Source organism: Bufo bufo, chromosome 3 (genome assembly GCF_905171765.1).
Source record: "Bufo bufo chromosome 3, aBufBuf1.1, whole genome shotgun sequence".
Classification (NCBI taxonomy): domain Eukaryota; kingdom Metazoa; phylum Chordata; class Amphibia; order Anura; family Bufonidae; genus Bufo; species Bufo bufo.
Genome location: NC_053391.1, coordinates 189,315,567 through 189,437,462, shown reverse-complemented (window position 1 = coordinate 189,437,462; position 121,896 = coordinate 189,315,567). Strand labels below are relative to the sequence as shown.

At 43.7% G+C, this 121,896-nt stretch overlaps 1 protein-coding gene across 1 annotated transcript; it reads right to left on the bottom strand.

Annotated features, from left to right (window-relative positions):
• Positions 1-3,767: 3,767 nt before the first annotated feature.
• On the bottom strand, positions 3,768-96,542 carry DPT (dermatopontin). The gene is made up of 4 exons (XM_040423845.1): positions 96,211-96,542; positions 19,713-19,838; positions 15,168-15,275; positions 3,768-4,544 (listed from the first exon to the last, which is right to left on the bottom strand). The coding sequence occupies exons 1-4, from the start codon at positions 96,501-96,503 to the stop codon at positions 4,478-4,480; spliced, it is 594 nt and encodes a 197-aa protein (XP_040279779.1). The 5' UTR covers positions 96,504-96,542; the 3' UTR covers positions 3,768-4,477.
• Positions 96,543-121,896: the final 25,354 nt, after the last annotated feature.

Below are 121,896 nucleotides of genomic sequence, written 5' to 3'. Positions count from 1 at the left end.
CTTAAATCCCCTGTAGCTCCAGCACTGCTGCTCCATTGCTCCTCACCGGTATTTATTTACTTGGCTGCAGTTATGACTTGTAAGGCTTCAGAATGATCCAGTGATATGGTTGCAGCCATCACGTGTGGACATGCATATTATTGCTGCAGCCAAGTAAACAAATTCCAGCATGGATCGAACAGGTTTGCATTGGTTCTTTATTTTATCACATTGCCTGCCTTTACCAATTTTATTATGGTCTTGGATGACCCTTTAAGTGATCTGCCCAATTGCATCCTACTTGTTTCACCTTCTCGTAAACTTTTAATACCATTATTAAACTTGCCAATATATATTAAAGGGGTTATCCCATGATTCATGTAAAAAATTAAAATCATACATCATGTAGTACATGACTGTCTCTTTCAAACAACGCTAGACCCAGCCCTGTACCTCACATGGAGCCAGAGATCTCCACATTCATTCCTCTGCTAGATTTATATCAAGCTGACAGCTCAAGGGGAGTGTCCTTTCTGCTGCAGCTCAGGAGGCGTGTCCATTCTGCTGCAGCTCAGGAGGCGTGTCCATTCTGCTGCAGCTCAGGGGGTGTGTCCATTCTGCTGGAGCTCAGGGGGGGTGTCCATTCTGCTGGAGCTCAGGGGGGGTGTCCATTCTGCTGGAGCTCAGGGGGGGTGTCCATTCTGCTGGAGCTCAGGGGGTGGGTCCATTCTGCTGGAGCTCAGGGGGTGGGTCCATTCTGCTGGAGCTCAGGGGGTGGGTCCATTCTGCTGGAGCTCTCTCCCGATCACAGCTCAGGAGGTGTGTCTCAGCTTCCGATCACAGCGCAGGAGGCAGTTGAAGGATGAAACTGAGCATGTGCGGCCATCTCAGTGGGCCGAAAAAAGAAGTAAGAAAAAGAACAAACAGCAGCTGGCACTATACAGATAGATTTTACTGAATAACTCAGTGACTATACTACATTTTTAATTACATGCAATTACAAAAGTATTCAGATACAGGTGCTGGTTTGAAAACTAGAATATTTTTCGTGAGAACCTCTTTAAAAGTATAACTAAGCCTCCCCTCCCAAGTCTCTGGAGCAGTAGCTCACTTCACTAAGGGCTCATGCACACAATATTTTTTTCCCCACTTTTAAAGATGACCGCATGCTGACCCATTCAATTCAATGGGACGATGCATACATCCGCAAAACTACCTCAGGTACTAAAATGCCGTGTAATATGGTACCAGCAAGGTGCATATGTGTATATTAAATACATTTTCAGATTATTATTTTTTTCTGTGCAGATCTGCATCATGTCAATTATGTTTGCGGTTTTAGCAGTGGATTTCCCCCTTTTCCAATGAAGAGTAAGGTCTGCAGCAAAACCACATCTAATCCGCACCAATTTGGCTGCGGCTATGTTGCAGAAATGCACATAAGTCCGCACGGAAATTTGTGCGGATCTTATGTGCATTTACCCGCACTTGTGTGCAGGCAGCCTGGACCTGAGCAATAAGGTCCATTCGGTTCCAGTGTGTTTTAATGTGCAGCTAAACCTACAGTCACTTATGGCTTGTTTTCCTAACCTCATTGTCTTGTCTGCTGCCTATCCTGACCTCCATCTGATCTCTGCTTAAGGGCTCATCCACATTTTTTGCGGCTCAGATGCGGACCCATTCACTTCAATGGGGCTGCAAAAAGATGCGGACAGCCCTCCGTGTGCTGTCCGCGTCCGTTGCTCCGTTCCGTGGCCCCACAAAAAGAATAGAACATATCCTATTCTTGTCTGTTTTGTGGACAAGAATAGGCATTTCTATCATGGGCCACCCATTCTGTTCCTCAAATTGCGGAATGCACACAGCCAGCATCTGTGTTTTGCAGATCCGCAATCTGTAGACCGCAAAAGCACGGTGCGGTCGTATGCATGAGCCCTTAGGGTATGGGCACTAGTGTGCGTTTCAGTGCTGATAGCCTGCAGATTTGCCCTTGGCTAAATCTGGAATCAATGGCAGAAATCCACAACATAAACTGATACACTTCAGATTTTGTTGCTGGAAATGTCTGCAGTGCTTAAATGAGATTTGTTAAAACCGAATCCCCTTTCCTGCTTCCAGGATTTTTTTGCAATATTCCGATATAAAAAAAATCTGCAGCATTAAAGGGAACCTGTCACGTTGAATCGGGTGTCTGAGCTGCAGGCAGCATGTTATAGAGCACAAGGAGCTGAGCAGATAGATATTTAGTTTTATGGGGAAAGATTCAGTAAAACGTATTATTTTTCATTTAATTTCCTGTTCATTTTGGGCTTTGAAGTCAAGGAGGCGGTCTTATCAGAGATTGACAGCTACCTCTGTATACACAGTCATAGAGAACAGGCTGTCAGTCACTGATAGGACCACCTCCTTGACTTAAAAGACCAGAATCAGCTCCTCCTGCTCTATAAAATGCTGCCTATAGATTGATTTGCATTTTCATGTTGACAGGTTCCCTTTAGGGCTGCGCCCATCCGGCAACAAGTGTCTAATTATTGTCAATGGAGTTGCAGTGCATCATATGATCTGCTGTGACATGACACTCTCAAAAATCCAACAGATTGTTGGTTCGAGGTCACTAGTTGCACGAGCCTTTGCTATCAGATACCATTATCTGTGTGACTGCGACTGGAGACTGTGACAGCCAAATCAAAGCCCTAAAATAGTCATCAGCCAAATTTGCAGACTAGTCAAACAAATGTTTTTTGTCGCACACGTTTTCTGAGACTTGCGGTTGCACGAAACCGGTGGCTGCACCATTGTAGCTATGTTTGAATACTCCCTGTGGCGGCAGGTATCTCTTGTAGTTGTTCTTTAGAGGCATTCCGTTATTCGTTCCGTCATAATAGAAGTCTATGGCCTGCATAACGGATCCGTCCGGTTTCTGTTGTGCAGGAGGGGACTAGACGAATCCGTTATGCTGGCCATAGACTATTATAACGGATTGCCTTTAAAGGCATTCCGTTATGCATTCCATTATGGAATTGTGTTATGGTCTGTGATAACGGAATCCATAACGCAATTCAGTAAAAACCACAACACGAACCAGCAAACGAATTTCAAAAAATAAAATTCGATCATCCCTAATATGATATCTAAAAAAATGATGAGTAGCAGAGGCCGGGTGGATATGTCATGTAATGATGCCGTTAGCTGTTAGTCATCATGTGGTTCTCATTCAGGTTACAAGTTTACTTCAAATATTCTAAATGTCCAAAGGTAATAACTAATGGTATCGATTACGTAAAGCTAAAGAAAGTGAAGTCTTATGTCTCGAAAACTGTATCATGATTATTTTTTTACGTTATGTACAGTAACTGCCCACACATGTATTGTTTTAATAAACAGTAAGATAAAGGGGTTATCCTAGAAAAGATAAAGACCTATGTTCAGGATAGGTCATCATTATCACATCGGCTGGGTTCTGAATCCCATCGATCAGCTGTTTCAGGGAGCCGCTGCCCACACCGGGTCTCCGGTGAGCACTGCAGGCTCCCAAGCAAAGCGTTCTACATAGACCTGAATGGGGCTGAGCTGCAACTAGGCCACATGACCGATGTACGGTGACGTCGCTGGCCTAGGAAGAGGCTGCCGTGCTCATGGAATGCCTGGCCTTTCCCCCACTGAAACAGCCACAGGTTGGTAGACGGCTGGGTTAGATGGTAGAGGGGAATGGCAGAAAAGTAGTTACAGAACTAATCTGGGTTCATTTTCTATGTATCTAATACAAGGAACAAAGAATAAAGATAAAAAGCCATAGAAAGTATTTTATTTTAGCTTGTACATAATTTGTTATATTTCTTACATTCCTACATTCGATTCCCAACCTGCATGCCACAGAGAAAATATAAAGTAAAAAAAGGGGATCTGCAAGCCCCATGGACATCACATGGAGTAAGAAAACAAAACCCCAAAAAACCTAAAAGAACTCATTGGGACTCACTAGTTCAGCCATAAATGGAGGAGCTGTCTATCCAAACAGGTCATTGAAAAAGGAAACCTGGGATGTGTCTGGCTTCCATTAAAAACACAAACTCCACTTTTTGATTCACTAGCTTGACCTTGTATAAGATCTTGTAAAGATATAAATGGTAATAATATGTGCGTATTGGAAAATGTAATCTATCTGAGCTGGCATTCATTTCATTTACTTATGACATCATACAACATACTAGGAATTCTAAAAATTTTACGACAACATTTAGCTTGTATGTAATTAACATGATAAGTGGTCATTGTTGTGCTTTTATATCTGTACTATTTGGCATAAGGATATTTCTTATTTTGTCCCAGAAAATCTTTAGGCAGCCGCTGAGTTGCCGGCCATTGCAGTGTGAAGGTAGCCATAAAGCAATATATATCAGAACTTCTACAAACAATCATACAAGCAAAGGCAGAAACTGAAATAGAAATCTGGTTTTGTAACATTCAGTATCGATTGTAGATCGTGTTAGGGCTTTCTCTAGAAGTTTTCAAATTCGCAGTCAAAATCTGTCATTCGACAAACGATATATTTCCATTGGCGATCCCTAGAAGATAGTATTTATAGATGAAAAGTTAATTTACAGAAGACTTATCAATAGTAACCAAAATATATTTATAATACAAATCTAATTGAAATAATCTCAATTATTGATAATCCATTCTCTTAAGGAGCCATTCACATGGCGTTCTTTGCAGGCTGAATTCGGCTCAGGCAGTGGTGCGGAAACTGCCTCCTATTGCCTTCAAAGAGACGCCGCCCCGCCATTCATGTGGTCGCAGTTTATTGCCCAAACTGCACCAATAAAGGACATGTCCTTTCTTGGCCTCTCAATGAAAACGGTGTCAGTGCTGCTGCCCAGAGTCTTTTTGTTGCTGAATCCGTGCCAAATTCAGCCTGTATAAAATGCTGCTTGGATGGCCCCTTAGAGTTTAGGAAATGGCGATTAAAAGCCCTCACCAGTAATATGTTTGGATCGATATATAATCTTAAAGGGGTTGCCCAGCCACTTAAAATAAAAAAAACCTGAATGGTGTAAAATAATAAAAGTTATCCTTACCTAACCAATTACAAGCCACATCCGTGATCCACTACATCCTGTGGTAGGCTGCAGTGGTCACAAATCTGTATCGAGAAGGACCAGGAAGCGGCGGCGATCATTAATTTGGTTTACTGTGCTGTAGAAAAAATCACCCACCTGCCACTTTGTTACCGTGCCAAGTGATCCATGCTCCTTCCAGTCCTCGGGGTCTCATGTGCTGCTAAGGCCAATCACTTGCCTCAGCGATGACATGTCACCTAGCGGCATGTGAATGGCCTCAGAGACATACGTGACCCTGTCCAGAAGTTTACAGGCCCTCTGCACTGTAAGGAAGAGGTGAGGAGCAGGTGACTGTATTTTTTTGTCAGCAGAATTGTACAGTAGCTATGAAGCTGGCTGACCTGTTCCATGTGTACTTGGCAGAAGAAGACATCTGTGTTGGTCCTGTGTTCATATGTACCTGTATTGTAATCTATGTTAATGAGCCTCTAGGAGCAATGGGGGTGTTGCAGTTACACCTAGAGGCTTTGCTCTCTCTGCAACCTCTGCGTCCTCTCCACTTTGATTGACAGGACAAGGTGTGATCCCATTTTCACTGCCTAGTCATGCCAAAACAAAGTGCAGAAGGCCGGGCAGTTGCAGAGAGAGCACAGCATCTAGGTGTAACGGCAATGCCCTCATTGCTCCTAGAGGCTCATTTGCACAATTTAAAACATAATTTTTCTCAGCAATGCGGGCACATATGAACATGGGGCCAACACAGATGCCTTCACCTGCCAAGCGCACATGTAACAGGTCAGCCAGTTTCATAGGTAGTGATGAGCGGCAGGGGCAATATTAGAATTTGCGATATTTCGCAAATATTTGGGCGAATATTCGTTAGTTTCTTGATTGCGAAAATCGGCAATGTAATATTCGCGTAATGCACGCGCAATACAGGCGTGGGTCACTTTTGCAAAATTTTTTAAGCTGCTAGAAGTCTCCTGAGACTGGAGAAAATGGTTGGCACGGCAGAACATTACAATAGCTTTATATGCAGATAGAGTGCTCCAATATATTCGCGATTGTGCAAATCGGCAATTAATGATGGGCATATTTTGGCGCAATATGTGCAACTTCACATTTTAGCAGGTCTGACTATATATTACTGATTGGTACACTAAGTATTGTTGTGAACTTGTGACATCACAGAACCTAACACCCTGCACTGGAACCTATCAGCTACACTATATCGGGATATAACCTACACTGACTATCTCCCACTAACTATCTGTATTATATATAAGCTAACTAACTAACTATCTAATGTAATGAGTGGAAAGCACGGAGCACAGCGATGACACTGCTGTTCCTCTCAGATCTGCAAAATACTGCATACAAGGGCTGCTGGGGAAGTTCTTATATAGTAAGGGGTAGGCAACTTTCCTATTGGCTGCTAGGGATGTTGCTAAGCTCTGACAAAGACATTGCAGCCTTCTCATTGGCCCACAAGCAAGAAGCAGGGAGGGATCATGGGTTCAGATGAAAAAAAAATCTAGAATATTCATGAATACGAACATATAGCATTATATTCTAAATCTTCGCGAATTCTCAAAGTGGTGATAATTGCGATTAAAATTTAATATTCGCACCCTACACTATTTATAGGTGCAAATCTGCCGACAGATGCTCTTTAAAAAGGGGTATAAAGCTGGACAACCCCTCTAAGGCATTACTTCTTTCATTTTACACCATTTGGAGCATTTTTTCAAAGAAGCCGGATAACCTCTTTGAGTGCAATATAGCAGATACGATATTGATAAACCTGACATGACTATGGTATTGTCGACTCGCTCTCTCCTCCTAGCTGCCACCACCCCCCCCAACTTTCCTTAATCCCAAGAAAGACATTAACCCAAATGTGGATTTAGTTGGCCACAGCAGCCATTTTATTAACAAAAACAACATAAATAACATAAATACCATAAATAACATATAACATCCCCAAAGGTCTTCTTTCCTTAAAGGCGTTATCCCATCAAAAGGATCATAGTTTAATTTATCCACACTGCGACAATGATCATTTTACTAAATATAATGTTTAAGCCAATTCCTACCCTTCTCGCTAAAAACCTCCCCCTTTTACCTCATTGTTGTACTGTGTCCTCCCTTAGTTACGGCTACCTTTCGCCAGCCGAATGCAATGGCCGCGCATGCGCGGTGAGCGAAACCACCTTGATCCAGTGTGTGGCTGCATTTCTTCCATGAACGCACACGCCGCCGGCCGGGCATGCGCAGTTCTTCATTCCCTTGTGCTGCTTCTGAAACAGAGCCGCGCATGCTCTGTTTTTAGCGCAACACAAGTGCGGTAGTAATTATTGTGCCAGCAAGTCCGTAATGCAGGACGTGAGAGGGTAGAGAAAGCGCTGCAGCGTCTCCCAGAGTGAAGTTCGGCTATAACGGGAGCGCGCATGCAAGTAAGGGAGGCGGAGTCAACTGATCAGCAGAGCGCTGGCGAGCTGCCCATCAATAGAAAGGACAACGCCCCAGGAAATAAGCGTTAGCACAGAGCGAACAGGAGACGCTGCGATGAAATTAGAAGGTGGGATAACCCCTTTAAGGCCCCCGAACGACCCCAAAACATTCCTAAACGGGGAGGGTCCTTGGAGCCCCAAAACCTGGCGGAAATCTGCCCCGCCCCTCAACTAAATTACCTCTAGCTGTATAGCCGCCAGCTCAGAGGCAGAACTGTGCAAACCTGCGCTACACCTGGGCAGATTCCGCCACAATGCAAGGTGTGAACCCTCACCTCCTTGCATCCCGCCACACCCGAAGCGCCACCTCAATCCCATCCTGCAGCGCTGAGCACCACAAATCGATGCCCACTGCATTAAGATGCACTCCGTCCGCCCGCCAAAAAGCCCCCTCCCCATCCTCGAACTCCCTGTGCCGCACTGCCACTCCCCCATTCCTGACCAAAAACCGAGCCACCGCCTGATTTACCTTAATTCGGGCCTTATTGACTCTTTCTACCGACCTCGCGTCCCTCCACCTCTTCCTCAGCACGATATCTGACCACACCGTCACGACCCCCGGGAACTGCATCCACAATCTTAACAAATCAAACTTGATGTCCTTAATAAGCTCTCTAAACGGGAGCACCCCTAAGTCGTTCCCTCCCACATGCAAAACTAAAATCACAGGAGCCTCATCTAGCCGTGCAAACCTATAAAACTCTGGCAGAACCCTACTCCACACCATACCTCGATGGCCCAGCCAGCATATCACCGCCTCACATCTCTGAAACCCCAACTGCCTGCCGTCCGGTTGGACCGCTGCGCATAAAGCCCCTCAAAGCACCCAAAATCCCCCCCCAAAATACTCAGACCCCGTTAGGGTCAAGCCGTATGTATGAACGAAAACAGATTTCCAACTCCCGATGCAACGGATCACCTCGTCCCCAGACCCCTCCTCGCTGCCCCAATCCAAAACTAATGCCCCCCAAAAAGCAACGGATCCAGCTCCAAACCCCCCAAACAAACCCTAAAAAACGAAATAAATTGAAAACACGACAGAAACGTCCCTTCTTTATGTACCAACAACGACTGACCTAAAACCCCCTGTAAACCAAAATCCCGGAGACACCTCACCAGGCAAGTGTTCGACCCCCGGACCTCAAACAAAACCACCCTGCAACCCCTGCCCAACTGGTCCGTCTTTGACCTGCGGATAACAAACTCCACCCTATCCTGATATAGGTCCAGGTTCTCTCTATGCAATCCCCCAGCCCGGACCCTGCTGGGGCTAACCTATTCGCCCAACCGCAAAGCCCCCAAAAAAGCAAAAGAAAAGGCCAAATTAAACAATCCCACTTCTGCTGCAATCATGGAAACCAGGCATAACCGCGCAAACAATTGGGCCAAAAGCTGAAACAAAACCGTCCGTCGAATGTCCGACGCCATGCTCGGCTGCCTCCAACCCTTCAAAGCCTGCAACACCAAAAATGACTTTGACACATCCCGCATGCCCCTACACCTACACCCAAAAGCCACCCCCGCCATCAAACTCGTGATACGAGACACCGACCATCCTTCCTCCCTACAATGCCCCAACAGCAACAAGACCTCATCCTCTAACCCCTCCCCCCTTAAACTCTGCTTCCAAGACTCCCAAAAAACCCACGCCCTCTCATAGGCAGCCCATGTACCACCTGCCAATGACCCCCGCAACAAATCCTCTACAGACCGAATGGCAGATTCCACAACTCCAGCGGGCATATCACTCCCTGCTAGTCCACCTCCGGTGCCAGCTCCCAAAAGCGATCCCACTGCAAACGAGATAAAGCATCCGCAATTGAATTGCTGACCCCAGGCACATGAGAAGCCACAATCCACACATTCAATGACAAACAAACTAATATCAAATGCTGTAAAATCCAAACGACCAGAGGGGACCAGGCCGACAAGCGATTAATGGCTTCCACCACCACCAAGTTATCGCAATGGAAACACACTTTCCGATTCTTGAAGGATGCGCCCCACACTGACACCGCCACCACTATCGGGAAAAGTTCTAGCAGAGCCATATTCTTCACCCAGCCTTCCGCCTTCTATTGTTCAGGCCCCACCCCCGCACACCAATGCCCTTGAAAATAAGCCCCAAATCCAATGCCCCTGGCCGCATCCGTAAACAATTCAAAATCCGCAGCAACCACCTTGTCCGCCATCCACAACGACTTACCATTGTAATGATCCAAAAAGGAATCCCAGACACGCAAATCCCCTCGCAGCTCCATACCTAGCCGAATAAAGTGATGCAGAGCCCGGGCTCTTGCTGTTGCCCGTGCCAAGCGCAGTCAAAAAATCCTGCCCATGGGCACGATACGGCACACAAAATTTAGTTTTCCCAAAAGTGATTGCAAGTCCCTCAGCTGTACACCCTGTACAGAATTATTAGGCAAATGAGTATTTTGACCACATCATCCTCTTTATGCATGTTGTCTTACTCCAAGCTGTATAGGCTCGAAAGCCTACTACCAATTAAGCACATTAGGTGATGTGCATCTCTGTAATGAGAAGGGGTGTGGTCTAATGACATCAACACCCTATATCAGGTGTGCATAATTATTAGGCAACTTTCTTTCTTCCTTTCCTTTGGCAAAATGGGTCAAAAGAAGGACTTGACAGGCTCAGAAAAGTCAAAAATAGTGAGATATCTTGCAGAGGGATGCAGCACTCTTAAAATTGCAAAGCCTCTGAAGCGTGATCATCGAACAATCAAGCGTTTCATTCAAAATAGTCAACAGGGTCGCAAGAAGCGTGTGGAAAAACCAAGGCGCAAAATAACTGCCCATGAACTGAGAAAAGTCAAGCGTGCAGCTGCCAAGATGCCACTTGCCACCAGTTTGGCCATATTTCAGAGCTGCAACATCACTGGAGTGCCCAAAAGCACAAGGTGTGCAATACTCAGAGACATGGCCAAGGTAAGAAAGGCTGAAAGACGACCACCACTGAACAAGACACACAAGCTGAAACGTCAAGACTGGGCCAAGAAATATCTCAAGACTGATTTTTCTAAGGTTTTATGGACTGATGAAATGAGAGTGAGTCTTGATGGGCCAGATGGATGGGCCCGTGGCTGGATTGGTAAAGGGCAGAGAGCTCCAGTCCGACTCAGACGCCAGCAAGGTGGAGGTGGAGTACTGGTTTGGGCTGGTATCATCAAAGATGAGCTTGTGGGGCCTTTTCGGGTTGAGGATGGAGTCAAGCTCAACTCCCAGTCCTACTGCCAGTTTCTGGAAGACACCTTCTTCAAGCAGTGGTACAGGAAGAAGTCTGCATCCTTCAAGAAAAACATGATTTTCATGCAGCACAATGCTCCATCACACGCGTCCAAGTACTCCACAGCGTGGCTGGCAAGAAAGGGTATAAAAGAAGAAAATCTAATGACATGGCCTCCTTGTTCACCTGATCTGAACCCCATTGAGAACCTGTGGTCCATCATCAAATGTGAGATTTACAAGGAGGGAAAACAGTACACCTCTCTGAACAGTGTCTGGGAGGCTGTGGTTGCTGCTGCACGCAATGTTGATGGTGAACAGATCAAAACACTGACAGAATCCATGGATGGCAGGCTTTTGAGTGTCCTTGCAAAGAAAGGTGGCTATATTGGTCACTGATTTGTTTTTGTTTTGTTTTTGAATGTCAGAAATGTATATTTGTGAATGTTGAGATGTTATATTGGTTTCACTGGTAAAAATAAATAATTGAAATGGGTATATATTTGTTTTTTGTTAAGTTGCCTAATAATTATGCACAGTAATAGTCACCTGCACACACAGATATCCCCCTAAAATAGCTAAAACTAAAAACAAACTAAAAACTACTTCCAAAAATATTCAGCTTTGATATTAATGAGTTTTTTGGGTTCATTGAGAACATGGTTGTTGTTCAATAATAAAATTAATCCTCAAAAATACAACTTGCCTAATAATTCTGCACTCCCTGTATCTTCCGCATGCCACTAGCAGCAGATACCACCCTCCGCAAATCCTCTAACTTATCAACCGGCAACCTGCACTCCATTGCAACCATATCGATGACAATACCCAGGAAACTTACAGCCGTAGTTGGCCTTTCCATCTTATCCCCAGCCAGCGGTACCCCAAACTGTCTCGCCATCTCCTCGAAAGAATGCAGCATAACCGAGCATCCGTTCGAGCCCGGTGGCCCAATAAACAGAAAATCATCCAAATAATGGATGATAACCGCTACCCCAACCAATCCCATGCCACCCATTGCTGAACTTCTCAAAATATGAGCACGAAATGGAGCAACCCATGGGCAGACATTGATCCACAAAAAAAACCCGTCCCAACAACAGCCCAACAGATACTGACAGTCAGGATGCACTGGCAACAACCGGAAGGCCGACTCAATATCAACCTTTGCCAGTAATGCCCCCTGACCATATTTGTGAACCCAACGAACTGCCTCGTCAAACGACGTATAAACTACTGAACACAACTCAGGCGCAATCCCATCATTAACCGAATACCCTTTGGGAAAATCCCCAAATCTTCTAGGATCCTTTTTTGAAACCACCCCTAAAGGAGAAAACCTCAAATCCGGCATCAGAGGACCTGCAAACGGGCCTGCCATGCGCCCCAACTCAACTTCCTTCTGCAACTTATCTGAGACTATACCCGGAAAATCCAACGCCGAAAGCAAATTCTTCCCCACCCCCACCGAACTTCTCCCTTCAATAAACAGGATACGAAAACCCTCCTGGAAGCCCGCCCTCAAAAACTTCGCCGCAACCTGGTCCTTATACTTATTTAGGAAGGGCTCCATCCCGATTAACTGAACGGGCGTCCGTCCCTTTTCCCAGCGCATCACCCCCGCCCTTCCCTTTTCTGCTCCGGAAACACAGAGCGGCTCCATGATTCCCCCCGCAAGATCAGCACTCATGCTTAAACTTGCACTTGTCCGACTGTCCGGAACCCCCGGCCCCCCGTGAAAGGACTGCCCTGCCCTAAACGGAGCTGTCATCCGCAACTACAGCACTATATCCTTGTGGTCCCACCTGATACTAGGACGCACCGCCTTGCGCTGACGAAACTGCTCGTCATAACGCAACCAAGCAAGCCCCCGTAAACCCCATACGCCTCCCCAATAGCGTCTAAATAACAAAAAAGGGCGGAACAATTCTCGGGCGCCTTTTCCCCTATAACACTGTCCAGGATCAGAAAGGCCTGCAACCAATTTGAGAACATACGCAGAATCAGACGATAACGCCGCTTATCCTCATCCTCCTTTTTCTTATCCTCCGTCCGTTCTCTATCCAGCTGAAAGCGCTCCAAAGAGAGTAGGGAAAAAATATCCACGTACTCCCCTTTCCAAATCTTCAAAGATAACATACACCTCGCCTTTGCCGCGTCATCCAAACGCGGTGCATCCCCATCCTTATTAGCGTCTACTCCCCTATCCTTATCACCTCCCGACTCCGCTGACGTCCTTCCAGCCCCGCCGCCACCACTACTACCGCCGCTCGCAGTCGTCCCCCCTGACCGAAGCTTCCCTCCCTTAAGACACCCCACGCCGCCAATGGCGACCCCGCCGTCGACCCAGGTGCCAATAAACCCCGCACCAACTCCCCTAACCCAGCCCAAAGCTACCTTAACCCCCCACCGGCCGCTGCCCCCGGGGTCCCCCCCACCCCTAGGGTGCCCATCATATTTGACAACGCCAAGGGGTTACCCCCTTATGACTCACCTGGCTGCACAGATGCTGTGACTCCGCCAGAAGGAACGCGAGCTTGAGGGTGTTGCGTGCAGTCGCCCCCCTGTCCTGAGATCCTCAGGAAATCCTCTGCAGAGATTTCTTCTCCTCCTGTAGCCCGGGCGCATAGTTCCACCGCCGTACCACTAGATGTCGCCAAAGCTCAGGAAGACAGGGAGCCAGCCCTGTGCTGCTCAGCCTGGGAAGAAGATGCCGAGCCTCCATCTTGGCCATGCCGTTCCTGCTGCTCACCGCTGCCATCTCTCCCTCGCTGGGCATCGGAACCTCTGCCTAGAGGTCCTGCCGCACCTGGTCCTGCTCCCTCCACCTCTACTGGAGAAGAAGAAGAAGGGGATCCTCTCCCCAGGCCTGGGTCCCGCCATGCTGCCGGATTTCTCCTGGCCTGTGCCCGCCTGGAACTAACCTGCCCCACTGCAGCACAAACTGGAGGGTCCCTGGAGGGGCTCCTCACTTTGCGCCGGACCCTCTGGGTCACCTCCGAGCTCAGGCGCGCCGGAGGCCTGGTCCTCCACGGCCGTTTTAGGGGGGACTGATCCCTTCACTGTGCCCACTAAAAATGGCCCTTTCCCGCCTTTGGTCCCCCCTTTTAACTATCTTCCCCCTCCTACCAGCCACTCCCCTCCCAGCACTGTCCTGAACGCCTTACCTGCCATTTTCTCCCCACTCCCTCCAAACCTATTCATGCAGGCCTCCCCTAGGCTTGCAGCCCAGGTAGTAGACAAAACAAAATATGGCCAAATACCCACCTTTTCATGTACTTATTATAGCAAAAATTACTATTTTTAAATAGTAAAATCTTATTCATGAAAAATAGCACAGGACGAATGAGACTACATGTAGTATCAAAATTCTGTCACTGTTTATAAAGGGATACTCTGCTGCCATTATTGCTTATTGGGGTAATTATACTGGCACACTGTATGATGGGGTACTGTGATGGCAGTGTTTTGGGGCGTACCCTGATGGCAGTGTTAGTGCGGTTTACACCGATGGCATGTCCTCGAGGCACATTTGCCATTGTTACATTAGAAAAAAAAAACTTTTTATGCTGCATTTTTCCTGCCTTCCTGAAAGTCTTTAGTCAAATATAAAATGCACTAGAGGTGTTGTAACTAAAGCCATACTTGATAAGATGGTCCTTTCGATGACATCCACTTCATAGCCATACTATTGATCATATGATTGCATGTTAAAGTCCCCTAAGAGGACTAAAAAGTACAGTTAAAAATAGATTTAACATTTAGGCAATACAAATTTTGATGCATGGTGAATTCTGTAATGAAATGGCCAATTTGGCCAATTTGCAGTTTTTTAAATCACCTTAAATAAAAACGTGATCAAAAATACATATGCCCGAAAACAGTACCTGCAAAAACAAGCCTGTATGCTGAAATATCAAAATGTTATCTGTGTCAGAAAATGACAATACAAAGAAAAATGATTTTTATCTTTTTTTTGTAAAACATAAAAAGCATATATGAATTTGGTACCATAATCATATTGACCCACAGAATAGTCTTTATGTCATTTTTAGCACGCAGTGAACACCATGAAAACAAAACCCCCAAAAAGCATTGGCAGAATTGCATTTTTTTCCGATTTCACCCCACAAAGAATTTTATTGCCATTTTTCAATACATGATTAGATAAAACAGAAAATTAATTTTTTTTTATGGCTCCTGGAAAATCGAGGAGGAAAAAAATGAAATGAAAATGGGCTGGGTCCTGAAGGGATAACATTTTTAAGGCTAGGCAAAAAAATAAATAAACTTGACGATGACTTGAAACTTTTTTTTTTGTATTTTATGTTTAAAGTCCTTCCTATGGACAGTGACTGAATGAAACTAACCTATCCACTCCAGAGAAGGTTGTGGTTGCTCCTCTTATGTAATAGCCATAGGAATATAGAACCATGTCCACGTCCTCGCCATAATGTCCAGGATATTCTTGTGTCAACCTGTTTTTGTAGAAATGAAGACCAATAGAAAGATTAAATTTCCAGTAGAATTAATAGAAATGTGTACAATTGTTTCCCATGATGCCTTTCAGAACAATCCCTGCAAAAGAGAGAAATCTAATGCAAAAGCTTAAGAATGTTTCCGAGTCTCAGTTATGCAATTAGCTTCTTTTTTTGGGTAAATAATGAGACAAGAGAACACATTTTACATGTATGACTGTAACTGAATGATGTATAAATGAACCTTAGGTGAAGTTTTTTCCGGACTGATAGAGGTCATGCGCTTTCCTAGTATAATTTGAGGCTAATTTATGAAGCTTAAAGAAAACTTTTCACAGCAGATTTCATTCTATATTACACTCAAGAAAACTCATACAGTGGCACCCCTGGTCAAAATGACTGTTACTATGCAAGTTGCAGATGAAATGATCACTACAAGTCATAAAGTTAAAGCTGACACATTCCCTTTGTAGTTTAAGCAAAAACATTTTTTCCCATTTCACCACCATGACGGCAGATAGGAGATTGACCTCTGACCTCTGTAGGGGCAAGAAAACAGAGAAAGATTAAATTGCCCCCACCCTCTTCAGTGTTTTCCTGCCCCTATAGTGGCCAGGACAGAGAAAGGCCTCTCTGCTTGTCAGGAGGTGAAGATGGATTAAATCTGGGTTGTACCTTGTTTTATTTCACAGGCGGGCTCATCGGGGGCTGGGAGCCTCCCTTGGATCTGGAATTCCCTGTGATGGCTCCCCTGCTCGCCAGCGTCCTAGAAATGTTAAATCTGGGGGCAATTACTCAAGTTCCCCCTCTCAAGAGAAGGAGGGTTTCTACTCCACTCTGTTCTCAGTAGCCAAACCGGACAGGTCATTCAGGATAATAAATCTAATAAATTCAGGATAATAAATCTAAAGGGACTAAACAAGAACATCCTACACAGGAAATTCAAGATGGAGTCTCTGGCGTCCACAATCCCGTTAATAAGATAGAATGCGTTAATGTGCACAGTTTATGATGTTCAGATCAGGAGACTGTGAAGGCCATGATAAAACCTTCAGCTTGTGCCTTTTGAAGTAGTCTATTGTGAATTTTGAGCAGTGTTTAGAATCATTATCTATTTAGAGAAGCCATCCTCATTTCAATTTCTGCTTTTTTACAGTTGGTGTTATGTTTGCTACCCGAATTTGCTAGAATTTCATTGAGTCCATTCTTCCGTCTAACCATGAAATGTTCCCCGTGCCATTGGCTGCAACACAACCCCAAAGCATGATTGATCCACCCACAGCTTAATGGTTAGAGAGCCAAAGAGGCCAAAAAGTTATATTTGAACCTTATCATTCCACAGGACTTATTTCCAAAATGCATCAGGCTTGTTTAGGTGTTCTTGTGCAAACTTCTGATGCTAAATTTTGTGGTAAGGATGCAGGAGAGTTTTTCTTCTGATGACTCTTCCATGATGGCCATATTTGTGCAGGTGTTGCTGAACAGTAGAACAATGTCCCACAACTCCTGAGTCTGCTAAATTTTCCTGAAAGTTGTTTGTAGTCAGAGGTTCTGATTTGCCTTTCGAGCAATCCTATGAGAAGCTGTCTCTGAAATTTTTATTGGTCTTCCAGATGTTCTTTTGACCTCCACTGTTCCTGTTAACGCACATTTCTTAATTACATATCGAACTGAGGAAATGGTAACCTGAAAACACTTTGCGATCTTCTTACAGACTTCTCCTGCTTTGTGGGCCTCAACTATTTTCATTTTCAGAGTGTTAGGCAGCTGCTTAAAAGAACCCATGGCTGCTATTTTTTGGGACAAGGTTAGAGGAGTCTGGGTATTTATAAAGCTTTGAAATTTGCATCACCTGGACTTTACTAATGATGATTGTGAACAAGCCTTAACCCTAACAGGCTATTTAAAGTCTGAGACCTCGGTCAAAGTTAAGTGTGCATTCAGATCTCCTTGGGTTCCTATACTTTTGCAAGGTACTCCTTTCCATTTTTAATCTAAAATTGTACAAAACCAAAATTATACATTGATATTGCTTAAAATGTTGAAAAGTGTGTTTCATCTTTAACTTTATTTCTTTTGGAGATCATTTCATCTTCAACTTGCTTAACTGTTCACAGTAACAGTAATTTTGACCAGGGTTGCCCAAACCTTTGCATGCCACTGTAGCTGTGCTGTGATTGGTTGCTATAATCAACAAAAATAGTTTTTATTTCTCACAGTTTTCATAAATCTCCCCAAAGATGTTTCAATATCTGAACATTTTTAAAGTATCCACAATTAAGTGAATGGAACTATGACGATTACAGAGTATGTCTCAGACTTCTGAATCATAGCTCTTTGCAACTATGTGACCAAGAATGTTTCCTTTCACTCACAGTAAGGGCTTAGACTAGGGCTAACATGGCGATAATGGTCACACGACAGCTGTAGCGGCCAGGATTGCAGAGTAGTGACGATCCCATAGAAATCAGTCGGATCACAATGTGACCAAAATATTCAACACTACTGGATTTTTTGTCACTTGCACTACAATCCAGTTCATTTCTATGGGATCACCGCTTCTCCGCAATCTTGCCCGTGACAGCTGCCGCGTGACCAGTGTCGCTGTTTAGCCCTAGCCTTATTCACAAGTCAGTGAATCAAAGTGTGCTGTTTGTGTTCCCCAAATATAGCACACATATCCATTCATTTTAAAGTGTTTATTCACACAAACCTGTTTTTCCACTGACCCATGGTCAGTGGAAAAACAGGGGAGACATGCATTACTTCGCTCCTTGGTGTAGATCAAACACCCATTGAAGACTTTGATTCCTTGAAGACGACTGATAGAACATGAATGACACGGTGGCTTTCACTAGGAGTTGCTTTGGAAATCCTGCCTTCAGCCTAGCAGTGCACATGGAATATGGATGACACATGGAGGCCAAAAAACAGACACATGGACCATAAATGGACCATCACGGACATCTTCACAGATGAAACACTGTCATGTCACAGACATGACCATATGAATAAGGCCTAAGGCAGGGGTTACACAGCGACTTTGGCCACAACAAACACATGGTACTCATTTAAGGATTGCAAACATTGCAAGAAATCCATAAAGTTTTAACTTCTTGTAACTGTTGGGTCGTGACAATTTGCAGGATACAACCTGAACCCATTCACTATCACTAGGCTGAACTGAATGGACGGATGTCTTTTTTCAGCCTTACAAACTATGTCACAATGTAGTTGTGATGCAGGAAGAACTACACTGCAATCTTTAGCTGTGACATGTGTGTCATGGCCAAAGTCTCTGTGTAGCCATAGTGTAAGCACTTTTGAAGGTGGTTAAGAAGAGCAACAGAAAGTACATTAGGCAGCTGCATAATTTTCCACTATATAAAAATTAAAATGCAAGTAGGGACTATAAAGATGGTACCTGCTCAGCTCCATAGCCAATTGGTACCTGCTCTTTTGCACAGCAGACACCTGGAGGAAGAGTCTGTCATCAGAGATAATGCCAATCATGGATATTTAACCCTCCGATGCTAGAGTAAATTGACATCTGAGGGGTCTTTTCCCCATAAAAAAGTTAAACGTTTTTCAAAATATTCAAAGAAAAAATCACCCCCTTTCCCCATTTTAAAAATAAAAGTAAATAAATAATAAAAAAAAATCATTAGCATCACAAAACACCCTGATTATTAAAGTAGAAAAATATTTATCCCATACAATGAATGTCATAATGGAAAAAAAAATCAAGATGGCCAAATCACTTTTTTGATCGCTTCACTTTGCAAAAAATGGAATAATGATCAAAAAGTTATACATACTTAAAAATTGTATCAATAAACTACAGATCCCCCCCCACAAAAAAATGAACCCTGATGCGGCTCCGTAGACTTAAAAATTCAGAGGTCCGAATGCGGCGATGCAAAGAAAATATTTTTATTTTCAACTTTTTTATTTTTATTTTTTAAAGTATTAAAATACAAGAAATAGAAAAACCAAGACTAAGACTTGATGTCGAAATGCATTAACCTGTTATGGCTAGTGTTCCTGTACTTTTAATGTAGGCCAAATAAAACTTGGATTTTAACAGCGGATGACCGTGCTGGAGGATTTTTCTTTTTCTCATAGCAAGTCTCCTGGTCCAGGAGCTCCGTACACATCTCTTGCTAGTAGCGGGAGAGCTGTTAAACTTTTTTTGTGTAAAATACAAGAAAAACTATAAAAATGTGATGTCAATGTAATCATACTGACCCAGAGACTGAAGTTAAGAGTTCTGTTTTACCGCTTACGGAATGGCATAAAAGCGAAACTCGTAAAACTATGGTGGAATTGCGTTTTTTTTATTTTATTCCCACACCATGTGCAGTGTAAGTTCCGCACTACTAGCTTGAATGATCCTATAAACTCTATTTAATATGTTTCATTTTAATACAAACTTACCAGCAGCTATAAGAGCATCTTTTTTTGTAACGACAGCAGTAGAATTGCCATTCTCTATCCAAGACAGAATCAAAGTACTGACTGCTGAATCCCGCTACCAGTCCATTATTAGAACACGTCTGATACCTGTGAATGACAGCAGAGCAATAGTAAATACACACAGGGCTTCTTATTTCTGTATACATGTTTCTATACTTCAGAAACCATAACATTCTGGGTGGGACACCGAGGCAACTGACAGCCACCCAGCACATATTGTGCACTCGTCCTATTAGGCTGGGTCTACATGGCGAGTGTGTAGCACTGCAGCTTTTGAACTAAATGGGTCACAGCAGAACTGACAAGTTGCTGTGACCACGAATCACCAAAAAATTAAACTCTGCACTATAATAGAAAATGCCTTTTCTTGTCCACAGTCGCGGACAAGAATGGGACATGTTCTATTTTTTCCGAAACGGAATTGCGGATCCGGAAGTGCTGTCCGCATCTGTTCTGTCCCCATTGAAAATGAATGGGTCTGCACCCGTTCCGCATAATTTGCGGAATGGTCTGGACCATTCATATGGATGTGTGAATGGACCCTTATGATTAATAGGACTCACCGTCTATACTAAATACCAGTGGCGCACCTTCAATGGATGCGCACCACTCAACTGCCTCCACTGAAGGTACGGAGCCCAGGGGAAAGGGGGACCACCACAGAATTTATTTTCCAGACAAGAAAACACTACATTTACATACAGCCACCACTAGGGGGAGGGGCTCAATGCAAAGAGATTAGGGATGAGCGAACCCGTGGAAGTTTGGGTTCGCTGGGTTCGGCCGAACTTCAGGTCAAAGTTCGGGTTCAGGACCCGAACTTGACCCCGGACCCCATTAAAGTCAATGGGGACCCGAACTTCACTTTATTATTTCCAGTTATAACATGGTTATAACGGGAAATAATAGCATTCTTAAGACAGAATGCTAAATATCTTTCTTTCTGCTGGACCTGCAAAAGGACCTGCAATGACATCACCTCAGGTCCTTCTATATTCATTCAGCAGGACCTACGATGACGTCACCGCACTCACCACCTGGTAAGCTCGGTGATGTCATCGCAGGTCCGGCAGAAAGAAGAGGATGCCGGCTGCGCGATCAAGTGGATGAGGTGAGTTTTTTTGTATTATTTTTAACCCCTCAATGGCCATTTTATTTAGCATTCTGTCTTAAGAATGCTATTATTTTCCGTTATAATCATGTTATAATGGAAAATAATAAAATCACCAGAACACTTAACCCCAACACCGAACCCGAAATTCAGTAAAAAAGTCTGGGTTCGGGTCCGGGAACCCGAACTTTGCAGTTCGGGTTCGGTCAACCCTAAAAGAGATAATTTCAGCTTCCATTCCAGTAAATGGTAATTGTATAAATTTCTATTCACTAATATCCCCCTAGTGGGTGCTTCAGGCAGTGTTTAAAAGGTCATTTAGAAGAGATAAGGAGCCCGTCAGCTCCCTGCCTGACGGAAGAGAGAGAAAATTCAGATCCTGCTAATAGAGCATTTCAGCTCTATACAGAGAAAAAAACTCCATCATTTTAATTAATAAAGACCAATAGAAAAAAGATTTTTACCTCATAATGGGTACAATGCAATAATAAATAAAAATTGCCCCCAAACGTGTACATAGCCTTTAAGCAAGCATTAAAACATAGAAAATGCCACATATTAGTCGTAGCCAATGTTTCGGTCCCCCTGGACCTTGTTTACAGCACTCACAGCACTCCTATGTATTTTTGCTGGATTAAATAAAAGTTACATAATTTTGAACCAAACTTTTAGCGCTATTCTCACCCGAAATGCAGTTGCATCTCTACATGTCAAATCAGGTGAAAGAGTATGACTGGACAAGATGAACAGGTCATCAATATCACATCTGTAGGGGGCTGACACCTTGCACCCCACTGACCAACTGTTTGCACAAAAAATAAAGTAACATAGTGGACTAGCCAGAAGCAGAAAGCTCCATCCACTGTGCAGTGAATATGCCGAGTTACTGCAGGACAGCTCCCATTCAACTGATAGGTCATCAATCCCTAGAACTCATACAACCTCTTTAATTACGTATCCTAAGCAGGATGGAGAAGCTTAGTGTAAAATCACAGTTTTATAACGTAACGTCTATTTATTATATTATTTTAAAATGATAAGTCGATACACAAAGAAAAAAATGTAATAGGTAAAATAGCATTCTCCATTGATGTCTGTTAGGGGTTCATTGGAATTGTTCAAAAATACTGATGCAAATTTACTAATCCTAAAGATGGCGTTAACTTAGACCGGTTGTCTAAACCTCCACAAGATTTATCACAGGGGCTCAGGCTGCATGATGAATCTGGTGCAGGGATAAAGACTTTTGTCTAACTCTATACCAACTATTGGTTAGCTAACTTTGAGACAGAATTTTACACCAGAACTGTGGAGCAATTTAGGGGCAAAATGTTGCACCATAAGACGCGCCACTCTCTGGTAAACCACATACGCTATTTGGGTTAAGGGGGAAATGATTTATCTAAACCAAGTTGTGACAAATTATGCCACTTTTAGTTCAGTTTAATCCAAAATCTAGGTGTACTCCCATTAGTAAATGTGGGTCTGTAACGGACAGTGGATATGGGCCCACTAACCAATTTAACTTTGATCTAGACCTAAGGGGATTATTCTGGTGGTCCCCTGGTTTTCAACCTTTAACCACTATACAGGGATCTGGTCTTCACTGCAGCGGATCCACCAGGCTTATACCTCTTGGAATAGTCCCACTGTAGTTGTCGGCTGACCTACAGGAGTCAGAGACATAGGCAACACCCACGGTTAGGAAACAGGCCAAAGTCAGGACAGCATGCCATAAATACTTGGAAGTGATGATCGATAGGACGGGGAAGACTAAGGGTGCGCACTCTCCCCGGCTCTTGAAGGGCCAGTTGCCGACCTTAGTCTTCCCTGTTCTATCACTGGTCACTTCTGAGTATTTACGGCACCCTTCCACTTATCCTTGACCAAGAAGACCTAACAAAGCACAGGCCATGGCCTGCAACAGAAGAGGCCACATGGGCAGAAGGGCATGCTGCAGGTAGGAAGAGGAGGGCAAGCGGTCTGGACTGCGGGCATTGCAGAATTGAAAGCGAGGTGAGTTACAAAGAGGAGTGAGGCAGCGGTAGACACGGGCCACCATTGTAGCAGCACTAATGTTCTTGTGTTTGGATATTGTTGTTACATGCTTGTTATTGCTCTCTTTAGTATTTTTTTATTCCATCTTAAAACATCCACGTTATGTATCGAATGCTGGGGTTACAAATGCTCAGTAGTTCAGCTCCATCATCTAAACTTTCTAGTACATGGCTGGTAGAGTGATCATCATAACAAGTATTTAACACTAATCTCTAGACACAGGAGCATCGATCCGACTGGAAAATAGCTCAGGGGGAAAAGTTGTCATTTGTGTTTTTCTGGGAGCAACTGTGCTGTTATTTGCAGCAAATTTATAAAACTGTCACACAATTATGATAACTTGATTGTATCTTTAAATATGTCTAGAGATGTTTCTACTCACCTACTGGAATAAGATTGTGCAACATTTTAAAAAGTCAGAAGTATCTAAAATCTGGCAGCAATACCCACTTCCAAAAACTGACATGCATAGTGCAATTGATTCTAGTTCCAGTTGGTTAGTAAATATGTCCTGCAGCCAGAGGTCGCAGTAACGCCTGTACAAGCGTCATAGATGCCTGTATAAGCCATTTTACTCCCTAGAAAAAGTCTAAGGCGTACCCATACGCCTTAGACTTTTTCCTGCTTTTTATCAGTGTATGGCGCGCTGTGAACGGCACAGGCAGCGCAGCGATGCTGTCTGTGCCCACAGTAACCAATAGCAAAGCTCCAAAGAAAAAAAGGGGGTCAGTCAGCACATCCCAATGAGCAGGGGCACGTTGCTATGGCTGAAAACACAACATAGAACAAAACATGCAATGCAACAGCTCTCTGCAAACCAAATAAAGTACAAAAATGCATTATAATTGCTAGTGCTATGCTTATAAATTAGAGATGCTTGGCAAATACATTTTGAACAAAATTATTTGAGCCTGTCTGCCGGGCTCAAATAATTTTTTACAAAATGTATTTGCCTAGCATCTTTAATTTATAAGCATAGCATTAGCAATTATAATGCATTTTTGTACTTTATTTGGTTTGCAGAGAGCTGTTGCATTGCTTGTTTTGTTCTAAATAGCAAAGCTCCGGACAGCAAGGAGCTTTGCTATTAGTTACTTTGGGCGGGCGCAGGAGCGATACAGGTCCAGCATCAGGGGAAGCCGGCGGGCACTGGAAGGAATATGGAGTGCCTGGCGCGCTGCACAAGGATCCTGGCGGCGGTGGAGCTAAAGACTGGGCACGGACATGAAGATGGACGCAGAACAAGGTGACAGCAGCGTGTAATGTAACGATGTGTGTGATGTATGTAGTGCAGTGTGTGATCATCACACACTCAGGACCGGTGCAAGGATTTTTGTCGCCCCCTCATGTCACTCACTCACTGACAGACACACACACACACTGACAGACAGACACGCACTCAGACACTCACTGAATGACGTACACAGAAACTCACTGACAGACAGACACACACTCACTCACTGACAGACACTCACTGACAGACACTCACTGACAGACATACACCTACCCACTGAAACACACACACGGAAACTCACAGTCAAGCACTTAAACACTCACCTCCCTGGGGTCCAGTGTTGTGCAGCTCCTCAGTCCTCCAGCGCGCCATTTAGCATGCCGGGGCCGGAATGACGTCATATTCCGGCATCACAGAGGGCGCCCGAGGGAGGAGTGGGGAGCTGCTAGAACAGCCTCCCTTGCCGCCCGCCTCCTCTCCTCCGGTAATTTACTGGCAGAGCAGGCACCTGCCATCAGGGTAAGCAGATGCCTGCTCTGCCATATTTAAGAAGGACCTCCACCTCCTGGCTTCCCTGTAACGGCGCTGGGGGCGGCTCAAGAGCCGTTCGCCCAGGGCTGCAGCCCCAGTCAGGGGGAGCCCACCAGGGCACCCCCAGCAGGCCGGCGCCCTAGGCGAACGCCTAGTTCGCCTATATGGTTGCACCGGCCCTGCACACACTGCACTACATACATCACACACATGTATACATCACAGGCTGCACTACATACATGACACGCATGTATGTGGTGCAGTATGTAGTGAGTGCAGACAGGTTATTACAGCCAAGTGGTAAAGTACAGGGAAGATCCGCCATATTGGACTGGACTTTATAACTTCGCTATAATAGCTTGATGTTATTTAGACCAGTAATGGTCCCTTGCATAAATCCCCACCTCTTAGGCCCCGTTCACATCACCACTATTTAATTTAGTTGTTCTGCTCATCTAATGGAGCAGAACAACGGAAATAACGGAAGTGCTGGATCGGTCATGTAAGGCTGGGTTTTTGTCATACGATCAACATAAACAACATATGCCATACTGTGACATCAATCACCATGGAGTTCCATAGTAAAAAAAAAGTTCATTTTTTGAGGATTCTGCAGAATGGGAAAGTGTAGTGTACCATGTTTTTCCATTCTGCAAAAAAACATGTAGGCTAACGTATCTTTTTTTTTTTTTTTTTACACAATGGAATTCTATGGTGACAGATGCCACAGTATGGCATCTGTCTGCGGCGTCTGTTAATGTATATATGTTTTTTTTGTGTACAATCAATATATGGCAAAAATGTAATTTAAACCTGGCATAACTGACAGGGAAGAAGCTGAACAGACCCTGCTTACTATGATGGAGGCCGTTCAGTTTCCATTCACAAGCCTGTCTTTTTACCAGACCAAAAAAGTGCTGCATATAAGGCTTTATGTCTGGTCTTCAGACAGAATCTGCAACAGAGGCTCCAAACGCAGATGTGAGCGAGTGTAGGCCTATACATTATGTATTTGAATTACTGCAAATTTTGTACTCCTCCTCGGGTAAAAATACTCCTCAAAAATGGTCGGAGTATTTTTACTCTTCTGGAAAAAATGTAGTGCGACCTCTGCCCACAGCACATAAAACACAATTTTGGAGTGAAACGCACCAGAAAAAAAAAGTGAAATGCTAAATGTGGGCCTTTATTTTTTGCATGCTAAGAATGTAGTATTTACTAACCCCTTTAGTCCATTCTCGGACTCTGGTTCAATTTAGAGGAATGAATGGGAACCAGAATAACTATTAATATGCCTTAGATGTTATTAGAATACTCCTTTAAAAATGACCCGCGATGTCCTCCAACAATTGCATCCACATCACCAGGCGGTAGCCACAGTTCCGCAGATTATTTCACTTTTTTCTTTACAAGGTTACGCTACTTTCACATGACCCTTTTTCCTGTACGGTTTTGGGATCCGGCAGGGGATCTCAAAACCACAGCAAAATGCTTCCGTTCTAATATTACAACCGGCTGCATCCATTCAGAATGGTTGTATTATTGTATTATAAATGAAGAAACCATATCTGGCACAAAAAAAAAAAAAAAAACGGATGACTCACATGGGTTTTTATGCCAGATCTCAAAACCGAAAAAGCACAACGCGAATGTGAAAGTAGCCTTTCCCATGTTCCAGAGCAAAGGGTAACAACTCCTGATAACTAGCTATTGAGGCAATGCACTTTCCAGGGGGTATCATTCTCAAAGGGGAAGGAACCAAAGCTAGAATGAACAGCATTGGAGCTCTGGTTCACTTCCAATTGAGAATCACACCCCCTTGACGCTGCATGTCCCAAATAGAATATCAGGAGCCGATTCTTCCAGTACCGATTGCTCCAATTCAGGACGTCTAGGGGAAAAAAATAACAGGGAGCATCCCTTGTGAGAAGATAGGACAGGTCCTCTTCAAAGGAGTTTTCCAATAGTTACTTATTACTGATCTATCCTCAGGATAGGTGATCAATATCAGATTTGTGATGGCCCAACTCCTGGCACCCCTGCTAATCAGCAGTTCGAAGGGAGTTTGTATAAACACTCGATCCGGATAATCTGCCTGTGTGAAAGGTGCTGACAACCGCTTGTTCATCAGTTGATCGTGTCATTCTGCTTGCACCAAAAATCATCGTACTTGTGCAGCAGGTCGTTCTGTCTAAACAATGATCCTGCGCAGGAAAATTGACTCTTTATGGGGACAAGTAATCGCTGTACCGAGCGCTTGTCCCCATACAGTGGAGGTGATTGCAGCCTTCATCTCCGCGGATGATCTGACATTTATCAGGAGTATTTATCAAATTATCTGTAGAAAAGGACCCTAAATGTATCTCTTCTCCACTAGATGGCGATGATGGATTAAATATTTGACAATTATATTAAGCAACAGTGTGTTCTCTATACTGGACAAACTACTAACAAGTTGTAACAATGTTTCCTGATTGCTTAATTAATAATTGCTCTTGTGCTCAGACAAATCACAGCTTGCAGGCAGCTATTTGTTCATTGAAGATATGTCTGCTGCAGTGGCGTGCCTAGGGTGTTTGGCACCCGGGGCGGGTCCTTTCTTTGGCACCCCCACAGATACTTTCAAAAAATGGTACCCCTTTACAGTAGTATTGCCCTCATTGTACAACCTTCACAGTAGTTTTGTCGAGATATGTGCCCTCTCATGGTAGTTATGCCCATATTGTGCCCCTTCAAGGTAGTTATGCCTTCACTGTACAACTTTCACAGTAGTTATGCCCACATTGTGTCCTTTTAAAATACTTATCCCTTCATTGTGCCCCCTTCACAGTTGTAATGCCCTCTTTGTGCCTCCCTCACAGTACTTATGCCCTCTGTGCCCATTCCAAAGTAGTAATGCCCTATCTGTGCCCCCTTCACAGTTGTAATGCCCTCTCTGTGCCCCTTCAGAGTAGTTATGCCCTCACTGTACACCCATAACAGTAATAATGCCCTCTGTGCCCCTTCATAGTAATAATGCCCACTCAGTGCCCCATAACAGTTATGCCCACCCACTTTACAAGAGTAATGCTCTGTGCCCCCTTCACAGTAATAATGCCATCTGTGCTCCCTTCATAGTAGTAATGCCCATTGTGCACCTTCATAGTAGTAATGCCCATTGTGCCCCCTTCATAGTAATAATGCCCACTGTGCCTCCTTCACAATAGTAATGCCCATTGTGCCCACTTCATAGTTATAATGCCCATTGTATCCCATTTATAGTAGTAATGCCCATTGTGCCCCCCTTAATACTAGTAATGCCCTTTGTAGTATTATTGCCCTCTGTGCCCCCTTTGTAATAGTATTACCCTCTGTGCGCCCTTTGTAGTAGTAATGCCCTCTGTGCCCCCTTTGTAGTAGTATTACCCTCTGTGCGCCCTTTGTAGTAGTAAGGCCCCCTGTGCCCCCTTTGTAGTAGTATTACCCTCTGTGCGCCCTTTGTAGTAGTAAGGCCCTCTGTGCCCCCTTTGTAATAGTAATAATGCCCTCTGTGCCCCCTTTGTAGTAGTAATGCCCTCTGTGCCCCCTTTGCAGCAATTTTGCTCTCTGTGCCCCCTCCATGGTAGAAATACCCTCTGTGCCCCCATCATGGTAGAAATGCCCTCTGTTAAATAAATAAAAAAAAACACAGTACCTACTCACCTTGCCCTGTTCCTGAAGCTCACAGTCCTCTCTCCCTTACAGACACAGATCGCTCTGCAGCAGGGTGTGGGCGGAGCTTATGCAGATTTCCAAGCTGCAGGCTCCGCCCACACAGGCGCGTTCTGTGCGTGCAGGCTGCATGGTGGAGCAGGAGAAGTCTTCCTGCTTCACCATTCAGTGCTGGAGAGACATAGCGCAGGGAGCTAAGCTATATTGATGGAAGCGCTCTTTGCTTCTAGGCTCTGGCACCCTCTGAGAGCAAGCACCCGGTGCGGAGCCCCCCCCCCCCCCCTTCCCCCACTGGTCTGCTGCATTAATTTCCAGTGCTAGAATAAGAATACATTTCTGCATTTGGCACCTAATAACACTGCAGGAGATGAAATCTTTATCCTTGAGGTTTATGCTTAAATGGGTTTTCTCACTTCAGTAAGTGTCATTTATCATGTAGAGAAAGTTAATACAAGGCACTTACTAATGTACTGTGATTGTCCATATTGCTTCCGTTGCTGGCTGGATTAATTTTTCATCACATTATACACTGGTCGTCTCCATGGCTACAGACCACCCTGCAATCCATCAGCGGTGGTCGTGCTTGCACAATATAGGAAAAAGCACTAGCCTATGTGCGCTCCCATGGTCCTGACCACCAGAGAGGCTGACGCTTTTTCCTATAGTGTGCAAGTATGACCACCACTGATGGATTGCAGGGTGGTCTGTAACCATGGAAACGAGCAGTGTATAATGTGATGGAAAAATTATTCCAGCCAGCAAAGGAGGCAACATGGATAATAACAATACATTAGTAAGTGGCTTGTATTAACTTTCTCTACATGATAAATGCCACTTACTGAAGGGACTATCCTGAAATGAGCTAAAAAATGAGATGTAAGTTGGTGTCTACTGGTGATGGTTACCTGCTATTGCCCTCAGATCTTGCTCAGATCTTTGAGACACCCCTCAATCCCATCACTGGTCTAGGCTGCTGCTCTTTCTACTCTCTGCAACTTTACTTCTGATTACCTGCTGTGTAGAAATGATTTCTATTGCAACAATTTCAGAACAATTAGAATGTGCAGATCTCTCATCTTCATACAGAGGAGGTGATTGCTGTATGAAAATGCTGCTCTTACCTCCTGTGACAAACAGGCAATCTTTGGTAATTAATGGATTGTTCTTGTTAATTGTTTGCTGTTGCGGTCTGCGTAAGGCAAGAAGTGTTCTCATGTGCCTACTACAGCTCCACTGCCAGTAGCCACATCCTTCACATTTGGCAGGGTTTAATTTCATGTACATGCAGGGGGTTTCAAGACAGGGGATTTTGATTGCATCACCCTTATTATTAGACATTCAGTATAATAACTGTCATCCACTCAAAGGGTCATTGAGTTTTCATAAAAACTTTTGAAGTGTCATAGAGACATATCATGCGTTTTGATCGGTGAGGGTTTGAGTGCTGAGACCTCCACCGAAGGTTAGAACAAGGAAAGCATGATACGCTGTAGGTTCTCTCTCCTCGTTCTAGCAATCGGTGGGGGTCTCAGTCAAAACTTTTGATATCACACTATGACCTCAAAACTTTTAGGAGAACTCAGTGACCCTTTAATTTCCTAATTTGCCCCTACCCTACTACACTCTAGCATTCTAAATTATAATTATTTTTACCTATTATACAATTACATTTATTCCCATTCTTCTCAGGACCAACTTGCCACACTACCCCATATCCTTCAGCTCCTCTCCAAGTATCATCCTGCATCATCCAATCATATATTGTATATATACAGTGTGTGTGTGTGAAGGTGTGTACTCCGCCACATGACACTCAAACAGTATTGTTTGTTTTTGAATCCATAAATTGTGTGTCCCTTCCTTAATGGTGCCTAGGTGGTTGTCCACTCCAACTAATCCTCATCTTGGCTGTGCATCCTTTTCTCTATAGCTCATTTTTTTAATTTTTTTACAATGTCCATAAAAAAGAAAATGGCCATCCATTACCTGGTGTAATTAAATATCTCTATTGGCTAATTGAAATAATTATCTGGCCTGCTTTACAAATTTCTTTTGTGTTGCTTTTTAAAAATGCATTAAAAAGCATCATATTAGGGTCCATTCACACGTCTGCAAGTGTTTTGCGGTTCGCAAAACACAGACACGGGCCATGTGCGTTCCGCATTTTGCGGACCGCACATGGCCGGCACTTTAAATAGAAATGCCTTTTCTTGTCCGTGTCTGTGGACAAGAATGGGACATGTTCTATTTTTTGCGGAATGGAAGTGCAGATGCGGACAGCACACTGTGTGCTGTTCGCATCTTTTCCGGCCCCATTGAAAATGAATAGGTCCGGATCCGTTCCGCAACATTGCGGAACGGACCAGGGCCCATTTTGCGGACGTGTGAATGGACCCTTATGCATGTGCTTTTGCTGGCTTTGCATTTTTTACAGGTAAAACATGGGAATAGGTCATGTCGGGCTTGAAACTGTGTGTGCTTCTAGTCCCACTGGTGTCACATCCACATGTTTGGGGGGGCATTAAGTGGCATCATACTGCATAGTGGGGGGGACTAAATGGGCATTATATTGTATGGGAGACACTAAAAGAACATCATAAAGGGCACTAAGGGAACATACCGGATTTTTCACCCTATAAGACACACTTATCCCCCCCAAAATGGGGGGGGGGAAGTTAGTGCATCTTATGGGGTGATTATAGGGAAAAAACATGTCCGGCATTACAGTAGTGTACTGTACGCGCTGCTGGTGCTTGGTGATTGCCGAAGGAACTGGACGCATTGCGGGTATTCAGTGGCAGGTGCCGGGCGCTGCTGTGATGCAGGGGCTGGTTGCCTCTGCAGGCTGTCTGTGGAAGGGACCGGCCGGGCTCAGCAAGTGCTGGGTGGTAAAGACCGGCCGGCCCGAAGCGCTGTTATGGAGGAGGGAGGAGGAGGAAAGTTGAGGAGCGCAGGAGCAGGCAGACGAGGGGCGGAGCAGACTTCCCTGTCACACATTCCTGCTCCGCCTCTTAGTCGTCACACTGCCTGCTCCTGACTATGTGCTCCTAGCTAAGTGCAGAGCTGTGCCCTGACAGAAAGATTCTCTAAGGTAACCCTAATGACCCCACTGTTAATAAAGTGACCCCCCAATAAAGTGACCCCCTAATAAAGTAACCCCATCTAATAAAGTGACTCCCCCCAATAAAGTGACCCCCCAATAAAGTGACCCCCTTATTAATATAAAAATATTGGTCTGTTATTTTATAAAAAATGTTAACACACCTTTTGTTCAAAATATTTCTTTCCCTATTCTTACCCTCTAAAACCTAGGTGCGTCTTATAGGGCGAAAAATACGGTACTCTATGTCTTGAAGCTAGATGGTTTCTCCACCAACATAGAAGAGGATTCTTTACGGTAAGAGCAGTGAGACTATGGAACTCTCTGCCTGAGGAGGTGGTGATGGTGAGTACAATAAAGGAATTCAAGAGGGGCCTGGATGTATTTCTGGAGTGTAATAATATTACAGGCTATAGCTACTAGAGAGGGGTCGTTGATCCAGGGAGTTAGTCTGATTGCCTGATTGGAGGCAGTTTTGGAAGCCAATGTCAGGAATGGATCATGAAAGGAGATAAAGTATAAAGGACAGATAGGACTTTTCCTCTTTTTTTATTTTTAATTCACTCCTGGTTTTAGCTTTCAAAACTGCATGCTGAAACCTGCCATACCTTAAGAGATCTGAAAGAGAATAGTGACTTTAAGGTCCCATGCACATAACCATATCCATATTGCGGTCTGCAAATTGTGCATCCGCAAAACATGGATATCGGCCATATGTCCCTCATTTTCCTGTTACACCTTACATTAAAAATGCCTATTCTTGTTTGCCAAATGGACAAGAATAGCTGTCCTTAAAAATGTGGATCGGATGCAGACCAAAAATACAGTTGTGTGCATAGGGCCTTAGACAGCTATTTCCTATCCCCCAAACTGCAGACAAGTCTGGTCCAGAAACAGCAGAGAGTAGACATGAAATACTACACATTTTATATCCCTGAGAATCGCACTCCCTACAAAGTTCTCCTGATTTCTGATGAGCAACTCGACTAGCATGTATACACTCATCAATATGTCATCCTCTCTGCGTAAAAAAAAAATCTGAGACAGAGAACATTTTTGAAAAACATCCATCCATGGATTAGTATTAGGCCGCATGCACACGACCGTTGTTGTGTTCCGTTCCGCAAAATGGGGTTCCGTTGTTTCGTGATCTGTTTCCGTTTTTGTTTCCGTGTGTCTTCCTTCATTTTTGGATGATCACCAGACATAAAGAAAAGTAAAAAAAAATCTTGTGTGCCTCTGTTTTGACAGGTTTGCCATGCAAATGATAGGAAAAAAACGGACGCGGATGACAATCTTGTGTGCCTCTGTGTTTTTTAGCGGTCCCATTGACTTGAATGGGTCCGCGAACCGTTTTCCGCAAAAATAATAGGACAGGTTATATTTTTTTGACGGACTGGAACCAGGGATCACGGACGCGGATAACAAACGGTGCATTAGCCGAGTTTTCAACGGACCCATTGAAAGTCAATAGGGTCCGCAGAAAATCACGAAAAACAGAACAACGGACACGGAATAAAACAACGGTCGTGTGCTTGAGGCCTTATGAGCAGTATAAACTGCAGAACTAATGGAATCCATCATGATGTTATATGTATAAAACACAGTCCATTGTTATGGCAAGGATATAATAATTTATTTGGCCCCAGCTCTGCTGTGCTAATGATTGTGTAACCATGTGCTACCTTTCACCCCATTTTAAGACTGACTGTCCACGCATACAATAAAATGAAGAAACCAATTGTAGGCTGTAAGTTGTAAAGGTACTAACAAACCCTTTCTAATTTATGGAATATCTGTATTGAAGTTCATACACATGACCATGCTATATAAATATGGCTCCAAGGGTATAGGGCAATGTTGTACCTTCATATTCCTCCAATTTTGTACAGAGGTTTTCATATACAATAACCCAATAAATAATGACGGACTCCAATGTGTACCTCTTGAAGCAATGCTACTGGATATCTCAGGAGTACAGTGCCACAGGAAGGTCTATGGCTCTGTACCCCGCTATACCGGTTAGGCTTCACTTTGATTTTGGATATAATCATAATAAATATTGTGAGAACCAAATAAATCTAACAAACAAAGAGCCTTTTTAATTCATTGACCTAATCTTTCTGATAGAACAGCTTGCAATCATGGACGTTAATGGATGGGATGAAATCCTCTGAACTGTGAAATCGGCTTAAAGTGTATAGTCTGTAACTATGTGTCTTACCACAACAATGTCCCTCCTCTGTTTATAGCGCCTATGTAATCACAGAGCTACTCTGCTAGTTCTGGATATCTTCTGGCAGTGGAATCATACTAGATGAATGGGTCTAGCTTACCCTTCTCAGATTTGTTTTAGAATCCCTCTGGAAGCTCCGTGATCAAAGTAAAATGGTAGGATTACATTACTGACAGAGGGACATTGCTATGAGTTATGAAGCATGTGATGTACGCCTGCCAGATCCGTGGTGAAATTCCAATATCCTAAAGTAAACAAGTTGTAATTCCATTTTGAAATGAAAATGTAATGTTGATTGCAAGTTTAACTACAAGTCTGCCTCCAAATAAACAGAATAATCCATGAAGGCCCTTCAATAGGGAACATAATATGTATACATTTGATGGCGAATGATGGGCCTAGGGTGGTGTGCCAAAAAAAAAATTGAATTAAACAAAAAATTGGCGAGAATTGTTGGCAGATGTCCCCAACTGCAAGCAGAACTGGGCACCAGGAGTTAAGCATGATGAACAGTGATTTCCATCTCTTATAAATGCAGCAGAGAAAGACGTTATGAACCCATGCAGAGTGGTCCGACATGCATAAGAATCTTCAATGGATACCATACTTGATGAGTATATGAGAAGAATGATGGCCAAGTGCCAAGGTGGACATGTTTGCATTTTAGTCTACGTCACTGACTTATTGCCGGCATGGTTTTTTCTCCTTGCACCATCTGAAACTGTGGATTGTATGTGGATTGTATGGGCAGCACGGTGGCTCAGTGGTTTTACAACTGGTGCCTTGCAGCGCTGAGGTCCTAGGTTTGAATCTGACCATGGACAACATCTGCATGGAGTTTGTATGTTCTCCCTGTGTTTGCATGGGTTTTCTCTGGGTACTCCGGTTTCCTCCCATACCCCAAAGACATACTGATAGGGAACTTCGATTGGGAGCCCCATTGGGGACAGCATGATGCTGATGTCTGTAAAGCGCTGTGGAATATAGTAGCGCATTAAATAAATAATAAATTTATGAAATAAATAATATAGTGCATGAAATAAATAATAAATAAATGTGGCCTTCGTGATCTTCCGTTGAGCTGGATCTTGTTTTATAGTTTATTTTAGGGCCAGCATAGAAATATACCCTGGCAGCCAGATACAGGGTGGACTCCCCCACAGATCACACATGCTGGGAGTCCAGATTGGAAATGGCTCCATCCAAAAGTGAACATTCACCTTTTGGATAGTGTGTGATCAGTTAATAGAAATGTGGGATAAATAGGAAAACCCAGAAATACAATGACCTCATATGAGCATTGTATAAAGACCATTAAAGGGGTTCTCCGGGCTTATTTAGAAAATCCTGGAGTCTTCTCACCTGTGGATGAAAGATCATTTCTTCAGTATTTACCTGTCTGTCACTCCCCCGATGCCACTCGAGAACACATCCAGTTGCTAAAAAAAAAACTTTAAAGATTTCTGTTTTTTATGTAAGTACAACTTTGTACAGCATTACATAGTAAAAAAAAAAAGTTCTCCAACCTTATAATAAACTTTAGGGAGATATTTATTAAAGGGGTATTCCAGACCATCAATACCAGATCGGTGGGGTCTGACCGACACCCTACACCTGGACAACTTTAGACGAGCTCCGGCTTTCCTGCTCACCTGCGGCTGCCTTATACCCTTTTGCCGGGTACAGAGGACACCAATCGGCTGGTTACGGCAAGGACAAGGGCCAGAAACACCCGGCTCTCCTTCTTCCTCAGAGATCCCAGGGACCGCGCACACCACTGCGGCCTGGGTGTATTCATCCGCCATTGCCTTATGGCAGCAACAGTCTCCTGCAGCACACACCGCTTAGCGCTGCTGCGCTGTGATCGTGCCTCTGGATCAGGTGAGCACGCAGGGTGATACAGGGGCATATTAGCCCTTTATTTGTATGGGGGACTCCCTGGCAGGCGCCAAGACAATCTCGTGCCTTCACTTATAGAACTGTGACATGGAGGGCTGCCCCCACTTCAACACTGCTTTTTGGGTCTATGCCATGTCTGCCTTCCATCATAGGCACAGGCTGCCCTATATACTGTACAAGCTGCTCTACTGCTGTCACTACAGATCCTGCACCTTTAAAGTTCCTTATTGGGCTGGTAGAGTTGTGTAGGCGCCTTCTGATCATCTATTAACCCTCAAGTTGCTGGGCTATTTTCTAAATCTAAATCTGCATCATTTTATTGCATTTGTATGGAAATAAGAGGGGCACTCTCTACATACGGGATCACACACAGTCTGTATATTATAAGATTCGATATTTATTATCCTCACTATAATTAAAATGGTAAACTGTTACCCAACCATAAAACACTTCAATTAAAAATATAATTCTAAAATTAATCCAATATACACAACTCCTCCTTAGATTCAAGGATAGTAAGTCCTTAGATTTGCAGCACTATATTTCTCTGGAAGGGCTGTTCAATATATAGCATAATGATACAATTCTCATTTGAGGTGCAATAGTGTAATCAGTTGATGAGAGCAGTCCATACAGCTTTGTGTATCTTACTCCTGTTGTGTTCCGATATCACCATACAGTCAATTCAACCTTGCTGCTCAGTTGAGCTGTGCTAGGTGTATCAGCCAGACGGCTATGTATTGTTTAGTCCGGAGCTACAAGTAAATGTCTCTTACCAGACTCTCGATGTGCCACTCGCCCGCCTCCCAGTAGTCGGTCGTCTCTTACCGGCCTCCCGCTTCACGGCGTTCTCCTCTGCCCTGCTCCTCCTCACCCTTCACACGGCGTCCCGCGTGGTGGTGAAGCAAGCGTCGGCGCAGCGTCTCACGTGATGCGGAAGAGGCGTTCCTTACCGGTCAGCTGGTTATGCTTGCCGGAGGTCCTGGTCGGGCTGAGGCAATTCCTAGACAGGCCTGTCGTTATTGGTCAAGTGTCCTTTGCGTGCACATCAGTTGATTAAGCTCACTTGCCTAGGAATTGCCTCAGCCCGACCAGGACCTCCGGCAAGCATAACCAGCTGACCGGTAAGGAACGCCTCTTCCGCATCACGTGAGACGCTGCGCCGACGCTTGCTTCACCACCACGCGGGACGCCGTGTGAAGGGTGAGGAGGAGCAGGGCAGAGGAGAACGCCGTGAAGCGGGAGGCCGGTAAGAGACGACCGACTACTGGGAGGCGGGCGAGTGGCACATCGAGAGTCTGGTAAGAGACATTTACTTGTAGCTCCGGACTAAACAATACATAGCCGTCTGGCTGATACACCTAGCACAGCTCAACTGAGCAGCAAGGTTGAATTGACTGTATGGTGATATCGGAACACAACAGGAGTAAGATACACAAAGCTGTATGGACTGCTCTCATCAACTGATTACACTATTGCACCTCAAATGAGAATTGTATCATTATGCTATATATTGAACAGCCCTTCCAGAGAAATATAGTGCTGCAAATCTAAGGACTTACTATCCTTGAATCTAAGGAGGAGTTGTGTATATTGGATTAATTTTAGAATTATATTTTTAATTGAAGTGTTTTATGGTTGGGTAACAGTTTACCATTTTAATTATAGTGAGGATAATAAATATCGAATCTTATAATATACAGACTGTGTGTGATCCCGTATGTAGAGAGTGCCCCTCTTATTTCCATACAAATATTCTCTCTCTATATAGGCCTGGGGTGAGGCCTCTAGAGGTGAGCACCTCTTATCCAAAACCGATTGGTGGGTGTAGCCGCTGTTTGCTACTTTATATATAATTTTCCCATTTTATTGCATTGCCTATCTCTAATCTTCATATTGAGGGCACAGATCCAGATCTGCTATAAGCTACATATACCCAGTTCTTCATCACTTCTCTTCAGAAACTTTGATTCTGTTCCACATGTAATACAGTCGCCAGTGTGACGCTGCTGGTTTCTCTACATTGAAGCTCGACCTTTACAGTGTATACCTGCTCCTTTGCTATCTCATGGCCAAGTTTATGGGAAAGAATGCCTCTGCTAATAAGGGATCTAGAACCCAGACCCGCAGTCAAACCCCAACTTCTCCAGTAAACGTGCCTGCAGACTCTATAATGGATACCTCAAAGGCCACGGCTTCGGCTATCTCTGATCTACTGATGCCAACCATTGACACTCGTTTGGTGGCCTTTCAATCCTCTTTGGACCTAATTGTCTCCTAAGTAACTGCCCACAACACCCGCTCAACGGAGATTGAACAGCGAGTTTCTGATCTAGAGGACAAACAATTGGAGGAGTAGGAGCAATTGCTCATCGCGATGCAAAATAAAGTGGATTACCTGGAATATCACTTAGGCGAAACAACCTGTGCCTCATTGGAGTACCTGAAACTGTTTGTCCTAATGAACTCTTATGGTTCACCTCTGAATGGTTACCTCAGGAACTAAAGTTGGGGGACTCCACATACAAAATTCCAGTGGAACGCGCTCACAGAGTGGGCCCTTCGCTTGTGGACAGCTCCTCTAGACCAAGCCCTGTTATTTTTAAGATCCTCAACTATCAGGACAAAATTGGAATCATGGCTGCATTTCGCCAGGCCTCTACAGGGAGTGCAGAATTATTAGGCAAGTTGTATTTTTGAGGATTAATTTTATTATTGAACAACAACCATGTTCTCAATGAACCCAAAAAAACTCATTAATATCAAAGCTGAATATTTTTGGAAGTAGTTTTTAGTTTGTTTTTAGTTTTAGCTATTTTAGGGGGATATCTGTGTGTGCAGGTGACTATTACTGTGCATAATTATTAGGCAACTTAACAAAAAACAAATATATACCCATTTCAATTATTTATTTTTACCAGTGAAACCAATATAACATCTCAACATTCACAAATATACATTTCTGACATTCAAAAACAAAACAAAAACAAATCAGTGACCAATATAGCCACCTTTCTTTGCAAGGACACTCAAAAGCCTGCCATCCATGGATTCTGTCAGTGTTTTGATCTGTTCACCATCAACATTGCGTGCAGCAGCAACCACAGCCTCCCAGACACTGTTCAGAGAGGTGTACTGTTTTCCCTCCTTGTAAATCTCACATTTGATGATGGACCACAGGTTCTCAATGGGGTTCAGATCAGGTGAACAAGGAGGCCATGTCATTAGATTTTCTTCTTTTATACCCTTTCTTGCCAGCCACGCTGTGGAGTACTTGGATGCGTGTGATGGAGCATTGTCCTGCATGAAAATCATGTTTTTCTTGAAGGATCCAGACTTCTTCCTGTACCACTGCTTGAAGAAGGTGTCTTCCAGAAACTGGCAGTAGGACTGGGAGTTGAGCTTGACTCCATCCTCAACCCGAAAAGGCCCCACAAGCTCACCTTTGATGATACCAGCCCAAACCAGTACTCCACCTCCACCTTGCTGGCGTCTGAGTCGGACTGGAGCTCTCTGCCCTTTACCAATCCAGCCACGGGCCCATCCATCTGGCCCATCAAGACTCACTCTCATTTCATCAGTCCATAAAACCTTAGAAAAATCTGTCTTGAGAAATTTCTTGGCCCAGTCTTGACGTTTCAGCTTGTGTGTCTTGTTCAGTGGTGGTCGTCTTTCAGCCTTTCTTACCTTGGCCATGTCTCTGAGTATTGCACACCTTGTGCTTTTGGGCACTCCAGTGATGTTGCAGCTCTGAAATATGGCCAAACTGGTGGCAAGTGGCATCTTGGCAGCTGCACGCTTGACTTTTCTCAGTTCATGGGCAGTTATTTTGCGCCTTGGTTTTTCCACACGCTTCTTGCGACCCTGTTGACTATTTTGAATGAAACGCTTGATTGTTCGATGATCACGCTTCAGAAGCTTTGCAATTTTAAGAGTGCTGCATCCCTCTGCAAGATATCTCACTATTTTTGACTTTTCTGAGCCTGTCAAGTCCTTCTTTTGACCCATTTTGCCAAAGGAAAGGAAGTTGCCTAATAATTATGCACACCTGATATAGGGTGTTGATGTCATTAGACCACACCCCTTCTCATTACAGAGATGCACATCACCTAATATGCTTAATTGGTAGTAGGCTTTCGAGCCTATACTGCTTGGAGTAAGACAACATGCATAAAGAGGATGATGTGGTCAAAATACTCATTTGCCTAATAATTCTGTACAGGGTGTATAGTCAGCTATGAGAATTCCAAGCTTCTACTATTCCAGGACTGCTCCTCGGCAGTAAGGGAAAAATTAAGTGCCTTTAACCCCGTCTGCAAACTTCTGTTGGACAAGTCTATCCGCTTTAGTTTCCAATATTCTGCCACCCTCCGATTCTCAATGAGTGACAAGATGTGGGTATCCAATGATCTCCAGAAGGCCTTAGCCCACCCTCGCTCTCAGGGTCGAGCTCCGCCCACCTCTTCTACTGCACCTACCTGAAAAGCGGAGTTGCATGTAACTTCTGGCGTTAAGTTACTTCTCTACTTGCTCTACTTTACCAGTTTATTTTTCACTCTGGTCATGGAGTCTGCTCTCACGGGCAGTGAGCAGTTGGTGGGCAGTTTGGTGCTAACCTGTTATTGTTAGATTGTTCATATGAAGGGAAATCCTGTGTGCACCATTATGGGGGACCTCACGAAATCATCCTCCTTTACATAACAAAAGATTCCTAACCTGCATTGAAGCTTCCTTTTCTAGGAAAATAAGGTGTGTGGCTATTCTATTCAGCTCATTGGTTCAACATGAAATATTGGAGACCATTGAGGACCCGACGGGCAGGTATCTTCTAGTGAAGGTTATTATTGAGGGTGCAGTCTATTGCCTGGTAAATGTATATGCTCCCAACGCTTCCAATAGAACTTTCTTTGCATCTCTGCTGATCGCTATTGCCAGTAGTGTTGGGCGCGAATATTAGATTTGCAAATTTTAATTGCGAATATCACCCACTTCGAGAATTTGCGAAGATTTAGAATATAGTGCTATATATTCGTATTCGCGAGTATTCTAGATTTTTTTTCCTCTGAACCCATGATCCCTCCCTGATTCTTGCTTGTGGGCCAATGAGAAGGCTGCAATGTATTTGTCTGAGCTTAGCAACATCCCTAGCAACCAATAGGAAAGTTGCCTACCCCTTACTATATAAGAACCTGCAGTGTTTTGCAGTTCTGAGAGAGACAGCAGTGACATTGCTGTGCTCTGTACTTTCCTGTGTCATTACATTAGATAGTTAGTTAGTTAGCTTATATATAATACAGATAGAGGGAGATAGTCAGTGTAGGTTATATCCTGATAGTTCTGCTGTCCTTACGTACATGCTACAGACATAGTGCTGTGATGTCACAACAATACATAGTGCACCAATCAGTAATATGTAGTCAGACCTGATAAAATGTGAAGTTGCACGTATTGCACCAAAAATATACGCATCATTAATTGCTGATTTGTGCAATCGCAAATATATTGGAGCAATCTATTCTGCCGTGCTAACCATTTTCTCCAGTCTCAGGAAACTTCTAGCAGCTGGAAAAATGTAGCAAAAGTGACCAACGCCTGTATTACGCACGCAATACGCGCATAATACATTTCCGATTTTAGCAATCAAGAAAATAATCTCGAATTCACGAATTTATGACAAATATTCGCGAAATATTGCAAATTTGAATATTGCCCCTGCCACTCATCACTAATTGGGACATAAACAATGTCATAGTAGGGTGGAATTTTAATGATATTCATGATATGTTATTAGATAGGTTCCAACAACGTTCATCTTCCACAGCTACTGTATGAAATGCAATTCAAACACTTATGGACCACTGGACCTGATAGATCCTTGGCAATTATTGCACCCCACAGACTCTGATTACACCCACTACTCACATGTACACAATTCTCACGCGAGAATTGATTACTGGTTGATCCCACATGCTTCCATCCACCTCCTAAAATCCTCCCAAATCAATGATTTCTATATTTCTGATCATGCCCATTATTTTTTTGTATGCCCTGACTACGCCGATCCCACTCTCTAAGAGATGGCATTTCCCATCTCATTTATTCCGCTCTGACGAATTTAAGAACATGCTATCTGGTTTTTGGATGACATATGCATACGACAATGAGAGCCATAGGGAAGACATTAATCTATTCTGGGCTGCTTCTCAAGCGGTTATCCGAGGTCAGATTATCTCTTATGTCTCTCATAAATGCAAAAAACTAATAACCACATTGTCTTTAACTAAAAAAAACTTACCCAGGCTTACAAGAGATTTAAGCTTAGTAATACTCATGAAACAAAACAACAATACCTAAATGCTAAAATGGAAGCCGAGGCAGTTTCTCATGAGCGAGCTCTATTAGATGTAAATGACCAAAAACATAGATTCTTTCGTTGGGGCAATAAACCTTCTTTGCATCATTATATACAGCACCTTCAGAGGAGGCAGCATTTGATCCACCCTTCCTCAATCCCATTCATCTCCCCACATTATCTGATGATCAACGCCTGATTCTAAACCCCCTTATCAGCTAAGAGGAAATTACTACCACCATTAAATTGCTCAACCTCTCTAAAGCCCCTGGTCCCGATGGTTTTGGAAATGAATATTATAAAATCCTTAGTACGTCTTTGGATCCCCACTTACATTCTTTATACAATCACATTATTTCTTCTAAAACTATTCCAGACGGCTTTAATGATGCATGTATAATGGTACTTCCAAAACCGGGTAAAGATCACTTATTAGTATAGTATTACCGCCCCATCTTACTTTTAAATTCAGCCTTCAAAATATTCACTAAAATATTAGCAAATAGACTTTAAACGATCCTCTCAGACATTATACATCCTTCACAAACGGGCTTTATGTTAGGGAGATCTATTACCTATAATATCCGAACGGCTATTGGGGGAATATCATCTAGCAGAGTACATAGGCGAACTAGGAGTATTGTAGTTAGCCTTGATGCCAACAAGGCTTTTGATCGAGTGTTTTGGATATATCTTCAGGACATTCTCCGGTTACAACATTTTGGTCCTTTGTTCTGTACAGCTGTTCAGATGATATACCACAATCCCCGCTCTACCATATGGGTTAACTCCATTTGTTCCTCTTCTTTTGATGTGAATAGAGGAACGAGATAGGGATGCCCACTATCCCCACTGTTATTTAACCTAAAGTCCTACAAACACTCCCCTCGTTTACTGATATATTCACGGGATCGGTCGAGACTAAACTTCTAGTCATTGCAGATGATATACTATTATTTATTTCAAATCCACATCAAGCTATCCCGTAGATAATCTCAGTCATAGCAATCTTTTGGCTCTATACCTGGATTTAAAGTCAATTTTCATTAATCGGAAGCGCTTCCTATTTTTCGCACGGCCAAAAACCATTGGGATGCCTCCTTCCAATTTCAATGGCATTCTGAGTCCATTACATATCTGGGGGTTAAATTGGCTGCCAACCCTGCCCATTTATATAGGCTGAACTTCTGTCCTCTCATAACCTCGGTCATTTCTTTAATTCAGTCATGGCAACATTTTACGTTGTCTTTCTCTGGCCGACGTCATCTCCTTAAAATGGTAACCTTTCCTAAATTGCTATATTTAATCCAAACTTTACCCCTACTGCTCCACTCCTCAGATATCAAACTCCTTCAAAGAACCTTTAGACGTTTCATCTGGGGCACTACATGGAAAAGTGGTATCAGCCTATATAAATTACAGCAACCTCGTATACTGGGGGGTCTTAACTTCCCCTATATTTCACTGTATAACCTGGCTGCCAACCTTAGATATGTTCTGGATTGGATACGAGGTCGAACACATTTTGCCAATGTGAAAATGGAGAAACAATTCTTTCCTCATATCTTCCTTTTGGCATTACTACATCTTCCAACAGCTGTACTACCTTCTAACATTAGAGATTTTCCTGTTCTATGGAACACAATACAGGTTTGGCTTAAAGTGAGGAAATTCAATAAGTTGGATGGCATACACACTTTTTTTTCAGCCCTTTTTGGGTCACCCGGGGTTTCTGGGGGGTAGACCGTCTAGGATATATAACACTGCGGCATCACAGGGCTGTATCTGGATCCTTGACATGTTAGACTCCAGCTATTCAGTTATCTCTTTTACAGAGGCTTCACAGAGATAACCAATTTATATATCTACAAGCCCATAGTTTTGTTATACATTGTATGAGTAATATTCCGGAGAATTTAAGGGGTGCATGTTTGAACATATTTCTTAAAAGAGCCAGAACCCAAATACCATATCTTCCACTAGTACTATTTACAGATTTCTTAGACCGTTAATAGATTGGGATATAGTAGATACGGGACCCAAAAAATGGATCAAAGTCTTTCCATATCTTGAAGTCAAACATTATTAGAGGCTACATTAAAAATACACAAACATTCCCTGGTCAGCAGCTACACAGATATGTGGGGTTGTGCGTGTATCCAGGACTTGTGGGGGCAGATGCGATCCCACATACTAGCAACTTACAATATATCCTTTACTGCATCTCCTCATTGGGCTATTTTCCACATATTATCTGAGGAACCGCAGTGTCTAGCTAGACAAGATAAAGCTTTGTTACATATCTGGGCGGCTGCTACTAGAAAGAATATTTTACATTAATGGTTAGACCCGGAGACCCCTTCTATCCCTTTTATCCAGGCTAAAATATTCCGGGAGAGGGGAGGGAGGGAAAGGGAGTTATGTTCTTAATGAATCTGTTAATCCATGTCTGTACTTTACTTTGCATATTGACATTTTGTATGCTACTGTATACTGCACTGTTTCTGTTGGTTGATCTGATGATAAAACAATAAACAGATTTTGGAAAAAAAAAGTGTGTCTTTTTAGCATTTTACACCGCTCACATCACTTTTCAAAAAAGTAAGCGGGACTTAGTGGAAGGGGAAGAGGCCTCCGCAGCCCAACACTTTTATTGTAATTTATGCCAGAAATTTGGTTTCAATTATAGCTGAAATCCATGCAGCACATAGCAAGCACGTAGAGCATGGACTGTGCAAGATGTGATAAACTGAAGAAGCATGCGCCTCTTAACAGATTTGGCATATCTTACTGCACCAGACTTTTTCCTAAGACTGGCGTATGAAATGCCAGTCTGAGTAAATCTGCCCCTTTGTGTTTCAGAGAGGCAGATTTAATTAGACTGGCATTTCAGAATGTCAGACCATAAGATTTTGTTTGATATTGGTTTGTTAAAGGTCATCTGTCAGCAGATTTGTACCTATGACACTGGCTGACCTGTCCCATGTGCACTTGGCAGCTGAAGGCATCTATGTTGGTCCCATGTTCACATGTGCCCACATTGCTCTGAAAAATGATGTTTTAATATATGCAAATTAGTGTCTAGGAGCAACGGGGGCGTTGCCATTACACCCAGAGGCTCTGCTCTCTCTGCAACTGCCGCGCCCTCTCCACTTTGACAGGGCTAGGCATCATGATGTTTTCAATACCTGTCAATCAATGTGAAGAGGACGTGGCAGTTGCAGAGAGAGCAGAGCCTCTAGGTGTAACGGCAACGCCCCCGTTGCTCTTAGAGGCTCATATATTAAAACATAATTTTTCTCAGCAATGTGGACAAATATGAACCTGGGACCAACACAGATACCATCAGCTGCCAAGAGCACATACAACAGGTCAGCCAGTTTCATAGGTTCATATCTGCCAACAGATGCCCTTTAAAGGTACAAATGTAAACCCAAACATCTACATGCAAGGGAAAAGAATGTGTGGTATACATATGGAACAGAAATATGTCATCACCATTCAGTGCTCTTGTTATAACAATACTTCATTTAAGCATGACTGATTTTGAACTCTAGAACATTCCCACAGTTCCTTGAAAGTGTGTATTTAAAATAAACTGCCCTATTAGAACTGCTTGCATAAGTGTCTATATGTGTATTTATACATATACAGTATATTACAGCATTTCACTGTAATATAATAAAATGGAACACATTAGTTACTTATGTAGCACTGATGTGGAGTTACAGTCTGTAATCTAGAGCTGCAGTCATAATTCTCTCAGTTGCTACTGGAAACAGTCAACAAACATCCCAGCATAGCCAACATCTAGCTCGTCAGCCCCATGATCAGGAGCCATACCATTATATCTAATGAGATATGTTCTCAAAGTTGTTTTTTTTGTGACAAGAACACCTTTCCTTTTCCCAGGAGGCAAGCAATATGCACCATAGAGTTGCACTGGGTGGACTTTCTACTCTGGCATAATGCTGCCAGTGTTATCCAATAAATTCCAGAACTGTAAGGGTTACATAGCATCATAAATCAATATAATGCTATATGAATACCGGCAGCGCTGGGAGGTCAGGCCGGGTGCTGCGATGCGGATTCGCTGCAGGAGGAACGCTCGTCTGCAAGGGGCCTTAATGTAGATTAAGGGCACTTTCATGTCGTTTTGTGAGCCAAAACCAGGTGCAGGTCGAAAACACAGGACTGGAGCAAATCTTTCCATCATACGGAGGCTCCACTGATCAAACACTGACCAAACACTGTGTGAAAGCACCTAATTCTGTGTGTAAGGTAACATTTATTGTGTTAGGCCTCTTTCACATGTCAGTGAATTGCGGACATGTACTGCCAGCGGTCTCCATGGACCCCTAGTGTACCCATTGACTTGAATGTATGCATTCACACATCAGTGGTCGTCTTCCACAGGCCGTGGGTGCGTGGTGACAACACAGAAGCATGCCCTATTTTTGTCCGTGATTAAAAATCCCTCACGCCCATTAGGTATAGTATATAGGTCCATGAAAACCATGGACACAACACGGAAGCCAATGTTTGGTCTATGGTTTTCACAGACCACTGGTAGGAGATGCCCTGGAAATAAATGTTTAGCCTAGCAGTGTCTGTGCAACACGGATGACACACAGAGGGCAAAAAACGGACACACCAGCCAAACAGTGGTGCTTCATGGACGAACCACTGTCCATCTTGTCACGGATGTCATCACTGGCACAAATGTGTGAAAGAGGCTTTAACCCAGGAATGACTCAGAACTTGTTTTATATCCTGCAGTAATTCCCTCAAAGTTTTTGAACAAATACAGACAGAAGACGTTGCTCTTTTCCTCTTTTTTTTCTGTTGAGCTATGGTCTAGGGCCTCATGCACACGACCGTATGTATTTTGCGGTCTGCAAAAAACGGATCCGCAAAAAATATGGATGACGTCCGTGTGCATTCCGTATTTTGCAGGACGGAACAGCTGGCCCCTAATAGAACAGTACCATCCTTGTCCGTAAATGCGGACAATAATAGGATATGCTCTATTTTTTTGGCGGAACGGAAATACGTAAACGGGATGCACACGGAGTACCTTCCGTTTTTTTTGCGGACCCATTGAAATGAATGGTTCCGTATACGGTGCTCAAAAAAAGACATGGAAAGAATATTTCGTGTGCATGAGGCCTAAGGGACATTAGACACTGTAAATTGATCCAAAAATATTTTGTATCATGCTGGCAGGACATTCTGCTGAAGCACACCTGTTGGCACGCCGAAATTTGATACCTCATTGTTTATTATAGTGCATGAAGTAATTTGTAACTATTGTTTTTTGACATGTGAATTCACATCGTCCTGACTGGTAACAGCATATTCTGTTTTCTTACAGGTACAAATTTAATGGTTCAGCGGAGATCCTGTTTGACTTCTTCTGGATCAACAACTGGGTTATCCAATATAAAACTAAGCAAATGAATGGAAGCAAAATCATTCTAAAATTATAAATTAAGGAAGTGTGTTATAACAGCAATATATTTTCAAATAAACAATTTCTGTGAGATATTTCTATACCAAAGCGGAGTCTTAGTTTATTCCGGATTTATCAGGTTTCTGTATATTTATCAGTGTATTAAGTCAAATTTTCTAAATGATATATTTACAAAGTCTGACCAAGCGTAACTACGGTAATTTATCAATTTCCGCTACTTTTCTACTGACGATAACGTAAGGAAACAATACCAGTTCTGACTTGCCATTGATTGAAAACCTACATCACGTTAGATTCTGATGCATGTTTCACTGGGAGACAGACTCATACGGTTTACCAGTTTTACAGGGGTTGTCTTACAACAACAACACCAGTCTGTGTGGACTGTGAGGGTAGGATCACACAGAGCAGTCGTGAGCTGTTAGGGGCGTGGCTGACTGCAGTCGAGAACTGCACAGCCAATTAGGTTGAAGTTGCCTCTTATTTAACTAATAAAGACCACACTTTATCGCCGGCCTTCATTGTTAATAGCCGTGTGGTATTGAAGGTGCCATGTGCCCATTAACAATGGACACCGACTATACAGTGAGGTCTTTATTAGTTAAATTAGAGTCAAATGATGCCTAATTGGCCCGATTTGCGACCACACCCGACCGTGCCCTGAACAGCTCATGCCGTTCTGTGTGGTCGTTCCCTAATATGGACTTTATAAAAGGGGGACCCCTTTCTATGTACTAGAATAGAGAGCCACTCTATGGGATCTGCTCCAACTTTAGTGGACTCGACACACCTTGCATTACATGTATGGACATTTCTTTGAATGGTCAGGAGGTAGTGTTACATTTTCCCTGCAGCTGCCTTTACAAGGGAAATATCAGTCATGGCCAAAAGTTTTAAGACTGACAAAAATCTTGGTTTTCTGCTTCTGTTTATATGGTGGAAATTTGCATTAACTCTAGATTGTTGTGAAGAGTGATCAGATGAATTGCAATTAATTGCAAAGTCATTCCTTGCCATAAAAATTTACTTAATTACAAAAAAATAATTTCCTTTGCATTACAGCCCTACCATAAAATGACCTGCTAACATAATTTCAGTGATCTTCTCGTTATCTCAGGAGAAAGAGGACAAGGCAGCTGATATCACTGTCATGCTGATTGAATTAGAAGACCAGACTCATTGCTTAAAAAAGGAGGGGGTGCTTGAAATCAATGTCTTCTTCTGTTAACCATGGTTACCTCCAAGGAAACCAGTGCAGTCATCATTGTCATCAATCAAGGACATTTTATTTGCTTGTAAGATTGCACCTAAATAAACCATTTATCAGTTCATCCAGAAATTCAAGGAGAAAGGTTCAATTGTTGTGAAGAGGGCTTCTGGGCACCCAAGAAAGTCCTGAAAGTGCCAGGACCTTTTGTTATAGAGAATTAAGCTATGGGATAAAGAATCTTGAGACCAGTCATGTGTGGGGTTGCTTCTCATCCAAGTGAAAGGGCTCACTCACAATTTCATCTAAGAACACTGCCATGTATAAAGAATGGTATCAAAACATCCTCCAAGAGCAAATTCTCCCAGTGATTCAGGAGCAATATGGTGATGCACAAGGCGTTCCCCAGCATGTTGGAGCAAAATGTAACAAGGTAAAAGTGATAACTAAGGCTGGTTCACATCACGTTTTTGTCTTACGTTTAACATATACAGAAAACGTATATGTTAAACAGACAGCATGGCACTCTTCACCATAGAGTTTCATTGTAAAAAAAATATACATTAACATGTACTTTTTTTTTGCTAGATTTTGCAGGATTAAAAAGTGTAGTGTACTACCCTTTTGTATCCTTTTTTCCTCCAACATATATGGTATGCTGGATATCAGCTTCTGTGCCAAATCCTGACTAAGAACAACACATTCCTGCCTAATCAGTGCTTGAAATGTATCACAATTTCAGTGTTTTTGTTTGTTCACTCACTTTTTGAGAATTAACCACAGATTCTCCATGGTATTGAGATCTGTGGATCTTTCCTGGTTATGGACCTAAAACTTTTTATCTTTTATTTGTCGAGCCACTTGGGCTAGGTTCACATCACATTTTTGTCTTATGTGACAAATATTGACCAGTAACCTGAAGCAAAATAGTGACCAAATACTGACCATGCGAAAGTGGCCTAAAGATCGCAATATAGTGTGGCTAAACTCTCCAGACAGTTGCCTTATGGAGGTGACCAGGTGAGAATCCAGCAGGTGACGTGAGTCACCAACATTTTTTTTATTGAAATGCAGTTGTATTTATTTTAATCACTTTATACTGTAAATGAAGCATATAATCTGGATTTCTGAAATTCCACAGGTTATCTGCCTTACAGTCTACCACCTGTTAATTGGGGAAGAATGTTATGCAGCTATGGCTATGTTCACATCAGTGTTTAGAAATCCAGCAGGCTGTTCTGGCAGAGAAACAGCCTGCTGGAGTACACTGTATCTGGCCTAGCTGGATAATGCCGGGATCCGCTGTATCCCCTGTGACACAGTGAGGGGTTGTGTCTGGCAAGGCAGGTATTTTCCTCCCAGCATGTGCGGCTGGGCTGGTTTCCAGCCAGGTGAGGTCAAATACCAGTCCGGAGTTTAAGTGTCGGTCCGGGTTTTGGCAGCACCTGGATGTCCTTAAATAGGCAGCTGGGCTCAGCAGAGATGTCTCTGTTTTGGGATCTGAGGCTTGGTGCCGTGCTGGAGGGCTGAGAGCCGTATGCTGGGGAAACAGGCCCCCTAAAGCCTGCTGAGGACTAATGGAGGCAAAACTGCCAGCAAGATGACTTGTATTATATGAACTTTCCATTGTGTGGGAACTAACACCAAGACTGCAAAGTTACATGCTGTTTTGTGCAATTGCCTCAAGTGTGAATAAACACTGAGGTTTTGAGTTAAGAACTTGTATTTTGCCTCTGTACTACGCCCGCTTACCCTATCTACCAGAGAAAAACCCCACACTTGGTGGAGGATGCGGACAAGAGCAGTGAGGCTGGTGTGAACGCTGATATTTTTGGTTTCTGCATTTTACAGGCACGGTTGGATGTCGTACATTAAACCAGCTGTATTACAACCAGTGCCCCACAACAAAATGGAGACTGTTGTGAAGGCCCTCATTGAGGCTAATCTGCAACAGCGAGAGACAAACCTACAGCAACGCGAGGCTAATAAGCAGCAGCCGGAGACTAACCAGTTGCTGCTACAACATGTGATGGCTTTGCAGACAGCAGGAGCAACCCTGAGCATCCACGATGCCCGGAAAGCAGTCCGTGCCATGATTCCTAAGATGACCCTTGCAGACGACATCGAAACCTACCTAGTGATGTACGAGAAAGTGGCCATCATGGAAAAGCAACCCCGTGACCAATGGGCTGAGGTCGTCGCTCCATTCATGGCATTCGATTCCCAGTGGGTGTACTTCAATTTGCCGGATGATCAAGCGGCCGACTTACGAAAAGTAAAGGGTGAGGTTTTTGCAAGACTGTGGGTGAATGTGTCGGTCCGGGCCCAGCGAATACATCAGTGGGGGTTTAAGCCGGCTGAGCCTGCGAGGACACAGTATTATGACTTACTCCACCTCTTGCAAAAATGGCTACAGCCTGATGTGCTGTCCCACGGCTATGCTGGATAGACTATTGGCTGATATGTTTTGGAGGGCTCTGCCACCCCCTCTCCAGCACTGGATCGCCCTAGAAATGGTGGACCTGGGGGTTCTTTTGGGAGGGAGGCAGTCAACCCCTGTAAATCTCCATCCCAGACCCGGCGACTTGTGCCAACCAAACCCACCCGGGGTGTACCCTCTACGGACCTGGCTCCAATAGTCTGCTGGTGGTGTCAGGAGCCGTCCCCATCAGGTGGAAGCCATGGATACTAACTATGACTACCGTCAGTCGCTATATGCCAGGAAGCTGTGTGCACCATGTACCCCAAAAACTCTAAACTCAATTGGAGATGTAAACTACAAGGTACAACAGCCAGGGCGGCGAAAGCCGGAGAAGGTTTACCATGTGAATTTACTCAAACCGTGGAAAGATAGGGAAACCTGTACAGAAGACAGCCCGCGGACGGGTTTTCTAGGAGAAGAGGTTCCGGCCCCTCTGTCTGATGCAAGAGAGGCGGCTGCCACAGTAAAAATTGCTGACAGCTTCTCATCTAAACAGACTCAGGAGGCCAGGGAGTTCGTTAGTTGGAACACGTATGTGTTCTCGCACCTCCCTGGACGCACTTCCATAATCCAGCATGACATTGTCACTGAGCCTCAGACAAAAGTCTGATTAAAACCATACTGGGTACCCGAGGCTCAGCGACAAGCCATATTGGAGGAGGTGCAGCTAATGTTGCAGCTAGACGTCATTGAGGAGTCAATGACTTTCGAAAACTTAACTAGGTTTCCAAATTCGATGTGTATTCCATGCCCCGGGTGGATGAGCTCATCGAGAGGTTAGGACAAGCCCAGTATTTTTCTGTTTTGGACCTCACTAAAGGGTACTGGCAGGTGCCCTTAACAGAGGCTGCCAAAGAGAAAACTGCCTTCATCACGTCTGAGGGGCTGTATCAATATAAGGTCTTACCCTTTGGTCTGCATAGCGTCCCCGCCACTTTTCAGCGACCAATGGACATTGTGCTTCGTCCACATCGTTGGTACGCTCCAGCTTACCTGGACGATATTGTCATCCACAGTACTGACTGGGAAAGTCGCCTACTCAAAGTGCAGGCTGTAGTGGACTCCCTTTGGAAAGCTGGCCTAACCCCAAAAAATGTGCGATAGGGTTAGAAGAGACTAAGTATCTGGGGTATGTCATTGGGCGCGGAGTCATCAAACCCCAAGTGAACAAAAAAGAGGCGATACGGAATTGGTCCTGACCTGTCAACACTAGGCAAATAAAGTCAGGAATGGCGGGCTATTAAATGAGGTTTGTTCCCCACTTTGCTACTCTAGCCTCACCCTTGACAGGGCTCTTGAAGGTACGAAAATCAGTGATGGTTTGCTGGGATGATCAGGTGAAAGAGGCTTTTGCCGCTTTGAAGTTGGTCCTGTGTGGGTTACCGGTTTTGGTGATGCCCGACTTCAAGAGGGAGTTTGTGGTACAAACGGATGCCTCTGAAGTAGGCCTCGGTGCTGTACTGTCTCAGGAAGTCAATGGGGAGGAGCATCCCGTTGTCTTCCTAAGCCGCAAGCTCACCCCAGCCGAAACCAGGTACAGTATAGTGGAGAGAGAGTGCCTGGCTATCAAGTGGGCACTCGAGTCTCTCCGCTACTATTTGTTAGGGAGAAAGTTCCGCCTGGTGGCCGACTAATCCTCTCTCAAGTGGATGAGCCAGGCCAAAGACAGGAATGCCCGGGTCACCAGATGGTCTTTGTCTCTGCAGAACTTTAAGTTTACGGTAGAACACAGAGCAGGCCGGTTGCAGGGAAACGCAGATGCCCTGTCCCGGGTGCATTGTCTGGCGTGTGTCCATCCCCTCAGGATTGAACAAAGGGGGGGTATGTGACACAGTGACGTGTTGTGTCTGGCAAGGCATGTATTTTCCTCCCAGAATGTGCGGCTGGGCTAGTTTCCAGCCAGGTAAGGTCAAATACCGTACCGGAGTTTAAGTGCCACTCCGGGCTTTGGCAGCACCTGGCTGTCCTTAAATAGGCAGCTGGGCTCAGCAGAGGCGTCTCTGTTTTGTGATCTGAGGCTTGGTGCCGTGCTGGAGGGCTGAGAACCGCATGCTGGGGAAACAGGCTCCCTAAAGCCTGCTGTGGACTACTGGAGGCAGAACTGCCAGCAAGGTGACTTGTGTTATATGAACTTTCCATTGTGTGTGAATTAAGACCAAGACTGCAAAGTTACATGCTGTTTTGTGAAATTGCCTCAAGTGTGAATAAACACTGACGTTTTGAGTTAAGAACTTGAATTTTGCCTCTGTACTGCGCCCGCTTACACTATTTAGCAGAGCGAAACCCCACACCCCATTGACCCCAATGGGATCCAATCGGGATCCAATCGGGATCTGAACACATTTCCTTTTTGTCTGGCTGAAAGCTGGTAGTATGCCGGAAAGCGGCCAGATCCCAGTCGGATCCCATTGTGGTCAATGGGGATCCGGCAGTTCCTAGTATTATCTAACTATGCTGGATATGGTGAACTCCAGCAGGCTGTTCTCTTCCTATCCGCTGATGTGAACATAGGTTAATGCACTTCTCCCCAGTAGTAGCTTTTATTCAGTTTTGTAGCAGATATATTTATAACATGTTTCTGCTTGAAACTGTTTTTGACATGTATTATGCAGAAACACCCTTATATTAGGTGAGTCATAGCTTCATACTAAACCAACATTTTGTCTTACTACCTTTATTTCTATGTGTGTTTGTCTATCCTATCCTATCTATCTCACCAGGCCGCCCCATAGTGTCGGGCATTGGTTCCCTTTTCTCTCAGATTGCCAGGGGCCAAGTCGTATATAAGGGATACCACACATTTTCTTAATGAGGTCGGCAAAATACATCTTCCAACACATGTAATTTTGGCATCTTTTGATGTGCTTAGTTTGTATACATCGATCTCACATGCCAGGGGCATTGATGCAGTAAGAGGTTGTCTAACCGATTCATCTTACTCCATACAATGTAGGGAGTTTTTGATCACACTCCAACAGATTGTGCTCACGTGTAATTATTTTATGTTCCAGGATGAATATTTAATTCAATTACGCGGGACCGCAATGGGTTCAAATGTGGCACCGAATTATGCTAACATTTTTATGACACACTTGGAGGAGAGATACGTCTATGTTAGCCACCACTTCAGACTAGTTCTGGGGTGGTGGCGGTACATAGACGATATCTTCCTCCTATGGACAGGCACTATGGGGGAAGTACACTAATTTGGTGACTTCCTCAATAGTATTGACCCAGAGGTTAAATTTACACTTGTTGCCTCAGAGACAGACATCCAGTTTTTGGATGTGATAGTGAGCAGATCAGGTGATTATTTGCATACTGATCTACACACTAAGGTAACTGATAAGAACACTCTGCTCAGGTATGACAGCTGTCACCCCAGGAGTATGGTTAGGTCACTGCCGTATAGCCAGCTGCTCAGAGTTAGGAGGATAGTACAAGGGGAAGAGGATGTTGTGGTTAGACTGACAGAGATGGGAACTAAATTTGTCAGGAGGGGCTATCCCAGAAAGCTTATTCAACAACATACAGCGAGGGCCCTATCGCAATCCAGAGAGTCCTTATTGGATAAAGAGGTAACAAAGGTAGATGATGTTAAACGTATTCCCTTTGTTACACTTTTTCTCCGTTGAGTAATAGGATCAGTGGTATTTTGAAGAAACATTGGCCCATTCTGGGCAGTAATTTTAAACATATTCCTGAGCTGATTAATCCTCCTTTGATGTCTTACAGGCGCACATGTAACATTAAGGATCAGTTGGTGCGGGCAGACATCGGCACGAATAAGGTCTCATTTAGCACATATTGTGGTGCATCAAGGAAGGGTTGCTTCCCTTGTCATGGATGTGTGAATTGCTCCTTTATATTGAGGGGTGCTACTTTCACACATCCACGGACAGGAGACGAATGATTAAACATTATCTGACTTGTGACTCCTCGTACGTGGTGTATTTATTAGAATGCCCATGTCACCTTTTTTATGTGGGTGAGACCACATGGGATGTCAAAACAAGATTGAATCAGCACAGGTACACTATTAGGAAAAATAAAATGGGTCTACCAGTGTCAAAGCACTTTACGGAAGCAAAGCATACTGAGAGGGACTTTCGTTTCAGGATCATTGACCAGGTTGCAATGCCACGCCGGGGTGGTGACAGGTCGATGATGCTGAAACAACGTGAACTCTACTGGATTTATCAGTTACAGACCTTAAAAGCCAATGGGTTAAATGTTGAGTTTAGGGTGGTATGATCATGGACGAGTGGGGTCCTTGCCCTATATCTGATTGTGTATGTCAAGATTAGTGCTCTTAATTTACTGTTTTTCTTTTTATTTCAGGATATCTGGATGGAAACTATTGTCTTGAGCCTGAGGACATCACCCGACATGAAGCCTCTATGTGATTATGACCCACAAAAAAAGGCCCTTTAACCTGTTTTTCCGTTGTTCTTGTTTCTCTATTAGAATGGTGTAAATTACCAGAACATTGGGGGATCCGACACTGGTATATTATTGAAACGGAAAATGCGAATGTGATCGCACACTACATCCAGCATTCTGCCCTGCCTCCATGCTGGATGAGACATTGGTGTACATTTTGGCCAAAGCGTAATAAGCCACTCACCGCGTCAAGGTCGTCTCATTTGAGTGGTCCCTAACGCTAGTTCCTACCTGTTTATGGGCCATGGCAGCCACACAAAGTCCAGGGAATGCAGGTCAGCATGCAAGCCAAGCACACTCTGCTTTTAACCCCGTCTGGTGCCATTACAGCTTTCATCGGATCCAGGGATGCAAGTACCAACATGCATGCTAAGCCCACCATATACTTCTCCTGGAGCCAAATGGCTACTGGTAGGTTCTATATAAGCAGACTCATTTTTTTACTGACTTTAAAACCAGCCTCCAGGACAGATTGACTGGTCAGGTGTGCATGACTCAAAGGAGATCGCCACGCCTCCAATATATGCTACAAAGAAAAAATGTGGGGGGTTGAGTCCGCACAACCTGTCTGTAGGTGCATATCACTATGGCGAAATACATATACAAACGGAAAATGCAAATGTAATCGCACACTACATCCAGCTTTGTGTGGCTGCCATGGCCCATAAACAGGTAGGAACTAGCGTTAGGGACCACTTAAATGAGACGACCTTGACGCGGTGAGTGTCTTATTACGCTTTGGCAAAAATGTACACCAATGTCTCATCCAGCATGGAGGCAGGGCATAATGCTGGATGTAGTGTGCGATCACATTTGCATTTTCCGTTTGTATATGTATTTCGCCATAGTGATATGCACCTACAGACAGGTTGTGCGGACTCAACCCCCCACATTTTTTCTTTGTAACTGATATATTATTACCATTATGTGGTATGGCATGGGTATGTGAGCCTGGTTGGAAAGTCGTGTATTGGTTGTTACATGAGGGAGCGGGGGAGAGGAGATGTGGAAACGTTGGTGCTCGCATCCTTGATTGGATTGTGTGCACCAATGTGGAGCATTTGCGACCCTGCACCACCCCTATACTCCACACGACACCAGTGATGTAGTGGCTGGGGACGGGGTCAATGTATTGCCTCTGGTCCCCTACCACGATGGGATTTGCGCTTAGGGTTCTTAGTGCTGATCCCGTAACAGACATCCTTTGGTCCCGTGTAATTTCTCCCTGCCCCACATGATAATGGTTATCATGGTTTTTTGATGATAACAATGTCGGATCCCTCGGCTAGGACATGCGCAGTGGTGTATACTGCATAAACTGATATACTTAGAACGGACGGACAAGGTTGTAGGGGGCGCATGCGCGGGACGTGGGGTTGTTCTCGCGTTCCTAGGATATATGCTGGCGCATGCGCAGTACTCCATTTGGGGCGCATGCGCGGGACGTGAGGAAATCTCGCGTTCCTATGACATATGCCGGCGCATGCGCAGTATCCAGTATGGGACGCGGAGGTTATTATGAACATGTGAGAATTCATGACGTGGGTTTGTCCTTTTTTATTAATATATGATTGAGCACAGATGCACTTTATATACAAATTATTGGCAATTATGTATTTGACACGGAATTATAGATATGAGAGATTATTTACTGTAAATCATGATCACTTTGTAATAATGCTGTACTTTGTATACATGTAGCACATGGGAATTATGTTTTTAATCATGTCTATCACTGTATATTCACATTTATTTATTGATAACTAATTATGTACCACTGATGAGATCTGCCTGTTTAAATATGTTGTGAGCACTATATTCACTAGCTTGACAAAGGCTCCATTGAGAGAGCTGAAATGCTGCATTGCTGTTGGGTGTAATAAAATTCACCTTTTTTCACCACAAGACCAGAGTGCTGCCCTCATTTCACCGATTTTTATCTATCTATCTATCTATCTATCTATCCAGTGGTCACTAAAGTTAAAATATGAATTTGTTCCAGGAGAACCATTTTATGAGGAAACCATAACATGGAGCTGCTCTCCCCTTGTGTACATAGGATCCGCTCATCCTGTCACAGGTAATGGAGTACAGCCATGTAATACTGCACTGTACTATAGTGAGGCGCCACTAGATGACCAGTACATGTGTTTTTTCCAGAGAAATGGCCATGTTGATTGGTTGGATGTAAGTCTGAGACCTTGTAGATGTTTATTGTAGTTTCAACACATAGTGGTCCAGGAAAGATCTGCATCCTGAGACCATTGTATCTTGAGGGACCACTCTACATGCAGAGACTGCACTGCAAATTTCAATAGCTTACTGTATAATACTTATACATGTTTATTTTTTTTTAGGTAGAGAAAGAAATCTGCACAAAAATCAAAGCATGTAGAGAATTTTTAAATCCAGAACATGTTCATTCTTCTCTGGAAAAGCCATATATTTCTCATCAGTGGCAAAATCCACAACAAAATCTCTATGTAAACATATGAATTTTAACACATATTTGCTATTAAATCTTTGGTTTTCTTAATCCTGGGCTACAAAGTGACTTTTGTAGCACTACTGATTGATTTTAAAGGGGTTTCCAGACTCTTTTTAACTGTTGACTTATCCTCTAGACTGCAGCTGCAGCTCTATAGTTAAAATCAATCAGTAGCTCTACAAAAAGTCTTAGCGTAGCCTTAGCCAGTGCCATATTTGCCATCAGACACCTCTAGGCACATGCCTAGGGCACCATGAAGTTGGGGTGACACTCTACTGTGCAGCCTTAAGTCCCCTCCTGAATTTTACAGTATTGCCATCCTCAGGACAGCAATGCAGATTTACTGAGGCAGGGCACGGGAGCCAATGGTTCCCTGCCCCACATTTCAACCTCATAAGCCTAGTAGGCTTGAGGCCTATAAGGCAGTAAATCTTGCCACAGGTAGGCGCAATGGATATGTGGAGAGAATCTCTAAATCGCACATCCTCATACCTATGCTTCTGATATACAACTGTTTTCAATTATCAGCATTTCTTATGATAAAACATGGCTATACAGCGATGCTATCAATCATTTGCTGTGCACTATAAAGAGGCAATTAGTATACAGTTTGATCAAAGCGCATAGGCCCACTTACCGCGACAAGGATGCCTCTTGTTTAAGTGGGAACCTACTCTAACCATGGCGCAGAGCCGTGCGGCGACCGACACGCCTCCACACCGCTCCAGCAGGCAATGGGATCCAGCAGCCGCACAGCGGCCCCACTATACAGTGAGGCCACATGGGCCTCGGGTCCCATCACTCCACCAGCACGGCACAGAAGCAGAGACGGCCGCCGTCCAGCGCCGCATGTGAACTGGTGCAAATGGCTCACCTGTTCACAGCCTCTCAGGAACTCCAACTGAGATGTGGTAGGAATATATAAACCCTTTGCAGACTTCTGCTAATTAAAAAGCACCTGAGCCACATGGGGAGGAGTGCTGATTCAGGGGAGGGGGGAAAAGAAATTTATAGCATAAATTGTATGGATATGTGGAGAGAATCTCTAAATCGCACATCCTCATACCTATGCTTCTGATATACAACTGTTTTCAATTATCAGCATTTCTTATGATAAAACATGGCTATACAGCGATGCTATCAATCATTTGCTGTGCACTATAAAGAGGCAATTAGTATACAGTTTGATCAAAGCGCATAGGCCCACTTACCGCGACAAGGATGCCTCTTGTTTAAGTGGGAACCTACTCTAACCATGGCGCAGAGCCGTGCGGCGACCGACACGCCTCCACACCGCTCCAGCAGGCAATGGGATCCAGCAGCCGCACAGCGGCCCCACTAAACAGTGTCGGTCGCCGCACGGCTCTGCGCCATGGTTAGAGTAGGTTCCCACTTAAACAAGAGGCATCCTTGTCGCGGTAAGTGGGCCTATGCGCTTTGATCAAACTGTATACTAATTGCCTCTCTATAGTGCACAGCAAATGATTGATAGCATCGCTGTATAGCCATGTTTTATCATAAGAAATGCTGATAATTGAAAACAGTTGTACATCAGAAGCATAGGTATGAGGATGTGCGATTTAGAGATTCTCTCCACATATCCATACAATTTAGGCTATAAACTTCTTTTCCCCCCTCCCCTGAATCAGCACTCCTCCCCATGTGGCTCAGGTGCTTTTTAATTAGCAGAAGTCTGCAAAGGGTTTATATATTCCTACCACATCTCAGTTGGAGTTCCTGAGAGGCTGTGAACAGGTGAGCCATTTGCACCAGTTCACATGCGGCGCTGGACGGCGGCCGTCTCTGCTTCTGTGCCGTGCTGGTGGAGTGATGGGACCCGGGGCCCATGTGGCCTCACTGTACAGTGGGGCCGCTGTGCGGCTGCTGGATCCCATTGCCTGCTGGAGCGGTGTGGAGGCGTGTCGGTCGCCGCACGGCTCTGCGCCATGGTTAGAGTAGGTTCCCACTTAGGGCTCTTTCACACCTGCGTTATTGTCTTCCGGCATAGAGTTCCGTCGTCGGGGCTCTATGCCGGAAGAATCCTGATCAGGATTATCCTAATGCATTCTGAATGGAGAGTAATCCGTTCAGGATGCATCAGGATGTCTTCAGTTCCGGTACGGAACGTTTGTTGGCCGGAGAAAATACCGCAGCATGCTGCGCTTTTTGCTCCGGCCAAAAATCCGGAACACTTGCCGCAAGGCCGGATCCGGAATTAATGCCCATTGGAAGGCATTGATCCGGATCCGGCCTTAAGCTAAACGTCGTTTCGGCGCATTGCCGGAGCCGACATTTAGCTTTTTCAGAGTGGTTACCATGGCTGCCGGGACGCTAAAGTCCTGACAGCCATGGTAAGTGTAGCGGGGAGCGGGGGAGCAGTGTACTTACCGTCCGTGCGGCTCCCCGGGCGCTCCAGAGTGACGTCAGGGCGCCCCAAGCGCATGGATCACGTGATCGCATGGATCACGTCATCCATGCGCATGGGGCGCTCTGACGTCATTCTGGAGCGCCCGGGGAGCCGCACGGACTGTAAGTATACCGCTCCCCCGCTCCCCGCTCCTACTATGGCAACCAGGACTTTAATAGCGTCCTGGGTGCCATAGTAACACTGAAAGCATTTGGAAGACGGTTCCGTCTTCAAATGCTTTCAGTACACTTGCGTTTTTCCGGATCCGGAGTGTAATTCCGGCAAGTGGAGTACACGCCGGATCCGGACAACGCAAGTGTGAAAGAGGCCTTAAACAAGAGGCATCCTTGTCGCGGTAAGTGGGCCTATGCGCTTTGATCAAACTGTATACTAATTGCCTCTCTATAGTGCACAGCAAATGATTGATAGCATCGCTGTATAGCCATGTTTTATCATAAGAAATGCTGATAATTGAAAACAGTTGTACATCAGAAGCATAGGTATGAGGATGTGCGATTTAGAGATTCTCTCCACATATCCATACAATTTAGGCTATAAACTTCTTTTCCCCCCTCCCCTGAATCAGCACTCCTCCCCATGTGGCTCAGGTGCTTTTTAATTAGCAGAAGTCTGCAAAGGGTTTATATATTCCTACCACATCTCAGTTGGAGTTCCTGAGAGGCTGTGAACAGGTGAGCCATTTGCACCAGTTCACATGCGGCGCTGGACGGCGGCCGTCTCTGCTTCTGTGCCGTGCTGGTGGAGTGATGGGACCCGGGGCCCATGTGGCCTCACTGTACAGTGGGGCCGCTGTGCGGCTGCTGGATCCCATTGCCTGCTGGAGCGGTGTGGAGGCGTGTCGGTCGCCGCACGGCTCTGCGCCATGGTTAGAGTAGGTTCCCACTTAAACAAGAGGCATCCTTGTCGCGGTAAGTGGGCCTATGCGCTTTGATCAAACTGTATACTAATTGCCTCTCTATAGTGCACAGCAAATGATTGATAGCATCGCTGTATAGCCATGTTTTATCATAAGAAATGCTGATAATTGAAAACAGTTGTACATCAGAAGCATAGGTATGAGGATGTGCGATTTAGAGATTCTCTCCACATATCCATACAATTTAGGCTATAAACTTCTTTTCCCCCCTCCCCTGAATCAGCACTCCTCCCCATGTGGCTCAGGTGCTTTTTAATTAGCAGAAGTCTGCAAAGGGTTTATATATTCCTACCACATCTCAGTTGGAGTTCCTGAGAGGCTGTGAACAGGTGAGCCATTTGCACCAGTTCACATGCGGCGCTGGACGGCGGCCGTCTCTGCTTCTGTGCCGTGCTGGTGGAGTGATGGGACCCGGGGCCCATGTGGCCTCACTGTACAGTGGGGCCGCTGTGCGGCTGCTGGATCCCATTGCCTGCTGGAGCGGTGTGGAGGCGTGTCGGTCGCCGCACGGCTCTGCGCCATGGTTAGAGTAGGTTCCCACTTAAACAAGAGGCATCCTTGTCGCGGTAAGTGGGCCTATGCGCTTTGATCAAACTGTATACTAATTGCCTCTCTATAGTGCACAGCAAATGATTGATAGCATCGCTGTATAGCCATGTTTTATCATAAGAAATGCTGATAATTGAAAACAGTTGTACATCAGAAGCATAGGTATGAGGATGTGCGATTTAGAGATTCTCTCCACATATCCATACAATTTAGGCTATAAACTTCTTTTCCCCCCTCCCCTGAATCAGCACTCCTCCCCATGTGGCTCAGGTGCTTTTTAATTAGCAGAAGTCTGCAAAGGGTTTATATATTCCTACCACATCTCAGTTGGAGTTCCTGAGAGGCTGTGAACAGGTGAGCCATTTGCACCAGTTCACATGCGGCGCTGGACGGCGGCCGTCTCTGCTTCTGTGCCGTGCTGGTGGAGTGATGGGACCCGGGGCCCATGTGGCCTCACTGTACAGTGGGGCCGCTGTGCGGCTGCTGGATCCCATTGCCTGCTGGAGCGGTGTGGAGGCGTGTCGGTCGCCGCACGGCTCTGCGCCATGGTTAGAGTAGGTTCCCACTTAAACAAGAGGCATCCTTGTCGCGGTAAGTGGGCCTATGCGCTTTGATCAAACTGTATACTAATTGCCTCTCTATAGTGCACAGCAAATGATTGATAGCATCGCTGTATAGCCATGTTTTATCATAAGAAATGCTGATAATTGAAAACAGTTGTACATCAGAAGCATAGGTATGAGGATGTGCGATTTAGAGATTCTCTCCACATATCCATCCACAGGTAGGCGCAATGACCTAATCGCAGTTGTCCAGTCGCAATGACGTCACCTCGCTGCATCCTGGTGCGGATGTGTGCAATGACGTAAGGAGGCAGCGAGATTACATCATTATTTACAATTAGTCACTAGGACTACTAGTTTGCCTTATCTTGACATATACCCTTTAAATTCCCTTAAAACTTAACTTTTATTTGTACTTATTATTCTTCCTACTAACCATAGTGAACTACATTTAAAATATTCAGTGGTTCAGCTTCCTGTTAGTATATTGTTGCATATATAATCAGCTCCTCTATTGGGATACTACTAATATAATCACTAGGGCACTATTACTAATGAGGGCACTTTGGGAGAGAATTATTAGTATTAGTGGGACTTTGGGGACCACTGTTACTATAGAGCAGTGGTGGGCAACCTGCGGCACTCCAGCTGTTGTGAAACTACAACTCCCAGCATGCATACTTGCTCTGCTCTTCTCTGAACTCTCATATAAATAAATGGAGCATCCTGGGAATTGTAGTTTCACAACAGCTGGAGTGCGGCAGGTTTCCTACCTCCGCTATAGGGGGACTATCTAAATGGCACTAATATTTTTACAGTATAGTATTTCGGGACAGCTCTGGTCTGTTAAAAAACTGCAGTGGGGACATACTGGTATATGGCATGTTACTGCTTCAGCCAATCACCAATCAGTGGTCTAAGGTTGAGGACAGTGATTGCCGACACTGTGACAGATGTGCACACTTGCCTGTTCTATCCCAGTCTTTGTTGACATGGACGCAGCAATGATGCCAGAAAGTCCAGCAATATAAACAAAGCACTAATACTAGAGTGGTGGGGGATGGAACAGCTGAGAATTGTAGATTTTTTCCCCATATTCTGCAGCCATATTTTATGTTTAACTACTGGATAAGCCCTTTTATTCTGGGGTGTTTGTGTTTCAAGGGCATTTTGAGGGTGTGGAATTAGGGGCATGTTCTCTAAAAAGGGGCGGGTGTATCCAAGTAAAAAAATTGGGCTGTCTGTGAATTTTGGTCCAGTTGTCCAGAAAAATTTGAAGGGAAGGTTGGCAACCCTGATGACCGCTGGCCAAAGAGGCCAGTGATTGGCTACTGTGTTGTCAAAGTGACGTCACAGCTGCAGCCAGGTAAACTAAGCTGGTAGACTTGGAAAGGCAGGGCAGGATTTGTCAGGTAAGTAACTGTCAGTTCTTTTGTTTCTGTTCTTCTATTGGTTTGAACCCGCCAGCAACATGGGGCCACTTTTAGTCTTTTCCAGGGCCACTTTAAATTCCCAGTCCACCCCTGCCAGAGTCTATGTGGATCTGTAAAACTACACATTCCAGATGTATAGAAATGATATTGGAAAGAAACAAAGGCTGAGCATGGAAATGAAAAGTCAAACAAAATAAGTATGTTCATATACACTGACGAGTAAAAGGGTAACAATGTTTTGAACTTTCAGGCTCCATATCTCACCATCCATTATAGCTTTGAGCGTGAGACTACTATCGTTTTATAGACAATCATCTTGGTTATTTCCTACATATAAATTGGACTTGCAACTATTTAGCATATGATTAATTATTCAGATTCTTGTCATGTAACTGCAGTGTTACTGTTTTGCTCCTGCTGGTGGAACAATCGTTTTCTTCTTGTATACTACAAATTACAACCTGTTCTCACATTCTTTAATTGCTCAGTGTGTTATTAAGTTGATTCCCAAGTGAAAGGTCACTGGTTCAAATCAAGGGGCAGCCATAAAGAAGGTTTCCCAAGAAAAGAGAAACGGCATCATCCAGCTCACCGAAAGCGGTATCTCGGCCAAGAAAATTGCCAAACTGCATCATGTGAGTTCCATGACTCAAGTCCGTCCATCCATTCTAAAGACAAGAGGTGGACGTTCAGGCAAAATATTGGAGTCAACAAGTTGGCTCATCACAAGGTCTATCAGTTCTGGCACAACAAACATGGCAGTGGAGGTGGCTCGTATGCTTCATAATAGTGAGATCACAGACGTCCATGCAAGCACCTTGAGATGCGCATTACACAGGTCTAGAATGGTGGCCCGAAAAAAGGTGAAGAAGCCGGGATTTCAATATCGTCATAAGATGCATTGGCTCGAGTTTGCAAAAAAGTATGAACAGTGGACAGTAGAAGATTGGAAATAGGTGATTTGGAGTGATGAGATGAAAGTCAATAGATTGGGCTCTGATAGATGTAAATGAGTCTGGAAGAAACAAGGGAAAAAGGGGGCTAACAGATCAAGAAATTGAATGAACTGTTATGTTTGGTGGAGGAAGCATGATGATATGGGGTTGTTTCACAGCGAAAGGCGTTGGATATTTGACCAGGATCGATGGTTGTCTTACTGCTGAGCTCTATGTGAGTATCCTACAAGACGAGTTACTTCGTACACTTGAGTACTATGGGTATGAGAAGGACGACATAGTGTTCCAGCAGGACAACGACCTGAAGCATATGTCGAGATTGGCGAAGAAATGGTTCAATAACAATAAAGTAGAGGTGTCGGATTGGCTCCCACAGTCCGAAGACCTCAACCCAGTCAAACACTTGTGAGTAGAGTTGAAGAAAAAGCTGTATTCATACCCAATTGAGTTGACCAGTATGCACCAACATTGGAAACGTGTAGAAGAGACCTGGGAACATGCTTGAATCTGATTGAGAGCATGCATAGAAGGATTCAGGCAGTGTTGATAAGCCAAAGATGGATTTATAAAATACTAACAAAATAATAAAAATAAAAATTTAGAATTTTAGGAGGAAAACAAGAATCTCCATATCTAATCATATGCTAAATAGTTGCAAGACCAATTTATGTATGAGATGGCCAAGATGATTATCTATAAAATGGTGGTAGTCTCACATGCAAAGCTGTAGTGGATGGTGAGATATGGAGCCTGAAAGTCAAATGTTCATTGACATTGTTACCATTTGCTGTAAGTCAAATAGAAAATGTGTCATAACTCAGGATAGATGTTTCATGACCCTTATTCCCTGTGGTCCCGATCTTTCTTAGTCTGCTCCTACGTAGTGATGTCGCGAACATAAAATTTTCAGTTCGCGAACAGCGAACGCGAACTTCCGCAAATGTTCGCGAACTGGCGAACCGGGCGAACCGCCATAGACTTCAATAGACAGGCGAATTTTAAAACCCACAGGGACTCTTTCTGGCCACAATAGTGATGAGAAAGTTGTTTCAAGGGGTCTAACACCTGGACTGTGGCATGCCGGAGGGGGATCTATGGCAAAACTCCCATGGAAAATTACGTAGTGGACGCAGAGTCGGGTTTTAATCCATAAAGGGCATAAATCAACTAACATTCCTAAATTGTTTGGAATAACGTGCTTTAAAACATCCAGTGTGTGTATACGATTGGCACTGGCAGTGGGCACACTACAGTCAGTAGAAGCGGGCCTGACACACACTGGCAGCAGGCAAGCAACTGAAATTACACTAAAGTGTAAAAATTAAATGCCTTATTTATCGGCAAGCTACTGTGCCACCCGGTATCAGTGGTTGGCACTGGCAGTGGGCACACTACAGTCAGTGGAAGCGGGCCTGACACACACTGGCAGCAGGCAAGCAAGTGAAATTACACTAAAGTGTAAAAATTAAATGCCTTATTTATCGGCAAGCTACTGTGCCACCCGGTATGAGTGGTTGGCACTGGCAGTGGGCACACTACAGTCAGTGGAAGAGGGCCTGACACACACTGGCAGCAGGCCAGCAACTGAATTTAGACTACTGTCTAAAAATTAAATGCCTTATTTATCGGCAAGCTACTGTGCCACCCGGTATCAGTGGTTGGCACTGGCAGTGGGCACACTACAGTCAGTGGAAGCGGGCCTGACACACACTGGCAGCAGGCAAGCAACTGAATTTAGACTACTGTCTAAAAATTAAATGCCTTATTTATCGGCAAGCTACTGTGCCACCCGGTATCAGTGGTTGGCACTGGCAGTGGGCACACTACAGTCAGTTGAAGTCGGCCTGACACACACTAGCAGCAGGCAAGCAGCTGAAATTACATTAAAGTGTAAAAATTAAATGCCTTTTTTAAGCAAAGTCCTGTGCCAGCCGGTATGAGTGGTGGGCACTGGCAGTGGGCACACTATAGTCAGTGGAAGTCAGCCTGACACACACTGGCAGGCAACTAACCTTAGATTAAAGTGTAAAAATTAAGTGCCTTTTTTTAAGCAAAGTCCTGTGCCACACGGAATGACAGGGGTGAGCACTGGCAGTGGGCACACTACAGTCTGTGGGCCTGCAGCTCCTCACACACAGGCAGGCCAGGCAACTGCAATATGTATATAAAGGAAAAAAAAAAAGCAGACTAATGTTGCAGCCCTAAAAAGGGCTTTTTGGGGTGCTGTCAGGACGCTGTCCTTACAGCAGAGATCAGATGAGTCTTTCAGGACTGGAGTGGACACTGAATTCACTAGCCTAGCTATCGATTTCCCAATTAAATCAGCAGCAGTTACAGTCTCCCTCCTCTCACTAAGACTGCAGCTTCAGAATGAATCTAAAATGGATGCTGTGCAGGAGGTGGGAGGGTCTGGGAGGGAGGGTATGCTGCTGATTGGCTGGAATGTGTCTGCTGACTGTGAGGTACAGGGTCAAAGTTTGCTCAATGATGATGTATAGGGGGCGGACCGAACATCGCATGTGTTCGCCCGGCAGAGGCGAACGCGAACAAGCTATGTTCGCCGGGAACTGTTCGCCGTCGGATAGTTCGGGCCATCTCTACTCCTACGTACACGTGAAGAAAATAATTTCTACAGTTGCACAGAGACCTGACAGCCTTAATTAACTCCAAGTCAATTCAGTAATTATGTGCAGCAATTAACATGAAAGAGGTATGTCAGGTTGTAGTCTTCTGATGAAGAGAAAATGATATTAAGATGCTGAAAACAATACAGTGAGTGTCTATATATAGATATCATACGTATAGAAGTGCCTCCATTATATCCTCTGCATTATTTAAATGAGCTTGATGGAACGGTTTGGAGATTGCGTTACTTGCATCTGCCTGAGCCTGTTAAAAAGCTGGACTATTTCCTGGAGGTCAGTAATGCCTCAGACATTCATAGCACTGCTCTTCTAGAGGAACTGCTTTATTAGGACTTTGTGTGATTGTGTTCCCATCCTTCATCACAAAATGTGCTAATTGTAAATACAGGTCCTTCTAAAAAAAATTGCATATTGTGATAAAGTTCATTATTTTCTGTAATGTACTGATAAACATTAGACTTTCATATATTTTAGATTCATTACACACAACTGAAGTAGTTCAAGCCTTTTCTTGTTTTAATATTGATGATTTTGGCATACAGCTCATGAAAACCCAAAATTCCTATCTCAAAAAATTTGCATATCATGAAAAGGTTCTCTAAACGAGCTATTAACCTAATCATCTGAATCAACTAATTAACTCTAAACACCTGCAAAAGATTCCTGAGGCTTTTAAAAACTCCCAGCCTGGTTCATTACTCAAAACCGCAATCATGGGTAAGACTGCCGACCTGACTGCTGTCCAGAAGGCCATCATTGACACCCTCAAGCAAGAGGGTAAGACACAGAAAGAAATTTCTGAACGAATAGGCTGTTCCCAGAGTGCTGTATCAAGGTACCTCAGTGGGAAGTCTGTGGGAAGGAAAAAGTGTGGCAGAAAACGCTGCACAACGAGAAGAGGTGACCGGACCCTGAGGAAGATTGTGGAGAAGGACCGATTCCAGACCTTGGGGGACCAGAGCCACCGTGTACAGGTGTGTGCAGGAAATGGGCTACAGGTGCCGCATTCCCCAGGTCAAGCCACTTTTGAACCAGAAACAGCGGCAGTAGCGCCTGACCTGGGCTACAGAGAAGCAGCACTGGACTGTTGCTCAGTGGTCCAAAGTACTTTTTTCGGATGAAAGCAAATTTTGCATGTCATCCGGAAATCAAGGTGCCAGAGTCTGGAGGATGGTCAGTGATGGTCTGGGGTGCCATGTCAGCTGCTGGTGTTGGTCCACTGTGTTTTATCAAGGGCAGGGTCAATGCAGCTAGCTATCAGGAGATTTTGGAGCACTTCATGCTTCCATCTGCTGAAAATCTTTATGGAGATGAAGATTTCATTTTTCAGCACGACCTGGCACCTGCTCACAGTGCCAAAACCACTGGTAAATGGTTTACTGACCATGGTATTACTGTGCTCAATTGGCCTGCCAACTCTCCTGACCTGAACCCCATAGAGAATCTGTGGGATATTGGGAAGAGAAAGTTGAGAGACGCAAGACCCAACACTCTGGATGAGCTTAAGGCCGCTATCGAAGCATCCTGGGCCTCCATAACACCTCAGCAGTGCCACAGGCTGATTGCCTCCATGCCACGCCGCATTGAAGCAGTCATTTCTGCAAAAGGATTCCCGACCAAGTATTGAGTGCATAACTGAAGTTAATTATTTGAAGGTTGACTTTTTTTTGTATTAAAAACACTTTTCTTTTATTGGTCGGATGAAATATGCTAATTTTGTGAGATAGGAATTTGGGGTTTTCATGAGCTGTATGCCAAAATCATCAATATTAAAACAAGAAAAGGCTTGAACTACTTCAGTTGTGTGTAATGAATCTAAAATATATGAAAGTCTAATGTTTATCAGTACATTACAGAAAATAATGAACTTTATCACAATATGCAAATTTTTTGAAAAGGACCTGTAGGTACAGAACATATCTATCCTTTTGTGATGTAACCAGTACATTTTATATTTACATATATTCATATTGTTATGTATTGTTTGCTTTTATTAATATGTAGAAGGAAGGGGGAGATTTGAAAAAATTATTATAATAATAATAAAAAAAATATATATATATATATATATTTCTATACATATTGGCCAGTATGGGCTCAATTTATGTGTGGGGAGATATATATATATATATATATATATATATATATATATATATATATATATATATATATATATATATATATATATATATATATACCTAAGTTCCCCCCAGGTTGAGTGGATATACAGTACAGACCAAAAGTTTGGACACACCTTCTCATTCAAAGAGTTTTCTTTATTTTCATGACTATGAAAATTGTAGATTCACACTGAAGGCATCAAAACTATGAATTAACACATGTGGAATTATATATATAACAAACAAGTGTGAAACAACTGAAAATATGTCATATTCTAGGTTCTTCAAAGTAGCCACCTTTTGCTTTGACTACTGTTTTGCACACTCTTGGCATTCTCTTGATGAGCTTCAAGAGGTAGTCCCCTGAAATGGTTTTCACTTCACAGGTGTGCCCTGTCAGGTTTAATAAGTGGGATTTCTTGCCTTATAAATGGCGTTGGGACCATCAGTTGCGTTGAGGAGAAGTCAGGTGGGTACACAGCTGATAGTCCTACTGAATAGACTGTTTGAATTTGTATTATGGCAAGAAAAAAGCAGCTAAGTAAAGAAAAACGAGTGGCCATCATTACTTTAAGAAATGAAGGTCAGTCAGTCAGCCGAAAAATTGGGAAAACTTTGAAAGTAAGGGCTATTTGACCATGAAGGAGAGTGATGGGGTGCTGCGCCAGATGACCTGACCTCCACAGTCACCGGACCTGAACCCAATCGAGATGGTTTGGGGTGAGCTGGGCCGCAGAGTGAAGGCAAAAGGGCCAACAAGTGCTAAGCATCTCTGGGAACTCCTTCAAGACTGTTTGAAGACCATTTCAGGGGACTACCTCTTGAAGCTCATCAAGAGAATGCCAAGAGTGTGCAAAGCAGTAATCAAAGCAAAAGGTGGCTACTTTGAAGAACCTAGAATATGACATGTTTTCAGTTGTTTCACACTTGTTTGTTATGTATATAATTCCACATGTGTTAATTCATAGTTTTGATGCCTTCATAGTCATGAAAATAAAGAAAACTCTTTGAATGAGGTGTGTCCAAACTTTTGGTCTGTACTGTATGTATGTTTAATATATATATATCCCAATTATCTATATATATCCTCTCATATGTGGCCAAGATATCCCCCAGTTACGGGTGCCCCCCCAGCTGAGAAATCCTCCTGCAGGCGCATACCAGCGTGTCTGCAGGGGGGAGAAGCCGATAACTGGACAATTATGTCCAGTTTCGGTCACTTCAAAGGACAGAGTATCTATAGAGATCCTCTGCCTTTTGATAGCACCTCCGGCTCCCCTGCCCTTGTATGCTGCATACCTCCGGCGCAGTAATTACCACGCCGGAGATACGTGGCCACTTCACAGGCGGGAGATTCAAAGCGAACCTCCGCCTAGAAGTGCACGCCAGGACGTGGACTTGCCTGCAGGTGTGCGTGCACGGCTGCAGCACGACATGCTCGGGAGCGAGCGCTCAAGAGAAGATGGACCGAGCAGCCCATTGAAGGAGAAGTTGAGCCCTGCAGCCCCACTGAAGCGAGGATCATGCCCTGGACAATGAGCATGGGAGCAAGGATCATCCCCTGCAACGAGCAGTAACCCCCTAGAAATGAGCATGCAAACTGGCTGAGTATTAACCCCTGAATATCCCACTGCCACCAATAGTTAACCCCTGCATTACCTATTAACCCCTACATTACCCCTGTATTTCCCTATACCACCAACAAATTTACCCCTGCAATAAACTCCCTACAATATTAACCCCTACATTCCCACTGCCACCAATACCCTTAATATTAACCCCTGCATTATCCCTGTATTGATACCCCTGCCCTATATCCCTACCTATACCCCTGGCCTGCATCGTATTAACCCTTGCAGTGCCACTACCCTATACCCCTGTATCCCACATCTCTGTAACCCTTGTTATCTCGTAGGGACAGTATAGAGCCAGGTGGGTGGGCGCTGCTAATAGTGTGTGTATGTCTAGATAGATTGTGGGGTGGAATTGGGATTGTATAGTAGATTGTGTTGTGTTAGCATAATCAGGTTTTATAGTGTTGTTAAGATATTGCGGTGTGTGTCTATATGTATATATATTTATATAACCAGTGATATAAATATATATAGATATAGCAATAATAATATACTGTAGACTTGTATTTGTGTAATAAATTCCTTTATTGTTCAATACGCAGTTTATAGTTCTTTTGGTCGCCGCTGTAATAATCCATCGCACGTAGTTCACAGAAAAGTATAGCAACAGGTAGTTGTACTTATAGTATAAATAGGCGGAGTCATCAATAGATGACTCACGCCTATTTATGAATATTAATTATTGATATTAAAGCAAAATATTAATAATTTATATTTCCCTTTAACATAATATATGCAAATGTGTAATAAATATGTATATTTTTTTATCAGCTTTTGATTAAAACCAATCTAATGTATATGGGAAATAACAACCATCCCCTGATAGTAGATGACTGGAAAACAAGAATCTGGCATGTTGAATTATATTCATATCCCCGATTCTTCCTACAAATAATGCTATATAATAATCAGTGACATATTCTCGGCTGAAATTAACATGTGCGATCAGTCGAGTGAATCTGCCATGTGCATAAGGTCATACAGTTTCAGTGAATTGATCATTTTTGGAAAAGCGTAGTTAGAATTCCCAAAAACTTCAATAAAGTCCCAATATTTTTATATTGGCTTGATCCAATCATGGCTTCTTTATCCATTTAAGGGGCAACTTAAAACTGTTGGCCAAACAATTCATTCAGCCAACAGCTATATACCCTGACTCCCCTATACATATTCATGCTCCGTTTCGTCTGAGTGAATGTTTTTTCAATGGGGAGAGTGAAGTAAGCTGTTTACTAGCAGCTTCTTTCCCCTCAGAACATAAGGATCGGGTGTTGAAATTCAACATACCCGATCCTTCTTTTCCCCAAGATCATGTGTCAGTCAGGTGGTTCGGCCAAAATTGGCAAGTTCAGCCACCTTTTCTCTTATGTCTGGGGGGCCCATTTAAGGTGCAATACAATTACAAGGGTTATGGTATGCACAAGAAAGGCAGTGAATTAACTCATCAAAGTTGGGTTGTGACATCTTCAACAGGTAGCCTTTCACCCAGAAGTGTCTGTAAATGTATTAACTTTATAAGAAGCCTGATTGGCGAGTTTGCATCCACTAAAGTGCTTCTAAAATTGCTGAATACATACCTCACCTGTGGTCTTATCCCCCCTCTGAGCCCTCTCAGTTATTGAGTAAAGATAAAATTACATCACATAATTTCCCTGCAGCTATGACTCCAAAGAAACAGGAAAAGTCCAGTGATTTCTGAACTTCACCACCAGTGTTTAATGCCCATGCCAAAAGTTTATCTCATTTTAATTTTCATTTGCCACCTGAAACTAGAAGAACATTAACATAATATCTCATTCTGCTATACCAGAGAAAGACTGTGTCAAAACTGCCTCCCCAGATGTGCCTCACCAACATCTGGTTGGGGCTAACCCAACCAAGCGGCCTGCCTTACAGTTTGAGAAGCACTGGTCTACGAGATTGGCACTGTTCTTCAAGGGCCCATTTAGGCATCTAAATTTATTGTCACTTCTTGAATAAAGCTTTAATAAAAGCTTCACACAGATGCCTCCATTTAAAAGGAACCTGTCATCAGAACCTGCGTATTGAGTTATTTACATGTTTGTAAGGGTCAAGCTGCCAACTTTCAGAAACTGGTTTTGTTGAAATACTCAGTAATAGTGTTTTTAAGAAAAATCATGTTTTAAAAAAAAGTACATTACATCATAAAAGGAGCTCTAGTGGAGTTACTGGGGTGAGTTACTAGGGAGTCAGTCACGCTTGGTCTGTTGCTAATCTTGCTGTTACATCCCGCCCGTTGTATCCTGCAGGTCAGCACCTAGCCGTTATAAATCTTGCTCAGGCGCAAAAGTACTTTTTCAGATGCTGGGATCCTGATTTCAGGTGCATGCGCAATGACGCTTGAAGCCATGTTGTATACACCTCCGCTCACTGCTCAAGTTAGGATCCCGGCGGACGAAAGAACACTTCTGCTCCTGCACAAGATTTAGAACAGCCCGATGCTGATAAGCAGAATATAAGGTGGGGAGGCTGTAACAGTGAGGTGGGCAGGAGAGGAAGCGTGACTAGTTTTCATGATGTAAGGTACTTTTTAAAACATGATTTTTCTGAAAAACTCCATTACTCAGTATTTCAACAAAACCAGTTTCTGAAACTTGGAAACTTGACCAGTACAAACATGTAAATAGCTCAATATGTAGGTTCTATCGACAGATGAGACGTAAAGATCCTTCAACACGGTAACCTGTAACGCTCTCTGCTGCGATTGAACAGCTCACAGGCAGGGAGAAGGAGATGCCCATTGAGAAACAGCGCCATCTCCTCCTCCCTGTACCGATGGTATGAATTTACATACCAGGCGGGAAACCAGTTCAGGGGGCACAGCAGGCAAACGGAGCGGCGCATAGAGAAAATAGTAAGCGCTGTAACATGACTTCAGTATGCCCTACACTCCCAGATAGTTATATGATAATGTTAGGACCTCTTTAATGCAAGAAAAATTGCATTTTTTATGTTTGACAATATACATAGATTACTTTATCTTTTATATTCATTTTTTGCATTGGAAATATAGAGAAGGTGTTTCTTGACTTTGCTTTTATACTTTATTATTTATACTGTGTACATATTTCACACTGAAAAACCTGTTATAGGATTTGTTGGGGAAATGGTTGTGTGGAAACTAGAGATGAGTGAATCGATTCTAAATAAATTAGATGTGTTATGAACTTCACAATAATTCATCTACAAAACGAATCTAAAGTTAATTTATTTATTTTGGACCAATTGCATAAGAACAGCGCCAAGTCCCATTTTACTGTGAATATTCAGTATATTTTAGGGAATTTGATCAAGGAAAGCTTTGAGGGAGTGAGGAGTTGTCACCCAGTTGTGTGCTAGCATCTAGTTCTGCATTACAAAACCCTTAAGAAACTAAATTTTTCCTGTATATGAACAGACAACATTATTGCCAGTAGCACCCCAGTAGCATTCTGCTGAAATGCTGAGCAATTATGTATCTTTTAAAAATTCTAAAATGCATTTCAGTGCATTATACGTGTTATATTACTGCAAGATAACGTGTAGTTACAGAAAAAGCTATATTACAATAACGCTATTTTTATACCTGTGCCGAGTTACTAAACTCTTTGTATATTGCTAAAAAGATAACAGGTAGTTACAGCAAAAGCAATACAGCAAACAGCAATAACATTACTTTTATACCCGTGACATTGAATTCATAGTTCAAATATATTTTTCCGCAAACAGTGCATTGTTATATCTGTGGTAGCGTTACTGCATCAGACTGTGGAGGTTCAAAGATTTTTCTCCACAGAAATTGAATTGTTGTACCTGTGATATTGAGTGAATAGTTCAGACATTTTACCACAAACATTGCATTGTTATATCCATGTTAGCGAAGGCATTTTACTACAAAAATTGTATTGTTATAACTGTGATATTGAAAACATAATTCAAAGACATTTTACCACTTACATTGCATTGTTATATACGTGCTAGGCCGGGTTCACATCACCGTTTATGCAGCCAGCCAGTAGCGCAGGGGCAACACGTGAGGTGCACGGTGGACCGATGAGGGGTCAAATAATAACACACAGTTCATCAGTTTACTCACGGTTAGCAGAAAGCCTCCCTGGGCTGGCAGCACAGTGTTGAGGTGGACAGCACTAAATCCTCCAGGGCATGCTCTGTGGTAGGAAGCATCAGCCAAGATGGTGGTTGAGGTGCCCTTGATGTTAGGGGTGCTTAGGGTGCTTGTTGCGGCTGAGTCCCTTGATGGTTTTTGTCGTGACGCCAGTACCGTTAATGGTGGTACAACCATTAGTAGTAATAATGAGGTAGACAGTGGTGAAATGCAACTCACAACTTTTACTGTGGATGACTTTGGTTGCAGCAGTACAAAAATGCAGACTCTTGATGATACAGAGTTGATTCTGCAAATCCACTGTTTCTAGGCTTTTCAGGTTTTAGTTTGGAGCAGTGGGTTATTTTCAATATCAGTGCAATTTTGGGTGAGGTTGCCGGAGGCTTTGGTATCCTTCACCTGAATATCCCAAAGGTCCTGGATGCCTGATTTGCGGCTTTTATCCTTTGTATGTATAAGTCTGTTTTTTTGTCCCTTGCTGGACTAAAACTTTTCTGAAGTGCTAGATCTGCACCTTTTCACTCTCTCAGTATCAGCCTTCTAATCACTGATCTCCACTCCACTAATCTGTCTCTGTCCCCACTGTCTAACTAGGCCTGACCTAGGTATATATAAGACCTAAGCTATATCCCCATCTATTGGTGGGATGTATAAATTACACCTAATCTGCCTGTTAACATGGATTTTGCAGATACATAAATACAAAATCATACATTACAACCTAATACTGTTGACGAGGTAAAAAGTGCTTTTAAGCAGTGCCAAAACACACGTAGTGGGACGCTGCATTTATTTTTCTGTTCTTCTGATATTTCAGAAGACTAGAAAAGCAAAAAGAAAATAGATCATGTATTTTAAGCATACATTATGCTCAATTATGCACATTTGACATCTGTTTCAGCCATTTCCGCTTGAGATCCATAATTTTAGACAGAAAAAAATGCCTGCATCAGACCTTGTAGTTTAAAGATATTTTACTGCAAGAATTGCATTGTTACACCCATGATATTGAATGCATAGTTCAAAGACATTTTCCAAAAAACATTGCATTGTTATATCCGTGTTAGTGAACGCATTACTGCATCAGACTGTAGTTAAAACAGATTTAACTGCAAAATAATACCAGTGTACAGTGTGCTTGTAGAAGCTGTGGGACATTTCACTGCACCTCTTTAATTTACTGAAAAACGTTTGAAATTTTGCTTCTACAAAAATGTGACTTTTCATTTATAGGCTTCATAATATGATGTCTGGAAAATGGAAAAGTGCAAAACAAAAGACCCAGGCCTCGTTGTCCGAGATTCAGAATGTGGGTAGTACCAGCTGTAGCAGCACCAGTCATCTGGCCAGTAGTAGTAGTAGGCCACAGTTCCCCTTTGCTTCTGATAGGCGCCACATTATTATTAAGGACAAAGAGGATGAGATTATTGACTGGATCGCTCACTCCTCTTCTTCGTCATAGCCGGATGATGTTGTCACCTTTGAGTTTGACACGGGGCCTTGGAGCCAAGGTTCACAGCAGTCACGCTGCTCATCCTCCTTACAACCCCAGAAAAACCTTTCAGTTGCATCCTGTTTTCACTGCCCCCTCCTAGTGGGGCACCTTCTTTTTTTCCTAAGAGGCAGCCAAACCCCACAAGCTATGGAAGATACTCAAGAAAGTCTTCCTGTTGATGACATGTGTGAGAAGCTTCAGCATTTGTACTGCCGTGAAGAGGTGGTCCAGACATAGGAGGGGATCCCTCCTGTGTTGGTGGTGGTGGTGGGGGCTCTGGTAGCAAGGGGCACTCGCAAAAAATATAGAGCAGGACATGCAGAAGGGGGCCAAGGAGCCAAGGAACAATTAAATATTTCAATTTGATAAAAGTGGCATGGAGGGTGAGGACTATGTGTTAGGATTGTGTGATGGACAGAACTTGAGAGCTGTATCGAGGTGCTGTTGACGAGACATCAGAAGAGATGGAATAATAAAAGGCATTAAAGATTGTAGGCAACATACACTCACCTAAAGAATTATTAGGAACACCATACTAATACGGTGTTGGACCCCCTTTTGCCTTCAGAACTGCCTTAATTCTACGTGGCATTGATTCAACAAGGTGCTGATAGCATTCTTTAGAAATGTTGATAGGATAGCATCTTGCAGTTGATGGAGATTTGAAGGATTCAGATCCAGGGCACGAAGCTCCCGTTCCACCACATCCCAAAGATGCTCTATTGGGTTGAGATCTGGTGACTGTGGGGGCCATTTTAGTACAGTGAACTCATTGTCATGTTCAAGAAACCAATTTGAAATGATTCGAGCTTTGTGACATGGTGCATTATCCTGCTGGAAGTAGCCATCAGTGGATGGATACATGTTCTCATTCTGTTTACGCCAAATTCGGACTTTACCATTTAAATGTCTCAACAGAAATCGAGACTCATCAGACCAGGCAAAATTTTTCCAGTCTTCAACAGTCCAATTTTGGTGAGCTCATGCAAATTGTAGCCTCTTTTTCTTATTTGTAGTGGAGATGAGTGGTACCCTGTGGGGTCTTCTGCTGTTGTAGCCCATCCGCCTCAAGGTTGTGCGTGTTGTGGCTTCACAAATGCATTGCTGCATACCTCGTTTGTAACGAGTGGTTATTTCAGTCAACGTTGCTCTTCTATCAGCTTGAATCAGTCGGCCCATTCTCCTCTGACCTCTAGCATCCACAAGGCATTTTTGCCCACAGGACTGCTGCATACTGGATGTTTTTCCCTTTTCACACCATTCTTTGTAAACCCTTGAAATGGTTGTGCGTGAAAATCCCAGTATTTGAGCAGATTGTGAAATACTCAGACCGGCCCGTCTGGCACCAACAACCATGCCACGCTCAAAATTGCTTAAAACACCTTTCTTTCCCATTCTGACATTCAGTTTGGAGTTCAGGAGATTGTCTTGACCAGGACCACCCCCCTAAATGCATTGAAGCAACTGCCATGTGATTGGTTGACTAGATAATTGCATTAATGAGAAATAGAACAGGCGTTCCTAATAATTCTTTAGGTGAGTGTATGTCCAAAACATCTAAAAGAACTGGCAGAGACCTGCTTCTATTGTGGTCAGCTTGGGAACTGGTGATGCTGCTGATACTGCGGGTGCAGGTTCTAAACATGCCCGACCTAGACCAAGCTCGGCTGCGTCTAGTTTTGTGCGAGCCACGCCTATATGGCAGATTTTTTTCCCAAGGTCCGCACACACAACCACAGCTGTGTGCAAGATCTGCAGGATTAAAATAAGCTGTGGCCATTCAAACACAAAGATAGGTACTAGGGCTCCATTGGAGCACATTAGGTGGATGTGGGAAATCCTGTGGGAAAATAAAATAGTGCCATATCGTGTGGGGAAATAGAACTGGCCATGATTACGAATCGTAACAAGTCTGTCCTCCTTCTACTAGTCTTCTTTGTGGCAGCTAGACCAGATCTCCAAGCAGAAAACTGTCCTTGTCATCAGCATCAGCTGCTTATTCTCCTGTTTAGACTCCTATTCCTTTTGCTCTGCTCCATCATGAGACATCCATAATGGAATGTGTCGCCATGAGAAAACTATTTGTGACCAGCAATTGCTGCGGAACCACTTAATTGTGGTAAATATGGCACAGTTCTGCTTCTTCTCCAAAATTTAATTCTTCTCTGAAATGTAATTCTTCTGTATGCCATCAACTGCCATTTTTGACATATTTCATTAGTTATACTTTTGGTCAGGTGTCCGTAGTGGCCCAGTCCCGCGCCGTCACCAAAATGTAATTCTTCTGTAAACCAAATTCTTCTCTACGCCATCTGCTGCAGTTTTTGATATATCTCGTAACTGAGTCTTTTGGACAGATGTCCATAGTTGTACCGTTTCACACGTTCACCAAAATGTAATTCTTCTATAATATTTAATACATTGCAACCCATCACTTTAGGCCAGTTTTCTGTAGAGGCGCAGTTCTTTGCCTTCACCAAAATGTAATTGTTCTCTAATTTTTCAAAATTGATTTCTTCTGTACACCATCAGTTGGAATTTTGCCAGGCAGACGTCCGTAAATATTGTCATTATGGAAACGGTTCTGCACCTTGACTAAAATGTAATTCTGTGTAATATTCGTACTCCTGTCAAGGTGTCCGTTTAAAAAAAAAAAGATAAAAATTGTCTTGTTTTCTAAATGACTGTGCCCTTATCCCACACATACCCTGTTTCCTGACCCTCATGGACTTCCTCATGGACTTCTAGGGAGGCATCCTGGAACAGTGGCGGTAAATGGCCCATTTGATCTCTCTGTACTGTCTCCAGTGTCATCTCAGAGAGGGTTTTCAGCACAACAGGTGGCATTGTGACACCTAAACTGACAAATTTGTCTTCCACCAGAGTACAGAATATAATTTTTGTCAAAATGAACGAGACATGGATCAGTGAGGATTTTCACACGCCTCTGGCTTAGTCCAATGAATAGATCTGCCGTTGCTGACAGTGCCCCATTATGCCACTGTCACTGTCTGGATATACAAAATGACCAGCTGGCTGGGTCCTGGTGGCAAATCCAGTGCATGGATCCCACTCCAACTACGTGATGAATCCAAGAAAAATTATTGATCCAGCACCAGGATAAAAGCAAGTCATTTTATTAAAAAATCACTTGTCTCACATCACTTCATGCAGGCACACAATAGATCTGTAAAATCGTTAGGGGTGGTGAATGGAACAGGGTGTTGCATACACGGGAAGCGTATTGGATCTTCCATTACAACACCCTCTTCCCTTATAGATTACATTTGAAAAGAGAGGTCATGTTATACTATGACAAATGCTCATCACATGAATGCAGGGTATTTCAAGAACTATATGGGTAAGGGCTTATGCACGCAAACGTATTTTCTTTTCGTGTCCGTTCCATTTTTATTTTTTAGGACCATATGCGGATCCCTAATTTCAATGGGTCTGCAAAAAGAACGGAAGTTACTGTGGGCATTCCGTTTCTGTATGTCTGTATGTCCGTTACGCAAAAAAATAGAACATGTCCTATTATTGTCCGCATTACGGAGAAGGATAGGACTGTTCTATTAGGGGCCGGCCGTTCCGCAAAATGCGGAATGCTCATGGACTTTATCCATATTTTTTGCGGATCTGTGTTTTGCGTACCACAAAATACATACGGTCCTGTGCATGAGCCCTAAGTGATATGTGAGGTGCACTTTATGTGCAGTGTGACCAGCGGCTTACATGTAAAACTGTGGAACAGTGTCTTGTGTTTTTAGAATTTAAATGCCCATGATATACGAAGAACTGGAAGGTGGTGTCCAGTTTTTTATGTGGGCCCCAGTGTGAATAGTGGCTTGCATGTAAAACTGCGTATGTATCTTTTGAAAGTGTAATACATAAATGTCCATGATATATACAGTAAAGACTATGCAAAACAAAATATGGTCTTCAGTGACAAAGCTTGATTATTATGTGGTAGTGGAATATTTGTTTTATGTTATTTTGTTTTTAACCAGTAACATGTGTATTTAATTAATTAATTATGCAGATTAAGAACAGGTGGTAGATCTGCCACACTATAAAAGTGTGGTTAGTTTTGTGCATTGTATAACATGAGTAAAATCAACAGTTTGAAATGCGTTGGTTGTACCTGTCAGTGCAGTACAGGAATTTTTTTATGTGATTTTTCAAGGAGTTACTTTTATTCTGGTGCTGGATCAATATTTTATTGCACTGCCGCTGTCTGCCTGCCTACCATCATGTTCCATACTGTATAGCTGCTACCACTGCAACTGCTGCTCCCTGCTGCTAATCACACTTCTGCCACTTGCATTACCCTTACTGCCACTACCATTATAGCTACACAGCCGTCACTACTATTACTACTACTACTACTACCCCTAAACACCCACACACACATTACTGTTGTAGGGTACTTTCACACTAGCGGCACGGACCTCCGGCAGGCTGTTCCGGCGGGTGAACAGCCTGTCGGATCTGTCCTGCCGCTAGTGAGCGCGTGCCCCCAGACTACCTCTCCGGCCCCATTGACTATAATGGGGGCGGGGCGGAGTTCCGGCGGCAGAACGGCAGAGCACGCCAAGAGGCCCCCGGAATAAATAATAAAAGTACAGTCGTGGCCAAAAGTTTTGAGAATGACACAAATATTAGTTTTCACAAAGTTTGCTGCTAAACTGCTTTTAGATCTTTGTTTCAGTTGTTTCTGTGATGTAGTGAAATATAATTACACGCACTTCATACGTTTCAAAGGCTTTTATCGACAATTACATGACATTTATGCAAAGAGTCAGTATTTGCAGTGTTGGCCCTTCTTTTTCAGGACCTCTGCAATTCGACTGGGCATGCTCTCAATCAACTTCTGGGCCAATTCCTGACTGATAGCAACCCATTCTTTCATAATCACTTCTTGGAGTTTGTCAGAATTAGTGGGTTTTTGTTTGTCCACCCGCCTCTTGAGGATTTACCACAAGTTCTCAATGGGATTAAGATCTGGGGAGTTTCCAGGCCATGGACCCAAAATGTCAATATTTTGGTCCCAGAGCCACTTAGGTATCACTTTTGCCTTATGGCACGGTGCTCCATCGTGCTGGAAAATGCATTGTTCTTCACCAAACTGTTGTTGGATTGTTGGAAGAAGTTGCTGTTGGAGGGTGTTTTGGTACCATTCTTTATTCATGGCTGTGTTTCTGGGCAAAATTTGAAGTGAGCCCACTCCTTTGGATGAGAAGCAACCCCACACATGAATGGTCTCAGGATGCTTTACTGTTGGCATGACACAGGACTGATGGTAGCGCTCACCTTTTCTTCTCCGGACAAGCCTTTTTTCAGATGACCCAAACAATCGGAAAGAGGCTTCATCGGAGAATATGACTTTACCCCAGTCCTCAGCAGTCCATTCACCATACTTTCTGCAGAAGATCAATTTGCTTTTTTTGGAGAGAAGTGGCTTCTTTGCTGCCCTTCTTGACACCAGGCCATCTTCCAAAAGTCTTCGCCTCACTGTGCGTCTAGATGCGCTCACACCTGCCTGCTGCCATTCCTGAGTAAGCTCTGCACTGGTGGCACTCCGATCCCGCAGCTGAATCCTCTTTAGGAGACGATCCTGGCACTTGCTGGACTTTCTTGGACGCCCTGAAGCCTTCTTAACAAGAATTGAACCTCTTTCCTTGAAGTTCTTGATGATCCTATAAATTGTTGATTGAGGTGCAATCTTAGTAGCCACAATATCCTTGCCTGTGAAGCCATTTTTATGTAACGCAATGATGGCTGCCTGCGTTTCTTTGCAGGTCACCATGGTTAACAATGGAAGAACAATGATTTCAAGCATCACCCTCCTTTTAACATGTCAAGTCTGCCATTTTAACCTAATCAGCCTGACATAATGATCTCCAGCCTTGTGCTCGTCAACATTCTCACCTGAGTTAACAAGACGATTACTGAAATGATCTCAGCAGGTCCTTTAATGACAGCAATGAAATGCAGTGGAAAGTTTTTTTGGGGATTAAGTTAATTTTCATGGCAAAGAAGGACTATGCAATTCATCTGATCACTCTTCATAAAATTCTGGAGCATATGCAAATTGCTATTATAAAAACTTAAGCAGCAACTTTCCCAATTTCCAATATTTATGTAATTCTCAAAACTTTTGGCCACGACTGTACAACATGTCGTACTCTTATTACGGCGACCTGTCAGCGTGCGCTGCCGTGCTGCTGCCGTAACTCCGCCCTGCCCCCATTATAGTCAATGGGGCCGAAACGGTAGTCCGGGAGCACATGTTCACTAGCGGAACCCGCCGGAACAGCCTGCCGGAGGTCCGTGCCGCTAGTGTGAAACTAGCCTTATCTATTCCATGCTGTGCTACTACTGCTGCTGCTACTATTGTGGACCCATGCCACTAGTACCCTAGTTTTTCCACATCCACACTGTACTGCTGCTGCTCCCAATTAAAAGGGATCACTTTTCCAGGCTTGTTTAGAACAAACCACTGTTTCTTCTGACAACACTTGTGCATGTATAAATATGGGCAGACATCCTGCCCCTGTTAACACATAGTTATTGGATGCTTGTGCAATATTAACATGTGTGTGTATAAACAGCGGCAGGGATCTGCCCCCGTTGAGACATGTTTTTTCCCCCCATGACAAAGTGTGTGTTTAAACATCATCTGCTCCTGATAACAGAAATTTTTTGGAAGCTTTCTAATATGAAAAAACAACACATATGATGGCGCAGTGTATTTTTAACCCCTTCAGGACCCTGCCATATTTCACCTTAAGGACCAGGCCATTGTTTGCAAATCTGATGTGTGTCACTTTATGTGATGATAACTTTAAAACGCTTTTACTTATCCAAGCCATTCTGAGATTGTTTTCTTGTCACATATTGTTCTTCATGACAGTGGTAAAATTGAGTAAAAAAATTCATTTTTATTTATAAAAAAATACCAAATTTACCAAACATTTAGAAAAATTAGCAAATTTCCAAATTTCAATTTCTCTACTTTTATAATAGATAGTAATACCTCCAAAAATAGTTATTACTTTACATTCCTGATATGTCTACTTCATGTTTGGATCATTTTGTGAATGCCATTTTATTTTTGGGGGACTTTAGAAGGCTTAGAAGTTTAGAAGCAAATCTTGAAATTTTTCAGAGAATTTCCAAAACCCACTTTTTAAGGACCAGTTCAGGTCTAACGTCACTTTGTAAGGCTTACATAATAGAAACCACCCAAAAATTACCTCAATTTAGAAACTACACCCCTCAAGGTATTCAAAACAGATTTTGCAAACTTTGTTAACCCTTTAGGTGTTCCACAAGAATTAATAGAAAATGGAGATTAAATTTCTGAATCACTTTTTTGGCAGATTTTCCATTTTAATCCATTTTTTCCAGTTACAAAGCAAAGGTTAACAGCCAAATAAAACTCAATATTTATGGCCCTGATTCTGTAGTTTACAGAAACACCCCTTATGTGGTCATAAACTGCTGTACGGGCACACGGCATTGCGCAGAAGGAAAGGAACGCCATATGGTTTTTGGAAAGCAGATTTCATTGGGATAATTTTAAGCTTCCATGTCACATTTGAAGACTCCTGATGCACCCCTAGAGTAGAAACTCCAAAAAAGTGACCCCATTTTTTAAACTACGGGATAAGGTGGCAGTTTTGTTGGTACTATTTTAGGGTACATATGATTTTTGGTTGATCTATGTTACACTTTTTGTGAGGCAAAGTAACAAAAATAGCTGTTTTGGCACTGTTTTTATTTTTTGTTATTTACAATGTTCATCTGATAGATTAGATCATGTGGTATTTTTATAGAGCAGGTTGTTAAGGACGCGACAATACCAAATATTACATAATAAACCATAAAATAAAAAAATATAGATTTTTTAGTGTCTCCACATTCTGAAAGCCGTATTTTTTATTTTTTTTGGGTGACTGTCTTGTGTAGGGGCTCATTTTTTACAGTATGATATGACGGTTTGATTGGTACTATTTTAGAGTGCATATGACTTTTTGATCGCTTGCTATTACACTTTTTATGATGTAAGGTGACAAAAAATTGCTTTTTTGACATCGTCTTTATATATTTTTTTTACGGTGTTCACCTGAGGGATTATGTCATGTGATATTTTTATAGAGCAGGTTCTTACGGACGTGGCAATACCTAATATGTCTACTTTTTTTTATTTATGTAAATTTTACACAATGATATCATTTTTTAAACAAAAAATGATGTTTTAGTGTCTCCATAGTCTGAGAGCCATAGTTTTTTTTTTTTTTGGGCGATTGTGTTAGGTAGGGGCTCATTTTTTGCAGGATGAGGTGACGGTTATATTGGTACTATTTTGAGGGTCATATGCCTTTTTGATCACTTGGTGTTGCACTTTTAGTGATGTAAGGGGACAAAAAAAATATTTTTTTTAGCAGTTTTTATTAGAATTTTTTTGACGTTGTTCATCTGAGGGGTTAGGTCATGTGATATTTTTATAGAGCCGGTCGATACGGACACGGCAATACCTAATATGTATACTTTTTTTATTTATTTAAGTTTTACACAATAATATCATTTTTGAAACAAAAAAAAACATGTTTTAGTGTCTCCATATTCTGAGAGCCATAGTTTTTTTTATGTTTTTGGCGATTGTCTTAGGTAGGGTGTAATTTTTTGCGGGATGAGGTGACGGTTAGATTAGTACTTTTTTGGGGTGCATATGACTTTTTGATCACTTGGTGTTGCACTTTTAGTGATGTAAGGGGACAAAAAAATTATTTTTTTAAGCAGTTTTTATTTAAATTTTTTGACGTTGTTCATCTGAGGGGTTAGGTCATGTGATATTCTTATAGAGCTAGTCGTTACAGACGTGGCAATACCTAATATGTATACTTTTTTTATTTATTTAAGTTTTACACAATAATATCATTTCTGGAAAAAAAAAATATGTTTTAGTGTCTTCATATTCTGAGAGCCATAGTTTTCTTTTTTTTTGGGTGATTGTCTTAGGTAGGGGCTCATTTTTTGCAGGATGAGGTGACGGTTGGTTTAGTACTATTTTGTATACGCCTTTTTGATTGCTTGGTGTTGCACTTTTAGTGATGTAAGGTGTCAAATTTTTTTTTTTTTAGCACAGTTTTTATTTTATTTTTTGACGATGTTCATCTGAGGGGTTAGGTCACGTGATATTTTTATAGAGCCGGTCCGTATCGGACGCGGTGATACCTAATATGTCTACTTTTCTTTTTTCCCCCTATTTTTTACAAAAAAAAATTTACTTTATTTTGGGAAACTTCACACCTGCATTTAGTGCAGATCCGTCTTGTATCTGCACAGACGGATCCGCACCGATAATGCAAACGCTTGTATCCGTTCAGAACGGATCCGTTTGCATTATTCTTTGAAAAAAAAGTCTAAGTCAAAACGGATCCGTCCTGACTTACATTGAAAATCAATGGGGGACGGATCCGTTTTCAATTGCACCATATGGTGTCAGTGAAAACGGATCCGTCCCCATTGACTTACATTGTAAGTCAGGACGGATCCGTTTGGCTCGGCATCGTCAGGCGGACACCAAAACGTCCGCCTCCAGAGCGGAATGGAGGCGCAATGGAGCCAAACTGATGCATTCTGAACGGATCCTTATCCATTCAGAATGCATTGGGGCTGAACTGATCCGTTTTGGGCCGCTTGTGAGAGCCCTGAAACGGATTTCACAGGCGGACCCAGAAACGCCAGTGTGAAAGTAGCCTAAGGCATCGGGCTGCCTTCCATGCCATCGGGTCCCTATCACAGCAGCGCGGGGACCTGATGGCAGCTCCGATCCCTGCATGGTTCAGATAAAGGAAAAGGTGTCCCACGGCGCAAAAACCACCCAAGAGTTGGAGTGATAAGGTTGATCATTTATTTGAGCAAGTGGCCAACTTGCTCAAATAAATGATCAACCTTATCACTCCAACTCTTGGGTGGTTTTTGCGCCGTGGGACACCTTTTCCTTTATCTGAACCACTGGCTTTCTGCGGGATTCCAGGCATCCCTGAACAGAAGTATCCATCCCGGGCTGCACACCATCCGTTGTGAGGAGTTTATGGCAATTTGATACACGTCCACATTAGAGTTGTGCCTAAAGTAGCACAACTCCATCAGGTGAGCCTCCCCAGTGGAGATACCTTTTATTTATAATCTCTACGTTATTACCCTATGGTGCGCCATTCTTTTTTGTTCCATAGTTGAACGACGCCTGTTTCTGACACCGATCCCTGCATGGACAGCGCACGTGCCGCGGTCAGCGCGGACTGCGGCACATCAAGGGTTAATGCGCTGGCATCGGTGTTTTCAACGATGCCGGCGCATGCAGCAGGGGTCTGTCTATCAGTGACTGCCGGACCCCTGCCGCGAATCGGGCGGGCGCAGGAGCTGCACCCGCCCGATCACCTTAAGTCACGGACATCTGAAAATGAATTTCAAGAAATTCGCTCATCTCAAATGAATACCTAATAAATGTAGATTTTTATAAAGGCACATTTTTACGTAACGTATGAAATAAAGTGGATGTAAAATTGCTTATTTATTTATTTATTTTTGCTAGCTTTTTTATTTCTAATTCTTTTATATATTTTTTTAATATCCCGTTACAAAAATTACAAAATTCTTTTATGCTTATAATGTATTAGCATACTTCTGTATGTGACTACATTATGCACTGTGTCTGTCTCTATGGTAGAGGCTCTGTTTAGGGCAACCTTTCTAGGTCACCAGGGCTGACTGCAGACTGCTTATCCAGCCACTGATCAGAATACTGATCATGGCATGGTCATAGACTGTGTAAATCAAAGGGTTAACAGTTGGGACTGGAGCTACCTCCGATTCTTGCTTTAGAGCAAAAGGATCCTTTAAGAACTGGAGCTGTTAGTTACAGTTCGTAAGACAATTTTAGAGGTTTCCATGCCTTTAAATCAGAGTACAAGCCTTGAGATCTGCAGAGAGAACCACATATTTGATATGCTTCACAATGCATGCTCCTGCGAGTACTTGTAAATCCCATCACAACCTTCTAATCTTTCTCTACATCTTTTCCACAGCTAGAATGCAAAAGAAGCTGGCATTAATGGTCTGACAGCATAAAACCTGTCTGAAACACAGAGCATTATAACAATCTATAGCTATAAAATAAGAAATCTGATGGTTATAGGCAAATAGAACCCTGCACATTGGTCAATAGCGGCAGCTGCAAAGGTTTGTCTATGCACAAAATATATACCATTAAGGATGTGGCATCCATAATTCATTTATGATAGTGGAAGTGGAAAAAAGCAAACTCTTCAACAATGAGAGAATGTGTAATTTGTCATACAGTAAATTATTGTCAATGGCTCTGATGCAATGCCTGTTGTACAATGTTTGCTATTTCTGTAAACACCATTAGGAGCAAAGCCAGAAAAATAGTTGCTAGAACAAAAGCAGAGAAGAAAATAATGTTTTTATATCTGTGAATGGAGAGACAATGAAAACAGATCACAAGTCAAAAGTGGATGTAAAAACAGCAAAAATGCAACTAGCATAAAGGACAGACGCATATGCATAGTTTTCAATATATACTTTGCTTTCATTAAAGGAGTTGTTCAGGTTCAGAGCTGAACCGGACATATCCCCATCTTCCCCCACTCAGCGCCTCTGACATGAGCATCAGAGCATTTCATGCTCCGATGCTCTCCCTTGCCCTGCGCTATATCTCACAGGGCAAGGGCTGTTTGTTTATATTTTTTACACTGCTAGGTGGAGGCTTCCGCCTAGCAGTGTTCAGGCTTTAGCGCTGCCCTAGCCATTTTACAAGCTAGGGCAGCGCTCAAGCCCGCCCATTAGTGCCGGTGACGTCACCGGGCCCACTGCTAGGGGAAGCCACCGCATAGTTTACGCATGGAGAGCCCGGTACATCAGCGGAACTCCAGAAAAAGCCCTTGCCCTGCGCAATTCAGCGCAGGGCAAGGGAGGGCATCGGAGCAGTGTATCTATTAACAAATTGCTCTGGACATATTGTATTGGAGACTAGTACGAGGGAAATGTGACCAACCAATCAGGTTAAAGCTCTCATTTTTCAGAGATATTTTGACAAAAGCAGTAATGTGACTGGTCTCCACAATCATTTACTCCACATGTCCCTTGCACTACTAAAATTACTCTCCCCTATTGTCTTTAAAGACCCTTCACCTCTCCTGACATTCCCCATGTAATAACAATTTTGGAGCATCTATTCTTATGACTCTATAATACACCATTCTTTTATTATTCCTGCTAGAAGTTATAAATGAATTGATAGCAGTTTGCAAAAAAAAGATCCAGATGGGTGTTACCAGTTTGGGGTGTGTCTCTGCACAGCAGGAAAGCAGCACTGAATTGATAGTGTAAAATTGTGCAGGGGCACACCCACAGCTGGTAACACTCATCTGGACCTTCCTTGCAAACTGCAACAATTCATTCATAACATCTTGCAGGAATAATAAAGAATTGGCATTTCACAGAGTCATAAGAATAGGTGCTCCAGAATTGTGATTGCATAGTGAATGCAAGTAGTTACTATAACAGACATGTCAGGAGAGGTGACAGCTCCTCTTATGTAACTGAATATGGTTCTGTTCACATCTGGATTGAAGACTCTGTCAAAATCCCTGAAAAAAATAGCGCAACAAGCAGCACAATTGTTTCCAGTAAAATGCCAGTTGCTATGATGGAAATCCAACAGACCCCAATGTAACGGATCCTGCGCTGCTGACCTGACCTTAGAGGACAGTCCCTATGATGTTGCACACATTCATCCTTCCTAGAGATATCTCTATAGCAAATTTTTATTTTCATATCACACATAATATCTGCAAACGCTGTGCTGTTTTTATATGGTGTTTTCCTGGCACATATCTTCTATCATTATAGTCAATGACGGAGAAAGGGTACAAAAGCACCAGGGAGGCATGTCGCAGTTTGAAAGAAAACTCAGCATATGGTATGCCTGTTTGTTTTTTGCAGTTAATTGAAGTAAATGGATCTGTGCAAAAATGTTAGGCATGTTGAAAAAATGCTGCGCAGTAAGAATACTTTCTGTAAATCAAATCAGTATTTGGCGTGACCACTCTTTGCCAAATCAAAATTCTTCTAGGAACATTTGCACACAGTTTTTGAAGAAACTCGACAGGGAGGTTGTTCCAAACATCTTGGAGAACTAATCACAGATTTTCTGTGGACGTAGGCTTACTCAAATCCTTCTGTCTCTTCATGTAATCCGAAACATACTTGATGTCAGGGCTCTGTGGGGTCCATATCATCACTTCTAGGACTCCTTGTTCTTCTTTACACTGAAGATTGTTCTTCATGACATTTGCTGCATGTTTGGGGTCATTGTCCTGCTGCAGAATAAATTTGGAGCCAGACTTCTCCCTTATGGTACTGCATGATGAATAAGTATCTGCCTGTAATTCTCAGCACTGAGGACAACATTAATCCTGACCAAATCAGCAAATCCAGCAACAAACTTTGAAGAAATCTCCATGCTTTCCTGCTGCCTGCAGACACTTTTTAATATACCGCTCTCCAGCCCTTCGGCAAACAAACTGCCTTCTGTTGCAGTCAAATATTTCAAATTTTGACTCATCAGTTCGGAGCACCTGCCGCCATTTTTCTGCACCCCAGTTCCTATGTTTCCATGCATGGCTGAGTCGCTTGGCATTGTTTTCAAATCAACAGTATAGCTTTTTGGGCACAATTCTTCCATTAAGACCACTTCTGGCCAGACTTCTCCAAATGGTAATTGGGTGTATCTGGATCCCACTGGTTTCTGCCAGTTCTGAGCTGATGACACTGCTGGACATTTTTTGATTTCAAAGGGCAGTAAACATTATGTGGTTTTCATCTGCTGTACTAAGTTTTCAGCAAATTGAGTTGTGGACTTGGTCAGGATTAACAGTGTCCTCAAAGCTGAGAAATCCAAGCAGATACTTATCCCTGATAGAATACCATCAGAGAGGTGTCAGAATAAAAAAAAAACAAGCAGTCGAGGACGTGATGTTATGGCTCCCACAGAGCCCTGATCTCAACATCATAGAGTCTTCTGGGATTAAATGAAGAGACAGAAGGATCTGAGCAAGCTTACATCCACAGAAGATCTGTGGTTAGTTCTCCAAGATGTTTGGAAAAACCTCCCTGCTAAGCTACTTCAAATATGGTCTGCAAATATATCTAGAAGAATTGATGCTGCTTTGAAGGCAAAGGGTGGTCCAGACCGGATATTGATTTATATTTTTATTTTGTTCATTTACTTTACACTTTGTTAATTGATAAAAATTAACCATTGACACTTCTAATTTTGAAACCATATTTACTCTGCAGCATTTCCACACCAGCCTAAAAATATTGGTACAGTACTGGATATACACTCACCTAAAAAATTATTAGGAACACCTGTTCTATTTCTTATTTATGCGATTATCTAGTCAACCAATCACATGGCAGTTGCTTCAATGCTTTTAGGGTTGTGGTCCTGGTCAAGACAATCTCCTGAACTCCAAACTAAATGTCAGAATGGGAAAGAAAGGTGATTTAAGCAATTTTGAGCGTGGCATGGTTGTTGGTGCCAGACGGGCCGGTCTGAGTATTTCACAATCTGCTCAGTTACTGGGATTTTCACGCACAACCATTTCTAGGGTTTACAAAGAATGGTGTGAAAAGGGAAAAACATCCAGTATGCGGCAGTCCTGTGGGCGAAAATGCCTTGTTGATGCTAGAGGTCAGAGGAGAATGGGCCGACTGATTCAAGCTGATAGAAAAGCAACGTTGACTGAAATAACCACTCGTTACAACCGAGGTATGCAGCAAAGCATTTGTGAAGCCACAACACGCACAACCTTGAGGTGGATGGGCTACAACAGCAGAAGACCCCACCGGGTACCACTCATCTCCACTACAAATAGGAAAAAGAGGCTACAATTTGCACGAGCTCACCAAAATTGGACTGTTGAAGACTGGAAAAATGGTTTCTTGAACATGTCAATGAGTTCACTGTAGTAAAATGGCCCCCACAGTCACCAGATCTCAACCCAATAGAGCATCTTTGGGATGTGGTGGAACGGGAGCTTCGTATATATATATATATATATATATATATATATACACTCACCTAAAGAATTATTAGGAACACCATACTTATACGGTGTTGGACCCCCTTTTGCCTTCAGAACTGCCTTAATTCTACGTGGCATTGATTCAACAAGGTGCTGATAGCATTCTTTAGAAATGTTGGCCCATATTGATAGGATAGCATCTTGCAGTTGATGGAGATTTGAGGGATGCATATTCAGGGCACGAAGCTCCCGTTCCACCACATCCCAAAGATGCTCTATTGGGTTGAGATCTGGTGACTGTGGGGGCCATTTTCGTACAGTGAACTCATTGTCATGTTCAAGAAACCAATTTGAAATGATTCGAGCTTTGTGACATGGTGCATTATCCTGCTGGAAGTAGCCATCAGAGGATGGATACATGTTCTCATTCTGTTTACGCCAAATTCGGACTTTACCATTTGAATGTCTCAACAGAAATCGAGACTCATCAGACCAGGCAACATTTTTCCAGTCTTCAACAGTCCAATTTTGGTGAGCTCGTGCAAATTGTAGCCTCTTTTTCCTATTTGTAGTGGAGATGAGTGGTACCCGGTGGGGTCTTCTGCTGTTGTAGCCCATCCGCCTCAAGGTTGTGCGTGTTGTGGCTTCACAAATTTTTACACCATTCTTTGTAAACCCTAGAAATGGTTGTGCGTGAAAATCCCAGTAACTGAGCAGATTGTGAAATACTCTGACCGGCCCGTCTGGCACCAACAACCATGCCACGCTCAAAATGGCTTAAATCACCTTTCTTTCCCATTCTGACATTCAGTTTGGAGTTCAGGAGATTGTCTTGACCAGGACCACACCCCTAAATGCATTGAAGCAACTGCCATGTGATTGGCTGACTAGATAATTGCATTAATGAGAAATAGAACAGGTGTTCCTAATAATTCTTTAGGTGAGTGTATATATATAGCGTAGCTATGGGGGTTACAGCGGTCACAAATGCGACTGGGCCCCTAAGCCAAGGGAGCCCACAAGGCCCCCCTTGCCAGTGGAGCACCGCCGGTTATGCATCGCCATCCTGAGGACAGCGATACAGTTAGATACTGTGGCCAGACACGGGAGCAATGTCTCCGTGCGCTGCCGTTACCTCTGATAGACTTCAGACCTAGTGCCTGCAGCCTATCAGAAGCCAGCACAGGTGGCATGGTCACATTTTCCCATAATGCCTCCTGAGTCGGGCAACCTATGGCTCAGGAAACAGACCAGAAGAGGCTTGCACTGCATAGCTGACAATGCAGGTAGGTATTTGAGTTTATTGTTTTTTCATTTTGCACCATGCTGTTGGGCTACCATCGGGGTATGAGCTTTGGGGCGTGGGGCACTATGGGGGCACTAAATAGGGGATTTTGTACTGGCACACATAAGGGGACATATTCTTGTACTGGCATACATTATGGGGGGCACTATGGGGACATTGGCTCTACTGGGGGCACTGAAAGGGGCATTTTTTGTACTGGCACATATTTTAAGGGGGCATTTTTTGCATTAGCACGCATTGTAAAGGGGTATTTTTTTCACTGGTGCACACTATCTGTGTGGTACTAGTATTTTCAGGGGGACTGTTTCTGCAGTATAGTATTGGGGAACACAGCGGGCACATGATGGCGTGTTGAGAAGGTGGAAGACTGATGGAGATACAAGAGATACAAGAGATGTCTGAAAGAAATCATCATGGCGGTCTGGTCTAAATGGAGAAGATGAGGAAAGAGAACATCTACATCAGAGGAGACGTCACTGGATGTAAGAGGTATGTGGTGCTGTATTAATCTGTATGTTTTGTAGTGCTGTATGTAAGGTTTTCCAAGTATGTCTTTAAGGCCAGACACACACGAGTGAGCTGAATGCATGTATCAGTGAGAGGTTCCGTTCTGGCCTCCGCTCCTCTGACAGAATACCACAACCTTATAATGATTTATAATGCTGTGTAACTGTTAGAGTCCTGAAATATATTCTATTACACTGACAGCATTATGTCAGTGTAATTCAGTGGATTTCAGGACTCTCAAGGTCAAACAGCTTTATAAATCAGTATAATGCTGTTCGATCCTGTCAGAGAAGCAGAGGCCAGAACATCCCGTCTCACTGACAGTTTATCACATTCAACTCACTTGTGTGTGTCTGGCTTAATGGAAGGGCCTGAGGGAAAGGGTTGGATTGAGAATTTGGCATGGGGGTGCTGTGTCAATTTTTGCATCAGGCTCCAGAAAGGCTAGGTGCACCCCTGCCCCTTGCCACAAAGCAGTGAGTGAAGGGGGGCCCAAGCTGAACTCTTGCACCAGAGCCCATGAGCCTTTAGTTTTATATATATATACACGCTTACCATTTCTGCACACAGCAATAGTACTCTGCTTTGTACACCTTATACATTAAAAACACCCCTTTTGTGCATCCCACAAAGAAATAGTTGTCCATCTTTGTGCTCCCAGACAGTAAGAATTCTCTCTTTTTTGTTCTTGACTAATGAATAATATCCTGTTTGTGCCCCATAATAATAGCGCCCTCCTTTGTGCCCCCATACAGTAATAATACACCATTTAGACCCTCTATAGTAAAAATCACCCTTTGAACCCCTCAAAGTAACAATACTCCCTTTGTGCCCCAAAGTCATAGCACTCCCAAATAACAATTTTCTCTATGTGCACTCCATTCAATGATAGTGGCCATCTTTATAACCCCAAATATAATAAAGCATGCCACTTGCCTAATCCTGTTGCTAGACTGAGTGGAGCAGCTCAAACCCCATGTAGTGAGTTCAGCACATTTCATGCGATGATATCACTGCATCGGGCCTATGACAGTCCAGGATATTGTGGCCTAAAACAGTGAATGTCAGGACACAGAGCTGCGGTGCCCAGATGCCCAGTGCTGAAGAGTGCAGCTACATGGGCCGTAGGCACAATAGACAGAAGCTGACCCCTTTGACTTCTATGGGAGAATGGTCCAGGCATATTCTCTGACCTGTGCAGATGTCAGCTGGTAAGTTGTGATATCACCTATTGCGAATGGTGTACTGTGTTATCGATATAAAGAGGTATTACTTGTCATTGTAATTCTGCCGGCATGATAATGAAATGTGATTTCTGATGACACATTCCCTTGAACTATCTGTGTACTGTACTATAAAAATAACACTCCAGAATTTTAAATTGTATCCACATGTAAATGTAGCATTAGAGTTTTAAGGGCAGGGGTCTGGGCCCCTTATAATGGAAAAGCATTGTATCACTGTTATTATTGTAAGAGGATTTTCTTAGCAATAACTTTGTGTAAATCATCAGGTCTAGTTCCCAGTCCTCATTTGCTAATAGACTAGAAAGATACATAACACAGTAAAGAAGGTCAAGTGGCACAGTACAAATCACATACCCTCAACCAACAGCATATATAAGCACCATATTCTGTGGTGTAAATTTTATATATTTTTCTTCCACGTTAATAATTAGAGATGAGCGAATTTCTTAAAAGTTTGATTCGGCTGATTCGCCGAATTTCACAAAAATATTCTTTTTTTGTAAGTAGCGGATGCAATGACAGGGAGCTGCGATAGCGCCGCCCCCGTCATTTTACCCATCAGATGCCGCCTTCATACATGATGGCGGCATCTGAGTCTAAAATGAACAATAAAAAAAAAATGAAATCAAACTTACCGCCTCCATTTGCTCGCGAGGGGTCAGCCGCCGCCATCTTGCTTAAAGATCTCGGCCGAAATCCTGTGCAGCGCGAGATTACATCATCACGTGATGATGTAATCTCGCTCCACACAGAATTTCGCCTGAGATCTTTAAGCAAGATGGAGGCTGGCGGCCACTTGCGAGCAAAAGGAGGAGGTAATTTTTTAGTTTTTTATACTATTTCAGGTTAAATCGATTCGCTGGCACGCAGCACGAGGAAATTCGGCTTCTAGGCGAATCGAATTTATCCTGAAATTTGGATCGTATTCCACTTCGTGGGATTCGATTCGCTCATCTCTATTAATAGCTATGTAAAAAATAACAGACTGGACAATCAAATCTTGAGGAACCATCACGTCTGCACCTAAAGCAATAAACAGGAGTCCTACTTACAGAATGTTATGTGCACAGGGAGACAATAAGACTACTGTGTGATCATTTCTTACCATTCCAGTCCAGCTCTGTTGATATCTTCCCACCAACATTCTGTAGGTTCTCCAAATTCATGAGGGGTTGGCATGCAACCGTAATTCCATCTTCTATCTGATCCATCTTTTTTGCTAAATGTGCTTCTTATGGCAACCACTACCTGTCCATGAGGGCACTGGAAATTGTAACCTTGCCTAAAGAGGTTAACCCACTGATCTTCATCTGTGTAGTCATGTTGAGAGTAGTAATCATATTGTGCCCAGGCTGCAACCAGCAACTGTAGCAGTACACCAAGCAGTAACAGCGTCATGTTGTCTATGAGCCTGACACAGACTATGGGTCTCACTTTATGATGTTGCTGTTTTTTATCCAAAAGAACATCTGGTTTCCAGATGTTGGTGCCTGGAGCCAAGTGCAGTGTGTCATAGTTTAGCAGAAGAAAAAAAATGGAAAAAAATGTAACTGGGAGTTAGGTTTTTAAGGTGGAAACCTATTATAGTCATACATTAAGATGTACTGTAGAAGCAAACTGTTTGATCATTTGCACACATCTGATTTTCATTGAATGGATTCAGTACCATATGAAGGAGATATTTATTTTACAAGAATAAAGATATGTCTTTATCATATCCAACTGATAATGTTGCATGCCTTCTCATAATATATCTGTAATGTTTTTGGTATTCAGAGAAAGATCGCACAAATGGTTCCCTGAGGACTAATTCTTTGAATTGTGTTACCAGCAGAAGCAAGCTGTCTATACTGTACATTTACAATAGCTGCTTGCTTAGCTGTTCCTCCCCATACATGCAAGTTAGGTTCCTTTCACACTAGCGTTCGGGTGTCCGCTCGTGCGCACCGTTTGAAGGGGCTCACGAGCGGCCCCGAACGCATCCGTCTGGCCCCAATGCATTCTCAGTGGAGGCGGATCCACTGAGAATGCATCCGCCTGCCAGCGTTCAGCCTCCGCTCCGCTCAGTGAGCGGACACCTGAACGCTGCTTGCAGCGTTCGGGTGTCCGCCTGGCCGTGCGGAGGCGAGCGGATCCGTCCACACTTACAATGTAAGTCAATGGGGACGGATCCGCTTGAAGATGACACAATATGGCTCAATCTTCAAGCGGATCCGTTCCCCATTGACTTTGAATGTAAAGTCTGAACGGATCCGCTCAGGCTACTTTCACACTTAGAAAATTTTTATAAGTTTTAATGCAGACGCATCCGTTCTGAACGGATGCGAACGTCTGCATTATCGGAGCGGATCCGTCTGATGAAACATCAGACGGATCCGCTCCGAACGCTAGTGTGAAAGTAGCCTTATCATGCCCTGCACTCCAGAATTCTCCCTTAAAAAGTCAATTTGATCGTTTTTGGGATGATTTGCATGAAAATGTACCATTTCTTTGTACCATTTTTAGGCCAAGTTCACATCAGTTTTCTGTTCTCCTGATCCATCAGGAAAAACTACAGATCCGTTATGATCAGTTTGTATCTGTTTGGTCACTTCCATCAGAAATCCGCTATTTTTGACTGGAGAACTTTTTCTCCTGTCTAGGCTCTTTCACACCTGCGTTATTGTCTTCCGGCATAGAGTTCCGTCGTCGGGGCTCTATGCCGGAAGAATCCTGATCAGGATTATCCTAATGCATTCTGAATGGAGAGTAATCCGTTCAGGATGCATCAGGATGTCTTCAGTTCCGGAACGGAACGTTTGTTGGCCGGAGAAAATACCGCAGCATGCTGCGCTTTTTGCTCCGGCCAAAAATCCGGAACACTTGCCGCAAGGCCGGATCCGGAATTAATGCCCATTGGAAGGCATTGATCCGGATCCGGCCTTAAGCTAAACGTCGTTTCGGCGCATTGCCGGAGCCGACATTTAGCTTTTTCAGAGTGGTTACCATGGCTGCCGGGACGCTAAAGTCCTGACAGACATGGTAAGTGTAGCGGGGAGCGGGGGAGCAGTGTACTTACCGTCCGTGCGGCTCTCCGGGCGCTCCAGAGTGACGTCAGGGCGCCCCAAGCGCATGGATCACGTGATCGCATGGATCACGTCATCCATGCGCATGGGGCGCTCTGACGTCATTCTGGAGCGCCCCGGGAGCCGCACGGACTGTAAGTATACCGCTCCCCCGCTCCCCGCTCCTACTATGGCAACCAGGACTTTAATAGCGTCCTGGGTGCCATAGTAACACTGAAAGCATTTGGAAGACGGTTCCGTCTTCAAATGCTTTCAGTACACTTGCGTTTTTCCGGATCCGGAGTGTAATTCCGGCAAGTGGAGTACACGCCGGATCCGGACAACGCAAGTGTGAAAGAGGCCTAAATAATGGATCTCTGGTGGAACTGACACAAACTGATCATAACTGATGCTCAAAAAACAGATGGTCAGTTATTTTTATTGCAAACTGATGCCTGAATTCCCCGCATTCGGAACTGCTAGATGCAGACAGATTGTCCACTGTCCCCATTAAGTATAATGGGGTCTGGCAGAGATCTGGCAGAAGATGCAGAGAATCTGCTGGACACAAACTGAGGCTTGTGGCGGTTTGTGTCCGGCCAATTCCTAGCATTATCTGCCGATACAGCCTTCTGGAATTCACTCTAGAGTTGTGAAACTAGCGTTCACATCTCCAGTAAATGTTTCAGGCTGTTGTCGCCTGAGCTGTGATCGGTAGAGCATGAACACGCCTCCTGAGCTGTGATAGGTAGAGCTGAGACACGCCTCCTGAGCTGTAGCAGAAAGGACACTCCCCTTGAGCTGTCAGCTCGATATAAATCTAGCAGAACAATGAATGGGGAGATCTCTGGATCCATGTGAGGTACAGGGCTGGTTCTAGCTTTGTTAGAAAGAGGCTGACATGTACCATAGGATGCCTTTTTCATTTTTTTACATTGGTCATGGACAAACCCTTTAAGATTAGGATGTATTTCAAAGAGTGATTTATTGTTCTCAAACTTGTATAATCCTGATGAATCCAGTCATATGTATCTTTGGGGATATGAAGAGTTTTATTTCCCTCCCATTGATTTATAGAAGAGTTGGAAAAGCCTTATTTCACAAAAGACTCCTCATCTTAAAAAATAGTTAAAGGGATTGTCTAGGTGGATAATTACAAAGAGGACCACAATCGGTTAAAAAGTGTTACCGACCAATCTCCCTTTACTGCAGTTCCAGTGCTGCTCCGGTCCCCACTGTTGTTTGGTCCCTGGCCAAACTCAACACACAGGAAATGCCTACTCAGCCAATCACTGGATGAGGCAGGTCACCCCTTTACTTCACAACTGGTAACTTCAGAAAAAACTGTTGCCTGTCTGTGATATTTTATTTTATTTTTTATTTTTTTTCTACACTCTCCTTGCCCTCCTAGCATTGGTGGCTGAGCGATTTTTCCCCATGTTCTTGCTTTCTTGTATTAGTGTAATGTAATTATTGCCTATTTTGAAAAAAAATACTGTACAAAAACAATGAAAAACATTAAAATGCTAATTTATTGAGTTGGGAATATATCAAAGCTCTGACATTTGCTCCTGGAATTTCCTGAAAAGAAACATCTCTCTTACACACAACCATGTTCATACTTTTGTCTTGTACTGTTTTCAAAGTTTTATCCATGCACAACCCAAAGGGACTAAAGATCAAAAGACATAGCAGTTCCATATATCTGGTTGATGTAAACTGCAGTAACTCCTGCCAACTCAGCAATCTGTATTCAATCCCATATTACAGCCTATTACTCTGTTTCTTATATTTGCCCTGAAGTCATTTCCCTGTACTAGCGTGTAATGCAGTGAAAATTGTTAGTATATTGCTATGCATTACATTCAGACTCGGCTAGACTTTTAAACATCACATCAGAAAGACTGTGTATCATAAGAAAATCTTAATTTATTCCTGTACTCTGTCACTAGAAATTACAGTACTTACGTACTACAATTTCACATAGGCACACACACTATCTAAAGCAAATTTGTAGAGATATCTCAAGGGATGTACATTATAAGAAATGATCTACCAATAAATAGAAGTTATAATGAAGGTCACATCAGTGTTCTTAAAGGGAACCTGTCACCAGTTTTATGGTGTCCTAACTAAGAGCAACATAAATAAGTGACTGATTCTCTTAGCACAATGCTGGGTCACTTTCTTTAATTGACCCAGTCAATCTGCCAACATCTTGCATTGAAAAGCTCCAGCTGATAATGATGAGTCCTGAATATTCATGAGCTCCTGACTCTCCCCTCCTACCTGCTGCTGATTGACAGTTATTTTCCATATGAATCAGCAGCAGGTTGGCAGGGGAGTGGCTATAGCTCTGAATTAAATATACGCTGGACTCAATTACATCACGCTGGACTCGAATCAGCTCATTAGCATGCGGCATCTTTGTGTGTGTATTATGAGGTAACCATCTGCCACACCAGTAAGTGAATACATCTAAGGTACTTTTTAGTAGTTAATGATTGTATGTAATTAGTTAGATTATAATCAAATATCCACATGACAGGTTCCCTTTAACGTAATCCTATGGTCTTAGTGGAAAGTGTAGTTAAAAGATCGACTGTTTAAGACAAATAAAAGGGCCCTTTATGCTTACTATGGTCCACAAATAGGTTGATTGGTCGGTCTAAAACTTGGGTTTTCTAGGACTTAAAAAATTGATGATCTAGAGTTCATCAGTTTCTGATCAGTGGGAGTCTGACTGCTGACGCATCACTGATGAGCTATTTGAAGGGGTCATGTTTATTGCAGCGGACTCTATTTAAATCCAATTGAATCTAATGCACTGAAAGAGTTGAAGGACCTGTGATGACATCACAGGCGTGTGAGTTAAGAAGGACCAGCGATGAAGTGCAGGAGAGGACGGTGCTCAGCAGTGAAGAGGAGAAGTCCTGGGGAAGCTGTGGTGAGGTGTGTGTCAGAGGTAAGTGAAGGGATAGATTATCAGTGTGAGAGGCAGAGTAATGCTGGGAGTTATGTTTATTTAACTACGACTGTATGTTAGGGCTGAAGGGAGGGATGTTATTTACATGGGACTGTATGTTGGAGTGGGGTGGAGTGATGTTATTTACATGGGACTGTATGTTGAAGGCAGCTGTGGGAGGGAGTGATATTCTTTACATGGGACTGAATGTTGAGGGGGTAATGTTATTTACATAGGAATGCATGTTGGAGGTGGCTGGGAAGGGGGTGATATTATTTACATGGGACTATATGTTGAAGGCGGCTAGGGGAGGAAGTGATGTTATTTACATGGGACTAAATGTTAAGGGGGTCATAGTTACATGAAATTGCATTTTGGAGGTGGTTGTGGAGGGAAGGGGGTGATGTTATTTACATAGGACTGTATGTTGAAGGTGCGATGCACGGCAGCGACAAGGGGTCCCTTTTAAGATGAGATAAGTGTTTGGTGACGCCAGTTGCAATGAAGCAACAATGGGACAGAGTCGCTTTAAGAAATGGTGTTGGTACCCAGGTGTAGGAATGGCTGAGTGGTATAGGGTGGCCTATAATATCCCTTAATATTTTGTGCACGTGTCACGGTGCTCCTACCTGGATACGCTGGAACCCCAGGTGTTGTCGTCCGAAGCAGACAAATAGAGTGTAGTTGAATTAGAGGATGGAGAAATAAATTGAGTCCAGACCTTGTGATGAAGTTCAATAACAGCTTTACTTGAATAAACGTTTCTCCAACAGTTTTAGGCTTTGTTTTGGTTCCCAGCAGGCGTTAGCATTAACTCTGGCTCTACTGTGCTACATCTGTTGCTCTCTGGCTCTGCTGTGCTAACAAGGTAGCTGTATAACTTTGCTTCTTTCTTTATGCTGCAACTTCTCTCTGTAGTCTGTCTCTAGATTAATACCAGGGAATCTATACCTCCTGGTTTCAGAGGCTTCAGGCTTTGGCCTCTGTGTCCAGCAGAGCTGAAGGTGCTCTAGCTGGCTTAGGCAGGACATGTCCAGCAGGGACGTGGACCTGCTTCCTTCTCCAAGCAGGGAGTACTCTCCACTGACTTCTAACTAATCTCCTCCTTAAAGGGAGAGAAGAGAATGGAAAAAAGGTTACATCCTCTGCAAATGTAGCTCTGCCATGCTTGCTGCCACCTTCTGGTGAACCAGGTAGATTACATGAACAATAACAGTTGCATAGAAATAGCAATGCACATTGTAGTGGACTGAAATAAATGCATAAGATGACACTGTGTTAGCCCATAGAAGACAGTAGCGGGGTGCGGAGTGGTAATGGCACTCTGGGTCAGCTGGGGAGGGGGTTACATTGGCAGCTGGGGAGGGGGTGATTTTATTTACATGTGACTGTATTTTGGAGGGGGCAGGAGAGATAGTGTGATGTTATTTACATGGGACTCTATGGCAGAAGGAGGGAAATAATGTTATTTACATGGGACTGTATGGTGGAGGGGCTAAGGAATTATAATTTCTGAGGGCACTAAAGGGAGGAATCTAATTATAAGGGGCACTGCAGGGGGCATTATAAATACTCCTCTATAGGAATGACTTATAGATCCACCATATTTCTACTAAGAGCACTATGGGGGGCCTTATTACTACTGAGGGGTCTATAGAGAGCTTTATAACCACTCAGGAAACAATAGAGGGGGGCCTTATTTCTACTGGGGCCGCTGTGAGGGCATTATTAACACTGGAGGGCTCTTCTACAAATGGAGGCACTCTTGAGGAGCATTATCACCGTTGGGGGCACTGTAGGGGCAGTATTACTAATAGGGGAATTTTAGAAGGGAATTACTATTGGTGGGACTTTGAGGAGCACTATTACTATGGGGGGACTATCTGTATGGCACAAATTTTTCTTCAGGATAGTATTTGGGGGTATTTGGGAGCACATGGAGCAGCAGGATAACACCTGGGACTCCAGGTTGGGGGATGATCATAGAAAAGTGAGGAAGCTAAGATGTCTGTGTGTCAAACTGTGCAGATACAAGGCTCTGCTGAAAGAAGTTGTCTGGACCGAATGGAGAAAAAAAGATCTACATCAGAGGAGTCGTCAACTTGGAGGCACTGGATGTGAAAGGTATGTGCTGCTACATAGCAAGTACAGTAAAATGCGGGGAGAGGGTCAACTTAGATAATTGGGCCATATGCATTGGGGTTTGGGCCCCGGATCCTTTGAGACCCTAGCAATGCTCCTGCACAGCACAGTGCATAGTATTGTGGCTGTGCTTGTTATTGCAGCTGAATCCCATTTACTTGAATTGCAGGATCGCAGACTATAAGGAATCCACGTGGGGTTATAGTCATCCTATGTGGATAACGTTACAGTTTTGTCAGGAATTTTCCCATCAAAGGAGTCAGTCTCATCTCTGGGCAAATCTGATCAGCTGTTAGAAGAGACTAGTGCTCCTTGAGCACCACAACCTCTTCCTAGGCCATGTGACATCACTATACATTGGTCACATAGCCTAGTTGCAGGTCAGGCCCATTGAAGTGAATGGGGCTGAACTGCAATAACAAGCACAACCACTATAAGATGTGCGGAGCTATACTTGGAGAGCTGAGGATAGTTCATTATTATAGTAATGAAAATAGAATGGGCACTCATATATCCAGTTCACAAGGTAGGCAAAGCGACTCAAGCAATATAGCAATAATATATCAATTTATTAATTTGTTATGACAGTATAAGAGCGGATGGATAGCAATAATATTACCACCATACGCAATGGATATTGAAACCTAACCAGAGCTGTGTCCCCAATTCGAAATGGGTAAAACTCACATAAAATATAGTAAAATAGCATATATTCATCCACTGTTATAGCTAATAGAAACTGGAGATCCGGTCCAGCAATTAAGGTAGGACAAATTGGATAAAAGAACTAATATATTTCTGTTATCCAGAACAGTGGCGCAACGGATATGTCTCCAGAAAATAAATAAATAAATAAAATAAAAAGGGTGAATATCAATATTGGTAGTGATAGTGCATAATATAAAACATTAACATATAGTGAAATTCCTGTAAGATAAAAATATTAAATAAATGAATGAATATATATATGGTGCACAAATATTTAGTGAATATATATAAAAAAAAATCTCTGGAGAATCAGCAATAATAAATGAGTTGTTGCATCAAGTAGCATTTAAATCATGAGTGATTAAATCTTCAAACCTATATGTTTCTACTTTGAGTCGCTTGCTTTCCATGTGATTCCAGATATCCATCAGTAGATCAAGTAGATCAAATTGATATATTATTGCTATATTGCTTGAGTCGCTTTGCCTACCTTGTGAACTGGATATATGAGTGCCCATTCTATTTTCATTACTATTGTTTTTTGGTGATTGGGTACAACATCTGTTTGGTGCACCTTGCCATCTTTAATCGGAGGTGAGCCGTCCTTCACCCCTTGTTTCACTATATCTCCGAGAGTCTCGATAAGGGGCATATTCGTCCCTCAAAATCACCTGTTGCCGCTGTTTTTTTTTTTTTTTGTTAAAAAAAAAGATGGCTCTCTGAGACCTTGCCTAGATTTTAGGGAGCTGAACCGTATCACAATTCGCGATCCCTATCCCCTTCCTCTGATCCCGGACCTCTTCAACCAAATTGTTGGGGCCAAGGTTTTTTCCAAATTGGATTTGAGAGGCGCGTACAACCTGGTCAGGGTCAGAGAGGGGGATGAATGGAAAACGGCCTTTAATACCCCTAACGGGCATTTCGAGAATCTCGTTATGCCTTTCGGCCTGATGAATGCTCCGGCCGTCTTTCAGCATTTTGTTAACAGTATTTTCTACCATTTAATGGGGAAATTTGTATTGGTGTATCTTGATGATATTTTGATTTTTTCCCCTGATGTTCAGACCCATCAGGATCATCTTTTTCAGGTTCTGCAGATTCTGCTGGAAAATAAATTGTACGCCAAGCTGGAGAAATGTCTTTTTATGGTATCGGAGATTCAATTTCTGGGTTTTCTCCTCTCTGCTTCTGGTTTTCGCATGGATTCGGAGAAGGTCCGTGCTGTACTTGAGTGGGAGCTTCCTGAGAATCAGAAGGCATTGATGCGCTTTCTGGGTTTTGCGAACTATTACAGAAAGTTCATTTTGAATTATTCCTCTGTTGTCAAACCCCTCACTGACATGACAAAAAAGGGGGCGGATTTTTCCTCTTGGTCGGAGGAGGCGCTTGCAGCTTTTTCTAAGATTAAAGAGAGTTTTGCGTCTGCTCCCGTCTTGGTGCATCCCGATGTTTCCTTACCTTTTATTGTTGAGGTGGATGCTTCCGAGGTGGGTATAGAGTCTGCCATGTCATTGGCGGTACGCCTTGACAGGCGTCTAAGAGAAAGAAACGAGTCCTCTCTGTCCAGCCATTGTCAGTCTAGGGGCAGTGGTGCGGACTCATTCAGTGTGCAGGGGCCTCATCCTGTCTCGGTCCCCTCTGAGGAGGAGCCCATGCAGCTAGGTCGACTTGCCCCTGATAAAAGAGGATTTAGTCCTCAGAGTATGGTGTGTTTTTGTTGTGGGGGCATAGGTCATTTGGCAAATGTTTGTCCGTCTAGGAGATTCTTGAACTGTACTAAGAGCGATAATAAGAGAAAAAACTCAAAAGGTAAATCATCAAACTCTGCTTCATCTGCTACTTTGGGCAAAGTTGATGTAGGAATTGATGCTTTTCCTCTGACCTGCAGTTCCCGTTTTCTCCTGTCTGCCAGGGTGGCGCTAGAGAGCAAAGTCATTTCTTGTGAGATTTTTGTCGATAGTGGAGCGGCCGTCAATCTTATTGACACTCAATTTGTAGCCATGCATGGTTTTCAGGTTTGCACATTAGAAAAGGATATACCTGTTTTTGCTATTGACTCTGCTCCACTCTCACAGAGATCTCTGAAGGGCATTGTTCACAATATCCGGTTAGCTGTAGGTGACACTCATGTGGAGGATATATCTTGTTTTGTCCTTAACGGATTGCCTTCTCCTCTAGTTTTGGGGTTACCCTGGCTCACTAGACATAACCCCACTATTGATTGGCAAGGAAGGCAAATAAATGAGTGGAGTGACTTTTGTAGAGAGAATTGTCTCACAGCGACTTTTGCAGAGGTGTCTACTAAAACTGTGCCATCATTTCTCTCTGATTTCTCGGACGTGTTTTCCGAGAGCGGTGTTCAGGAGCTACCTCCTCACCGGGAGTTTGACTGTCCCATTAACCTCATTCCTGGCGCCAAGCTGCCAAAAGCACGCCTCTACAATCTCTCACAACCGGAAAGAATCGCAATGCGAACCTATATCTCAGAGAGTCTCGATAAGGGGCATATTCGTCCCTCAAAATCACCTGTTGCCGCTGTTTTTTTTTTTTTTTGTTAAAAAAAAAGATGGCTCTCTGAGACCTTGCCTAGATTTTAGGGAGCTGAACCGTATCACGATTCGCGATCCCTATCCCCTTCCTCTGATCCCGGACCTCTTCAACCAAATTGTTGGGGCCAAGGTTTTTTCCAAATTGGATTTGAGAGGCGCGTACAACCTGGTCAGGGTCAGAGAGGGGGATGAATGGAAAACGGCCTTTAATTAGAGATGGCCCGAACTATCCGACGGCGAACAGTTCCCGGCGAACATAGCTTGTTCGCGTTCGCCTCTGCCGGGCGAACACATGCGATGTTCGGTCCGCCCCCTATACATCATCATTGAGCAAACTTTGACCCTGTACCTCACAGTCAGCAGACACATTCCAGCCAATCAGCAGCATACCCTCCCTCCCAGACCCTCCCACCTCCTGCACAGCATCCATTTTAGATTCATTCTGAAGCTGCAGTCTTAGTGAGAGGAGGGAGACTGTAACTGCTGCTGATTTAATTGGGAAATCGATAGCTAGGCTAGTGAATTCAGTGTCCACTCCAGTCCTGAAAGACTCATCTGATCTCTGCTGTAAGGACAGCGTCCTGACAGCACCCCAAAAAGCCCTTTTTAGGGCTGCAACATTAGTCTGCTTTTTTTTTTTCCTTTATATACATATTGCAGTTGCCTGGCCTGCCTGTGTGTGAGGAGCTGCAGGCCCACAGACTGTAGTGTGCCCACTGCCAGTGCTCACCCCTGTCATTCCGTGTGGCACAGGACTTTGCTTAAAAAAAGGCACTTAATTTTTACACTTTAATCTAAGGTTAGTTGCCTGCCAGTGTGTGTCAGGCTGACTTCCACTGACTGTAGTGTGCCCACTGCCAGTGCCCACCACTCATACCGGCTGGCACAGGACTTTGCATAAAAAAGGCATTTAATTTTTACACTTTAGTGTAATTTCAGCTGCTTGCCTGCTGCTAGTGTGTGTCAGGCCGACTTCAACTGACTGTAGTGTGCCCACTGCCAGTGCCCACCCCTGTCATACCGAGTGGCACAGGACTTTGCTTAAAAAATAGGCACTTAATTTTTACACTTTAATCTAAGGTTAGTTGCCTGCCAGTGTGTGTCAGGCTGACTTCCACTGACTGTAGTGTGCCCACTGCCAGTGCCCACCACTCATACCGGCTGGCACAGGACTTTGCTTAAAAAAGGCATTTAATTTTTACACTTTAATGTAATTTCAGCTGCTTGCCTGCTGCTAGTGTGTGTCAGGCCGACTTCAACTGACTGTAGTGTGCCCACTGCCAGTGCCCACCCCTGTCATACCGAGTGGCACAGGACTTTGCTTAAAAAATAGGCACTTAATTTTTACACTTTAATCTAAGGTTAGTTGCCTGCCAGTGTGTGTCAGGCTGACTTCCACTGACTGTAGTGTGCCCACTGCCAGTGCCCACCACTCATACCGGCTGGCACAGGACTTTGCATAAAAAAGGCATTTAATTTTTACACTTTAGTGTAATTTCAGCTGCTTGCCTGCTGCTAGTGTGTGTCAGGCCGACTTCAACTGACTGTAGTGTGCCCACTGCCAGTGCCAACCACTGATACCGGGTGGCACAGTAGCTTGCCGATAAATAAGGCATTTAATTTTTAGACAGTAGTCTAAATTCAGTTGCTTGCCTGCTGCCAGTCAGTGTGTCAGGCCCTCTTCCACTGACTGTAGTGTGCCCACTGCCAGTGCCAACCACTCATACCGGGTGGCACAGTAGCTTGCCGATAAATAAGGCATTTAATTTTTACACTTTAGTGTAATTTCAGTTGCTTGCCTGCTGCCAGTGTGTGTCAGGCCCGCTTCTACTGACTGTAGTGTGCCCACTGCCAGTGCCAACCACTGATACCGGGTGGCACAGTAGCTTGCCGATAAATAAGGCATTTAATTTTTAGACAGTAGTCTAAATTCAGTTGCTTGCCTGCTGCCAGTGTGTGTCAGGCCCGCTTCCACTGACTGTAGTGTGCCCACTGCCAGTGCCAACCACTGATACCGGGTGGCACAGTAGCTTGTCGATAAATAAGGCATTTAATTTTTACACTTTAGTGTAATTTCAGTTGCTTGCCTGCTGCCAGTGTGTGTCAGGCCCGCTTCCACTGACTGTAGTGTGCCCACTGCCAGTGCCAACCACTGATACCGGGTGGCACAGTAGCTTGCCGATAAATAAGGCATTTAATTTTTAGACAGTAGTCTAAATTCAGTTGCTTGCCTGCTGCCAGTCAGTGTGTCAGGCCCTCTTCCACTGACTGTAGTGTGCCCACTGCCAGTGCCAACCACTCATACCGGGTGGCACAGTAGCTTGCCGATAAATAAGGCATTTAATTTTTACACTTTAGTGTAATTTCAGTTGCTTGCCTGCTGCCAGTGTGTGTCAGGCCCTCTTCCACTGACTGTAGTGTGCCCACTGCCAGTGCCAACCACTGATACGCGCAGTGCCCCAATTTGGGAGTAAGAGGACCGACCAAGCTGCTTTTTCCATCTCCCGGTTCCTGAAATCAATTCAGTTTAGTGTATGAGAGTTTGGTCTGTCACTGTGAAGGCAGTCGAAGGTACCCGGCCTAAATTTTTTTTCATAAAAGGCAATTCCTGATATGGGACGTAACAGGGATTAAACTGATGAGAATAATACTACAGAAAATACCACTCATATCGGTGGAGGGAGCCAGCGTTTTTTTAACCATCTCCCCGTTCAAAAAATCTATTTAATAAATGGCCCCCAGATTGGGGATGTTAGAGGGATTAAACTGATGAGAATAGTACTACAGAAAATACCACTCATATCGGGTGTGACAGTAAATTGCACGGCGCAGACGCAGTCACCGTGGATAAAAACAAAGGGGAGGGAGCCAGCGTTTTTTTAACCATCTCCCCGTTCGAAAAATCAATTCAATTGACCTTTCGGGGACCCTTGGTGTTGTACGTGGCTGGGTGGAGGAAGAAACCTTCAATGACATCACCGGGACGTGGCTAGCTTGGTATCCAACCTTGTGCAAATGGGGAGTTTGCGGTTGTGCAAATGAACTGTTTGCGGTGCATTAAAAGGGGAGTTTGGTCTGTCAATGTCTGTGATGCGGGCGTAACCCTTACACTACCTGATCGATACAACATCATACCTGATCGTATACACACACTGGATGTTTTAAAGCACGTTATTCCAAACAATTTAGGAATGTTAGTTGATTTATGCCCTTTATGGATTAAAACCCGACTCTGCGTCCACTACGTAATTTTCCATGGGAGTTTTGCCATAGATCCCCCTCCGGCATGCCACAGTCCAGGTGTTAGACCCCTTGAAACAACTTTCTCATCACTATTGTGGCCAGAAAGAGTCCCTGTGGGTTTTAAAATTCGCCTGTCTATTGAAGTCTATGGCGGTTCGCCCGGTTCGCCAGTTCGCGAACATTTGCGGAAGTTCGCGTTCGCTGTTCGCGAACTGAAAATTTTATGTTCGCGACATCACTACCTTTAATACCCCTAACGGGCATTTCGAGAATCTCGTTATGCCTTTCGGCCTGATGAATGCTCCGGCCGTCTTTCAGCATTTTGTTAACAGTATTTTCTACCATTTAATGGGGAAATTTGTATTGGTGTATCTTGATGATATTTTGATTTTTTCCCCTGATGTTCAGACCCATCAGGATCATCTTTTTCAGGTTCTGCAGATTCTGCGGGAAAATAAATTGTGCGCCAAGCTGGAGAAATGTCTTTTTATGGTATCGGAGATTCAATTTCTGGGTTTTCTCCTCTCTGCTTCTGGTTTTCGCATGGATCCGGAGAAGGTCCGTGCTGTACTTGAGTGGGAGCTTCCTGAGAATCAGAAGGCATTGATGCGCTTTCTGGGTTTTGCGAACTATTACAGAAAGTTCATTTTGAATTATTCTTCTGTTGTCAAACCCCTCACTGACATGACAAAAAAGGGGGCGGATTTTTCCTCTTGGTCGGAGGAGGCGCTTGCAGCTTTTTCTAAGATTAAAGAGAGTTTTGCGTCTGCTCCCGTCTTGGTGCATCCCGATGTTTCCTTACCTTTTATTGTTGAGGTGGATGCTTCCGAGGTGGGTGTGGGTGCGGTTTTGTCCCAGGGCCCTTCTCCTGCCAAATGGCGACCCTGTGCCTTTTTCTCTAAAAAACTCTCCCCGGCAGAGAAAAACTATGATGTGGGAGATAGGGAGTTGTTGGCCATCAAGTTGGCTTTCGAGGAATGGCGCCATTGGTTGGAGGGGGCCAGGCACCCTATCACCGTTTTTACCGACCATAAGAATCTGGCGTACTTGGAGTCGGCCAGGCGTATGAATCCGAGACAGGCCAGATGGTCTCTGTTCTTCTCCAGATTCAATTTTGTCGTTACATTCCGCCCTGGGATCAAAAATGTGAAGGCTGATGCTCTCTCTCGCTGTTTTCCGGGAATAGGAAACTCTGAGGACCCGGGTCCCATTTTGGCGGAGGGGGTAGTTGTTTCTGCTCTATATTCTGATTTGGAGGCCGAGGTCCAGGCTGCCCAGACTGAGGCACCTGCCCGTTGTCCTTCTGGGAAGTTGTTTGTGCCTCCTGAGCTACGTCACAAACTCTTCAAGGAGCATCATGATACTGTTCTTGCTGGTCACCCCGGGAGTAGAGGCACGGTAGATCTGCTTGCTCGGAGATTTTGGTGGCCGGCTCTTCGTAAGTCGGTGGAGGGTTTTGTGGCTGCTTGTGAGAGGTGCGCTCGCGCTAAGGTCCCTCGTTCACGGCCTTCAGGTTCCCTTCTCCCGTTACCCATACCTTCCCGTCCTTGGACACACCTGTCCATGGACTTTATCACGGATCTTCCTCGTTCCTCAGGGAAGTCGGTGATCCTGGTGGTGGTGGACCTTTTTAGCAAGATGGCTCATTTCGTACCTTTCCCTGGTTTACCCAATGCTAAAACGTTGGCGCAAGCTTTTGTCGACCATATTGTTAAATTGCATGGCATTCCCTCTGATATTGTTTCCGATAGAGGCACGCAGTTTGTGTCCACATTCTGGAAGGCTTTCTGTTCTCGCCTGGGGGTTCGGCTGTCCTTCTCTTCTGCTTTTCACCCGCAGTCGAATGGTCAGACTGAGCGCCTCAATCAGAATCTGGAGACATATTTGCGCTGTTTTGTGGCAGAGAACCAGGAGGATTGGTGTTCCATTCTCCCTCTTGCTGAGTTTGCTCTGAACAACCGTCGTCAGGAATCTTCTGATAAGTCACCATTCTTTGGTGCATATGGGTTCCATCCGCAGTTTGGGACATTCTCGGGAGGGGCTCTTTCTGGTTTACCTGAGGAGGAGAGATTTTCCTCGTCTTTGTCTACCATTTGGCAAAAGATTCAGAGTAATCTTAGAAAGATGAGTGAGAAGTATAAGCGTGTGGCTGATAAGAGACGTGTGCCTGGTCCGGACCTGAATGTGGGTGATCTGGTGTGGTTGTCTACAAGAAATATTAAACTGAAGGTTCCCTCCTGGAAATTGGGTCCCAAGTTTATTGGGCCTTATAAAATCTTGTCAGTCATCAATCCTGTTGCCTTCCGTCTTGATCTTCCATGGGTTTGGAAGATACATAATGTATTTCACAGATCTCTCTTAAAACCCCATGTCCAGCCCACGGTACCCTCCTCTTTGCCTCCTCCTCCGATTTTGGTTGATGGCAATCTGGAGTTTGAGGTTTCCAGAATTGTGGACTCTCGCATTGTCCGCGGTTCTCTTCAGTACCTCGTTCATTGGAAGGGTTATGGTCCTGAGGAGAGGATGTGGGTTCCGGTGTCGGACAATAAAGCCACTCGCCTCATCAGGGCATTTCATAGGGCTCATCCTGAGAAGGTGGGTCCTGGGTGTCCGGAGTCCACCCGTAGAGGGGGGGGGGGGGGTACTGTCACTTCCAGAGCTTTGAGACGTTCTCACAGCTCTGTTTCTCCACCTGTCACAGTCATTATTTCTGGCTGTGACCTTCCGTCCTTGCTCGTTCGACGCTCCTCGCTGAAGTTCTGTTACTTTGTGTTATTTGTGGTTCTGTATGGGTTAACTCCCCTGTGTGCCTATTAGGAGTTAATCCTCTGCCTGCTCCATGGGTGTGGCTTCTCTGCTGCACCCATGGAACCTGTATATAAGGCTGAGGTTTCCTCAGTTCTGTGTCAGCTCTCCTGGTGTGTGTTGTCTGTCCTGTTCCTGGTTTGTACTCTCTCTCCCATGCTGCTGACCCATGGGATGTCTGTCTGTCTGTGCTCTGTGAGTTTCCCTACTTGTTCATTTGCGTCCTTTTTCCCTGTCCTCTTTTCTGTTATCTGTTCTGCCAGTTATGTTTCAGTTACTTTGTGTTTATTCTGATGTCTGTGTTCAGCAAGCCTTTGCAGCAGAGTGGCATGACAAGGCCATGCAGTTTACTACTGGTGGAGCAAGTCCTTCTCTGCTCATTGCCACTCCTGCTCCCTTGCGTGAACTCCTGCTTGTATCATTAGTTGCTCTGTTTTGTATTTGCCTGTATGTTATGTATGCCTATGTGCCGTCGGTACCTTCTGGTACCTGTTGTCCATTCCCTCCTGCTGTCACTGTCTAGTTCACACTCCAGAGTGGACCCTGGCAACTTCCTGCGGCAAAGCCTAACCCTACCATCTAGGGCTCTAGTGAATACCAGGAGTTGCTTAGTCACGCCCCTCTGGAGTATTACTAGACAGTGGCGCAGTGGGGGTTTTCTCCCACTGTGCTGTCGGTACATAGAGCTCATGTTTTGTCTGTGCTGCCTTCCATGTTTTTGTTTGTGCAATAAACTCTTATGTGTCTGTACCTGATTTCCGTTTATTGCTTGACGACGCGGTGGTCTCTCCTGGGACCTTCAACTCGCGACAGAATGAACAAGTAAACTTTCACAGAGTTTTTTTTGTTCTGTTTTCTGCTTATCTGTGGTGTGTGTGCTTTCTGTATTTCCCTCTGTATGCTGCCCTTAGGTATCGGATTTGGTTGCCTTGGTGTACTGGCTGTGGTGTTCTCCGTGTATGCTGGTTGCCAGGGGTGACGTCCGGTTTAACCTTTTTTGCTTGCAGTTCTGCCTACGGCCGTGTTTTCCGTTATCGGCGCAGGTATCTGCTCCTGGGCCTCCGGAAGGGGGTGTCAGCATGTCTGACCGATCAGTTCTTGGCAGACATGCCATTCTCCGGAGGGAGAGTGGAGGGGGAGGTGTTGGCACACTGCAGTTCACCATGACTTTTGTGGCCGTGTAGGCTGGCTGCATTCCTCTTGGCGTACTGGCTGCGTTTACCGTGTAGGCTGGTTGCTAGGGGCTGCGTGCTGGCTGTGGTCGTCTTATGTGTTCTGCTTGTGTACCTCTGTACCCCTTTGATTCCGAATTTCTTTGTATTCCAGTCTGGTTCCTGTTCCTGGTCCCAAGCCTCCGGAAGGGGGTGTCAGCATGTTTTACCAATCAGTTCTTGGCAGACAGGTCATTCTCCGGAGGGAGAGTGGAGGGGGAGGTAACTTCTTGGTGCGGTTCACTTGACGTGTATGCCGTGTTGGCTGGCTATCTTCCCCTGGCGTACTGGCTGCGGACCCTCCGTGTAGGCTGGTTTTCAGGGGTTGGGCTGGTTGCGGTCGTCATGTGTGTTCCTGCTCTTGTACCTCGTTCCCCCTTTGATATCTGTCCCCTTGCCTGGTTCTGTTTGGGTTGTTGCCCTACTTCTTCCCCTGTCTGTTTGGGAGGAGGGGGGGGCTTTGAGGGGTGGGAGTGTCACAGTCATTACCTCTGGCTGTGACCTTCCGTCCTTGCTCGTTCGGCGCTCCTCGCTGAAGTTCTGTTACTTTGTGTTATTTGTGGTTCTGTATGGGTTAACTCCCCTGTGTGCCTATTAGGAGTTAATCCTCTGCCTGCTCCATGGGTGTGGCTTCTCTGCTGCACCCATGGAACCTGTATATAAGGCTGAGGTTTCCTCAGTTCTGTGTCAGCTCTCCTGGTGTGTGTTGTCTGTCGTGTTCCTGGTTTGTACTCTCTCTCCCATGCTGCTGACCCATGGGATCTGTGTCTGTCTGTCTGTGCTCTGTGAGTTTCCCTACTTGTTCATTTGCGTCCTTTTTCCTGTCCTCTTTTCTGTTATCTGTTCTGCCAGTTATGTTTCAGTTACTTTGTGTTTATTCTGATGTCTATGTTCAGCAAGCCTTTGCAGCAGAGTGGCATGACAAGGCCATGCAGTTTACTACTGGTGGAGCAAGTCCTTCTCTGCTCATTGCCACTCCTGCTCCCTTGCGTGAACTCCTGCTTGTATCATTAGTTGCTCTGTTTTGTATTTGCCTGTATGTTATGTATGCCTATGTGCTGTCGGTACCTTCTGGTACCTGTTGTCCATTCGCTCCTGCTGTCACTGTCTAGTTCACGCTCCAGAGTGGACCCTGGCAACTTCCTGCGGCAAAGCCTAACCCTACCATCTAGGGCTCTAGTGAATACCAGGAGTTGCTTAGTCACGCCCCTCTGGAGTATTACTAGACAGTGGCGCAGTGGGGGTTTTCTCCCACTGTGCTGACGGTACATAGAGCTCATGTTTTGTCTGTGCTGCCTTCCATGTTTTTGTTTGTGCAATAAACTCTTATGTGTCTGTACCTGATTTCCGTTTATTGCTTGATGACGCGGTGGTCTCTCCTGGGACCTTCAACTCGTGACACCACCCCTGTGATGATGTCACTACTAGAGCTTGGAGGAGTTCTCACTGCTCTGTTTCTCCGCCCCTGGGATGAAGTCTTTACTTTCTGTTTCCTTCCTCCCAGCTGTTCCTCCTGTGTTTGATTTCTCTGCCTTTAAATCACCCCTCCTCCTTTGTAGGGTGTGGATTATATTTCTCATTTAAGTTGTAGCTCTTGCTTGAGTATCTTCACTTGTATGCTATCATTTCACTGGACCTGTGTTCTGCTATATCCAACCCCATTCCATCTAGACCATTCTTCTGTGTATTCTGCCTGAACATTTTAGGGGATGAGCCCCACAGTTTAAGCCTGCTGCCTATCAAGAAAATCAAGACACACATTATATATGCAAAAATAAAAAATAAAATTAAAATAAAGAGAAAAAAGTATATAAAAAACATATGCATGCACCTTCCAGTAGATATAATACCCCATAAATTATACGAATTCTATAAATTATATATTTTATATATTTTATATTTTTAGACGTAACACTGAAGTTCCCTACTATTTAATATGTTCTTAACAAAGGTCTCATTTTTCTTCTTTCTTCTTCTTTTTTTTATATTTAATTCTTTTTTTATATTTAATTTTATAAATAAAAATATGTTTTTATTAAGATATGATATTGGATGCAATTATGTATATAGGATCCAAACGCAACCAGCTATAACAAGAATTGAATATGTGTACTACTTCTGGTGGACTTAAGAGCACTTAATATAAAAAAACGCATGTGTATGCAAAAGTCGCAGATATACCGCAACATATGACAAATGTATCTGTGAAATCCAGATTCTTGGGGTCCATTTCGGGTTTAATAAGGAGCCCTTTGGATGAAAAAATGGATAAATAGCCGGTCAGTCAGTCAGATCCAAATTAGCCACTGAGGAAGAAGGCAGCTAGCCTTCGAAACGCGTCTGGTGAGGAGCAATTGGACCTGATGAAATACCGGCTTTAATTCTTATTATACATTGGACTGAGAAAGCGCTTTCTAAAGGACAACTCTATTGCGGTTTCCAGGAGCAACTGAACTGCGGGTTTCTTTGGACACATTACAGTGATTGACGGGTGAGATCCTCACCACCAGTACCGATCCAGACAGGTGGAACACCCATTCCAATCAGAGAAACCTGACGCAGCTTTGCAGTGTGATACAACGAAGCACTCCCGTTCAGTCGGGTGGACATATCATTGCTAGTAGACAAACTTAGCAGACTTTGATTGCGCTACCTAAAGGCAAGTTCACCCCGGATCTGTACCACGTGGGACGCCACGGTGAGAGCAGGACTGTACGTGAGTAATCTGGTGCTGCTGCACACGAATCGGCGCATTACTGTGGATACATTTGTATTGCTGCTCAAGTATCTTGCCGCGTCTGCCGCGGTTGACTCTGTTGAAATCGATTATACCCCTGGGAAATTGCGCGGACCAAGCCGATTCCCAGGCCTTATGCTCCAATACTAAAAGACTGTTTTCTAGGAACATAACCATCAGTGGGATGCAACAACTCATTTATTATTCCTGATTCTCCAGAGATTTTTTTTTATATATATTCACTAAATATTTGTGCACCATATATATATTCATTCATTTATTTAATATTTTTATCTTACAGGAATTTCACTATATGCACTATATGTTAATGTTTTATATTATGCACTATCACTACCAATATTGATATTCACCCTTTTTATTTTATTTATTTATTTATTTTCTGGAGACATATCCGTTGCGCCACTGTTCTGGATAACAGAAATATATTAGTTCTTTTATCCAATTTGTCCTACCTTAATTGCTGGACCGGATCTCCAGTTTCTATTAGCTATAACAGTGGATGAATATATGCTATTTTACTATATTTTATGTGAGTTTTAACCATTTCGAATTGGGGACACAGCTCTGGTTAGGTTTCAATATCCATTGCGTATGGTGGTAATATTATTGCTATCCATCCGCTCTTATACTGTCATAACAAATTAATAAATTGATATATTATTGCTATATTGCTTGAGTCGCTTTGCCTACCTTGTGAACTGGATATATGAGTGCCCATTCTATTTTCATTACTATTGTTTTTTGGTGATTGGGTACAACATCTGTTTGGTGCACCTTGCCATCTTTAATCGGAGGTGAGCCGTCCTTCACCCCTTGTTTCACTAGTTCATTATTATCCATTACTAGATAGCCTCTTTAAAGTTACTTGATGATTTAATCGGTAAATGTTAACTAATAAAGGCTGTTGCCAATTATTTTCCACCCAAAATGTTGTGTGTCTATTATTTTAAATTAATTAAGTGGTACGACTTATTATCTCATGGGACTGAGCTGCACAAAGCCACATGAGCGATGAACGTGGAAGAGGAAGAGGCCACAGGACTCGCCAAAGAGTTGTTACCCCTTTCAACACCTGACTAGTGAGGATGCCAAGAGTCAGCCCCACCGATCAGATACTGATGACTTATTTAGAGAGGTGGTCCTCTAAATAACAATATGCATAAGATATAAGGGAATTGAAAATCCGTAATAGTATGATGTGGTTCAGGAGTGAATTTCTCAAAGAGGTGACCTTTAGGGGAGGTGTCACTCTGTATTGTAATTGTGTTTTATGCAACATTATTAAAGGGGTTTTCAAGGCTTCTAATATTGATGACCTATCATCATAGTAAAAGCCTGGAAAACCCCTTTAAATGCAGTCTGTGTAAGCTGCTTATGGAACTGCTATCTTATGGCACATAAAGGTTACCTAACCACAAGAACAGCTGATGAATGTAACGATGTAACAGTGCGGATAAAAACATTCATTGGAAAATTAAACAGAGAAAAATGTGGTCTAATCTCACCACAGTGGCAGCAATGAATCATCTTCTTCTTTATTGTCATTCTCCTGTATGTAATAACTCGCCACGTCTACACCCTTATACTTCACCTTTTTCATCATTTTAATGCTCGGCCAACAGCTTCCTCTCCTGACTCCCCCAAACATATATATGTATGGTTTTATGAAAGAACCAACAAAAGTATTCCAAATATATTATTTAAAGGGGTTATCCGGGTTCAGAGCTGAACCCGGACATACCTCCATTTTCACCCCGGCAGCCCCCCTGACTTGAGCATCGGAGCAGTTCATGCTCCGATGCTCTCCTTTGCAAAGGCATTTTTAGGAGTTCCAGTGACGTACCAGGGATCTCCATAGGGATGCCAGGAAGTCCGGTGACGTCACCGGTACTGATGGGCAGGCTTTAGCGCTGCCCTAGCCAGTAAAACGGCTGTGTTGTGATAAACAAAAGAGTCCTTGCCCTGAGCGATCTAGCGCAGGGCAAGGGAGCGCATCGGAGCATGAGATGCTCCGATGATAGCCTCAGGGATGCTGCCGGGGTGAGAATAACCTTTAACCTTTCTGCAGATTTCATCCTTTGCAATCTGTGAAAGTGTGAAATTCTGTGACATATACACATCCAATTACACATCAAAATCCACATGTAAATTTGTGTATTGTGTAAAATGATGCCAGATATTAAAGGGGTTGTCCAGGATAGGCCATCACTAGCTGATCGTTATAGCTCTGCTCCCTGCTCAAAAGGAGCAGCATTGTAGTAATGAGCTCCCTCCATTACAAGGGGGACGGTACTGTGTTCTTCTGGCATCGACTTCTGGCAATTTACACTCAAACAGCTGATTGGTGGGGTTTCGGGGTGTTGGACGGCTAGTGATGGCTTATACTGAGGACAGGCATCACTTAGTAAAGTCTGGACAACTCATTTAATCCAGCCACTAAAGAGTTTTTGGTTCTTTGTACTATACACAAGAATTATGTAGAAGGCTTTTTTTTTTATAAGGGGTTATTCAATGATTCATGTAAAAAAAAAGAAAATTATACATCATATAGTACATGACAATCACTTTCTAATGAAGCTAGAACCAGCCCTGTACCTCACATGGATCCAGAGATCTCCCAATTGCTCTGCTAGATTTTCTTCAGGCTGGCAGCTCATGGGGCGCGTCATTTCTGCTGCAGCTTTCTCCTTGTAAGGGCTCATTCAGACGACCGTATCAGTTTTTGTTGTCTGCAAATTGCAGATCCACAAAACACGAATACCGGCAATGTGCGTCAGCCCTATGACACAAATGCCTATTCTTGTCCGCAATTGTTCAATCTGCAATCTGTTGTGTGAGGCCATGGAACGGAAGTACGGATGCGGACAGCACACCGAATCTTTTGCGGCCCCATTGAAATGAATGGGTCCGGATCCATTACGCAAAGTTGCGGAACTGATGCGGACTCAAATATACGGTCATATGAATGGACACAGCTTCTAACAGTAGATAGGGCTGGTGGCAGTTGAAGCATGTGTGACCATTTCAGAAATGTTACTCAAAGGGACAGAGAAATAAGAACAAACAGCAGGTGGGGCTATACAGATAGATTTTATTGAATAACTCAGAGGCTACTAAAAATGTTTTATTATATGCAATTACACAATTGTTAATCCCTTTAACTAAATGTCCAACCACATGTCCTTTTATACAACTGCACAGGACATTGATGTACAAATTTTGCAAAAGAGCAATTTTAATTAATTCACATATTTTGGCAGCATAATAAAATTGTTGTATGAAGGATGAAATACATAGTTAACTATAAAGTTTAGTTCTCCAGATCAACCTGGCCGACCAGTGGAGGAGGTCGTACGTACCTGGTTCCCGTCACTGAGATCGATGTCTAATGCTCCTGGGTGGGCTCTTCCTCTCCCTGAGACGGTAAATAAACAATCACAGGCCGCAGCGGTGACCTGCTCCCATTGCATCATGACAACTGCCACACTGGATGTTTATTTCAGCATGGCAGGGAGAGGAATAGCCAGCCCAGGAGTATTAGACGCCAAACCGAATGGCCGGGACCAGGTCTATCTCACTCTTTTGATAACCCTTTACGTTTTTTCCTGCTAAGTACCCACTAAAGTATTACATGGTTGCCAAAAGGGTCAGAGTGAGACCTGCCGAGGTCTGAGGTATTTTGGAGCAAATCCTAAACCCCTTCTATTAGCCTATAGGCCCTAGCAAGGATATGGAAGGAGGCTGTTCAAAGTTGACAAAACAAGTATAGGAACTGTCGGTGACAACAAACAACAGCAATGACAGGAGGCTGACCATTGATAATCCTCTGGTACGGCACTGGTACAGTCCATATGGTTCTATATAGAAATGACACAAACATTTCACTTCGTTTTTCTGAAGTAGTCTCCTGAAGTTTCCCTCATGCCGGTTACTACATGAATATGAAGTGGATGCCAAGTTTACTGTTTACATAATTCATATAATAATCCCTGCTACTTTGACAACAATCTATACTTACCATGCTAACCCTGCAGTCTCATGGATAAGTATTGCAAACGCATTACCATGAAGTATTTAAAAGTAATCTATCTACAGATTTGTACCTAAGAAACTTTCTGACCTGTTGCACTTGATTGCTGTCAGTTCTCTTCTGTACTGCAAACCTCTTTCCTGTACTATCTTTATGCAAACTCTTTTCTTGATCCTTTACAATCTGTCTTTCGCCTCCTCTACTGTACAGAAACTGCCCTTAGGCTACTTTCACACTTGCGGCAGTGTGATCCGGCAGGCAGTTCCGTCGTCGAAACTGCCCGCCGGATCTGCCGATCTGCCGCTGACTGAAAGCATTTGTGAGACGGATCCAGGTGCGGATCCGTCTCACAAATGCATTGCAAGGACGGATCCGTCTCTCCGCTTGTCATGCGGACCGACGGATCCGTCTAGTACATTTTTTCACATTTTTACCAATCTGCGCATGCGCATGCCGGAACGACGGATCCGGCATTCCGGTATTCTGAATGCCGGATCCGGCGCTAATTCATTCCTATGGGAAAAAATGCCGGATCCGGCGTTCAGGCAAGTCTTCAGTTTTTTTCGCCGGAGAGAAAACCGTAGCATGCTGCGGTTTTCTCTTTTGCCTGATCAGTCAAAACGACTGAACTGAAGACGTCCGGATGCAAACTGAACGGATTAGGGCTCTTTCACACCTGCGTTCTTTTCTTCCGGCATAGAGTTCCGTCGTCGGGGCTCTATGCCGGAAGAATCCTGATCAGGATTATCCTAATGCATTCTGAATGGAGAGAAATCCGTTCAGGATGCATCAGGATGTCTTCAGTTCCGGAACGGAACGTTTTTTGGCCGGAGAAAATACCGCAGCAAAAATCCTGAAGACTTGCCGCAAGGCCGGATCCGGAATTAATGCCCATTGAAAGGCATTGATCCGGATCCGGCCTTAAGCTAAACGTCGTTTCGGCGCATTGCCGGACCCGACATTTAGCTTTTTCAGAGTGGTTACCATGGCTGCCGGGACGCTAAAGTCCTGGCAGCCATGGTAAAGTGTAGTGGGGAGCGGGGGAGCGGGGGAGCGGGGGAGCAGTATACTTACCGTCCGTGCGGCTCCCGGGGCGCTCCAGAGTGACGTCAGGGCATCCCAAGCGCATGGATCACGTGATCACATGGATCACGTCATCCATGCGCATGGGGCGCTCTGACGTCATTCTGGAGCGCCCCGGGGAGCCGCACGGACTGTAAGTATACCGCTCCCCCGCTCCCCACTACTACTATGGCAACCAGGACTTTAATAGCGTCCTGGGTGCCATAGTAACACTGAAAGCATTTTGAAGACGGCTCCGTCTTCAAATGCTTTC

What these genes read in the sequence shown, in the direction of transcription:
- DPT (XM_040423845.1), bottom strand. Translation starts at nt 96,503, where the DNA reads ATGACGCTGTTACTGCTTGGTGTACTGCTACAGTTGCTGGTTGCAGCC. An exon ending in AACAGAGCTGGACTGGAATG is followed by an intron (nt 19,839 to 96,210) that starts GTAAGAAATGAT and finishes TGTCATTCACAG; the next exon opens with GTATCAGACGTGTTCTAATA. An exon ending in ACCTTCTCTGGAGTGGATAG is followed by an intron (nt 4,545 to 15,167) that starts GTTAGTTTCATT and finishes ACTATCTTCTAG; the next exon opens with GGATCGCCAATGGAAATATA.